The 135377-nt window shown below is 40.7% G+C and overlaps 6 protein-coding genes, 1 non-coding gene and 2 pseudogenes across 11 annotated transcripts; 2 read left to right on the top strand and 7 right to left on the bottom strand.

Annotated features, from left to right (window-relative positions):
• Window positions 1-415: 415 nt before the first annotated feature.
• On the bottom strand, window positions 416-1227 carry LOC116626553 (40S ribosomal protein SA-like). The gene has a single exon (XM_032395940.1). It carries the CDS (start codon window positions 871-873, stop codon window positions 505-507), a length of 369 nt encoding a protein of 122 aa, XP_032251831.1. The 5' UTR covers window positions 874-1227; the 3' UTR covers window positions 416-504.
• On the bottom strand, window positions 1059-1213 carry LOC116626726. Its single transcript, XR_004298310.1, has one exon. It is a non-coding gene; the product is annotated as a small nucleolar RNA SNORA62/SNORA6 family (small nucleolar RNA).
• A 1200-nt stretch (window positions 1228-2427) lies between the features above and the next one.
• Window positions 2428-3685, bottom strand: LOC116626566 (putative gustatory receptor clone PTE01). The gene is given in 4 exon segments (XM_032395957.1): window positions 2428-2558; window positions 2647-2923; window positions 2925-3360; window positions 3672-3685. Coding segments are annotated over 4 exon segments (774 nt in total). The 3' UTR covers window positions 2428-2511.
• Window positions 3686-18837: 15152 nt separating this feature from the next.
• LOC116626545 (zinc finger protein 699) lies at window positions 18838-32135 on the bottom strand. Its single transcript, XM_032395934.1, has 6 exons — window positions 31602-32135; window positions 27739-27828; window positions 26649-26775; window positions 23765-23863; window positions 23071-23254; window positions 18838-22719 (listed from the first exon to the last, which is right to left on the bottom strand). Exons 2-6 carry the CDS (start codon window positions 27784-27786, stop codon window positions 21261-21263), a joined length of 1917 nt encoding a protein of 638 aa, XP_032251825.1. The 5' UTR covers window positions 27787-27828; window positions 31602-32135; the 3' UTR covers window positions 18838-21260.
• A 9644-nt stretch (window positions 32136-41779) lies between these two features.
• LOC116626567 lies at window positions 41780-48466 on the top strand (annotated as a pseudogene). Its single transcript, XR_004298296.1, has 8 exons — window positions 41780-41869; window positions 43165-43296; window positions 43748-43828; window positions 44483-44609; window positions 45731-45813; window positions 46349-47273; window positions 47449-47667; window positions 47846-48466. The product of XR_004298296.1 is annotated as a zinc finger protein 559-like (transcript).
• Window positions 44530-71672, top strand: ZNF177 (zinc finger protein 177). Its single transcript, XM_032395968.1, has 6 exons — window positions 44530-44614; window positions 66583-66668; window positions 67278-67404; window positions 68055-68147; window positions 68646-68728; window positions 69264-71672. Exons 2-6 carry the CDS (start codon window positions 66636-66638, stop codon window positions 70368-70370), a joined length of 1443 nt encoding a protein of 480 aa, XP_032251859.1. The 5' UTR covers window positions 44530-44614; window positions 66583-66635; the 3' UTR covers window positions 70371-71672.
• A 16780-nt stretch (window positions 71673-88452) lies between these two features.
• On the bottom strand, window positions 88453-105594 carry LOC116626617 (zinc finger protein 426-like). Of its 4 annotated transcripts, XM_032396034.1 has the most exons (8): window positions 105504-105594; window positions 105197-105267; window positions 97772-97819; window positions 97212-97297; window positions 96240-96366; window positions 95569-95649; window positions 94570-94652; window positions 88453-94110 (listed from the first exon to the last, which is right to left on the bottom strand). In XM_032396034.1, exons 3-8 carry the CDS (start codon window positions 97794-97796, stop codon window positions 92842-92844), a joined length of 1671 nt encoding a protein of 556 aa, XP_032251925.1. In that variant the 5' UTR covers window positions 97797-97819; window positions 105197-105267; window positions 105504-105594; the 3' UTR covers window positions 88453-92841. The 4 variants fall into 4 exon arrangements, with proteins under 4 accessions (XP_032251925.1, XP_032251927.1, XP_032251926.1 ...); XM_032396036.1 differs by lacking the exon at window positions 97772-97819; XM_032396035.1 differs by having other exon boundaries at window positions 105197-105568.
• A 256-nt stretch (window positions 105595-105850) lies between these two features.
• Window positions 105851-108952, bottom strand: LOC116626569 (annotated as a pseudogene).
• Window positions 108953-113500: 4548 nt separating this feature from the next.
• LOC116626656 (olfactory receptor 7D4-like) lies at window positions 113501-114883 on the bottom strand. Its single transcript, XM_032396083.1, has one exon. The coding sequence runs from the start codon at window positions 114771-114773 to the stop codon at window positions 113841-113843; it is 933 nt and encodes a 310-aa protein (XP_032251974.1). The 5' UTR covers window positions 114774-114883; the 3' UTR covers window positions 113501-113840.
• Between the last annotated feature and the right edge of the window lie 20494 nt (window positions 114884-135377).

Below are 135377 nucleotides of genomic sequence, written 5' to 3' on the forward strand. Positions count from 1 at the left end.
AATATGTGAAGAACTTATACAACTTAACACCAAAAAAAAAAAAAAAAACCCAAATAATTCAACTAAAATTGGGCATTTTTCCAAAGAAGACATACAGATGGCCAACAAACACATGAAAAGATGCTCAACATCACTATTCATCAGGGAAATGCAAATTGCTTTATGCCTGTCAGATGGCTAAAATAAAAAACATAAGAAATAACAAGTGTTGAGATGTAGAGAAAACGGAAACCTCCTACATTGTTGGTGGGAATGCAAATCGGTGCAGTCACTGCGGAAAACAGTATGGAGGTTCTTCAAAAAATTAAAAATAGAATTACCATATGATCCAGTAACTCCACTACTAGGTATTTACCCAAAGAAAGTGAAAACACTAATTCAAAAAGATACTTGCACTCCTATGTTTATTGCAGTATTTTTTTTTTCGACTTTTACAAACTGTTTATTTTCCGTCAACCTTTTCCATTTCTATTTCCATTTTGTTTGCCTTTGTGGAAGACCAGCTTAAGACCACTCAGTGGTTGTTCCTCCCCATTCAGTGGCCTGAGCAGTGGGAGCTGCAGACCAGTCTTCAGCGGCCGGCTGGGCGCCCCAGTCTTCAGTAGGGAACTGCTGAATAGGCACCGAGGGCACCTGCACGCCTTCAGACCCGTCTGCGACTTCAGGCTGAGTAGCAGTGAACTCAGGAGCTGGAGCCGTCCATTCACCCTGAAATTCCTCCTTGGTCACAGCCTTTTCAGCAGCTGCCTGCTCTTCCTTTTCAATCTCTTCAGGATCTCTGTAGAAGTAGAAATCAGGCATGACCTCCCACAGGTGTTCTCGGGAAACGGTGCCACGCATGCACAGAACTTCCCTGGCCAGCATCCACCACATCAGACCCAGTGAGTGAGCTCCCTTTTTAGGACCTTATAGCAGGATTCGTCAAGTTGCTCTGAAAATCGAAAAGGCCCAGTAACGTGTGAGGCCCAAGCAGTTAAGAAATATGGAGAAAAGAAAACACAGACCATTTAAAAAATGATTTCTCCTTAAAGCTGACACATCTGAATTATCTGAATTATACTTGTAGCAAGAATGACTATCAAACTCCACTCATTGGGCCAGAGACCCTTGTGGTGTTAGCAAAAAGACTTGCCCCTCGTGTAGCACACTACCTACACTTGTGAGTTCATCGGCCAGCCAGCGGCCTCAGCTCCAAGCTCTAACAATGTGCAGTGTTTATTGCAGTATTATTTACAATAGCCAAGATATGGAAGCAACCCAAGTGTCCACTGACAGATAAATGGATAAAGAAGAAAAGAAGATGTGGCATGTGTATATACATAATGGAACATATAATATAATAGATTATCATTCAGTCATAAAAAACAATGAAATCCTGCCATTTGCAACAACATGGATGGACACATGTGGTATAATGTTAGGTGAGATAAGTCAGAGAAAAACAAATACCATGTGATTTTACCCATATGTGGAATCTAAGAAACAAAACAAATGAACAAAGAAAAAAAAAAGACAAAACAAAAACAAAACAAAACAAAACAAAAAACCCCAGACTTCTAAATACAGAGAACAAACTGGTGATTGCCAGAGGAGAGATGGACGGAGGGATAGGTGAAATATATAAAGGGGATTAAGAGTACACTTATCTTGGGGTGCCTGGGTGGCTCAGTCGGTTAAGTGTCTGCCTTTGGCTCAGGTCATGGTGGGATTGAGCCTGGAGTTGGGCTTCCCGCTGAGCGGGAAGTCTGCTTCTCCTTCCCCCTGACCCTCCCCTATTCCGCTCATGTGCACGTGCATATGCACGCACGGGCGCGGGAGCACTCTCTCTCTTTCAAATAAATAAATAAATAAAATCTTTAAAAAAGAGTACAATTATCCTAATGAGCACTGGGAAATGTATAGAATTGTTGAATCATTATATTGTACACCTGAAACTAATATAACACTGTATGTTAATTATACTTGAAGATAAACAAATAAATACCAAGTCTGAGAACCAGTGACATGCATCCTCCCACATAACCTGCATAAACCAATTGGATAGATAAGAAATTTGTATGGAAAATACACAAGAACTGTGGAAAAAATGTGAATTTTAAATATATAAAAAGAGAATTGCTCATCTTTCTGGGATGCTTGGGTCACCAATGATAAAGCACAGGGTCTCCATAGATACAATAGGATTCGGTCATGCAGTGATTATGATATACAAAGGACCCCAGAATTCTCCCTCAGTCCCATTTAAGACATAGGAAAAAAAGCAATTTTCAGATGTTAAGCAAGGAGAGAAATGAAAGCCATGACAACTACAGAAATGATGTGATGAGAGAGGTAGGATTTGCAGGTCTAGGTGCTTAGTTTTGCCGCATTTTCCAACCTACACTCCAAATGGATGGCACAGGTACTGTGATTAGATTGTTTTGCTGAAGAGCCTCCACATGGCCCTTTTGATGTCCCTGTTCCTCAGACTGTAGATGAAGGGATTCAGCATGGGGGTGACCACAGTGTACATCACCGAGGCCACTGCACCCTTCCTGGGAGAACGTGAAACAGCTGAACTGAGGTACACCCCAAGTCCTGTTCCATAAAAGAAGCAAACAACTGACAGGTGGGAGCCACAGGTGGAGAAGGCTTTGTACTTCCCACCTGTGGATGGGACTCTCAGAATGGAGGAAACATCTTTATAGTAAGAGAAAAAGATCCCTGAGATGGGGAGAAAGCCAGAGATGGCACCAACAAAATACATGACTATGTTATTGGTGGAGGTGTCAGAACAAGCAAGGTTCAGGAGTTGAGAAGGGTCGCAGAAGAAGTGAGAAATTTCCACACCCTTGAAGTAGGTAAGTTGCAACCCAATGGAATTGTGCATCTGGGAGACCAACAGGCTGATGAAAAAAGACACCAAAACCAACAAGCCACGGTGGGTGGAAGGGGTTCATGATGACCAAGTAGCGCAGGGGGTGACAGATGGCCACAAACCGGTCATACGCCATCACAGCCAGGAGGAGACTATCCAAACATCCAAAAATCATTAAAAAAGACATCTGAGTCAGGCAATCCATATAGGAGATGGCTCTGCTCTGAGTTTGGATGTCCACGATCATCTTGGGGATTGTGGTAGAAGTGAAACCGATGTCAGCCAAGGACAGGTTGGAAAGGAAGAAGTACATGGGGGTGTGGAGGTGGGAGTCAGAGCTGACAGCTAGGACGATGAGCAGGTTCCCAAGCACGGTGACCAGATACATGGACAGGAACAGCCCAAAGAGAAGGGGTTGCAGTTCTGGATCATCTGAGAGTCCCATGAGGAAGAATTCTGAGACCCTTGTTAGATTTTGTAGTTCTATGTAGCTTGGACACCTTCTGAAAAAGAAAAGAGGGTTGGAAAAGTGAATCAAGTAAATGGGCAGTCAGCACTGTGTCCCTATTGCGTATTCGAGCAATTCACAAGTAAAATATTCACACTTGGGGCCATACCCTCCGGTGCGTTCAGCAATATTTCTGTGTCTCAAATCCAATTTTCTTAGAACCGTTTCCTCATTGGTTTCTGTGTTATTCACATCTCTCTATACACACTTTAAAGACACTCAACTGAAGAATGTTAGAGGAGCAAGAACATTTAGAGATAAATGATAAATACATGATCACCATAAAATACTCTTAAAGAAACATACCGAATAAGAAACATACCGAATAAGAAACATTCTTCTCCCTTTAAGGAAAAAAATCATTCTAATTAAAGGACACTTAGAAGCAGCCTTATTTTATTCAAATAAGTGCAAGAAATTCCCTTTAGAATATTGATAAACTGTATAATTGCTAGAACTACATTACTGACATTCTAAATTAAAATCAAATGTTTGGGGCGCCTGGGTGGCTCAGTCGTTAAGCGTCTGCCTTCGGCTCAGGTCATGATCCCAGGGTCCTGGGATGGAGCCCCGCATCGGGCTCCCTGCTCCGCGGGAAGCCTGCTTCTCCCTCTCCCAATCCCCCTGCTTGTGTTCCCTCTCTCAATGTGTCTCTCTCTGTCAAATAAATAAATAAAATCTTTAAAAAAATAATAATAATAAAATAAAATAAAATGTTTATAATCAGAAAGGTTTTTTTTAACATGTTAATTATCTTCAGGGGTTTTCATCACTCTGTTTTCGACATCTCTCCTCCATGGAAATACATGCTCCCTCAAATATGTGGGTTGTCTTTTTAGTCTTTTCAAATATAACTCTTAACTGTGACCTGATAGACTTCAAATTTTGATAAGTATGTTTTGGTTAAATGCACAAAATCATGCAGTGTCAGTGACCCAGTAGATGGTATTCGTGTACAATGCCCCTGTGGATCATTAAACAATAACTTTTAAAAAATACTTTCTTCCTATCTCTCAGTTTATGCAGGATTAAATATCAACCCTACACAATCTCAGGGAAATTGACACTGGTGTTTGACACTCTCTTTGGGGTTTTGTTTTGTTTTGTTTTGCTTTTGGTCTCTATTTTGTAGTGCTTTGGTATTGGTAAAAGTGCTTACATATATTTCTAATCCTAAACATTTGGAAGCGCTGCGTCCTCATGAAATCCAACTCTCTAATTATAGAGAGGAATTTAGGAGCTTACAAGGCCCCCCAAACCAGGTCTGAAATCCAACCTTCTTGTGCTTCCTTAACTTCAATCTTTACTGAAACAGGGAGAATTCTCCTTAATTATTCATTCTTTTGAAAATTAATTCCCCTTAAGAGTCTGGGGGTTGTTTGTTTGTCTTTTTTGTTTGTTCATTTATTTTTTTCTTAAATTCCACATATGAGTGAAATCATATGGTATTTGTCTTTCTCTGACTTACTTTGCTTAGCATAATACCCTCTAGGTCCATCCATGTTGTTGAAAATAAATAAAGAGGGCGCCTGGGTGGCTCAGTCGTTAAGCGTCTGCCTTCGGCTCAGGTCATGATCCCGGGGTCCTGGGATCGAGTCCCACATCGGGCTCCCTGCTCAGCGGGAAGCCTGCCTCTCCCTCTCGCACTCCCCCTGCTTGTGTTCCTGCTCTAGCTATCTCTCTCTGTCAAATAAATAAATAAAATCTTTAAAAAAAAATAAAAATAAATAAATAAATAAAGAAAGAAAGAAAGAAATACATAAATAAATAATAAAATCAATTCTCCTTAAATACAGTTATTTTTTTTAAGATTTTATTTTATTTTTTTTTAAAGATTTTATTTATTTATTTGAGAAAGAGGATGAGAGGAGAGAGAGAGCACATGAGAGGGGGGAGGGTCAGAGGGAGAAGCAGACTCCCTGCTGAGCAGGGAGCCCGATGCGGGACTCGATCCCGGGACTCCAGGATCATGACCTGAGCCGAAGGCAGTCGCTTAACCAACTGAGCCACCCAGGCGCCCCAAGATTTTATTTTTAAGCAATCTCCACACCCAACCAAACCCATGACCCCAAGATCAAGAGTTGCACATTCCATCAACTAAACCAGTCAAGTGCTCCTAAATACAATTATTTTTAAATCAATTCCCTGAAGGCAACTCTGATATTCATTTCTCTTGACAGGTCACACTATGATCTAATTTAGAGAAAAATGCAAAAGAGAGAAGTACAAAGATGAACATAACAAACACGTGGGGAGTTTCTACATTGGTAAAATGGAGATAACTGAACTTACCTTATTGGAGTGTTTGGAGAAATTAAATAAAACATAAAGTGCTAAGACCCGTGGTTCTCAATCCTAGTTGATTATTATACTTACCCGTTAATGTTGTAAAATGTACTGATGTCCTGTGTACTGCCTAGAGCCAATTAAATAATAATCTCTACATGCACGATTCTTGGTGGTCCTAATTTAGAGCCAGGGTCAAGAACAATGCCTTAAAATATTGCTGGGCACTTTGAATATGTTCAATGAATATTACCTATTATTACTATAATGAATACCCAATAGCTATATTAAAATATAAGCATTTACTAATATTTGCTTCCAAACTCATATTTTATAGAGATTTGAAATATTACTGGTAAAATTTTAGCTTTCTTTAAATCCCTACATGATCCCATTGCCCTGCACACCTGTCCCCCAAAGCAATCACTGTCATTAATTAGGTGAGTATATTTTCTTCTGGCGTTTCCATAATGTTATTATTTATGTGTTTACAAAGCGTCTTCTTGAAAATTTACCTAAATAGTATATTACTAGGCACACTGCATATAAAGTGTTCTTGTTTACTACAACATTGTGTTTAAATCTAGATATAACACTTTAAGTGATACATAGTATTAACTGAGGAAATAACTTCATTTTGTTTATCAATTCCTTATTTCAACAACCCTTTGAAAATCCTTCTGCCTTTCTGCATATCATGCAGGTGAGAATTTCCATATGACATCTGCATGGAGGATATTGTTTGTGTTATAAAAATCAATGCAAGTTCAATTTCACTACTTATTGCCTACATTTGTTTTCCCAGTAGAAAAATTAGTTGCTATCAACTACATGCTATTATTAAAGCATAGAATCAGAATATTTCTCAAGTATCTAATAATAGTCATTCTGTGATAGCTCCATATAAAAATTCCCATCTTACATAGGGAATAATATTTCCATATCTCGGATTTTCAGACTGGGCTGTAAAGTGCATTACTATTCATGGGAAGTCCTATGATCCACCATATTACTGCCATAAGTGCTCCTGAAAATCACTGGTCCAGTACCCTAATTCACAGGAAGACATGTAAATCCCTCAACCTGTCTGTGCTGGCCTCACTTCTCTGGAAATCAAAAGGTTAACAGCCATCTCCAGAGATGTGTGGCATCTAAAATTCCATCTAAAGTGGAACTTAATAAATATTAGGTCATTGTTTTGTAACCAGAATTTGTTTTTTTGCTTTTTTTTTTTTTTAAGATTTTATTTATCTATTTGAGGGAGAGAGAGCATAAGGGGGGAGGGGCAGAGGAAGTGGGAGAAGCAGACTCTCCGCTGAGCAGGGAGCCCTGATCCGAGGCTCGAGGCTCAGTCCCAGGACGCTGGGATCAGGACCTGAGCCCAAGACAGAAGCGTCACTGACTGAGCCACCCACAGGCCCTGTAACCAGAATTTGAATCATTATTGTTCTTGTGGGTTTACTGATGAAATGCAATCCTAAGAAAGTTTTAATACCTTTTTATTGGGTTATATGGCAGAGAATCTGGAGGCTCTCTTGTCTCAGGGCACTGGAAATCCTAAAAGGTGTCTAAGCCTACACAGTAAAATTTATCTTCCCCTTCTCATTCTGCCTTTTCTTTTTCATACTTATGAAAATCACTGTGATGATTTTTGAATAACTGAATGTTGTAGACGCTATTAAATAGAAAATAATAGAGGGCTGCCTGGTGGCTCAGTTGGTTTAAGTGTTCGACTCTTGATCCCAGGCTCAGGTCTTGATTTCAGGGTCATGAGTTCAAGCCCCGTGTTGGGCAACATGCTGGGCATGGAGCCTACTAAAAAAAAAAAAAAGATCCTATTGAATGTTTATGACATAGATACAAACAAGTGCTATTTTATATGATCTCTTGTCCCTAAAATGGATGAAGGCACAGGCAGGAAAGCACTCGTGTGCACAAGCCATATTGACTATGCTTTGTTCCTGTGACTCAAAGAAGGGTCTATTCAATATTTAACATATTTGGGGGTTTCGTTGTGGTGGTTGCCTACTCTGTGCCAAAGATGATATAAGCTCTGGGGAATCAGAAATGAATGTGATTCAGTCATTTCCTTCCAAGCACTCAGTACTTAATTTGTATAAGGATAAAAATTAAATTTTTTGTCAGAAAGCCATTGAAAACCAAACAATCAGGGCGCCTGGTGGCTCAGTCGTTAAGCGTCTGCCTTCGGCTCAGGTCATGATCCCAGGGTCCTGGGATCGGGCCCTCATCGGGCTCCCCACTCTGCGGGAAGACTGCTTCTCCCTTTCCCACTCCCCCTGCTTGTGTTCCCTCTCTCAATGTGTCTCTCTCTGTTAAATAAATAAATAAAATCTTTTAAAAAAAAAGAAAACCAAACAATCAGATCACAGGATATTTTGGTTGAAGGGTATAAAAGTTGGTATTAACAATATTAATCAATATTATCAATAATAATATCTAAATTTTTTGCCCTTACTGTAGGCATCCATCACATATTTAACCACATTGGTAGTATTCATATCTACTTAGTCCTTACTTAGTGGAGTGGCATCAACTAAGAATCAATTCAGATGACAATTTTGAGGCTCAGAGATACTAAGAAATTGCTCCAGCTCACTAGATAATAAGTAGAGAAGATAGGACTTAAAATTGTTTGGGGATCTGAGGCACATGCAGTTAATTTCTTTACTGTTAAAATTCAGAAATTTTAAAGCAGAGATCCTTAGGTCTTAACCAATAGCACATCTATTGTACATCTTTTAATAGTTTCTGGTTTCCTGAGTGTGGGTGGAACCTGAGACATTGACGTTGTGTCTCCCTTTGAAATGGAGAAGGACTAACTTACTAGAATGGAAGAGGAAGTGGACAGCTGAGGCAAAATCCAGGAGCAGAGGCGTGCACGAAAAATCTACCCTAAACTGTCATGAGTCGGCTTTTTCTATGATCCCTGCCAGCGATCTTCAGCCATCATTCCTATAGTTGTGCACCAACAGCGCACCACTGTGGTTTACCAGTAACCTCCAAAGAGAAGAACACAGTGAGCAGAGAGTGCATGGATGTAATGACCAGAGAAGCAAAACGGTTGTTTGCATTGGCAAAGGGACAATACTGGCCAGGTGCACTGTGTCTGGAGTCAGACTGTTTGACTGAAACCTGGCTTCATCCCATTCTTTCCCATGACTGGGGACAAGTTACATTAAAAGGCTATAATGCTCTCCTCATCTGTAAAAGAACAATAATGTGTACACATATATTTTAGGGGTGACTAGGCAGGTAAAAAGAAACAGTCTACATAAAGCACTTATTTCAGAGCCCAGGACTGGAATCCTTAATAAAGGTTCATGATATCCTGTATGTGGTCATTGGGCATCATTCCCCTGCTCATCTTCATCAACACTTTCATGGTCATTGTGGAATGCTTAAGGGACAGTTTAGAGGGACTTATTTCCTGCTCTGGTGAGGGAGATTCCTACAGGAGCTAGAACCTGTAGTGTGGGAGGAAAGCTGAACTCTGAATGACAATTCTCAGATTCCCACCAGAACCAAGAATATAAACTTCACAGGCCTCTGAGCTGAACCTGCATACTGGTGCCCTTCCACCCTGCTACTCCAACTATCCTGCTTGTCCTGATGATGAAGAAACAATGCTCCCCTGGTTGTTCCTGTATCCAGTATCTCCAATATCACTCACTGGACTGTGGGGCCTCTATGCTGGGGCATGACAAAGAAATGATGATCCATCACCCTTCTTATGCCTGTGAGTGATGAAGGTTCAGGCTCTGTTCTCAGGACGGGCAGGAAGACAGAGTCAGGTATGGACCCCTTGCTGCGTACACTGACTCTGGGAAGAGAAGACACACTCACAGATCCAACCGTGCTGGGACTGGCCAACTGAAAGTTTGCAGGGCAAAAGCCAATTATTTACAGTTATGTGGGCTTGAGAGCTCAATGCACAGAGCTCATAATTAACCAAATTGGTCTGTGTTCTCCCAATCTCTGAGGGCTTGTTAATATTAATGGACCAAGATCATAGGAAAAGTAAATGTCCTTTGTAGGGTCTGAGGCCTTCCACTTCTCAGGAGGGATAGCGCCTGTACTCCTTCTGACTTTCAAGTTTCATACATCTTAATAAAAAAACTCAGATTTAATTTTTAAGTTAACATACATAAACATGTGAGTTTATCAGTCATCAAAAGCATTCAAATGACTGAGCAATTTAGGGAGAAGTAGGACTTCTATATCAAGAATCTGGTAGTATTTTTAAGTATTTTTTGGCTGAGATTAACATTTAGATCAGTGGACTTTGAGTAAAGCAGATTACCCTCTATAATGTAGGTGGGCCTTAACCAATCAGTTGAAGGCTTTAATAGAACAATGATTGACCTCCCGGAGGAAGCAGGAATCTTTCCACCAGACTGTGTTTGGACTTGAACTGCAATTCTTCCTGTGTTTCCTGCCTGCTTAGCCTACCCTGCAAAATTTGGACTTAGCAAGCCTCCATAATCACGTGAACCGATTTCTTAAATCTCTCTCTATGTAAATATATACATATCCTGTTAGGTCTGTTTCTCTAGAGAATCCTAATACATTAATATTACTGTTGATATCTCATTTAACATTCTCCGACCAGGTGACACTTTCTTTTTCCTCATCAAACTTCAAAATTTAGAATGAGTGCTACTAATCGATTAGCACTATGCATAGAGGGGAAAACCTGGATGGAAAGGGGCCAGGAAGGTCCAGAGTAGCTATCTAGGAGTGGTGCTAATATCCTTGATATGAGTGGCACTGCAGATAATAGAAAGGGTATGGGATTTAAAGGCACAATTCCATCTGATCTTAGCAACAATTTAAGACCTGTGGTAAATCAGTGCACTTCAGGTTCCTCATCAGTGAAAAGGCAACCTATGGAATGGGAGAAAACATTTGCAAACCATATGTCCAATAATTGGTTAATCTCCAAAATATATAAGGAACTCCTACAACCCGATGGTAAACAAAAACAAACAACTAATAACCTGATTTTAAGAATGGGTTAAGGACTTAAATAGACATTTTTACAAAGGAGATATACAAATAGCTAACACGTATATGAAAAGGTGCTCAATATCACTATTCATCAAAGAAATGCAAATCATATATATACAAAAGTGTATATATATACTATTATTCTGTATATATACTACTATACTTGTATAGTATATACTATTATATATATATTATACTACATATCTATTCAGCCTGAAGAAAGAAGGAAATTCTGTCATTTGAAACAACACGGGGGGCGCCTGGGTGGCTCAGTCGTTAAGTGTCTGCCTTCGGCTCAGGTCATGATCCCAGGGTCCTGGGATCGAGCCCTGCATCGGGCTCTCTGCTCAGCGGGGAGCCTGCTTCTCCCTCTCCCACTCCCCCTGCTTGTGTTCCCTCTGTCGCTGTCTCTCTCTGTCAAATAAATAAATAAAATCTTTAAAAAAAAAAAAAATGAAACAACACGGGTGAGCCTTAAGGATATTATGCTAAGTGAAATAAGCCAATCACAATGATAAATAATGCATGATTCCATTTATTTATCTAAAATAGTCAAATTCATAGAGTTAGAGTAGAATGGTGGCAGGAGGGGGAAATGGAGAGTTCCTAATCAAAGGGCATAAAGTTTCAGTCAAGCAAAACGAATAAGCTCTAGAGATGTACCATGTTGTACCTAAAGTCAACGGTAATATATGAACACTTCAAAATTTGTTAAGAGTAGAGTTCATTCTTAGAGCCACAAATATTAACTGAGAAAATGGAAATACTACCAGATTCTTGATATAGAAGTCCTAATTCTCCCTAAATTGCTCAGTCATTTTAATGCATTTGATGACTGATTAAACTCACATGTTTTTGTATGTTAACTTAAATATTAAGGGGCTATTTATGGGGCGTCTGTGTGGCTCAGTCGTTAAGCGTCTTCCTTCAGCTCAGGTCATGATCCCAGGGTCCTGGGATCGAGCCCTGCATCGGGCTCCGTGCTCAGCAGGAAGCCTGCTTCTCCCTCTCCCACTCCCCCTGCTTGTGTTCCCTCTCTCACTGTGTCTTTCTCTGTCAAATAAATAAATAAAATCTTTAAAAAAAAAATTAAGAGGCTATTTAATGTTTAACAGAGATGTTTTTTGTTTTTGTTGCCTACTCTGTGCCGAAGATAGAATAGGCTCTGAGAAATCAGAAATGAGATTCAGTATTTCCCTCCACTCAGTATCTACATGTATATAAGGACAAAATAAAATGTCCTGTCAAAGATCTAGGGAAATCCGTACCTTCAGATCACAGGATATTTTAATCAAATAATATGAAACTAGCCTATTAATAATATCTGAAGTCTATTTTGAACTTTCTATACACATTCATCACATATATGGCTTCCACTATACTGTTTAATCCTTGCAACTAGAATGAAGGAGAAAGAACAGTTTAAGGAAAATGTAGGAGCAGGGAAAAAAGAGAGACATGCCCTAAACTATAATCGGCTGACCCTTCTATGATCCCTATCCTGATCTCAGCTGCCCTCCTACATTCTATTACTATAGTCTAGCTGGTGGAAGGGGTATTCATTACTCCCCGTTGAGGTCTACTGGAAACCTGCCAAGTGACCTAGCAGGTGAAATGACAGACTGGCAAACAGAGAAAGACATGTATCATATGACCTCACTGATATGAGGAATTCTTAATCTCAGGAAACAAAGTGAGGATTGCTGGAGTGGGGGGTGGGGTGGGAGGGATGGGGTGACTGGGTGATGGACACTGGGGAGGGTATGTGCTCTGGTAAGCGCTGTGAATTGTGCAAGACTGTTGAATCTCAGATCTGTACCTCTGAAACAAATAATGCAATATATGTTAAGAAAGAAAAAAAGAAGAAGAAGAATGTAGCAGGAGGGGAAGAATGAAGGGGGGGAAATCGGAGGGGGAGAAGAACCATGAGAGACGATGGACTCTGAAAAACAAACTGAGGGTTCTAGAGGGGAGGGGGGTGGGAGGATGGGTTAGCCTGGTGATGGGTATTGGGGAGGGCACGTTCTGCATGGAGCACTGGGTGTTATGCACAAACAATGAATCATGGAACACTATATCTAAAACTAATGATGTAATGTATGGGGATTAACATAACAATAAAAAATTAAAAAAAAAAAAAAAAGAAATGACAGACTGGGTTGGTAGGAGGGAATAATGGCTAGATGACCTGTGTCTGGAGTCTGGATGTGAGGATTCAAATCTGAATTCATACCCATTTTACCTCATGACCTAATACAAGTTATATTTAAATGCTGTGCTCCCTTATTCATCTGTAAAATGATGATGATGTACAGTCCTCTTCCTTAGAGGGTGGTGGTTATGCAGATGAAATGAAACAAGCTACACAGAACACTTAGCTCAGAGCCTGCCATGTAGGAAGCCAATGAAAGTTAATGATATCATGCTTAAGGTCTTCATCATCCTCATCACTTCATGATTTTGGAGGGCTCAGCTACAGTTCAGAGACCGGTTTCCGCCATGGTAGAGCTAGAACCAGTGTGGGAGGAAAGCAGAACTCTGAATGAGGGTTCTTAGACTCTCACTAGAACCAAGAACATAAACTTCGCAGTGCTTGGAGGGAAAACTTTGCATGTTGGTACCCTGCCATCTGTCTAACCCAGATGTCCTGCTTGCCTGACAATAAGGAAACAATGCTCCCCCAGCCCCTTCTCCATCCGCTGTCGCCCATGGCGCTCACTGGCTGCACTGTGACTTTGCATGAGCAAGGAGGAAGGGGGCTGCCCCTCTCCTGCCTGGTGAGCAACAATGGCTGAGGCTCTGTACCAAGGAACGGCAGACAGACAGACTCAGGCCAGGCCTCCTGGTGGAGGTTACTACTCTGGGAGGAGACACACGTATGAAGCCCACTAGACAGGGAGTGGCAGCCTGAAAGGCTGGAGACACAGGCTGATTATGGAATTGTGGCCTGGAGATGTGGATGCAGAGCTCATAATTAGCTGAACTGGTCCATGAACTCCACTCCCCGAAGACTTCACAATCTTGGAGAACCATAGGAGGAAAAAGTGCCCTTGGTCCAGCTCAATGACTTCGGAGTGCCCCCTCTTCGCAGAGGGGAGTTCACTTGGCCTCCTCTAGGCACATATCCACAAGGGAGGCTCTTTCTGTAAAGATTATTTCCACTTAAAAATTCTATTGCAATTTTGATTTACTGAAATAGCATTGATGATGAAATAATATCAGGAATATCGGCATCCTTATTAACATTTCCCACGCTAGAACCTGAAAAGACCTCCCTATTTGTACATTTATATGTCTGCAGGGAGAACTTCATTCTTTTCTTAATATAAGTACTTCTAATTCCTTATGGAGTTTATTCCTTGGTAATTATTTTTCTTTGCTAATTTGAGTGACATCATTGGCTTCATTTGTTGCTAATTGATTTCTATTGCCATATTAGAAAACAATTAAATTGTATATTTCCATTATCTAGCACTCTTTATTCTGTTTCTAGTTGTTTTTGAGTAGGATTATTTTATCTGAAATCACTCGTCATTGTTAAGAGTAAACACATTGCAGCTATAAAGTGTTTCAAATCGTGCCTGACACAGTCAGTCAATAAACCTTTTGGTCAAATCAAGCTATCAGTATTTATATAATGCTAAGAATGTGTCCTCTGCATTCAAAGATAAAGCAATCTTGGTCTTTCATACTTTATTGACTGAATTCTCTTCTTCCCTGGTAACCACACTCCTTCCATAACACAGGGAGCCATATGATACAGATAGTTGAGAAGATACTTGGTGCTTGCCTAAAAGATGCCAAGTGAGGGTTACACCAGAATGCTGCCCAAAGCCCCACCTAACCCTATGAGTTCCCCATTCAACCACACCCAATCCTGCCTGTCCTGACTCTTCAGAATGCTTTGATCCCTGGAGGCAGTAGAGTGTAGTATTAAAAAGCCTGGGTTCTGGGGGCTCAGTGGGTTAAGTGCCTGCCTTCGGCTCGGGTCATGATCCCAGGGTCCTGGGATTGAGTCCCAAATCAGGCTCCCTGCTCAGTGGGGAGCCTGCATTTCCTTCTGCCTGCCTGCCCCTCTCTCTCTCACAAATAAAATCTTAAAAAAAAAAAAAAAAAAGCCTGGGTTCTGGATTCAGACATAGTTCCACCACATACTGTGTAATTCTGGGCAATTACTTGAGCTCATTTATGAATCTATTTCACCATGTGTATTATGTTGATGTAAGTATCTGCCTCATAAAATTTTGTGCTGATCAAATAAGTTAATACATGGACGTTAAAACAGTGAATGACACAGCATAAAAGCTCATTAAATGTTAAATATTTTTTTTAGCCTCTTCTCTTTACATAAAACCAAACCAGCCCCCTTCTCTTCAAATCATCTCTGAATCAAACCTTCGTCCTCTAAACTCTTCCACAGTATAAAAACTTGAGGCAGTGAAGGAAGTGTTTCTGACCCCACAGAAATGATGTGATCCCTGCCCCCACCCCAGCCGCTCCAGTAGCATCTCCTATATGCATCTGATGGTACTGAATGACTTTGATTTATGGCCGATGTTGATAATACATCTGCCTTAAACACAAAAACTTATTTCTTGTTCTTTGTCTATTTTTAACACCATACAGATTTTTAAAAATATATTAGCCTTAAAATATATTTTATAATTGAGGAAAATAACAAAAAAGCAACTATTAGTAAATTGAATCCAGCAATGTATAAAAGGAATCTCACACCACGACTGGAGACGTATTCCAGATGTGAAGGCTGGTCCATTATCTGAAAATCAGTGTGATCCACCATATCAGCAGGCATGATCATATCAATTGATGTAGAAAAGGCATTTGACAAAACCCAAAACCTATATCCATGATTTTTTTTTTAACTCTGCAAACTAGGAAGAGGGGAACTTAACTTGATGAAAAGCACCTCAAGAAAACCCATGGTTAACATCTTAGCAATAAAAAAAGGACACAGCTTCACACAACAACTTGGATGTATCTCAAGGGGATTATGCTGAGTGAAAAAAAAGTCTGTCTCCAGAAGGTTACATACTATATGGTTTCTTTACATAACATTCTTGAAAAAAACCAAAATTATACAGATGGAGAACATATTGGTAGTTGTTAGGGCTAGTGATGGAGACGTTTGGGTCTGAATACCAAGTAACTAAAGAGGTTTTTTTTTTTTTTACTTTTTATTTATTTGAGAGACAAAGAGTTAGCAAGAGAGAGCATGAGCAGGGGGAGGGGCAGAGGGAGAAGCAGACTCCCCACTGAGCAAGGAGCCCGATGTGGGATGTGGGCTAGATCCCAGGACCCTGGGATCATGACCTGGGCTGAAGGCAGATGCTTAACCGACTGAGCCACCCAGGTGCCCAAGAGTTCGTGTGATGGAACAGTTCTGTATTCTGATTATGGTAGTAGGTCCATTCATCTACACATGTTCAAACTGCAAAGAAACACACACACACACACACATACACACACACGCACCTCAAACTGGCAAAATTTAAGTAAGCTCTTGGATTTCCACTGGGGAAATCTGAGTGATGGATACATGGAATTTCCCCACACATATTTTTTCACAGGTTACTGTGAATCTATAATTATTTCATAAAAAAAAATTTAAACACACATACACACACCAAATTCAGGACCAGAAGGCTTAAGTGACTTTTCTAAAGTCACAGAGGTAGAGTTGGAAAGTGAAAACCATCAGGTGGCTTGACTCCCAGTCCAGTTTTCTTCCCATTCCACCAAGGAAGCCCCGTGACCTTAAGATAACAGGCACAGAGACAGTATTTTTCTGCATATATCTTGAGCACATTGCTACTGATAATGTGAATGGTAGAAAGTTCTGATTGGATAGGTTTATAAGCATAGCAGGAGACAGGCACTGATATAAGCATCTACCTCAAAAGCTAGAATTAAATTAAACCCAAATAGAATAGAAGGGAATAAAACCAAAAATTAAAGAATCAGAAGGCAGAATAAAGTTGGTTCTTTGAAAAAATTAATATATCTAAATCCCTAACAGGATGAAGAAAAAGGAAGAGAACATATATATTACCAATATCAGAAATGAAAAGGGGATATAATGACAGTTTTCAGACATTAAAAGGGAATTACAGGATATTATGAATAAAATTTATGCCAACACATTTGAAAAGTTATGGAATGGACAGATACAATTTAGCAAAACTAACACAAGAACAAATTAAAAAACCTGAATAATCTTCTATTTATATTTGGTGTCATTCACCAGTGACACTATCTTACAAAAGCTTTCTGTGAAGAAAACCCGTAAGACAGATTGACTGGTGAGTTGTTCCAAACATATAAGGACTAAACTGGTTCAAATTTTATAGAAAGTCTTTCAGAACAGTTTCCAACTCCTTTTATGGGGCAATATAAACTTGACACAAAACACAGACAAGTACATGACAAGAAATTACAAGACAAACCTCTAATTAACAGACAGAGAAATAATTTTTTTTAAGTCATATACTGAATCTAGCAAAATGAGAAGGCTAATTAGCCAATATATACCACGTCCAAATGTGGTTTATTCCAGGAAGACATGTTGTTTTACCATCTGAAAATCAAGGAATGTAGTAATTCACATTAACAAACTGAAGGATTTTTTTAAAGACCATGATACATGCAGAGAAGGCACTGGATAAAATATTCACTCACAATTAAAAAAAAAAAAAAAACTTGGCAAACTGGGAATAAAACAGTTCTCTTCGTTTTTAAAAGTAATCTATGAAAAACTTACAGCTATTATTATACTTATGAAATATTGAACATTTTCCCCTAAGATCAGGAACAGAGCAAAGATGTTCATTTTCATCATTTCTATTCAGCACTGTAAAGCAATGAGGCAAAAAAAAAAAAAAAGATAAAGTTTAGAAATCAAGTAAGACTTCCTTTTGTTATTGACAGGATTGTACACAGAAAATCCAAAATAATCCACAAACTATTTGAATAATTCAAGTAATAATAATTTAATTTATAAATGTCACTGGATAAAAAGATCAATGTACAAAAAGAAATTGCAATTCATGCTAGCTAAAAAATTAAACAGGAAATAAATAAAAATATTTACAAAGCAAAACATACCACATACCTAGAAATAAATTAAACAAAGATATTCAAGTCCTCTACAATTAAACTACAAAACACTGTTGAGAGAAATTAAAGACAACCTAGGTAAGTGGATGATTATGTTTAATTGGAAGACTCAATCTTGTAAAGATGTCAATTTCATTCAGGTAATGGCATTGTCAATGCAATTCCAAGCACACTCTCAGCATATTTGTGAAAATTGACAAGGATGTTCTAAAAATAATATAGAAACAAATGAGGAATAGAGAAGGCAGGACAATCTTAAAGAATAAAAATGTTTTAAGTCTCTCACTACCAGATTTCTAAATGTACCGCGAAGCGACATAAAGCTTGAGAAGCCATCTTTAGCAATCTAAAGATATGTTAACAGATGGCACCTAACCTTTCTGAAAGGATTTCTAGAACTACTCAGCCCCTGCTGAGTTACCAGACTTCAGTTCCCTCCTGTTGTAAGACCCTAGTAAGCACAACATGCCAGCTGACAATATTACCCGACTTGCCCCCTGCTGCCTCCTCCCCTCTCCGTACACATCACACTCTGATTCAGTTGGTGCAAACTCTACTCTGGTTTCTGGATGAGCACAGGAGCCAGTCCTAAACAAATCAGAGTATTACATTCCTTTGGCCACAGTGATTAGATAACTATTGGCAAGTGAGCCAATCAGATCCTATTATAATGATCATATTGGAGTTGTTCAAAAAGACTATCGCTCTTTTCTCCCTGAGACTTCAACCTAGAAAGAAAGCAGCCTGGATCTTCTGGGAACTACGGTAGAGAGAAATAGCCTGCCAGGAAGAATAGCTAAATGTAAGAAGATGCACAGCCAAGATACGGACACTGAACTCATCCAGATAACAGCTTTTTAGCCCCAGGATCCCAGCCATCCCCAAAGGACTTCTTCAATAATCAAACCAATAAATTCCCTTTATAGCTTATACATATGAGAAGAGTGAAAAGACAAGCCAGACACGGGGAAAAGTTATCTGCAATATATATATATATATATATAATCTACGTAAGTTATGAATATATGATATATAACACATGGTTTTATATATATGTATGTAACTAGACATAGAGATACACATACATACAATAGAAGACAAGTAACTAGAAGGAAACCCTTCAAATAAAAAAGGAACCAAAAATGGGTGAAATGCTTCAACAGGGTGCCCTCATAAAAGATATCCAAATAGCCAATAAGCACATAAAAAAGCATTTACCATCACTACATATCAGGTAACTGCAAACTAAAACTAAAGCAGGATATTACCATGTCCTCTGCTGGATGCCTAAGATTAGAAAGGGCTGGCCAACTAGGTGGAACAACTGGAATTTGCATGCATTGCTTTTAGGATGATAGGTGAAATCCACCTTTTTGAAAAACTGTAATACCTATTAAAACTAAAGCTAAAGTCTACCCTATGAGTCAGTGATCTCATTCCTACAAACAAAACATATACCGAGAGAAATAAGTGTAAGTCAGTAAAAAGAGTGATTAAAAGGCAAACTAGACATCATGCTGAGAAAAGAAGCCAAACATATAATTGTACATATTGTATTTAAGCACTTACATAAAGATCAAGAAGATCAAGAAGAAGCAAACCTAATAAACTGAATAAAAGTCAAATTGCGGTTTCCTCTGTGGAGCAATTATTGAGAAGGCAGATAAATAAACTTTCTGGAATCCTGGGAATGTTCTGTTTACCAGGGTACGTACATAAGTGAAATTTCATCAAGCTATACACTTAAGATTAGCACATGTCCTGCACAGTAGCGTATGTATGCTTTACTAAAACAGCAGAAAATGATGAAGGGAAAGTGGCATAGGTCTACTTTCAGAAATAAACGGGAAACATAATGGAAGGGAAAAGTGTAGCTAGATGTACCTGAAGAAGCACAGACCAAAGAACTTTCATCTTTCTCAAATAAAAAAGCAGAAAAATCTGAAGGTGTCAAATATAAATCTTCCTCCACTAAAATAGGATGATGCCCCATCTGATGCTTACCTCACTTATACCTAATCTTCCTTACTGTCCACAGCCCTGCTTGCTGGAGATGCCAGTGGATTTGCACAGATGTCTTCCCCCTTGAGCAAAGTGACGTGATGGGATTGCACTACACAAATAACAATCCTGCTCCAAAATGGGGCCACCTCTATAGAGCCAGTTGATGTGCCAGAGGGACTGTCAGATCAGCAAAAGGACAATGCTGGAACTTGCCAGAAAACCTAAGAAGCTGTGTATGACTGTGATGGAGGAACTTATGGAAAGGTCTATGGAGCTGCTGCCTCTGACTTTACTGAAGTAAAAGCATTTAATGTTCTGTTTCAAGCTAGTGTTGATTGGTGGGTCCGATCATCAGGAAAATGAGCCGGACACTGAAGCTCACCAGGCCCCTATGTGTCTGTCTCCATCCTATGGCCCCACTAAACAAAGAATAATAGCTTCTTCCCGCTGCCTTCCAATTCTCATGCAAACTCTGTTTCAGACAACTCTAACCTGGGACTGGATAAGGAAATGATTCTGAGAAATGGAGTCCCAACCGTGTCCAAATTAACACACACAAGCCAGCTCAACCAACTTTACTTCTAGCTTTCTTGTCACAAGGTCCCTTTTTAAACTCAAAACACTGGGTCCAATTCCTAGCCATGAGCAAGGACAGAGAAAATACAAAAACAACGTATTAGATGCGACTCTTCTTTTGAGAACTTGCCCTTATTAATTTCTGTTGAAATGGATTATTAGACAGAAAAAGCTTTTAACAATAAAAACTGATTACCTCAAAAACTTTAGGTTCTTTTAGTTAAAAAAAGAAAAAAAAGGGAAAAAAATTGGGTAGGCAATTTCCAGTATCTGCCATACTAGAAATGACCAATTACAAGAAAAAAATTACAAAAGAAATTACAAATACCAAAGTGTTGATACCATAACAGGTGTGATACTGCACACCTGGAGAACAGTGAGTATTAATTAGATACTAATTAAAAAAAAAAAAAGACCACTCCTGCCTGCATTTGAAAAACACCTTGAATCCCCTATGGGTCCAAAAGATTTTGTAACGTAAAGAACATTTACATCTTGGCCGAAATAAAAGTACCTATAATAAAATGTGGTTAGAGCTGAAAAGGTATTAGAGGAAAATTCATCACCTTAAATATTCGTATCAGAAAACAGAAACCGATTATCAATGAGCCAGCGTCCACTTTACAGGTGAGGCCCTGATCCGTGCTTCTCGTGTGAATTTTCTTGCACGCCGGAAGTGACATTCCCGACACGAAGGCATTCCCACAAGGTGTACGGACACAGGTTTCTCTCAGCTGTGAGTTCTCAAGTCGTCAAACAGATACGCAACACTTTCTTGCCTTCTTACATTCATGGCGCATCTCCACAACGTTCCAGATATGCTGTGAGGTGAAAACGCCTTGCAGACGTTCCCACATTTCACACCGTTTATACATTTTCCCTAGTGTGAGTTTTCACATGTCTTCGAAAGTAGGCAGGACACACAAAGGCTTTCCCACATTCCTTACATTCATATGGTTTCTCTCCAGTGTGGCTTCTTACATGTCTTCGAAAGGATGAGGGACAACTGAAGGCTTTCCCACATTCCAGACATTCGAAGGGTTTCTCGCCAGTGTGCATCCTTGCATGGACAGTAAGGTATGAAGAATGGCGAAAGGCTTTCCCACATTCCTTACATTCATAGGGTTTCTCCCCAGTATGTGTTCTCATGTGGATCCTCAGAGCTGAGGGATAAATAAAGGCTTTGCCACATTTCTTACATTCATAAGGTTTCTCTCCAGTGTGAGTTCTTATATGTACTGTAAGGTGGGAGGAACTAATAAAGGCTTTCCCACATTCTTTACATTCATAAGGCTTCTCTCCAGTGTGAGTTCTTAAGTGTTCAGTGAGGGATGAGGAACGGCTAAAGGCCTTCCCACATTCCTTACATTCATATTGTATCTTTCCAGTGTGATCTCTCACGTGTGCTCTGAAGGATGAGGGACAACTAAAGGCTTTTCCACATTCCTTACATTCATAGGGTTTCTCTCTACTTTGATTTTTCACATGCGTATTAAGGGAAGTGGGAAGATAGAAGGCTTTTCCACATTCCAGGCATTCATAGGGTTTCTCTCCAGTGTGTTTTCTCATATGGATACTTAAGGAGGAGGGACAATTGTAGGCTTTCCCACATTCCTTACATTTATAGGGTTTCTCTCCTGTGTGTGTTCTGACGTGTACAGTGAGTTTTGAGGACTCGCTGAAGGCCTTCCCACACTCTTTACATTCGTAAGGCTTCTCTCCAGTATGAATTCTTATATGTATTATAAGGTGAGAGGAAGAACTAAAGGCCTTCCCACATTCCTTACATTCATATGGCTTATCTCCACTGTGAATTCTTTTGTGTTTGGAGAGTGAGGAAGAACAGCTAAACGCCTTCCCACATTCCCTACATTCATAAGGCTTATCTCCACTGTGAATCCTTTTGTGTTCTGTCAGGGATGAAGAACAGCTAAAGGTTTTTGCACATTCCTTACATTCATAGCTCGTCTTTCCAGTGTGAATCTTCATATGTGCCCTAAAGAAGGAAGAACAACCAAAGGTTTTTGTACATTCTTTACATTCGTAAGGTTTCCCTTCAGTGGGATTTTTCACATGCTTCTTAAAACAAGCAAGAAAATGGAAAGCTTTCCCACATTCTTTACATTGATAGGGTTTGCTTCCAGTGTGAGACCTGATGTGATTCTTAAGGGATAAATGATCCATGAAGGCTTTTTTACACTCATGGCATTCATAGGACTTCACTTCAGTAGTTCTCTTGAGTATATTAAGATGTGAAATTTGGCTGCAGTCTTGTCCACACTGATTTTCTTCATTACATTCATAGATGGTCTCCACAACTGGACTTCTTTTAAAAATAAAAGCACATTATTAGTAATAAATATACTTTTATCATTTTCAGTGACTACATTTTCTGCCCTGTCAAGTTACAAGTTCAAAGTCCTCACAGAAGGGTCTACAATAGCCAATATTATCACTGAGGTTTTTTTGACATACAATTTTTCTGGTAATTGCTTATAATTGAACTATGTGTCAAACATTGAAGATCTCAATGTCATTTTTGGGGAAAAAAATCTTAGAAAAATTCTTTACGAAATCACAATTTTTGACCAAGTTCTAGGTACACGTTTTTTAAGTTTTATGACATTTTAAGATTCTCTCCAGAGGCATGACTTTTTCTTTTTTGAATGGCACTCACCTCAAATGTCTCTCATGGTTTTTGTTCTGATAACAAATACCATGGTATTCCCAGTTTTTGTGTAAAATGGATGAGCAAGAATCATTCCTTTTGAATCTTACTATTTTCTGTTCACTGGATATTCTTTGTCCATAAATATCTTGTGGAGCTACTAATTCATTAGTTTTAAGTTGAATCTCAAAACCTGAAACAAAAAAGCAAAGGCACCTATAAGGAAAAGGACTTCTGGCAACGTAGCTGTTTCAGGACTTTGGTAATATACACAAGGGTCAAAATTGTAAGCAAGAAATAATTCCATGAAGACTGAGACTTATAGTAACACAAATAAGGTATTATTAGGAGAACAAAGGGCACCTGGCTGGCTCAGTCAGAAGAGCATGCAACACTTGATCTTGGGGTCATGAGTTCGAGCCCTATGCGGGTTGTAGAGATGGCTTAAATAAAAGCTAAAAAGGAAAACAAAACAAAAAGGAACCAGTTCCTTCCTAAAATGCACATGACCAAATACTAACTTACAAGAAGAAATATGGACTGTCTTTCCCAAGAACAAGGAAAGTGTGAGAATACTGATAAAAAGTCAAAATAGTAATCTAAGGTATCTAGAAGATCACACCCCTCAAACAAAGCAAATTTTATTTGATTTTTACAAACGTAATATCCCCCAACCAGGACAGTTTCTCCCAGGGATTCTTGCCTTCCTGGTGCTCCCCCTGGATAGGTCCTCTTTCCACTGTCTCCAGGTCCTCCTCTTGTTTCCACTGAGAGATCAGATATGGTGTGTGCAGTGGATACCCTGTTAATGCAGAAAGGCTTATCATGAGGGAAAACAATGAGGAACCATAAACATTTCCATGAGACAGGGTCAAAATTTTGCTCTTCTGATACTGTAATTATGGGCAAGAGAAAATTGAATTTCTACAAAATGTTTGTCACAAGTTTTTTTAAAGCAGGAGCAGGATGGGGGAGTAGACAATGACACAGACAATGACACAGCCTCTGATTTCTAGAACTGATGTGATATTCATTACCTAAACTTCAATATTAGAAGCTGGTCTGATACAGCCAGGATATTTCGTTCTCCTATTGCACATTAATAATCTCACAGAATACCAATCTTAAACAAGATTACTCTGAGACCATGATAAAATTAAACAAAATAAGGCCACTACATAATTTAATCTAAGGATGACCCCCCCCAAAAAAAGTCACTGTGCCACCCATAAAATACTCAATAATAAAATTTCTACCTCTTTTTGTCAGCATCCAATCTAAAGTGACCACCTGGACTGGGTTGAACAGTGTCCCTTGAAAATATATGTCCAAACAGATCAATGAAACAGAACAGAGAGCCCAGAAATAGACCTACATAAACATAGTCAGCTCATCTTTGACAAAGGATCAAAGGCAATACGCGAAGAAGACAGTCTTTTCAAAAGAGACCGAAACAACTAGCCATCAACATGCAAGAAAATTAATCTAGACACAGACTTTTACACTCTTCACAAAAATCAACCCAAAATGGATCACATGGATCAAAGACCTAAATGTAAAATGCAAAACTATGAAATTCCTCAAGGGAAACATCATATGAAGAGATAGTCCCATATGTCATCAGGAAAATGCAAATTAAAACAATGAGAAACCACCACACACCTATGAGAACAGCTAAAATCCATAACACTGACACCAACAAATGCTGGCAAGGCTGTAGAACAGGAACTCTCATTCATTGCTGGGGGGAATGCGAAATGGTACAGCACTTTGGAAGACAGTTGGGCAGCTTCTTACAAAACTAATCTTACTATATGATCAGGCAATCACACTCCTTGGAATTTACCCAGAGGAGCTGAAAACATGTCCACACAAAAACCTGCACATGCATGTTTTACTGCAGCTTTATTCACAACTGCCCAAACTTAGAAACAATTAAGATGTCCTTCAGAGGGTGAATGGATGAATAAAACTGTGGTACACCCAGACAATGAAATATTATTCTGAATTAAAAAGAAATGAATTATCAAGCCACGTAAAGACATGAAAGAAGCATAAATGCATATTGCTAAGTGAAAGAAACCACTGAAAAGTCTATATACCGTATGATTCCAACTATATGACATTCTAGAAAAGCCAAAACTACGGGGACAATAAAAAGATCAGTGGTTGCCACAGGTTAGCGAGGAAGGAGATGAACTGATGAGGCAAAGAGGATTTTTAGGGCAGTGAAATTACTCTAAATGATACTATAATGATGTATACCACTACATATTTGTCCAAACCACAGAATGTATTCTGTGTTGAATGACTTCACCAAGAGTGAATCCTAATGTATAAACTATGGACTCAGGGTGATGATGATGATGATGTGTCGATTCAGGTTCATCAATTGTAACAAATGTGCCACTCTGGTAGGAGACGCTGATAGTGGAAGCGGCTGTACCCATATGGGAGCAGGGCACACACGAGAAGTCTCTGTATCTACCACTCACATCTGCTGTGAATCTACAACTGCTCTAAAAAAAAGTAAGTGTATCAAAACAAAATGTCATGTCCACTTGAAAGCTCAGAATGTTACTTTATTTGGAAATAGGGTCTTTGTAGCTATAATCAAGTAAAGATGGAGTTATACTGGATTAGGGTGGGTCTTAAATCCATTGATTAGTGTCCTTATAGGGAGGGGCATAGAGACAAAGGGGAAAAGGCCATGTGAGGACAAAGGCAAAGATTAGAATGATCTAGCTGCATGGGGCACCTGGCGGGCTCAGCCGGTAGAGCATGCGACTCTTGATCTCGGGTTTGTGGGTTCTAGCCCCACATTGGGTGTAGAGATCACCTAAAAATAAAATCTTTAAAAAAATAGAAAAGAATGATATCATTGCAAACTAAGAAATGCCAAGTATTGCTGGCAACCACAGAGGCTAGGAAGAGACAAGGAGAGATTTCTCCCATAGAGCCTTCAGAGAAGGAGCATGGTCCTACTGACACCTTGTTTGTACTTCCAGTCTCCAGAAATGTGAAAAAATAAGTTTCTGTTTTTATCCACAGTTTGTGGTACTTTGTTATGAAAGGCCTAGGAAACCAATACAGCCTACTTCCACAGACCCATCCCCAAATCACTCACCCAAAGTACAAACCCTGTAATATGTACTTTTTAACACCTTCTTTCTGAGACACACCACAGTTCCCCATGTCATATGTTCTCCCTCCCTGCACTGTGTAATAACCCTCCTCTTGTTTACATGTATGTTTCTGAGTAAAGACCATTGACATCATTAAAATTCCCATAAGGACCCAAACCATAAACCTCCCTAAGGCCCAAAGTGACCCCTGAAGTCTATGCCAGCACTTTCAACACTTAATAAGCCTCAAGGCTTTTAACCACAAGAGAAAGAAAAAGGCAGTTCACTACACAGATGTTTATTTTCATGGTGAAGCCACTAGACTTAAAGTTCCTTGGGGTCTGTGACCATGTCGGTCTTATTTACCAATTCATTCCTATTCCTCAGCCTAAATCCTAGAACAAGGTCAATTAGTAAAATTGTTTTCTAAACAACTAAATGAAGGAACGTTGCCCTTCTTACCTAGGGAGGCCAGGTTCTGAAAGTTTTCCAGCATCACATCTCTGTAAAGGCTCCTCTGAGCAAAATCCAGCAGAGCCCACTCCTCCTGGGTGAAGTCCACGGCCACATCCTCAAAGACCACAGAGTCCTAAAACATCCCACATATATTCTTTTCAGAAAGGTGCCCACTCTCCCCACGTGTGCAGGAAGATCGATGAGGTTGCTAATACTGGGAAACTGAGAATCAATTCACAGGAAGTTCTGAAGATTTTATGGTCTCCCAACATCTACCCTAGAATTCAGACACCAGATCTTTCTCTTTATACCCATTACATCCTTCCTAACTGACCCCATCCAGTCTATGTATCTAACCACACTTCTAAAACACCAAATTTATCTCTTGCACAGTTTGATGGTGACCATTTCCAATCTTATGATCCAGGACAGTCCAGAGCCTACAAGAAATGACAGAAATGCTCTAGAGATGAAATAATTTCCACACGGACACCAGCAATTCCTTGTTACACAAACAATTTCACCTGCTTCCTTCTTTCCCACCACAGCACTCAGCACAACATGAAAGACTGGGTCAAATCCAAGTGAGGTTTAAATGCATAAAAACACACTGAGGAACAGGGAGCTTTTCTTTCTTTCTTTTTATTTCTTTCTTTCTTTCTTTCTTTCTTTCTTTCTTTCTTTCTTTCTTTCTTTCTTTCTTTCCTTTCTTTCATTATCTATCTATCTTCCCACAAACCTGAGGCCCAGGAGCTTGCAGAAATATAAATTTCACCTCAGGCCCACAGCTGGCCATATTGTATTCTAGGCCAGGGGTCAGCAAACTATAGCACATGGGCTGAATCCAGCCTACTATTTGCTTATGTAAAGTTTTATTGGAACACAATAAAACATTTGTTTATGTACTGTCTGTGGCTGCTTTCAAACTAAATTGGCGGTTTAATTGCAATAGAAACTCTTTAGCCTTCAACGCCTAAGACACTTACAATGTGGCCCAATAGAGAAATAGATCACTAACAACTGCTCTAAACAATTAGGAGGTCAAGGACCTGGTGGAATGGAAAATTCTTTTGGAGAATTATTAGCTCCTACTTACCTGTGTCATATTTTTCTGTAACTCTGCAACTTTTCTTTCTTCTTCCATGTTCCCTTCATGAAGAAAGTCAAGAGTACTGAGAAGTTAGAGCTGAGGCAGGAGAAAGAAAACACGAGAATCCAGGTCTCCCCACAATTTCCACAACTCATGAGCCTGGATGTTGCAGCATATCCGTTATGAGGGATCACTCCCCTCAAAACACACACACACACACACACACACACGTATAAAGCATACCCCCAAGACACCCAACCAAATACACACTGATCTTGTAAGGAGATGGAGTAATCTTATCTCCTCTAGAGCTAAAAAAGCATTGCTGGGGTCCTTGCTAATTAAAAAAAAAAAAAAAAAAAAGGTTAAAAAAGGTTGAGTCCCATGTTCTAAGTTAACTGAAATCTAAAAAAGTTTAGCTGTCAGTTTTCCCATGATAATGACAAACAAAAAACAGCAGACAATGCCTACAACCATAACTTTGACACTGTGTCAAATCCAAAAAAAGCATTTATAGATGTAACTTCTGGGGGCTCCACTCCCCGTATTTCTTACTTCTGCACCATTGGCAGCTAACAGGAATTACTGCTCAGCCCCTGACCACTGAACCCTCCCCTCCGTGGGCTGCAGGGCCTCTGAAACTTGATTTTTGCGAAAAAGCATCAACAGACTGAATTCCACATGTAGGAGGCAGGGAAGACTGCCATGCTGTGACTCTCATCCTAAATTGTGCCTACACAGTACAGAAGAGCAGAACAAGAATACCTGAAGGGAAGTTAGCAACATGTCATCTCCGATAGTAATATCTGCAGCTCTATTACATAAATTTAAAATAATGAAAACACAACAGTTTTTTCCATGCAGTGGATCAAGTAGTATATTTTAAAACTGAAAAAATCACAACATTCTTTACTAAATTAATAACGTGCCATTTAAGCAACCATGATGTGAGAATGATCTTGCAAAGAGCTTTTCTTTCATAGAAGCTCTGCAAATCAGGTATTATTACAACCAGTTTATAGTTGAGAAATCTGAGAATCAATTAACCATACACTCAATGTTACCCAGTCAGAAAGCTGCTGAGGTGTATGTAACACAGGGCGTATTACATAGACAGATGTGTGAATGCAGGCCTGTTTGTCCTCAAAGCCTAAACTCCCAATGAGTGTATTTCTGAACATATACCTTACAATTTAGTTGTTAGTGAGGCCCTTATTACTAACATTACCAGAGTCTAGCCTAGAACCCTGCTGTGCACTACGGAAAGTAGGCAAATGAAGTATTCTATTTAAATGTTTTATCTTGGGGCGCCTGGGTGGCTCAGCTGGTTAAGTGTCTGGCTCTTGATTTCAGCTCAGGTCATGATCTCAGGGTCCAGAGATCAAGCCCTGCATCAGGCTCTGTGCTCTGTGCAAAGTCTGTTTGTCTCTCTCCCTGTGCTCCTCTCTGGGGGGGAGAAATAAATAAATAAATAAATAAATAAATAAATAAATAAATAAATAAAATCCTCTTAAAAATAAATAAATAAATGTTTTATCTTTGAGCTCCTCTAGACTAAGCCCCCCCTTTTTTAAAGATTTTATTTATTTATTTGACAGAGAGAGACATGGTGAGAGAGGGAACACAAGCAGGGGTAGTGGGAGAGGGAGAAGCAGATTCCCCGCGGAGCAGGGAGCCCGATGCGGGGCTCGATCCCAGGACCCTGAGATCATGACCTGAGCCGAAGGCAGACGCTTAACGACTGAGCCACCCAAGTGCCTCTAAGCCCCCTTTTTTGAGCAAGGACACTTCCCTTAAGGTCCCTATCTCTTGCTCCTTCATTTCATATTTACTTAGGTAATATTTACTCCAATCCCACTACATACAGTCACAGGGGATACAGCACTGAACAAAACAGAAAAATCCTGAAGGACATGGATGTTATAATCATTTGAGGGAGGGCAGTAAATGAACAAAATGTATCAGGTGTGGTATATGATACATAATAAGGCAGCACATTACCGGGATAAAGAGGCACATACACATTTATTTTTAGCCAGTTAGGACTACTTTTGTGGCCGGGAAGAAGCAGAAAATTAAAAGAAGTGTTTCAGATAACACTGGAAATCCACAGTTGGTGTGGTACATATATTTACATATTTATATGAATATCATCAACTCCCAGAGAAAATAAAATCAGTATGAGTGGGCTAACCATTAACTTAAAGGATGGAAAAAGAACAGCATAAAGGTTTAGAAAAATGAAAATAGGACAAAATTAATATTTTTAAAAAACTAATAAAAAGAATCATAAAAATGAACAATGTGTCCTTTGAAAACTAATGAAATCAACAAAGCTTTAGCAATTTTAACAACAGAGCATAGACAAAGAGTTATGAATGAGTCATAATCACAGATGTTGAAGGGAGAATACAACAAAAATGTTAAGAGAATATACACGAAAATGTACATATAATGAATGAATTTCTAGAAAGAAGTACAACTTTCTGGCAATGATCTAAAATAAATACAAAACTTGATTACATCCAATCCTAAAAGAAAAAAAAAAACAAAACAGTAGTTTAAAACATGCCCACAAAGGAAATATGAATTACAAATTGTTTCACAGGCAACTTCACCAAATAAGTAAAGGATTCATAATTCCATTGTAGGGATGGAAAATACTGTTTTCCTGAGTGTTTCCAAGCCAAAAAAGTACAACTCAAAACAAAACAGGAAAGCTCTCATTCACACATATGAATGCAAAATAATATAAAAGTTTTAGTACAGTCGAGAATTGAATAATGAGGGTATAATCACAAACCAAGTTCATTTCCTCCTAGGAATGAAAGGTGGTTAAAAATGAAATCCTCAATTAATATAATCATCACATTAATATTAAAAGATCATATGGCTCTTCCTCTTAGATACAAAATAGTTAACGATCTATATCAATATCCATTGCTGATCATTTAACCCATTAGAACTAGAGAATAACTTTAATTAGGAAAAAATAATTATCATCTACAACACCTACAGCAAACATCTTTTTTTTTTTTTTTAAAGGAGGCTCAGTGCCCAGTGTGGAGCCTAGCAGAGCTTGAATTCACGACCCTGTGATCAAGACCTGAGCTGAGACCAAGACATTATGACTGGGGTCACCTGGGTAGCTCAGTCGGTTAAGCGCGGTACTCTTGATTTTGGTTCAGGTCTTTTTTTTTTTTTTTTAAGATTTTATTTTATTTTATTTTATTTGAGAGAGAGTGAGCGAGAAAGAGAGCACAAGCCAGGGGGAGAGGCAGAGGGAGAAGCAGACTCTCTGCTGAACAGGGAGCCCGACGCGGGGCTCGATCCCAGAACCCTGGGATCATGACCTGAGCCAAAAGCAGACGGTTAACCAACTGAGCCACCCAGGCGCCCCAGGTTCAGGTCTTGATCTCAGGGTTGTGAGATCCAGTCCCAGAGATCGGGGTGGGACTCGGGGAGTCCGCTTAAGATTCTCTCTCTCCCTCCCCTCGCTCTCTCTCAAAAAAAAAAAAAAAAAAAAAAAAGACACTTAACTGAGCCATCCAGGCGCCCCACAAGCATCCTATTTAAATGCTGAAATGATAGAATAATTCCCTCTGGGATCAGGAACAAGGCAAAGATGCAAATTATATGCTATTCTAGTACTGTCTGTCCACTGGAGTGGAGGTCCTAGTAAACACACTAAAGAAATAAAAAAGAATGCAAGGTACAGGAATAAAAGAGAAAACGCTGAAAATGGCACATGATCTCACTCTCGGTGTGAAATTCAAAATAATCTACAGATAAATGATTAAAATTTATAGCTGCATTCGACGATGAAGGGGGTTACAGAGATACTAAGTAATCAGTTCACATTTATGTACCTGAATATAATGTATCAAACTGATGCCCACAGGCAAGGTAAAATTCACGGATGAAATATCTCCTGCACCAGGAGGGGAGATGGGAACGGAGTTGAGGCAAATGTCACCCCGTGCTCACCGAACACGCCGAAATCCACTGACCAGCGTACAGACGAGGTGGAGGCGCTCGTCCCCGTGACCGAATGGCAGGGATGCTTTTACTTTCCGAAAAGACAGCAAAGGATGCTTTGGAAGGCCGATTACATACGAGGGTGGTTTTCTAACTCTAGCCTGCAGCCGACTCAACCCGGCTGCTGCACGCAGCCCAGAGCTCCGGATTCAGTGAGTTTGGGACGAGCCGCGGCCGGGGGAGGCCCCCGGCGCTGGGTTCCGGCGGGGGCAGGGGGCACGGCCAGGGCGGCGGTCCTCCCAATGCCTACCTCTCCCCCTCCCGCAGGCCGGACTTGGGGCTGGTCTGACCGAGCCGGGAAGGACGCGCCGAACTGAGGCAAAACACTAGCCCAGACGCGAGGGGAGGAACGCAGAGATATGGCCGCCAACTCGCGCACGCGCAAGAGCGCATTTCTGCTTCCGGTTTCTGATCCGCGCACAGCGTAAGGGGCGGGGCTTCGGGAGCTGAGAGTTAAGGACTAGCGGCGACCTGCCCCTGACCCTTTCATGGGCTGGGGTAAGAGGAGGTCCTTATGACCAGGCTGGTGTTTTGGGGCACTCTGAGACAAGAGGATGTCCATGTCCCTGGGGATTGCTACAACAAGTTAATGAGCCCATAAGGCAGAGATGGCAGGTCTCCTAAGCACAGCTAGCAGGCTTTAGCTGTAGTCCCTCTCAGATCTGCTGTCAAGGATGGCATTCCAGCCCCTCCTCAAAGGAACATCAAGACCTCCAATTCTTGGGCCCAGCCAGCTAAAACATTACTTAAAGTAACTAAAAGTCAAGGGGTGCCTGGGTGGCTCAGTCGGTTAGGTGTCTGCCTTCAGCTTGGGTCACGGTCCTGGGGTCCTGGGATTGAGCCCCGCATCAGGCTCCCTGCTCAGCAGAGTCTGCTTCTCCCTCTGCCCCTCCCCCTGCTTGTGCTCTCTCTTTCTCAAATAAATAAATAAAAATCTTAAAAAAAAAAAAAAGTAGGGACACCTGGGTGGCTCAGTCGGTTAAGCGGCTGCCTTTGGCCGGGTCATGATCCCACCAAGTCCCACCCACATCGGGCTCCTTGCTCAGCAGGGAGCCTGCTTCTCCCTCTCTCTCCCTCTGCTTGTGCTCTCTCTGCCAAATAAATAAAATCTTTAAAAAAAAAAAAAAAAGTAAAGTCAAAGACGTTTATATCCCTGCCCTTCCCAGGAGCCCAAAGAAGGTGGCTATTTTACTGAAGGAATGTTCTAAACCACAAGATGGGTGTTGGGTTCTGCTTACCACAGCTTCTTACCAGGATGCCACCCAGAGGAAGAAAGAGCCCAAACTCCTGGGGGAGGTGAGACATGACAGAATGCAGGATCCTGGAAAAAAAGGACTGGTCCCCTGTGCTGGAAAAGAGAAAAAAAAAGTACAGTGTCACCACTGTAAGAACTGAGACAATTTATCCTCTGCTTTGCCAGTGACCTTCCAAAAAGTACTAAAAGACAAAAAGGCAAAAGGGGAAGGCAAAAAAAGGAAGGGCTCTTTCTTGGAGGAGGAAATACACAGCATCTCTATGATTAAGGTCCTACTCCAAGAAAGCACTCCCTCTCCCCAACCCCAGGAAATGAATGGCTTGGGAGGAGGATTAACGATTATCAGCTTAACTAGTAAAATTGGCCCACTTTTGCTAAAAGATGATTCTGTCCTGGTTGTTCCTCCCAGACAGTCCCTTTTCCCATTACTGAAATGGGACCTGCTGAGCCAACCTCATGAAACAAGTTGAAAGCTTTTGCTATTGGTGGGCGCCAGCCGTTGAGAACTAGTTAACTTTCCTTTATCAGCGGAGGTGGTCAATATGCTGCAGGAACTACCAGCTGAGAAAGGCGCTGAAGGAGTTCAGGCCATCCTCGCTGACTTAGTGAAAGAAGGGACACCGATTCCTGCCATTTCACCTTTTAGTTCCTGGTGCAGCCTGTGCTTAAAGCCACTAAGCATAAATGACGCTGACCATAGACTCTAGTTAAACATGATTATTCCCTTCATTAGAGCACCCCTACCAGATATCACTGCCTTAATGGATGACATTTGAGCCGAAATTATAAATTTGGCTAATATGTTCTACTCAATAAAAGTTTCACAGGAGAGAAAGGCATCCTCTCCCACAGCCCACATGCTGTGCTCTCTCTCTCTCTCTTTTTTTTAAATATTTTATTTATTTGAGAGAGAGAGCATGAGCAGGGGTAGGAGGGAGAGGGAGAAGCAGACTTTCCGCTGAGCAGGGAGCCCGACGGGGGCTCGATCCCAAGACCCCAAGATCATGACCTGAGCCAAAGGCAGGTGCTTAACCAACTGAGCTACCCAGACACCCCCGTGCTGTGCTCTCTTAAAGGCACTGTGGGACAAACTTGGACCTGCTTCCAATACCCAGGAAGTAGAACAAATCCCCTTAGACTAAATAGATAACGCTAGCCACAAATCACCATCAACTTTAACCTGTACTCTGTGACTGTGCCTCCTCCCCATAGCTAAGGAGCCCAATCTAGACTGCAGCTAAGCAGTTTTATATTCTGCATTTCTCTTCTGAAGGGGCAGGGCAAAAAGCGTCTTACCTCATCAGAACCTAGGAGGCAATGAGAAACTGTCTGCTGACAGTTTCCCGGGGGAGGTGAGTGGGAGATGGCCTCATGGAGGCTCCTCACAGGCCTTCTATCCTTTCATGTTCTGGGAGAATCACAGGGCATTCTGCCAACATTCAGATTGGCCACAGGTCAAGCCTTTGCCTGCATGGCCTATGTGGATAGATACAAAGATGCAAGGGGGCCACAGCAGAGTCATTTCTCTACAACTCTGGCCCCCTATTTTTCATGTGTCTACCTAAGAGTTCTTTTTAGATGGTTTTTGTTTGTTTGTTTGTTTGTTTGTTTTGTGGTAGGCAGAATAATGCCCCTGCCAAAGATGTCCATGTCCTAATCCCCAGAACTTGTGAATGTATTATTTTGTATGCCAAAGGGGACTATGCAGGTGCGGCTAAATTAAGGTTCTTGAGACGGGGGAATTATTGAGGTGGGCCCAATGTAATCACAGGGATCTTTATAAGTGAAAGAGGGAGGCAGTAGGGTCAGAGTCAGAGGAAGAAGTGTGAGAATGGAAGCGGTGATCAGAGTGATTTATGGTCATGAGCCAAGGAATGGAGACAGCCTCTAGAAGCTGAAAAGGTAAGGAAACGAATTCTCCCCTGGAGTCTCCAGAAGAAACACAGCCCTCTGGACACACTGAATTTGGCCCAATGAGACCCATTTCAAATGCCTGACCTTCACAACTATGAGATAATAAATTTGTTTTGTTTTAAGCTACTAAGTTTCTGGTAACTTCTTATAGCAGCACTAGGAGGCTAACATAGATACTGTAATTAATTGTACCCATAGGGGCTTATACCAGAATTGATTCTGTTCTTTTTTTTTTTAAGATTGTATTTATTTATTTATTTGAGAGAGAGAGCGAGAGTGAGCAGGAGGGAGAGGGAGAGAAAACCTGAAGCGGACTCTGTGCTGAGTGCAGAGCCTGATACGGGGCTCAATCCCAGGATGGTGAGATCATGACCTGAGCCAAAACCAAGAGTCAGACGCTTAACTGACTGAGCTACCCAGGTGCCCCTGATTCTGTTGTTTTAGGGAACTTCAGACAAAACTGACCAGGACCATGACTCCCAGTAGGGTGATGAGGGATACGTGGAGGATATACTTCAGCCAGGCTCCCCATGCAGAGCCAAGCCAATTAAATCATTAAACTGGGTGCAGCAAGAGGTGTTGGCAGCTGAACATATCCTGCTTCAGCTGCCAGCAGGAAGTCCAAGGTAACACAATTGTTCATTACCACTTGTGCTAAAGTGTTTAGAACACTGTCATCATATGTGGGAAATATACAAAATAGGCCAATAATAATAGGATGAGGCCAAAGGGAATCATATCAGTGCCCAGAAAGTTAATTTTGTTCTGTTAATTCACGTTCAGTATCAAGGGAGGCTGCTTCTCCCTAGAGGTTCTTTGAAGTGTCTAAATGTGAACGTCCATTTCAGAGGTTACCTTGGGGCATGGAGAGGAAGTTTATGGATTGAGACTTTTTTAGAATTTTACTGTGTCATTACAAATTCAGCATCCTCATCTTACTGCAATTAAACTCACACTTTCCCACCTCCAAAAATCTTGGAGACCGAAACATTGGCCAGATCTCTTAAAAATATTTGTTTCCCTACAGAGTTTCTGTTTCAGATGATAAAAAAGTTTTGGAAATGGACAGTGGGGATAGTTGGACAACTTTGTAAATATACTGAATGCCACTGAGTTGTACGTTTAAAGATGACTGAAGTGGTAAGTTTAAATTTTACCGCAGTTTTTATTTTTTTTTAAAGATTTTATTTATTTGACAGAGAGAGAGAGACAGCGAGAGAGGGAACACAAGCAGGGGGAGGGGGAGTGGGAGAGGGAGAAGCAGGCTTCCCGCCGAGCAGGGAGCCCGGGGGCTCGGGGCTCTATCCCAGGGATCATGACCTGAGCCAAAGGCAGACACTTAACTGACTGAGCCACCCGGGTGCCCCTTTACTGCAGTTTTTAAAAACATTTGTTGTCTTTCATTATCTTATCTCATTGGCTGCATTTTTCTCTGAGCAGTGTGTCAGCTACACACACTTTCCGATCTCCCAGGAGGAGCAAAGGAAGGAGCTAGGGAAAGTGTACAAAGGTTTATTTGGGAATAGCAGAGAACTGCAATTTGGGACAAACAACCTACAGCAAAAACCATACACTAGTCCAACAAACAAAGGAGAGAAACATTATTTTTTGGAGAAGGAGAAAGTTGGGAGGGGTTGTTTTGAACAAGAGTCCATTGGAGAAAAGGAAGAGTTCAGGGTGATGATAGTTTCTCATTGACTGAGTTGCTGGGGAAGTCTATTTCTTATAGGAGATGCAATGTACATCTTCTGTTGGGGAATGTAATTTCCCATTGAGGATTCTTCTGTTGGGGAGTGTATAATTGATAATTCTTATAGTGATTAAGGAGTGGTATCCTGTAAGAGTTTCCCCTCTGGCCTCCTGACTGCATTTAGTAAGGTTTCTCAGAGTTTCTGAGAATAAATTACAATTCTATCAGAATAGCAGGTTCACTACCTAGTCCTTGACATATCCCAGGGAAACAAATCCCTCAAGCCAAGAAGAATTACAGCAATTCAGAATTCCCTCCCCTTTCACCAAAAGACAATTTAGAGAATTCCTCAGACTTATTGTAGACTGTCCATTTTCAACTTAATGTAATTATCTGCCTCCTTCTATGACATGACTAATGACATCCCTGACGCTCTGCCATGGCTAATATGGAGAAATTTCCCACTCTGGGTCTCCCAAATTATAGTAAGCACTTTTCTTTTTCTTAGTACTTGAAAGGGATGGCCAAGCTCTTAGACTTTTAACTCAAAATCATAATGGAAATCAGAGGCCTATTAGGCATAACAGTTGCTCTCCTAACCCAGTAAAGAAGACAGTAGCCTCAGCTGCACATCTAGACAAACCATCTTTTTTTTTTTTTTAAGATTTTTATTTATTTGACAGAGAGAGACACAGAGAGAGAAGGAACACAAGCAGGGGGAGTGGGAGAGGGAGAAGCAGGCTTCCGGCGGAGCTGGGAGCCCTACGCGTGGCTCGATCCCAAGACCCTGAGATCATGACCTGAGCCGAAGGCCGACGCTTAACGACTGAGCCACTCAGGCGCCCCTAGACAAACCATCTTATTTAACCTTAGGGTCACCTCTTCACCTCCAGCGTAGTGGACTGAGGTGCTGTTGTAGCGTTTTCTCCCTCTTTCCTCAGGTGCAGTTTGCAGCTCTCTTCCCAGGTTAAGGGGAATCACAGACAGGAGGCTGAACTATATAGAAAAAAAATGAATCATGAATAGTGACTTTATGTGGCCATAGGAAAAGCTCGAGTGCAGCGATGCAGCGATGCAGCGATTGTATTCATTATCTCCACCGGAAACGTGCAACAAGCTATGCAATGAAGAGTATGATTCACGTATGCACCAAGATTTGAAAGCAAATCTTATTCAGTTAAGACATGTAAGAGCACGGGCTGGGGAGGAAAATAAGCCGCTTCGGACCCAGCGGCCCGCTTCGTTCCCGCGGGAGGAAAACGGCATCTCTCCTCCTCCAGTTGGTTGGCACAACGGGCATCTGCGGCCCTCCCTTCCCGCGAGGCCCCGCCCCTTGAGCTGTTCGCGGAGACCCGAAAAGCGCATGCGCAGGGCGGCGGCCATTTTGGCCGCGCGCCACTCCCGTGTCTGAGGGGAAGTCCTCCCCTCTCAGCGGCCGGCCTTGGAGCGCCTACGCGGGAAGGAAGGACCGCGAGGGGGAGGCGCAAGGTTGAAGGTCCCTTCCTCCAAGAGCCGGGGCCGGCCGGGTCCCCGGGCGGCGACGGTAGCCCCGGGGAGAGGCGTGCCGGCCAGGCCTTTTCTGGTCGTGGTGACTCCGGCTCCTGCGACCCCCGCCCCCGGCAGCCTGGCGGTTGTGTTTCCTGCAGGCGGGCACGCGGTGCACTTGTGGGTGTCGGTTATTGAAATTCGGTAAGTTCTCCGCTGGAGAGAGGGACCTTTGCAGGTTCTTAGGGAGCACGTGTGTGTGACACAGATAAATGCAGGAGTGAATGAATTCGCCGAAGTACAAAACCTAGCGCGGCGGAGCCCTGCCAACGCCCGGCGCTTCCAGTGTAGGAGTCTCTGAGGGGAAGGACGAGGCTGGCCCGCTGCCGTTAGCTGGACTTGAATTGACCTAAAGTAACATGAGTTTGGACAGGTGGGTTTTTCTTTCGGATATTGATCCTTAAAATATGCAGCGGCCATGAAACGAGCATCCGTGGAACCTTCATCCACGTTCACTAACTGTTAAGATTTTGTCTCGTCATGTGTATTGTTAGGATGAACCAGGTAATGGTAAATTGCAGACATTCACTTCACCCCTTAATGGTAAGCATGCATCAGGACAATCTTCTACTAAAAACAACTCCAGGAAGTAGAATTTCTCCAGTTTTCCGAAAGTATCTATTAGAGTTGTCGGGATTTTTTTGGGAGCTAGGATCCGAACAAGATTTGCAAATCGCATTTTGTTTTAGCTCTCTGATCCCTTTTACCTAAAATGTTTGCCTGCATTTTAAAAAAAAAATAGTTTTGGTTCTTGAACGTTCCAGGAGAATTTTACTGTAAAATGTGGGCATTCCAATATGATGTTGTTTTCCTATGATTTCCTGTATTTATTTATTTGTCAGAGAGAGCGCACAAGCAGGGGGAGCAGCAGGCAGAGGGAGAAGCAGGCTCCCTGCTGAGCAGGCGGCCTGATGTGGGAGTCCATCCCAGGACTCTGGGACCCTGACCTGTGCGGAAGGCAGAGGCTTAGCGGACTGAGCCGCCCGGGCGTCCCTTCCTAGGATTTCATTTAATTAACTTGTCTATTTCTTGTAAAGGAGACTTGGGTCTAGAGCAGTACTATATATATTGTGAGGTACAGATGTAATTTTTTATAATTTTTAGTAACCAAATAAAAATTTTAACCTGAGGGGCGCCTAGGTGGCTCAGTCGGTTAAGCGTCTGCCTTGGGCTCAGGTCCTGATCCCAGGGTCCTGGGATCCAGCCCCGCTTCCCGCTCCGAGCTCAGCGGGGAGCCTGCTTCTCCCTCTCCCTCTGCCTGCCTGTCTGCCCACTTGTGATCTCTCTGTCTGTCAAATAAATAAATAAAGTCTTTAAAAAAGTAAAAATTTAACCTGTGAAATTATTTTTAGTGTGTCTTATTTAATCCAACTTACCCAGTTATCAGTATAAATTGGTGAAATTAATGACTAATGTAGTTAGTAGAGAATTATTAATGAGAAATTTTACATTTCTTTCCTTTTGTGATAAGTTGCTGGAACCCAGTGTGTATGTACACTGGATCTCAGCGTGGATGCTGAGTTTTCACTGGAAATTCTTGATCTGTATTTAGCTCTTACTGTTTTGCTGTAGAAAAAGATCTCCAAACCCAGATTGTTCAAACATACTGAAAAGTTTTTTAGTAACTGAATCAATTTTATTTCTAAATTCTAATTAATTAAAAGTAAATAAAATTAAGAATCTAGTCCCTCAGTCACACTAGCCACATTTCATGTTCACAGTACCCAAAGAACCAGCCAGTGCTTGCCTGGTTAGACTGCAAATTTAGACACTTGAACGTTTCTGTATACTTTGTATAGTATCAGGAAGCAGGTAAGTGCAAGTTGTCCCATTGTTAGGAATGAGAAGCATTTAGTCAAGGTGCACTTCTCTCATAGTCATATTTTTGAGGTAATCCTTGGGTGGTACTTGGCAACAGGGGAATCTGTTTCCTAACAGCCTTTTTTTTTTTTTTTTTTTTTTAAGATTTTATTTATTTGACAGAAACACAGCAAGAGAGGGAACACAGCAGGGGGAGTGGGAGAGGGAGAAGCAGGCTTCCTGCAGAGCAGGGAGCCCAGTGCGGGGCTTGATCCCAGGACACTGGGATCACGACCTGAGCCAAAGGCAGGCGCTTAACGACTGAACCACTCAGGCGCCCCTCCTAACAGCCTTTCATCCAAGGGTTTCACATCACTTGTCAGTTTTTGCCTCAATCTGTTTTTACATGGGGGCAGGGGTGTTACAAAATAGTGTTTTTCCTGTCATTCCTTCTCCATTCTTTAGCTATTCAGCTTTCTTTCCCCACCTCCCCTGTCCTCTCTACTATTTTCTTTTTGGAGTATCACAATATATTCTTGGACTTTTCTTTCATTCACTATTATTTTGATGCTCAAGCTGTCCCAAATTTGCCCAAGGGTAGTCCTTTTGAATCCTGTGTCCCTTCAGCATGAATCCTTTTAGTCTTTAAACCCTATTAGTCTTTAAAATAAATTCCCAGTTCACTTTGTACTTTTTTTTTTTTAAGATTTATTTATTTGAGAGAGAACACAAGCAAGGAGGAGGGGCAGAGGGAGAGGGAGAAGCATGTTGAGTAGGATGTTGAATGGAAGACGCTAGACACAAATTAATGCATATCGTATGATTTTATATGAAGTTCAAAAACAGGCAAAATTACAGTGTTAGAAGTCAGAATAGTGCTTCTATTTGAGGAGAAAGGAGTAATTTAGATGAGGCATATGAGTGCTTCAGGGTGGAGAATTTCATGATAATGTACTGTACACTAGTAATTCTACACTTGTTTGAATGTGTAATTCAGTAAAATGTTTGAAAAATTAACTGTAATTTCCAGGTATTTGAAAAGACCAACAAAATGAACATAAAGCATAAATAAAAAAAATAAAAGTATAAGTAAGGAAGGAATTTTTAAAAGGCAGATTTAATGAAAAAAAGAACTAAGAGGTTTTTTTAGGAAAAAAGTAGATAAACTTTGGGCAAAGTCTGATTTAGCACTCCACCTACTCAACATTTTATACCCTCTGGTAGGACTCAGGGGATTGGTCAGATCTCCTACATGAGTGTTTCTAAACTGATATGCCATTGAAGTAGAGCAGTATTTGAAATGTATTCTGAGTTTATTTTGTTTACCATGGAATTGTTCTAGTGCTTTGGATCAAAAGTTGAATGTCACTTTTTAGGCAAGTCAGATGCCAGTTTTTCAAGAGCCTTCTGAAATGGTTGTTTTTGTATTCTGTCTTTATCTTTTGCAGAGCTAGTTCTGAGTTTGCTAAGAAAAATCCTTGGGTGTATGTGTGTGTGTGTGTGTTGGGGAAGGCAGAGGATAATATTCCTTATCTCTTCATATTTTTTCCCTAGCGCTTAACACCAACTAATAGAATACAGATTTATTGTTTAGTATCTGCTTAGCCCTTTGGAATGTGAAAAATCTAAGGTATGGGGCATTTTCTGTTAATTATACTGTGCTCTCCTCAGTGCACAGTGTATTATGTAGCAAAGGGAAGGACCTTCGTAAAAATTTGCATAATGGATGAAGGCAAAAGCTGATATAAGGACTTGAAGGAAGGCAACTGGGCCTATGTGGTTTTGCCAGCTGGAGGAGCTCAAAGATGTCTGAATTAAATAAACCGTTTGTGCTGGGGATCCTCAAGACCACCCTCATGCTCAGCAATGCAGTAGGACTCACAAGACTCATGCTGGTAAACCCACCATTATAGTTTATAGAATACAGATCAGAATCCGCAAAGGGATAAGACACATGGGATTAATTCCAAAACAAACCAGGCACAAGCATCCAAGTGTCTTTTCCCAGTGCAGTTAAATGGGCATTGCTTAATATTCCTAGTAATAATGTGTAACATCGCATGTGAAATATTGCCAACCAAGGAAGCTCACCCGGTACATTAGATTATTCAATTGGACTGCTGTAACAAAAATATTATAAATTGGGTGGCTTATAAACAACAGAAATTTCTCACAGTTCTGGAGGCTGGGAAAATCAAGATCAAAATGCCAGCAGATACGGTGTCAGGTGAGGACCTACTTAACTGGTTAATGGAAGGCCGTCTTCTCACTGTGTTATCACATGGCAGAAGGGGCAAGGTAGCTCTCTGGGGTCTCTTATAAAGGCACTAATCCCATAGTTACCTCTCAAAGGCCCCATCTCCAGAAACCATCACACTGGGGATTAGGTGACAATGTATGAAGAGGCAGGGAGGTACAAACATTCAGTCTGTAGTCCCTGAGCTTTGGTGTCCAGGTTTTCATTGTGGGTCAGTCCCATAGGCATGTACCACTGACTTCAGCCACTTAGGCTCCAGCCTGAGTTCAAACTGTTAGAACATTGCCCAAAGACTCGGGCATATAAAAACAGATGTTCACCATAAATCACATTGTTAGCATAAACTATCTGGTCCAACTGGTAACTGTGTGGCCCAAGGCTTCAGACATTACCAGGCAAGGTATTCCATGGACTCAGGTTGTCTCCCACAAGCCCCGCCAAGAGTAGATCTGAAGACAGGCTTTTCTCAGGAAAGTGCAGGATTTGAGCAACCCAGACCTGCTGAATTAATCATTTCTTGCACACCATTTTATAATCGTTGTCCAGGTATGTCGGCAAATAACAATAACCTTAGGAGTTCAGGCTTTTGAGCTAGAGTAACCTGTATTCAGACTCTGGCTCTTCCTAATTGGTGATTTTGGGCCAGTGACTGCTTCTATCTCAATGTAGATTGCCTCAGCTGTGGAATGACAGTAATAATCACCATGTTGATAATCATATGAGCTACCACTGCTTCTGGCACATAATAGGTATTCAGTAAATGACGATTGTTATTTATATTCATGTGGTATACTCTACAATTTTTAATGGCTTTCATGTAATGTAACTTCATCTTCTACAGAGAGCTGACTAATGAATGATGCTTCATGACAGCTGAGTACTACCTGTTGCTTAAAGACTGATGGTGTGTGGCAAGACTCCACTGCTACTTAATCAAAAGGAATTGAGATTGACCTATCTCCACTAAATTCAGACACTGTCTTGAAGGACTTTGGGAACAAGAGGGTTCAGGGAAGTTTTACTGTCATACCCACAGGATGCCAGCCATTGATCTTTTCTCTTGTGGTAAGTCCTTGTTGATGCTCCTGTCAGACTGTTTTACCTGGCTTGTGAACAGCCTGTCTTGTGGTCAGTGTCTAAGCAGACCTGTTTCTGTACTGTCCAGGAGGGGGCTTAAGTAGATAAGAACATTCTGATGTCTACGTCCTGGGATTTGGGAAGGAGGGGTGGGTATTTTTGTGGGAGAGAGTCTGCTTAATCACATGATGAGATTCATTATTGTTGGCCAAAGAAAACAACTTTACCTCTCTGGACTTTAAATTTCTTTTTCCGTAAAATGGAATTTTTCCTCCCAAAGCTCAAAACCCTTCTGATTTCAGATGAGGATGAGGTAGTCTGCTTGGGTATTTTATGGCAACAGCAGGTGTGTCAATTTAGAATTAGTATGGAGTAGCTTCTAGCCTGAGTGGGAATTTTGGGCAGTTTGGGTTCTCAGGTTTTATTTCTTCTCCCCAAGGTCACCTTTTTCTTCTGCCTTTGTGAGGAGAAGTCAGAAGAGGAAAGGATAGTGACCAGGTGTCTGACAAATTATTCTCAGGTAAGTAGGAAATTTATTCTTTTATAAAAGTACATGCTTCTTCCTACCAGGTAGACATGTTTTCTTCTAGTGGAACAGAGTTTCTTTATGTATATAGGGCCTGCCTAGGGACTGAGTACCCAGATAAATTTCCTCAGGTTTCAGGATTTTTTATGTGGTTGACAGATGACATAGGGAGATGATACTGTTATCCCAGTACTTACTAATTCAGTCCAGCTCTCATCTGTGCTGATTGTGTGCTCTTAGTGTGCTATGATACACTGTGAGGGAGTGGACATGTGTTTCTCAGAATTTGTGCTATCGCTGGAGGAATGATTCATTTATTCGCCAGCATTTATTGTGTCTGTAATGTGCTCAGATTATGGTAAGTCCTGTCAATAGAGAAGAATAAGACTAGAAAAATGAACAATGTAGCTGTGGTGAGATACATTCAATTGGGTAAAAGAGGTGCTCTTAAAGCTATATGACTGGATGAGGTCACCAGTGAGTATGTCCAGGTAGAGAGGAGAATGGGCATGAGGACCATCAAGCCCTGGGAGAGATGATGGGAGAACGTGGAATGCTATCTAAGCTTTGGGTCTCCCATTCTCTTTCTCCAGTGAACATGGGTTTAGATGGCAATTGCCTGATGCTGGGATGTTTGTGATGGTTTAGGACCCAGTGACCTTTGAGGATGTGGCTGCGGAATTCACCCAGGAGGCGTGGATTTTGCTGGATCAAACTCAGAGAAGGCTGTGCAGAGATGTGATGCTGGAGAACTACAAGAGTCTGGCTGCAATACGTAAGGTTGGTGCCATGTCTTCATTTAGCTTTTTCTGGAACAAATCTTTCTTAAACGACTGTATTCTAGACTCTGTGATGACTAATGGCAATGCAGTGGTAAAAAGAGCAGACCTTGTTTCTGTTCTTATAGATCTTATCTTGAAGTGGCTTCCTCTTGAAAATGAAGATCTGTTTGTTGTTCTGGTTTTATTTTCTCTATGGATTGAAAGGCTTAGGGCTTCAAAAATGTTTTGAAATACAAGTTTGAGCCGGGGCTTCAGGGGAAAGATCGGCACCCTTTTTGGTGAACAATGAGAGAGTATGTGTTTGCATTTTAGTTTCATTTGAAAGTTTATTGGTCTGAAAAACAAAGTTTATTGGTTTGATAAAGTTGTCACGAACATTTTATTGTTTCTCAAGTTATACCTGACAGTATTTGGTATCCCTGGAGGGGGGTCCTGATTTATGGAATTATTTGTCATCCCTTACATGTTCTTGTATCAAGCTTCTTTCTCTGAGAGCCGGTACCAGCTGTGCAGACCAGGTCTGATCTTTCAGGTGGAACAAAAAGGAGAGTGGAGGATAGTGGGAAGGGTTTGCAAAGTAAGGGAAAAGGGAGAGGTGATTTCTTTATGAAAAACAGCAGGAATCTAGGAACTGTGGTCTGTTTGGAAATGTTAAATAGGAAGCTTTTGAAGATGGATTTTTCCGGAGAATGCTGGTGCCTTTGGTTTCTGTGGTTCCTTGGGTACTTTAGACTTCTCTTTAACTTTCATCCACTTCTCTGAAACTTCCTTTTGGCCTGACAGTAAGATCTATTTCTTCTTTAAATTTTGCATTTAGCTCTTTATTCATTTTCTTTCGTCTTTGCTTTCCTGGTTATGCTGCTTTCTGTTCACCATCAGTCTCAACATTTATAGAATCATTTCTTAGGAAATCACCTACCAACTTGACCAGCACCTTATCATTGCCAGACTCTTAATGTAGTCAGATTTCTCAATCTCTGTGTATTCATCTTTTTATTTTATATTTTAAGTCAGTCTTTGAAAGTAAGTAGACATCGGCCTTTATTTTTTTTAACACTTTCCTTCCATCATTTATTTCTCCAAGACCTTAATGTGTTTTTTAATCTTATTTCAGATTGGGAGATTTGTCTTAATACCAAATGGTCAGCACCTCAGCAGAATATTTTGCAGGGGAAAACACCCAGTGTGGTAGAAATGGTAAGATTCTCAGTGTGTAATTCCTTGCCTTCCACACCAGTGGAAGATTGGAAATTCCATAAGATAGAAAAGCAACATGATAACCATAACAGACATTTGGGGCTAGTGTTATTCATCCCAAACAAAACTGTTTCTCACAGAGTCTCTGAGCATTATGAATTTGACAAACCCTTTATATACTCCCCGAGATATATTCACACAGTGTTCACTCAGTATTTCCATATACATAATTTAGATACAGTTTTGGATAAGTAATTTCATCTCAATCAATTATCAACTAAACTCTATAAGAATCCCTGTGAAAGTAAAGACTACAACAGAACTTTTTAGCAGAATGGTCACATCATTCTGCTTGAAAGCACTCAGGTCTGGAACCATGCATTGCATGCAGTGAAAATGGAAGAAAAAACAAAATCTTCAGTCATACTGATTTGTTTCCTGTGTAGTAGAACAGAATTCAAGGCAGAGGGGAGGATCTCTGAATGTAATAAAGCTGAAAAACTTTTGTAAGTCATCGTAATCTCTTCATCAACAGGAGAGAAGCCATACTGGAGAGGAATTGTTTAATTTTAACCATTGGGAAGAAGCCTTGAGTGAACACTCCTGCTTTAAGATTTTCAGATTACTCACATTAGAAAAAAACTTGTGAGTGCAACCAGTATGTAAAAGCCTTCACAAAGAACTCTGCCCTTAATCTATACAACAAAACCCATAATGGAGAAAAGACTCCTAAGTGTAATCAGTGGTGAAACAGTTTTTAGCCAAAATCCACATCTGTTCGTGAGAAAACTTATACTCGAAAGAAACCCTATAAATGCACGGACTGTGGGAAAGGCATTCCTTCTTCCTTACACCTTAGAGAATGTGTAAGAATTCATAGTGGAGAAAGGCCACAAACCTTTAAGGAACGTAGGAAAGCTTTTTCTCATTCTACAGGCCTTTTTGAGTATATGCAAATGAACAATAGAAAAAAGTCCTACAAATCTAAAGAGTGGGAAAACCTTTATTTGATCTTGTCTTATTCATCATTTAAGAACTCAAAGTGAACTGATGCCTATGGAATGTAAGAAATTTGAGAAAGCCTTTCCTTGTTCCCTAAATCTTGCTAAATGTATACAGTTTCATATGAGAGACACACACTGTGTTTGCAAGGAGTGTAGTAAAGAGTTTACTTGTTTCCCAAAACTTAATATTCACATGTGAGTTCACACTGGAGAAAAACCATATGAGTGTAGTAAATGTGAGAAAACCTTTACTGATTCTTGAGGTCTTATAAACACGAACTCATACTGGAGAGAATCCTTATGAATGTAAGGAATGTGGGAAAGCCTTTAGTAACTCATCTTGCTTTAAAAGTCACATGCAAATTCCCTTGAGTAAAACCCTATAATTGTAAGCAGTGTGGGAAAACCTTTAAGAATTCACAGTATAGGGGCGCCTGGGTGGCTCAGTCGTTAAGCGTCTGCCTTCGGCTCAGGTCATGATCCCAGGGTCCTGGGATCGAGCCCCACATCAGGCTCCCTGCTCCGCGGGAAGCCTGCTTCTCCCTCTCCTACTCCCCCTGCTTGTGCTCCCTCTCTCGCTGTGTCTCTGTCAAATAAATAAAATCTTTAAGAAAAAAAAAAAAAAAAAAAGAATTCACAGTATAGAAAGAACTTTTGAAGTAAGGAATATGGGAAGTCATTTAGGTATTCTTTGCACTTTAGTCAACATAACACATACTGGAGAAAAGCCATGTAAATGTAAAAAGGGTGGGAGAGCCTTCACTATTTCATCAGGCTTTACAGTACACATGAGAACTCACACTGCTGGATGACCTTTTGAATGTAAGGACTGTGGGAAAGCCTTTACTCGGTTCACATATCTTTTTTTTTTTTAAGATTTTATTTATTATTTGTTAGAGCACAAGCAGGGGGAGTAGCAGGCAGAGGGAGAAGCAGGCTCCCTGCTGAGCAAGGAGCCAGATGCGGGACTCGATCCCAGGACCCTGGGATCGTGACCTGAGCTGAAGGCAGACACTTAGCCAACTGAGCCACCCAGGTGTCCCTCAGTCCACATACTTTATTCAACATTTAAGAACTCATAGTGGGGAAAAGCCATATATAGATGAGGAAGGTGGGAAAACCTTTACTACTTCATGCCTTACAGAATGTATAAGATTTCACTCTTGAGCGAAGCTTACGCTTGCAAAGAATATGGGAAAGCCTTTAATACTTTCTCTTAGAAAACACATACTAATTCATAGTGAAGGTAACCTTATTAATGAGGAATGTAGGAGGGCTTTAGCTCTGCCTTATACTTTACTATTCAGCTCTGATTTCACAGGTATGAAAAATCTTATAAATGTAAAAAGTGTAGGATTTTTTTTAATTCTTATCCCCCACTTTGGGAAAACATGAAAGCACACATTAGGAGAGATCCCATGAGTGAAAGGGATATAGGAAAGCCTTTGATTATTCTTTGTTATTAGGAAACATAATTCACACTGGAGAGGAACTGTAAATTATAAATCTAGAGAAGGTGGAAAAGACTATGTTAATTTATGTTACATGTAATAAATCACATTGGAGAGATTCTGTGTGAATGTAAAAACAGTGCTTTCAGTAAATATCTTACATATTTTTTTTAATAAAAATTGAAGTGCTAAAAGGGTTTTTTAAATGAAAAACCTTTGTTACAAAAGGTTTTTTGTTTTGTTACAAAAGATTTTTGAATAAAACCTAAAAGTGTAAGAAATTTGGGAAAGTTTTAGAGTACAAATCTTCACTTACTGCATACAAAAAAGTTGATACTGGAAAAGAAAACCATTTTTACTTAAATGGGTTGTCTCTGGGTGTGTGTCTTAAAGTAGACCAATAGTTTTAAAGACCATTGATGTTGAACATCTTTTCACATATTTGTCATCCATTTATCTTTGGTGAAATGTATGTTCAAATATCTTTTTTCTTGTTAGAGTCTTTGGTTTGTTATTACTGAGTTTGGTTTTCTTAATGAACAGATTTATTGAGATATAATTGCCATGCAATAAGCTGTACATATTTTAAGTGTATGACCTGCGTTTTGATGCATACACACATCCATGAAATCATCGATTGTTTTCCTGTACACTAGCAATGAACAAATAGAATTTGAAATTGCAAACACAATACTATTTATATTAGCACAACAAAATATGTGCAAAGTCTATTATGGGGAAAATTACAAAACTCTGATGAATGAAATCAAAGAACTACATAAATGGAGAGATATTTAATGTTCATGGATAGACTCTGTATTGTCAAGATGTTAGTTCTTCCCAACTTGACTAATAGATTCAATCCAGTCAAAATTCCAGCAACTTATTTTGTGGATATTGACAGACTGATTCTGATGTTTATATGGAGATGCAAAAGACCCAGAATAGACAACACAATATTGAAGGAGAAGAACAAAGTTGGAGGACTGAAACTACCTGGCTTCAAGACTTAATATAAAGCTGCATTAAGACGGCTGGTGGTGGTAAGAGAATAGACAGATTGATGGAACAGAACAGGTTGCTGAGAAATAGGCCCACTTAAATAGTCAGCTGATCTTTGACAAAGGAGCAAAGGCAGTGGGAGTGAAGAAAATTCTTTCCAACAAATGATGCTGGAACAATCAGAGATCCACATGCAAAAGAATGAATCTAGACACCGAACACTCTTCACAAAAATTAACTCAAAATGCATTGTAAACCTAAGTGGAAAATACAAAACTATAAACTAGAAGGTAACATAGGAGAAAACCTAAATGTCCTTGGATGTAGCAATACCTTTTTAAATATAAAACTGAAGGCTTGATCCGTAAAAGAAATAATTGATATACTGGACTTCATTAAAATTAAAAACTTAGGCTCTCTGAAAGACCTTGTCAAGAGAGAAGACAAGTTGGGAGAAAATACTTGCAGAAGACACATTTGGATAAAGGACCGTTACCCAAAATATACAAGGAACTCCTAAAACTCAACAGTAAGAAATAGCCTATCAAAAATGGGCCAAAGACTTTAAGACACATTTCTCCACAGAAGATGTACAGATGGCAAATAAGCATTTATGAAAAGATGCTCTACATCATGTCATCAGAAAAATACAAATTAAAATGAGATAGCACTACACATCTATGAGAATGGCCAAAATCTGGAACACTGACAGCACCGAATGCTTCTTTGCTGGTGGGAAAACAAAATTGTACAGCTGCCTTGGAATAGTTTGGTGGTTCCTTTTTTTTTTTTTAATTTAATTTAATTTATTTATTTGACAGAGATAGCGAGAGCAGGAACACAAGCAGGGGGAGTGGGAGAGCGAGAAGCAGGCTTCCTGCCAGCAGGGAGCCCGATGCGGGACTCGATCCCAGGACCCCGGGATCATTACCTGAGCCGAAGGCAGACGCTTAACAACTGAACCACCCAGGCGCCCAGTTTGGTGGTTTCTTACAAAACTAAATGTACTCTTACCAAATGATCCAGTATCCGGGGTCCTTGGTATTTCCCCAAAGAAGTTGAAAACTTATGTTCATTCAAAAACCAACACATGCATGGTGTTTCAGAGTTGTTTTGTTTGTTTGCACATGAATGTTTATAGCAGTTTTATTCCTAATTGCCAAAACTTCAGTAGGTGAGTGAATGCCTTCAGTAGGTAAATGAATAAATAAACTGGCGCATCCAGACAATGGAATATCCAGCACTTAAAAAGACCTGGAAGCACCTTAAATGCATATTACTAAATGAAAGAAGTCAATCTGGAAGTGTTACATACTGTATGATTCCAATTCTTATGACATCATGGAAAAGGCAAAACAATGGAGATCAGTGGTTGTTGGGTTGGGGGAGGGGCAGCTTGGGGTATGAATAGGCAAAGCACAAGGGATATTGAAGGCAGTGAAATACCTTGTATGATACTATAATGGTGAATATATCATTCTATATTTGTCCATACCTTAGAATGCACAACACAAAAAGTGAACCCTAAGGAACTATGGGTGATGATATGTCAATGTTGGTTCATCAGCTGTAACAAATTTACCCCTCTGGTGTGAAATGTTAGTAATGGTGGAGGTTATGTATTGTGGGGGCAGGAGTATATGGAAAATCTCTGTACCTTGCTCAATTCATTGTGAACCTAAAACTGTTTTTTTAAAAAAAAAAAAGTCTTAAAGTGAATAGAGACCTTTGAATCCAAAAACTTTGGGCAGGGAGCAAGATGAAATAGGTCTATAAGACTCCATTAAAAATATGGTCCTATGGGAAAGCAAGTATGATTCAGGTAGCAGAACTCCACAGAGCATCATTCCTATGATGCAGTACTGCTCCTTAAAGGAATAGACAAGATATTCCTGTCTTTCAGAATTGCTATGGATCATTGGCTATAGTAGGCCTCCCATTCCTCCCACTCCTTCCTTCCTTTTTTAATGATAAGCAGCCAGCATTTTATTTTTTTTAAGGTTATTTTTTTAGTAATCTCTACACCCAATGTGGGGTTTGAACTCACAACCCTGAGATCAAGAGTCGCATGCTCTTGTGACTGAGCCAGCCAGGCACCTCCCACGCCTTTCTTAATATGAATGTCTAATATATATATATATATATATATATATATAGTGTATGTGTGGGGAGTAAATAACTTGTCTCTTTACTTCACAAATCTTCAAGAGTAACATACTCAAACCAAGCAGTCTTTTCCAGACTTTAGATGTCAAGATTCTGGACATAGAGCTTGAGTCTGATACTATGGGCACAAGATTTTGGCATGGTTTTAATAGGCGGTGACTATTTGTGTATGTGGAAGGTATATAAATAATTTGTGGCAGACTGATGATTTTAAAACTTGGCCCCAAAATTCTTTGACACTGTTCCCTCCCCTTGAATCTGGGCATACTTTTGACTTTCCCCTAGAGGAGTACAATATAAATGATGCCATGTGATTTCCCAATCTAGGCCATAAGGGACCGTGCAATTCCCTCCTGGTTATCTTGGCATCTTCCTCTGTTGGGATACTGCCAGTTGGTATGCTTCCCTTGGAAACCAGCAGTTATCCTGTGACATGGAGGGGCTACATGGAGATGCTCCTCTCAACAGTGGAGCAAGATGAAATAGGTCTATAAAACTCCATTTTAGGTCTATAAAACTCCCATCAATAGCTAGAGGAATAGCCCTCTAGCTATTTCAAGGAAGGCAACCAGATGCATGTGTGAGTCTCCAGATGACTCCAGGCCCTTGTCTTTGGAGTCATCTTGAGCTGTGTGAGTTTTCCCAGATAAGGCCCTGGTCTTTGTAGAGCAGAGACAATCCATTCATTCCCTTTGTGTCTTGTCCAAATTCCTGACTCATGATCTGTGAAAATAATAAAATGGTGGTGGGTCCACACCAGCAGTTTTCAAACTTTTTGACCTCAGGACTCCTGTATACTCCTTAAAATTGAGCATCCAAAATGCTCTATTATGGGCATTGTATCTATGAGTATTTGACATATTAGAAGTTAAGACAGATGTTTCAAATATTTATAATTCATTTCATAATGTACATACTTAGGAAAATTACTATTTTCCAAAATGAAAACAAAAAATGTGAGAAGTGAGAGTCTTTTCTTGACCAAACTTTAGTAAGTCTCCTGAACCTTTTCCTGGGTCCATCTGTGCACTTCCTTATAAAATCCGGTTTTATCAAGAGCCCTGCTAAGTCAGTTTAGCAAGAGTTCCCTTATCCTCCACCATCCTTCAGGTGCTTTCTAATCACCCTGGCCTGTCTTCAGCAAAGATTGTTAGGTCAGTTCAGCCAGAATTCCTAACCCCTCTTGTTTCCTCTTAGTAATTTTCCATCCACTGACCCCTATCCTGCTTCTTGGCTCTAAGTTCCCACTTACCATGCTGTATTTGAACTTGAGCCGATTCTCTCCCCCACTGTAAAGTCTTGTTGCAGTGGTCCCTGTACCTATCTCGATGGCTGAAAAAAGTCTGCCTTACCATCTTTAACAGGTGTCATTATTTTTTTCCTTATCAGATGAATGACAAGCTTTACAAAAAGATTTTTATAAATCATTTTTTCTAGCTTAATTGGTGACAGCTGGAGTCTCATACATGCTTCTGCATTCAATTTTTTGCCATAAAATTGATGAAATGTATATAGATGAAATGTATATAGAAAATTAAGCTTCAGTGAGATACATGGTTGGAAAAGAAAAGTATTTTCATATAATTTTGGCTCTTTGATACTTTGCCAAAATTCAACTAATGGTAGTTTCTTAAAGATTTAGTTGCACTGTGGAGTATGAAGTTCTATCAGTGAACTTTTCCTGTTCTGTTACATTAAAATCCATTGATTTTTCTTGCACTTTGGATATTTTACCCGTATGTGATTTTGTGCCATCATGTGTTAACTCATATAGGAAATAGTGTACTACATTATGCATATTTTTCAAATGTTGACTTATTTTATTATGAAGCATCATGCACTAATATAACTATTGATCATAGCAGAAAGGTTTGTAAATGTTGAGAAACTGCCAACATCATGGTTGCAGATATATACATTTTCCAGATTTTTCTGTTGCCTCAAGGACATTTTTAAGGAAAACTGGATTTTTTTTTTTTTTAATGTTTTATTTATTTATTCATGAGAGTCAGAGAGAGAGAGAGAGAGGCAGAGGCAGAGGGAGAAGCAGGCTCCCCACCCAGCAGGAAGCCCGATGTGGGACTCGATCCCAGGACCCTGGGATCATGACCTGAGCCGAAGGCAGACGCTTAACCATCTGAGCCACCCAGGCGCCCAGGAAAACTGGATTTCTTATTTATCATGAGTATGTGGCAACGAAGAATACAATGACTGTGGCACCTGATGCCGCTGCCTTGATTTCTGCCAAGGTGCCGGCAATTTTACCCACCATTGCTTTTATATCATATATATAAATGTCAACGTGATGAAATGGTAAATAATAGAACTACTATAACAATAGTTTTGACCTCACAGACTGCCTGAAAGTGTCTTGGGGTCCTTCAGTTTGGCAACCACATTTTGAGAACTGCTGTTATGTATCACTGTGTTTGGGGTAGTTTGTTACACAGCAATAATAACCATAACAGACTTACCCTCTTTTTCTTTTTTATGATTAGTCTCTTCAGTGGTCTAGACAGTTAACTGAGAAAATTCCAGGGTGCTTCAGAATTTGGCTTGCTTTTTGCCCAAGTAGAGCCTAGGTGTTAAGGGCTCAGACTGGAGCCTGACTGCTGGAGTGTGGGTCCTGCCATTGTTGCTTTTGAGCCATGTGTTTGGGGTGCTTCCCTAAGCCTCTCCTAAGCCTCATTTCCTTTTGCTAAATGAGATCATTAATAAGGCAAATGATTGTTACCAAATGTCAGTGGAAACTTTTTAACAGTCATGACTCAAGGGTTGGTGAGACCTCCCAACTATTTTGCACTTACTGCATGCCACGAAATGCCCTGAAAGCTTTCCATGGATTGAGTCACTTCATCTTCATTACAACTCTGAGGGAGCCACTGTTCTTATTCTGCTTATGTGATTTATATGACATGAAATATCCACCATCATTTCTGGTGGATTCTAGCTCAGTGTTGCACTTTAAACCATCCAGTTTTTAAAGCTAACAGTAACCCTAGCCACTGACTCCAGGCTTTCTGGCCTCATCCAGAATTAACAGCAGCCAAATTCTGTTCCTCTGGGTTCCATATTACAAGTGGCCAGATTTTCGGAATTACTGTGTTCCCCTCAGCAGAGAACTCACAGTTCAATTGGAACACAGATATCTCCACACAGAAACCCATTGTTGATGTTGCAGCTGACCCAGAACTGCCAGCAGAACTGAATCTGCCCTCGCTTTCAAAATGTGGCCAAGTACTAATTGTAAAGAATGTGAAACACGCATTTTGGCAGAAGTGATAGATAGTCGTAGGCTGGACCTTGATAGGAGTGAAGACTGACCTATGGTTTTGCAACTGTGATTGAATAATTTTTCTGAGTTTTTTGAATAATTTTAATGAATAATTTTTATCTCCTTATTTTTACTCCTCCTGTTTCTTTCCCCTCTCGTTGTGGAAATTACACAGGCAGTTTCATCCATCTGATTGCACATGCACATTGTGTACAGTCTTGTTAGACATCAAATATTCCAGAATATAAGCATGACAGTAATTAAGCACAGGATTTTATTATTAAGCCACTTATTCTGCAGATCCCAAAATGAACCTGAATACCACCATGGCTGGCACCAGAGACCTATTAAATCACAGTAAAATCATATCAGAATAAGACTGACTTTTTTGCTTCTCATTTTGCTTGTTAGTAATCATTCTTCAAATTCACAGCCACAAATAGAAGGGATGTTAATTTTTCTCCACTGTTTTGGCACCTGTGACTGTACAAATGATTTAATTTCAGGTTATCACAGTTATATGTGTTGGTTTTCAGAAATTGTAAGAAAATGAAAAATTTGTTGCTGTCATCAAAAAAGAAAGAAATCTTCATTTGTCTATTGGAAAAAACTTAGCATTTGGCAAGGGCAGGTAGATAATTTTTTAAAAGTATACACAGGCATTTAATGAAGCTAGAGATTTTAATTTTGGAACCCTGAAATCCCCCAGATTTAGTTTCTGGGAATTTGTATTGAAAAATGTCTCTGCTCTTAACCCATATGTGGTACAATTTTGCCAGGTTTTGATCTTGGTATAAATGGTGAGAGGGACTTTTTTTTAATCCTAAAGTAGTCATTTTATTTTTTAATCTGAAAACTTGGTCAATAATGCACAAACCAGAAATACAAATGCAGACATTTCTAATGGAAGAAGAGCTACGCATTGAGATTGAAAGCCTGTTCTCAATTTGAGGTCCTTTTTGCTATAAGAGCGTAAGGATTTTAGGCAAGTGCATCACAAAGTGTTCTTGTATTTGTATGAGCCAGTGGTGGCTTAGTATAAATAACATGGCTTTTTATAATGCTTGTGAGGAAATCTCCAGCATTTCTATCCTGCTTACCCCAAATCTGGATGGACTGTTAAAGCCCTTAGGGGCCCCAGTAAGAGAAGTGTGTGTTATTAGTTCTCAAATGAGATTCATGCGAATGGGAAATTCACATCTGGTGCAGTAGTTTTTTATGCCAACCCCATTCATGTCCCCAGGTTCTGCTTGGCACCTTGAAGGCATCTATGTGGGTTCCCTCTGTTTATCTTTGATATAAAAATTAGTGCCCTGCCCCAAATGTTTGTAGCCATGGGAGGTAGGATCAGCCCTTGGTAGTCCTTTGAGTAGAAGAGCTTTGAGGTGAGGGCCTAGGGTTCACTGTAGCAGCAGGGAGCAGATCCAGTTGTGAGAAGACATTCAACTAACTGAATTTCTGGACCATTTGACTCTGGAATTTCCTTTTCCAACCCCCATCCCCCCAAAAACTGTTAAACGATAGAATCAAATTTCATTAGTGAGCTCTTTTCTAGGCTGTATTTTTTTTTTTTTTTTAAGATTTTATTTATTTATTAGAGAGAGAGAGAGCACCTGAGAGAGGGGAGGGTCAGAGGGAGAAGCAGACTTCCTGCTGAGCAGGGAGCCCGATGTGGGACTCGATCCCGGGACTCCAGGATCATGACCTGAGCCGAAGGCAGTCGCTCAACCAACTGAGCCACCCAGGCGCCCTAGGCTGTATTTCTGTGAACAAGCAACCTGATCTGTGCATCTGTACGTGCAGCTTTGTCATTTCCTCTAGGAATGAAAGGCTCTAGGCTTCCAGTGCAGTGCATAAACAATGATGGCCAGGGCAGAGTTATTGGCCAAGGCTGTGTGTGTGTCCAGTGGAGCTCAGGAGGGTTAGTGAGCGTTTTACTTCTGTCTCAAAATGTCTTGCTTTGTGCCCAAAGACAAGAGTCCTTGGTCAATGAAAGTGTGTAAACGTCCTCACAGTTCAGCTAGAACTTTGTAAGGCTGTGCTCATTATGTGGTAAAGAAAAGACCCTAGCTTCCTTGAAATCTCTTTTGGGGGAAATATAGATTGAAAATTTTACATTTTTAAATTTTTTTAAGTTTATTTAATCTACACCCAACATGGGGCTGGAACTTAAAACCCTGAGATGCTCCACCAACTGAGCTAGTCAGGTGCTGGAAATTTTTCTGTTTTAAACACATGGTTCTAATCTATAAATTTAATGTTAGTATTTAGGTTCCTAGCACTTAAAGGGCCTTCTGTTTACTGGAAGGCATTTTATGGAGCCCTCTGCCTGAGAAGCACAGCCCACCACGAAGGGATTGAGATTTCTTTTAACCACAGATCTCCACACTACTGGGTAGTTTCATTAAATAATATTAATAATGGTTCTCTTAATTCTTAAATCCTTCTGTGTCTAGGCAGATGTTTTATTCATGGGGGTGTCAGGAAAAGTCACAAAGGGGGTTATGGAGCTTTTTTAAATCGTTGAGTTTTGGAGTGTCTAAATATAGGAACAACAACCCCAAAGGACGTAATATCCACCTTTTTCTCTACCAGATTGGGATTTTCACTTTTATATCATGGACTCCGTTTATGCAGATTTAAGTCAATTCTCGGGGCCCTAATAAAATACCATTTTTTGGTGGGTAATTTAAACCGATGATTGATACCCAACGTTTTGTTGTTTAATTTTTGCTTTTTGTTTTTAAATACCAGGATATAATTGTTTAAATTGAGTCCGACCTCGGTGGGGACTTATTTTGGTTAGGAAGATAGGAGGGGCAGTGACCTCACAGGTGAATCCATAATGGCTTAGAAGTGAGGTTTAGGCCCCTTTTCCTGTGCCGCTCAGCCCCTTTTTCAGTCTTGAGAAACTACTTTTTCCCCTTGGGTAGATCTTATAGCGTCAAAGACGCCTCTGCGATCAAAAGCAAGTTGCTCAGCGCTTCGCGTTGCCCGTTTACTCGTTTTTATGTCTGCACGTAAGGTGGGGCGTGAACTCACCACCCGAGGTCAAATGTGGGATACCCTACGGACGGAGCCAGCCAGGAGCACTCCCCTTCCTCTGAGGGAATAAAAAACTTACTTCTGCTCTTTTACCCTGCAGCGCCTCGGCCACGAGCAACCCGTGGCCGGAAGCGGAAGTGCGTCCGGCGGGTGCTCTCTTCCGGGGCCGCTGCGGAAGCTGAGACCCGCTTTTTTGTCCATTGGCGGTTTACTTCGCCTGGCTGTAGCCCAGGTGTGGTTATGCGGGTTAAAGATTGCTGTGCGGGATTGGGGAGGGGTCAAGGGCACGGTGTCCAGCACCAGCTCTTCCGGGGTCACGGCACTCTCTCCGGGCCTCATCGCGCGCCTTTCCGCACCGGGGCCCCCGGGTGTCCCTGCTTGTCCTCCCTGAGCCTCGACCCCCTTGCATCCGCGGCCCGGCCGTCGGGCCCCGAAAGGAAGCAGGTGGGGAGATGCAGTCAGGGTGCTACTGGGAGGTCTTCAGCCCATCCCCTGTACGCCTCTCTTTAAAATTCTCCCCCGAATTAGTTACTTTTCCACAAGAAAATGCCCTCTTCTGTATTTCATTTTCTGTGTTAACGGCATTGCCTTGAAATACTCGTAAGTTCAAAGATCTTTCCTCACCACCCACCCCCCCACCCCCGCTTGGAGTTCTGGGGATACATCCTAGTCCCTGTGGACTGACGATTGAGTTGTTCCCCTCTGTATGGGCTTGTGCGTGTTTCTTCCCATTCCTACACCAGGGTCGATTTTTAGAGGTAAAGTTGTTGGGTCGTGTGTAGTATTTCTAGGTACTGCCAACCGCCCTGGTCCATGGGCCTTGTTCTTTTTTTTTTTTTTTTTTTAAGACTTTATTTATTTATTTGACAGAGAGATAGGGAGAGAGGGAACACAAGCAGGGGGAGTGGGAGAGGGAGAAGCAGGCTTCCCGCTGAGCAGGGAGCCCGATGTGGGGCTCGATCCCAGGACCCTGAGATCATGACCTGAGCCGAAGGCAGTCGCTTAAGGACTGAGCCACCCAGATGCCCCAGCCTTGTTCTATTTTGAAGCTTCAGAGTGTTTATTTTCCATCTAGCAAGCTGCAGACCTCTTTGGTTTTCAAATAATTTGCCTGTAGATTCTTGGATGTTTACGTAACGGTCATATCCTCTGTGAATAATGACAGATTTATTCTTCCTCAATAATCTTCCGATCTGTTATGTTCCCCCATCCCCACCCTGCATTTCTCCCCAACCCTCCCTAATATCCAACACTGGCTAAGACCTCAAACTTGACTAGAGGAGTCACCACTGTCTTTTTCCATGTCTCAAAGGCCCTCAGCTTATCACTAGAAGTTACTGTTTGTTCTAAGTTCTGATACATTTTCCAGTTAAAGACATTTACTTGTGTTCTTTTTTTCTTGATTTACTAAGATTGTTTTGTTTTTAAAGGTTTTATTTATTTGAGAGAAAGCATGAGCGAGAGGGAGGGGGAGAGGGAGAGAGAGAAGCAGACTCCCCACTGAGGGCAGGGGAGGAGCTCCATCCCAGGACCCTGAGATCATGACCTGAGCTGAAGTCAGGAATTGGATGCTCAACCAACTGAGCCACCCAGGTGCCCCTTGAATTGTGTTTTTTTAATAGAGTTGGTTAAGATTATTTTTAAGTTATGTGAAATGTTGGCTATTACAAAACACTCTTTCATTGAGATGATCATGGTTTTCTCCTTTGATCTATGAATAAAACAAATTATATTAATTGATTTTCTAATAAGCATCTCTGGTATTCCTGGGATAAACTCAACTTGGTTCTGATATATTAAGATTGTCATTTATTGATGTATTTGGTTTGAACTTTAGGTTATTTGTGTTTATTAATGAGATTGGCCTAGCATTTTGTTTTTTTACTGTGGCCGTGTAATGCTTAATGTCAATATTATACCAGTCACAAAGAACGTTCTTCTTCCCTTTATACCCTTAATCAAGGTAATCCCTTTGATTAAGTCAAACTGTTTTGTAAATTTTTTATAAAAGAGGTGTGTCCATCTCCTTCTCCTTTCTCCCTTGTGGTAATTGTATAAGGTATTGTAATAGAATAACCAAAATGCAAACATGACATTTTGGGTCATGCACAATTCTGGAGTTTTGCATGATGCCTAAATTTCTAAATAAAACCTAAATATATAACTCTTGCTTTATAGATTCAGTAAGTTATTATCTCTACTAATGTTTAGTAATATACAAATATGTGATTTAACCAGAGTCTTCATAAGTGTGTCTGATCCCTGGAAAATTTTGAGTCAGATTGGAATTCTCTCCTCTTTGAATGGCAGAACTGACTTATACAACCCAAGCCTGGTGTTTTCTTTGTGGGGAAATTTAAATGCCTAGATCTTTATTTTGTTTTTTTCTTTGTTTTATATTTTGTTTTGATTAAGATATCTGTCCAGGCAGTAAGTTCTTGGGGCTGGGGAGGCCTGAATCTCTCTGAGCAGGTCAGCAACAGCCCAGATTATTTTGGGTTTTTTCCTGCATTTTTTTATTGTGATGAAAAATATATATAACATAAGAGGCGCCTGGGTGGCTCAGTTGTTTGGGTGTCTGACTCTTGATGTTGGCTCAGGTCTTGATTTCAGGGTTGTGAGTTCAGGCCCCACATTGGGCTCCATGCTGCATGTGGAGCCTACTTTAAAATATATAATATATATTAACATATATATTTTATTATATATATTTTTTATTATACATATAAACACATGCTGTATACACACGCATGTGTATATGTCATACACGTGTATATCACATGTGTTATGTACATATGTGTATTATATACATATATATGAAAACATAAAATTTGCCATTATAAGCATTTTAAACATACAATTCAGTGGCATTAATCACATTCACAATGTTGTATAGCCATCACCGCCTAGTTCATTTTTTGTAATTTTAGCACTACTTGGTTTGTTTGTTTCTGTAGAGTCATTTTTTTATTTCTCAAGAAATTTATCTATTTCCTGTGAGTTTTAAGCTTGATTGGCATAAAGTTAATCATAATATCTTATATGTTTAATCTCTGTAGTGTCTATAATTGTGGGGGGCGGTGTTTCTTAATTTTCTTTGAGCCTTCTCCCTTCTTTTCTTGAATAATCATGCATGACTTCTTCCTATTTCATTAATTTCAAAGGACCTCATTTTTTTTGCTTGATTAATCTCTACTTTTGGGTTTTTTTTTTTTAAAGATTTATTTACTTACTTTAGAGAGAGAGTGCACAAGTGGGAGGGGCAGAGGGAGAGGGTGAGAGAATCTCAAGCAGACTCTGTGCTCAGTGTGGAGCCCGAGGCGGGGCTCGATCTCACGACCCTGAGATCATAATCTGAGCTGAAACCAGGAGTTGTTGGCTGCTTAGCCAACTGCACCACCCAGGCGCCCCTACTTTTTGTTCTCTAGTTCATTTTTTTCTCTTTCCTTCCTTTAACTTTTCTTCTTTTATTTTGGGATTTTTTTTTTCCTCTAAATTCTTAAACTGGAAACATTAATTTTTAACTTCATTTCTCTCTAATGTAAGTATATGAAGCTTGCTTTTTTTTCCCTAAGGCCTAGTTTAGCTGCAGCTTACAAGTTTTGGTACTTAGAACTGATCGATAACCATAGGATGTATTTTCTAATTTCCAATTTAATTTATTATATATTTTATTCATGAGTTATTCATAAAGATGATGTTCTCTAAACTCCAAATGTATGGCTTTTCATATTAGATCGAACCATATGAACATGCTAACTTTCCACCATTTTTTTACCTATAGAAATGGCAGTGTTGGAGCACCTGGGTGGCTCAGTCAGTTAAGCGTGTGCCTTCAGCTCAGGTCATGATCCCAGGGTCCTGGGATTGAGCCCCACATTGGGCTTCTTGTTCAGTGGGGAGCCTGCTTCTCCCTCTCCCTCTGCCTGCGGCTCCCCCAGCTTGTACTCGCTCTCTCTCTATCAAATAAATAAATAAAATCTTAAAAAAAAAAAAAAGAAATGGCAGTGTCATATGGCTCAACATAATAGTTTTCTTTTTTAACTGAATTTCATTTTGGTCAAGGAACAAAACTATATAAATCCTTTGAAAGTTTTAAAACTAGTGCTCATGTCAGCAGCACATATACTAAAATTGAAAGCTTTAAGACTAGCTGTATATTATAGGAAGAGAGCTAGTTTTTGTAAACACTCCACGTGTGATTGAAAAAAATATGTGTATTCTCCATTTATTGAACGTAGTGTTTGTAAGTGTTTTAAGTGAAGCTTGTTCATTTTACTATTCAAATCTTTATATCCTCTTTTTTTTTTTTTTACCACTAATCTCTGCATCACTGACAGTATGTTAAAGTGTTTGACACTGATGGTGATTTGTCTATTTCTCCTTTAATGTTGTTAGCTTTGATGAGACTGTGAGTGTGCACAACTTCAGAATCTTTATATCTTCCTAGTGAACTGAACCTTATATTCTAATGTAGTTGCCTTTCATAATGCCTTTTTTTTTTTTTTAGATTTTATTATTTATTTGACAGAGAGACAGCGAGAGCAGGAACACAAGCAGGGGGAGTGGGAGAGGGAGAAGCAGGCTTCTTGCCGAGCAGGGAGCCTGATGCGGGACTCGATCCCAGGACCCTGGGATCATGACCTGAGCCAAAGGCAGATACTTAACGACTGAGCCACGCAGGCACCCTGCCTTTTGTTTTAAAAGGTGTGAAATCAGAGGTACCTGGGTGGCTCAGTCGGTTAAGTGTCCGACTCTTGATTTCAGCTCAGGTCTTGATCTCACAGTTGTGAGTTCAAGCCCCATGTTGGGCTCCACACTGGGCATGGAGCCTACATTTAAAAAAAAAAATTTGTGAAATCAAACAATTTTGGTTAATATTTGCTTGGTGTATCATTTTTATTTTTGAGATTCAGTCTTTCTGTGTTTTTTTTTAAAGATTTTATTTATTTATTTGAGAGAGCACAAGCAGGGGGAGAGGCAGAGGGAGAGGGAGAAGCAGGCTCCCCACCAAACAGAGAGCCTGATGCAGAGCTCTATCCTAGGACCCTGGGATCATGAACTGAGCCAAAGGCAGATGCGTAACAGACTGAGCCACCTAGGTGCCCTTCTTTTGGTTTTAAATGCATCTCATGAAAGAGCATAGAGCTGGAATTCATCTTAACCTAACATGTCAGTCTTTGCTTTTAAACTGTAGAGTTTAATCCATTTACCTGTATATTCATTGTGATTATTGATATCAATATGTTCTACTGTCTTGCACTGTGCTTTTTATTTTACCTGCTTCTTTTGTTTGTTTCTTTTCCCTGCTTATTTTTCTTACTTTTGGGATAATTGAGGTGTTTTTTTTTTTTTTCATTCCATTTTTTCTTCTAGACTGTGAGTTAAACCTGCTGAGTCCATTCCTTTAATGGTCACCCTAGCTATCTTATTAGGCACACTTAAAGTCAGAAGCTAATCAACATCTCTATTCCCTCCTGCAAGAATATAAGGAACATAAAACTGCAATCACCTCCCTCCAAATTTATGTGTTTTTATTATTCAGTATTAGGATTCTGGCTTGCTTTTCCATCTCACAAATTAGATACTATTATTACCATTTTATATGATCAAGGTTCACTTAGTTTTACCCATTTGATTTTTGTTCAGTCTACTTTTTTAACATTTCAAAATGTTGCACAAATTCCCATTTCCTGGAATACTGAGAATTTACTTTAGTGATGGTCTTTTGATGGGTAAACTCTCTCAGGTCTTTACTTAAAAATGTCTTTATCTTTTCCTTCTTTTAAATTTTTTAAAATATTTTATTTATTTATTTATTTATTTGACAGAGAGCAAGAGAGGGAACACAAGCAGGGGGAGTGAGGGGGAGGGAGAAGCAGGCTTCCCGCTGAGCAGGGAGCCCAATGTGGGGCTCGATTCCAGGACACTGGGATCATGACCTGAGCCAAAGGCAGAAGCTGAACAACTGAGCCACCCAGGTGCCCCCCCTTCTTTTAAATTTTCTTTAAACTTTTCATGACGAAATTTTCAAGCACATGAGAATAGAACAGTATAGTGAATCCTTATGTCATCAACACTCAGCTTTGATAATTATCAATATTTTACCTATCTTGATCATCATAGCCTGACCGTCTAATACGCTATCCACATGTGGCTATTTAAATTTAAGCTAAAATTTCAAGGAGAACTGTTACAGATTAAGAGACTAATGAGGCAATCCCATCAATTAAAAACGTTTAACAGGAAGTTTTTAGCATTATCTCAATACCTTATCACATCCTTCTAAATGAACAGTATTTCTTGATATTTCCAGTGGTCTTTGGCTAAACAAATTGGGCCACACATATAGTTCCACAAGTTGGGTTTATCACTCCTTGCAGGAGGGCAGAATGCACAGCATTGTGCGCCGTGGGGCCTGTCAGAGGGTGTGGGCTCGTGCCAGGTGCTTTTGGGGGAGGGTTCTGGGTCTGTGATTGGGTTTATCAGTAAAGCTTACCTAGAAGGAAGGAAAACTACACCAAGGGGGAAGCTGTAACTGATTTCTAAAGCAGCAGCAGTGGCACACGTTGCCCAGAAAGGGGGATGTTTGTTCATTTTTGAGGCCTAGATAATGTTTATGTATTGTTTGTGTTCAGACATGATTACAGAATGGCCGTGGTTTTGTCTTAGTATGTCATGGTCATGGAGCGGCCCTGTCTGCTGTTGCCATTCTGTGAAGTTGCTTATGTTCAACGGGAGAATGCACACACCTAGCTGACAGTACCAGGGCAGCTCCTGGATGTCGGGCTGCTTTTCTCTTGACCAGTATCGTCTAATACCCAGTCTGTGTTCAGTTCCCCCAAAATGTCTCAAAATGTGTTTTTACAGTTGGTGTTGTCTGAATCAAAGGCCCGCATGCTGCAGTGGGCTGTTTAATGTCTCTCAACCAGTCTCTTTGCCGGTAGTCCTCCCTCTCTGTCCCCCAGACTGGGTTTGGCTGTTTATAGCTTCACGGTGTCCTTTCAACTTGTCCCTCAGTTTCTCCTCTTCCTTCTCTTCTATAAATTGCTAATTACATGAAAGGATTTATCAGGGTTTTTTGGCAAAAGTACTTCACAATTGGTGCTATTTCTTACATCATATCAGAACTTCCGTGCGATCCAGATACCTACTTTGTGATGTTAAAATTTATGAGTTGGTTCCAGTGTCAGCTTGACCCTTCCTTTATAAAGCTCTCCATCTTGTTTATACAGTCTTCATTTGCCCCCTGGTTAATAAGAGTCCTTATTAATTACAAAAGGAGAAAACGATTACTTAGTAGAAGAACCTGTGGCATGCCACCTTAACCGCATGATTAAAGTTATCACCAGTAACGAGACAAACTGGATCATATGCCTCCTGAAGTGGCTCACTGAGAAGGACACGCATCAGCTGTGTAATCCTTCATCCAAAAATGAACTTTCTGAATCTAATCATGAGAAAACATCAGACAAGCCAAAATTGAGGTGGAGTCTGTCAAACATCTGACCTGGACTCTTCATATCTTGAAAGTTGAAAGGCTGAAGGACAGGTCAAAGATCAAAGAAGAGTAAAGAACCATGGTTTGAGGGCATGGTCCCATATGAGAAATTTACAAAGTGATTGCTATAAAGGACGTTATTGGACAGTTAGTGAAATTCTGCATATGGAGTGTATGTTACAGAGTAATATTAAATCCATGTTAAACAGTCCTGATTTTGCTCGTTGTGGTTACGTTAGAGAATGTCCAAGTTCCTGCATCACTCTGAAGTATATAGGAGGAAAGGTTCATGACATCTTCTGTTTCCCCTCGAATAGATTCTTCTCAACATTCTTGCTGAAGCAGAGAGGGAACACAGGGGTAGAGAGAGAAAGCAAATTTTAATGGTGAAGAGTCTGTGGAAGTTCATCATATTCACACCATTCTTCTTTTCTTTCAGTGTGAAAGTTTTTTCAAAATTAAAAGTTAAAAGTAAACATCCCCATTCACTTTCCACCTAATAATTTAGTAGCTGTTAATTGTCGTTGCCATGATCCATTAATTTACTAGTGCTTGCGAAATGGTGACTTTCTGACTAGCATTTTCTTTATAATACATGAAGCTTCTTATAAAGCTTGTATGATTCTTCTGTAAAGAAGAACTTTGCCTCATCACAACAGTTCAGCAATCATAAAGTATTGTTCACAAAGGAGAGAGGGATATATGCTTGATTCTTTCCTTTTAGAATTTTCAGAATTATGAGTTGATATCCTGGCCTCCTCCAATACTGATCATTAGGGTTTTTTTTAAATATCGTTATGAACTCATGATTTTGTTTTAGATTTGATGATTTCAACACACTGCAGTCATTATTTATTAAATTGTTCCATCTTAAGCCAGGGGGAGCCCTTTTTTTTTAAGTTTTCTCCTGTGTCTTTTTGACACAACCCCATTAGCCTTTAATGGGTTTCTTGCTTTCTGCTATATGATGTTCCAGACTCACCTTGAACATTTTGTGTTCTATACTGGACTCAGCTGTTTCTCAAATGAGCCCTGGTTTCTTTCATGGGCAAATGACATTTAGAGGCATGTTGGTACTAGGGGGGCACATTGCTCCTCAGTGCCTGTTGACTGTAGACATTTTTAGTAGTTCAGTCTGGAAAAAAAGTTTTAAAATAATTGCATACTGTATTCCTGATTCCTAGTTCTTGGATAGGGAGGTAAAATCCTAACAGGCAACTGTACTTTGTGTGTGTGGTCCCTCTGAAGCTAGTATGAGGAAACTTCTAGGTTGTAAGTGTTGAGTATCTGTTAAGCCTAGACTCTCATGACTTCTTTATTCTCTAGGTCTGCTTGCTCAGAACCCCGTCTGGTAAGGAGGGAGACATACAAGAGGAAGAATGGCTGCAGGATTGCTGACAACCTGGTCACAGGTATAGAGAAAATTATTCTGTTTCCAAAAAACATTGCTGTTCCCAAAGGACATATCTCTTGCCCCTGACGTACAGCTTCAACTGAACTGGCCTCAAGCTTCCCCAGTTTTCTGGGCCTCTTAGAACGAGACAAAAATGCCTTAGGAAAGGCTTCTATTACTACAACATTTGTTAATTTCTTTTTTCCCAGATCTTCCTCCAGGTTGACTATTAGTTCCATATTCTGCTGGGTGCTATGCAGGACAAGAGCGATTTTTCACTAGGAAAATCATCCATTTTCCAAGTATTTTTCTCATCCAGCAGTACAGTCAATCTATACTCGATCTTGACTAAGACTGGAAGAGTCCTAGTGGTGCAGAGATCAGGTCAACTATATATTAGACACGCTGCTAAAAGCATGAGTCTGGATGAGATGGTCTAGACAGAGAGAGCGAAAGAAGAGAGTTCCGAGAACTGAGCCTTGGGGCAGATAATGGGAGGCCTCTGAAGCACATGTGAACCTGCTGTGTGCTGGTCTCCTTCCCCAGTGCTGGCGGCCTCCCCCACCATTCTTTTGCTACATTGTTAGAGATGGGCCTTGCCTGAGCCACAATGTGTGTGACGTTTCAGGATTCAGTGACCTTTGAGGAGGTGGCGGTGGACTTCTCCCAGGAGGAGTGGGCACTGCTGGACCCTGCTCAGAAAATCCTGTACAGAGATGTGATGCTGGAGAACTACAGGAACCTGGCCTCCGTGGGTAAGATTGGCCTCATTCCTTCATTTTCTCATTTCTTCATGCAGCAGATGGTCCTTCCTCACATATCCTATTGCAGGATATGTGAAAAGAATGACAATACATGGTAAACACAAAATGAATGGCCCCAGCCCTTGTGGGGCAGTCTCATGGCTTCCTGTAAAAGTGCACTGATTTCATTATTATTACAAGATTTAGGTAATTTGCAGTATGTGTCTGCTCTTGGGCTTGGATTTCGAGGGTCAGTTCCCTGTGGATAGGGCATACGTAGGTGTCTGTTTGGGGGATCTTGTAAAAGAGCTCGGATTTGATTCTTTGGTCACTCCTGAAGTTGTATTTGCCTGTCTTCAGAATCCCTTAATATCAAAGTATCAGAGGGCGCCTGGGTGGCTCAGTCGTTAAGCGTCTGCCTTCGGCTCAGGTCATGGTCCCAGGGTCCTGGGATCGAGCCCCGCATCGGGCTCCCCGCTCGGCAGGAAGCCTGCGTCTCCCTCTCCCGCTCCCCCTGCTTGTGTTCCCTCTCTCGCTGTGTCTCTATCTGTCAAATAAGTAAATAAAAAAAAAAAAAATCAAAGTATCGGAATCAGTTTCATGGACAGATTTCTCGTCTCCTTCACAGTTCCCCCACCTCACATGTCTTTCTCCACGAGCAGGGTATCCGCTCTGCAAACACAGTCTGATCATGGAGGTGGAGCAGGAAGTGCTGGGGACAGAGGAGGGGGCGGTTCTCCCAGGTGCCTGTACAGGTGAGCCCCAGGCAGAAAGGAGTCGTTAGGGAGCAGGCATGGCGAGGGGTGGTCCATTTGGGGCTGTCAGTGTGTGGCAGAACTGGGCCATTATGTGAGCTTTCCATCTTTCACCATCTCGCCATTCATTCACATTTTTTCGTGTGGTCTCAGAGAAAAAGCTGTTTTAATTCCTCTTTCAATTTGACATTTCCTTGAATACTTTTTGTTCCATTTTCTCTACTTTGCTTTCAAGATAATACACTCTCCTATTATCTCAAACCTCCAGAATCCTTTCTAAGTAAAATACTTCCCGTTTCCATTGCTTGTTCCTATCATTGGCATCTTTTCCCAGGGCCAAGTTCCTGGAACTGTTCCTCTGGTCACAGGTTACATCTTCTTGTTCACATTTCCTTTCCATATTTAGTGTTACTGAAAACAAATCCATAGGGTGCCCACCTCCTTTTTTCTGTTATCCCTATTTTTTATCCCAATAGTTATAAAAATTTTCAATTTCAGACTGGGATATTCAACTGAAATCAAAAGATGGAATTCCTATGCAGAATGTTCCTGGGGAAAAAACTTGCAATGGCATAAAAACGGTAAGATTCACCAGGAATGATTTCTGATTTTTTTTACAGTAGGAGAAGTCTTTGAATGCCATTGAGTTAAAGTACCAGCTTCCAAACGAGGCAAGACAGAGAGGCAGGTGGCATTCACTCACCAGAAAGCTGTCTCAGGAAAGTCTTCCTGGATCTCATAAAATTAGAGAAATCTCTCAACCAAGCTCAACACTTGCTGCCCCACAGAGAACACCAAAAAGTAAACATTTATGTAAATGTGATTCCAGTGCTAAGTGTTTAATACATAGTTAATTCATTCTTCACTCATTATTGGCAAAACTTTGTATTGATGCCCTTTGTTAGGAATGATGGAGTCCTGGGTTAGAGCATTCAGTTGATTGAACTTGAAGGAACTAATAGGGGGAAAAAATCACATACATGCACTGAAAATAGTAAAAATGTCAGTCATAATCACGTACTTCCTATGTATGGCAGAATCCACACAGAAAAGAATTCCCATGAGTGTAAAGAAAGTGAGAAAGTCTTTAGTCACCACTTACTCCTTGTTCTGCAGGCACCAACTCAACCCGGCAAGAAACCCTTGGAATTTGATCATTGTGGAAAATTCTTTAGAAAGAACTATCATTTTACACATACAAGATATTGTGAGGGAGAGAAATGCTACAAATATAAAGAATATGGGAAACACCTTGGCCACACCTCAACTCTTAGCAGTCATGTAAGTACTCACAGTGGAGAGAAAACTCGTGAGTTTAATGATTGTGGCAAAACTTTCAATCAAGAGGCATCCCTTAGGAAACACTTAAGGACTCTCAAAGGAGAGAAATCTCATGCGTGTAATCAATGTCTTATGTCCTTCAGCTTACACCCTTCCTTTTCAGTACATGTGCAAATACCTACTGGAGAGGAACTCTGTGAATGCTGTGATCATGGAGAAAGAGCCTCCCTTGGTGTCCACAAAACAACATGTACCATGGAGGAAAGCTCAGAATGTAAGGAGCACGGGAAAGCGTTCGCCAGCTCCTTGTCCCTTCAGAAATGTGCGAGACCTCATGCTGGAGAGAAGCCTTATGAATGTAGTGACTGTGGGAAAGCCTTCATTTTTCAGTCTTCCCTTAAAAAGCACGTGAGATCTCACACTGGAGAGAAACCTTATGAGTGTAATCACTGCGGAAAATCCTTCAGCCAGAGCTCTCATCTTAATGTGCACAAAAGGACTCACACTGGAGAGAAACCCTACGACTGTAAGGAATGTGGCAAGGCTTTCACTGTTCCTTCATCCCTTCAGAAGCATATGAGAACCCACACTGGAGAGAAACCCTATGAATGCAGTGACTGTGGGAAAGCCTTCATCGATCAGTCATCCCTTAAGAAACACACACGGTCTCACACTGGAGAGAAACCTTACGAGTGTAGTCAGTGTGGAAAATCCTTCAGCACAGGCTCTTACCTCATTGTGCACAAGAGAACTCATACTGGAGAGAAAACCTATGAGTGTAAAGAATGTGGGAAGGCCTTTAGGAATTCCTCGTGCCTAAGGGTACACGTGAGAACTCACACGGGAGAGAAGCCCTATCAATGCGTTCAGTGTGGAAAGGCATTCAGCACCAGCACTAACCTTATAATGCACAAGCGAATACATACAGGGCAGAAAGTATGAGTGAAATGACTATAAGAAAGCCTTTACTGGGCCTTTACACCTCATTCCTCATTTTAGAACTCACACTGGAGAGCAGCCCTGTTGTGACCCATGCAGAAAGCCCAGGCACAATTCTTGACTTACGCTATACTGGGACCAATCTTACGAATGTTATCCTCCTGTGATTGTCTTTATCAGTGAGTGTCTCATCCTGAAAGTGTGACAGCTTGTTAACTGATGAGTATTAAAGGTTATATGGCACTCTAAATTCCCCTTAACCTACATCACAAGTTTTGATAAATAATGTTTTCATCATGATTTAGTACTAAATGTTGTCCAGTCCTCATCAAGGTGTCTTGGACCTATAGGTTATTTAGAAATGTATTTTATAATGTGCAGACTGTGCATATTTTAGTTATCTTTTATAGATTTCTAATTTAATTGGATTATACACAGATGCGTGGTCTTCATGATACAGATTCTGTAGGACATCATTCAAACAGAAAGTTGTCGGAGACTTGCTGTGTGGCCCAGTGTGTCAGATACGACAAGTATCCCCGGATCCATTCCTCCCTCCCTTTCCTAAAGTAACAGAACTACAGCTGTATTCAAGTTGGTAGTGTGGACAATTTTTTGAGGAACTCTCTCAACTTTCTTTGCCGCCATGAGTGCCCATGAGCCTCTGGTTCTGGCCAGTGAGACACAGGCAGAGGTCACTGCTGTGGGTTCTAAAAAAAGCCCTGGCAGTGGGAGTATCTCAGCTGGCATCTTCACCATTTGCCCCGTGTTTCATCTCTTTTTCTTTCCTAGAAAATAGACCAAGAGGACGATAGTCAGAGGCTACTGATTATACAACAGGGATATACAGTATTATTTGGTTGTATCAACCTTGGGTGGCTTATTTCTGGGCTTCATCTAACCCAAGAAAAATAAACTCCTAACTGATGTAAACCATCTGGAGGGAAGCTTCTGTTACAAGGGATTTCAGTTAGCTGATAACATCTCATATGTGGTCAAGCTTTATGAATCCTTTAAGTGTGGTTGAAAACAGTGCCTATTCTGTAATTATTTGTGTAATCAGTGTGTCTGACAGATGAATCTTTTGTGTTTTTAAAATTTGTATCATTACAGACCTTCTCTCCTCATTTGCCCTTTATTGAGAGAGGTATGTTAAATGTGTTACTATCACTGTGGGCAGTCGGATTGTTTTTTTAAATTCTGTCTCACTTTGAGGCACTATAGCCAGATGCATACAAATGTAGTCATTTTATATTTTCTTTAAAGATTTTATTTTTATTTATTCATTAGAGAGAGAGAGAGCACGAGGAGGGTGAGGGGCAGGGGGAGAAGCAGGATCTCTGCTGAGGAGGGAACCTGATGTGGGATTCGATCCCAGGACCCTGGGATCATGACCTAAGCTGAAGGCAGACACTTAACCAACTGAGCCACCCAGGCACTCCTGTCCTTTCATTCGTATATAGTGCCCATTTTTATTCCCTAATAATGTTATAATTCACTTGGTATAAATGCAAACTATTGACCTAGCCTTTAACATTTTCTCCTTACCAGTATGTAAGGACGATCAGAAACAACTCTCCTCAGCACTATGTGGTGGTGTTCCCTGCAACACCAAGGGGGTCTCCTCAGCCACTACATCTCCTGTGGGAGACAAAGAGAGCAGGAGGTCCTCAGCAGCCTTCCCTGCCAAGACAGCAGCAGCCCGCACATACGTCTCTGTTGTTCCTTGCTTTACTTCTGTGGTGATTTGTTCCCCTGCCTACCTGGTTTCATGTTTCATGAAAAAGGGAAAAGGGTAAGAACATTTTTCCCTGCTCTCCCTAAGAAACCTCAGGAGGTTTCTCAACTCAAACCAATTTGTAAATCTCCTGGTCGGTGTGCACGGGCTCTCAGTGCCACCGCCTGTCAGCATGTAAGAGCATCATGAGAACCAAATGTTATAAAATTGGGATTCCCCCACATTGCTCTTTTGGAGAGAGACTCCAGTCCCTCTAAGGTTGAAAGGGACAGTCTAGAAAGGGAGGCCACTGCACATAGCAAAGGTCCACTCAGGACTCAGGAGTTTATAGGTAAATACCTAAAGAAAAAAAATGGGGAAAGATGAAAGACCAAAAGAAAAAAAGTATAACTGCAGGGGCTTTATGTGGCTACAAGTAATCCCTCCCTTCCCAAAGAGCGGGAGCTTTAAATCTTCTGTACCAAGTAACTGTCAGGTCTAAGAAACATAATTTTAGTCTCCAATTGCTTACTAATTTAAAAACAACAATGAAAAATAAATCCATAGATACAAGGGAGAAAATAAAAGGTAAAGTAAGTTATATACATTTGTAACATTTAATATAGATGTATATATATAAATTATAAAATGCACACAAAACTAAATTAAAACAAAGATCCATAATTTGAACCAATTGAAAACCTAGTTTATAAAAGTTTGTGTTAAAAACTTACATAACAAGTTTTATATATAATTATATATATAACAAATATGTAACAAAATTTCTATATTAAAAATTTACATACCAAAAAGATAAAAGGGGCACTAAGGCTTTTGAGCCTTCACAATGTAAGTTCTAAATTAAACATAATATTGCTAAAATATACTAATTGACAAGGCTTCATAAATTGTAATCAATACTAGGGCTCAAATGATAGTTATACCTGGGGACCCCACTAAATTTAAACATTATTTCTCCTATAATCATAAAAAAATAATTAAGATAGAGGAAAATAGGTGTACCTCACTGCAATTGTAGTCGTGTCTAAATTTCCCATAGTTGTTGTACCCATTGCCCTAAAATATCCCATCTGAAGCATAGATGCCCTGACAACGATGAAAAATAAATAAAGGTCTTTGGCTTTATTCCTTGATAAAATGTGATTCTGTGGACACTTAGTTAAAATAATTAATATGGCTCAATATGTGTTAAAACTGGCCTAAGTTTTAAAACTTATTATATAAACATAACTAATAAAGAGGTGCTTATTTCTACGGCTTCTCCACTTAATAATTCAATTTTGCCTATTTCAAAACTTGAGAATAAATAAATAACTATATCTATCTTTTGGTTGTTAACTGAGTAAAGAGCAGTTAAGAGTTCCTGGACTGTGTGAATGGCACTGCTAGACGCATGTGATGAACCGCTGGAATGTTACTGCTTTCCAGCTCTTCCTTTAAACAAAAACAAATGGATGAAAGTCAGCCATTAAGACAAAACTGCAAAATTCCTAGAAGAAAGCATAGGAGGAAAGCTTCCTGACATTGAATTTGGCAATGGGTTCTTAGATTTGATACCAAAAGCAACTTGCAATCAAAGAAAAAATTGATAAGTTGTAGTTTATCAAAATTAAGATCTTTTGTACTTCAGAGGTCAATCATCAGCATTTAAATACTTTTGTACTCCAAAGGACACATCAAGAAAGTGAAAGACAACCCATGGAATGGGAGAAAATATTTGCAATTCATATATGCAAAAAGCAACTTCTATAAAGAACATATAAAGAATTCTTACTACTCAACAATAAAAAGACAATCCAATTTTAAAATAGACAAGAGATTGGAAGAGACATTTCTCCAAGGACATAACAAATAGCAACAAATACATGAAAAGATACCACTAGTCATCAACATCACTGGTCAGTAGAAAAATGACCCAAATCACAAGGAGATACCACTTCTCACCAGTTAGGACAGCTAATACGTGAAAACAAAAATTAACAAGTGACATTGGGAAATAGGAACTCATACACTGATGGATAGAGTGTAAAATGGTGCAGCCACTTTGGAAAACAGTCTGGTAGTCCTTCAAAACGTCAAATATATAGTTACTATATGACCCAGCAATTCCACTCCTAGGTAGATACCTATGGTAATTTTATGTGTCAACTAGACTGTGTCATGAAATACCCAGATATCTCATTAAATGTCATTTCTGCTGGTGTCTGTGAGCATGTTTCAGGAGATTCGCATTTGAATCAATAGACTGAGCATAGCATATCACCCTCCCCAACATGGGTGGACATCATCCAATCCGATTTAGGGTCTGAATGGATCAAAAAAGCAGAGGATGACTGAATTCTCTTTTTCTGTCTGATTGTTGAACTGGGATAGTGATCTTCCCCTGCTCTTGGTGCTCCTGGTTTTCGGGCTTGGAAACAGGGACTGAAATCTACCCCGTTGGCAGCCTGGCTCTCAGGTGTTTGAATGGCACCACCTACTGTCATAGGTCTCTCGACTGGGGTGGTAGATTGTGAGACTTTTCAGCCTTCATAGTTATATAAGTAGTTTCTTATATAACTTATATGTGTGCATATAATAAGTACATATAATGTATATTATGTCCATTGTATGTGTGTAGCTCACCATAAAAAGTTAAGGGCTGTATGTTCTATTTTTCTGGAGAATTCTGACTAATAACAATACCCAGGATAAATTAAAATATGTCTGCACACACAAAAATATGTGAATGTTCAGAGCAGCATTACTCATAATACCCACACCACAAAATGTTAACAACCCAAATGTGAATCAACTGATAAATACGTAAATAACATGTGGTATATCCATAGGATGGAATAGCAGTCAGCAATAAAAAAGAATGATATGCACTACAACACATATGAACCTTGAAAACATGCTAAGTGAAAAGAAGCTATTGGCAAAGGATCTTATGATTTCATTTACATGAAATGTCCAGAAAAGGCATATCTATAGAGTCAGAAAGTACATTCATGGTTACCTACACATTAAGAGAGGAGGAAAATGGGATTATGACAGCCAAAGGGTTCTTTTGGAGTGACAAAGTTCTAAAATTGTCCTAGTTGCACAACTCTGGAATTTAAAAAAATTGAATGTTAAAGTTTCAAATGCACAAATTGTAGGTTATGTGAATTATAGCTCAATAAAGCTGTTCCAAAAAACAAAAGAAAAAAAATCATGGTATAGCTGCATCATTAGAAGCATAAAAAATTTCTTGTTTCTGAAGTACCTAGAGCAGTAAGGTGCAACATATATTAGCTGCCATTATATTTTTACCACTAAATATTAGAACTTAATATTAAGATATTATAATTTTTAAAAGTATGATATGGGCATTAGTATTACTGGCACAGAAGAGTCTAGAAACGTATACTGGCATATATAGGAATTTATTTAATAAAGATGGAATTTCACATGACTAGGTCAAGAAAAGTTTACTGGTAAGTGGTACCACAACTGGCCATCTTTTCTGGAGGAAAGAAAATAATCGGATCCAATACCCCACACCACATGGCCAAATAAACTCCACCAGGATTAAAGATTTAAATGTCTTTAATAGGGGCACCTGGGTGGGTCAGTCGGTTAAACGTCTGCCTTCAGCTCTGGTCATGATCCCAGGGTCCTGGGATTGAGCCCAGCACAGGCTCCCTGCTCAGTGGGGAGTCTGCTTCTCCCTCACCCTCTTGGCCTTCCCCCTGCTCCTTCTCTCCCTCTCTCGCTCACTCTCTCAAATAAATAAACGAAATCTTAAAAAAAAAAAAAAAGGTAATGTCTAATAAATGTAAGAAACAAATTCGGTATACAGTTTGAAGACATTTAAAGGCAAGAAACAAGTTATTTTGGGGGTGCCTGGGTGGCTCAGTCAGTTAGACCGCTGCCTCAGGGTCCTGGGACTGAGCCCCATGTCAGGCTCCCTGCTCATTGGGGAGTCTGCTTCTCCCTCTGTGCTTCCCCCTGCTCATTCTCTCTCCCAAATAAATAAAATTTTAAAAAATTACTTTTAAAAAACAGATTCTTTGGCTATATACATTTAGTATTTTGTACAGCAACATATGAAACAACCTAGCAAAAATAGTTATCAATAGATGCATAAGACACATTTGATAATGCACATGAACAATTCTTAATAAAATGTCTTATTAAAATCAGGGTTTAAACATCTTTATTAACTCCACAAAGGCCATCCACTGAAAACCCCAGCAACCACAGAGAACATGATTACTGGAGAAACTTCAGATGTATTCCTGAGAAGTGAAGAATGCCCGGTATCAATGCTATTTCAAAAATAAATAGAGAATTACACATTAGAAGGGGGGGAATAGATTTGCAGAAAATGACATTACATTGAAAATCCAAAGGAATCACTTACTGGAGTTTAGCATGGTGCCCAAATAAAGACCTAAAGAAGGGACTGACTGGAGGAGCTAGACTTTAGGGACTGGCAAGAACGTCAGATAGGGGAGAATCCTTGTAAGGGGTCCAGGAACAAGGGGAGGGGCAGGCAGCCCTCCCGTGCTTGTCGTGGGGTCGGAGCCCACCCGCACACTCGCCTTTCCAGCTTAAATATTCCGCAGTCCGAACAGACACTGGGTCTGTTCCCACCTGCAGCCACGCCCTCGGGAGTAGGCCCCGCCCACGGCGCTGGTTCTAACTTCCGCCAAGTCTCCGGGCCCCCTTCCGTCCCCGGCTCCCGCGCCTGGCCCACCCCGACCCGCCCACGCCCACGCCCCCGCAGGAGAAAACTAGAGCTTTCCCGCCTGATGTGGTCGGATCGGGCTGACGGCCGGAAAGCGGGGGCCCGCCCCTTCCGGCCTCAGGCAGGAAGCGGAAGTGGGGACACGGAGGCGCCGGGCTCTTTTCCGCCGCTGGCCTGGTTTCGGTTTGGCTGTGGGTCCGCGCAGGCCGACTGCTGGAGGTCAACGCGAGGGAGAGGGAAGGACGAGGTTGTGCCGGGCCTCCCAGGAGCCTGCTCTTTAAAGACCTGGCGCGTGGGGCGCCTGGCGGGCTCAGTCGGTGGAGCGAGCCACTCTTGATCTTGTGGTCGTGAGTTCAAGCCCTACCTTAGGTGTAGGGATGACTAAAAAAAAATAAACTTTAAATAAGAAAGAGACCCGGCGCGCACCGCTGTCTTCCGCTGGGAGTGTCCTCGGGAGTAGCTGGACCGGGAAATGTAAGGACGCTTCCGGGGGGTCGGTTCCTAGACTGCTTCCCTCTTCAGTGGCCTGCAAAGCAACCTCTGTGGCTTTTCTCCGGGGGGAAAAGAGCTTCCGCCGGTCGAGTTGGTAGACTCCGGCCGTGTCCTCGCGTCCTCCCCGACCACGCGGTTCCGGCTCATGCGGTGAGCACTGTGCGGGGGCCTGGTTCCGGCCGGCCTGTTTTCCTACTGGGTGCAAAGGAATGTTTCACCTGCCGGTTTGGCTTTATTTTTGCGCGTTCTTTACTTTTGACACGTTACGTTCAAGTAGGAAGTTAATATACTTAGGTGTCTATGGTGTGCGTATTTCTGCAGAGAAGTGGAAGCATAAGTAGACCACAAGTCTGTTTACTAAAGAGGAACAAGAATACTCACCTGTCTCTTCCTCTGAACTTCGTAAGACTACAGCCCCGCAAAACTCTAAACCACAGGCCTCTAACAAAAACCGATGGAGGCTTTTTTGTTCTAGTTCTGGAATAATTGAACTTCACAGTAACAGGATATTTAGACTAAATATATTTTTTCCTTTGAAAAATCTTAAACCTAAATAAAATATGAACATACAGTACTATGAATTTCCATTGAGGGGATTCAACCACTTCTAGCATTTTGCATGTTTGCCCTCTAGATAAATAAGTACATTTTTTGGTGAACGGTATGAGAGGGTAAGTTGAAAATAAATTGCGGGCAGGATACTTGGCTTTTAAATACTTGGTGATGCATCTGCTGAAGAGAAGGACATTGTGCTAATAAAACCACAATAGTATTATTTCCCCCATGAAAATTTGAAATAATAATGTCCTCTATCCACTCTGACAAAACTGAAATCCTCCATATTGTTCCAAAATAAGCTTTTGGGTGTTTTTGGATCTAAGATGCAATCAAAGATTATATATGGCAATTTTTTGTCTTTTAGTCTCTTAACCTACAGCTATTGTTCTCCATTGTCTTTTTGAAAAGTCACATGTTCTTTTAGAAAGTCACACATTTTGATAATTTCTTTTTTTTAATTGAGATATAATTGACATGACCTTATATTTCAGGTGTATAGCATGAAGATTCAATATTTGTTTATATTCGGAAATGATCACCACAGTAAGTCTTGTTAACATCTGTTACCACACGTGGTTAGAACTTCTTTTCCTTGTGATGAGAACTTTTAAGCTCTTCTCTCTTAGCAACTTTCAAATATGCAACGCAGGGTTACTACAATCTCTCATAGTAATGATAGTCACGTACCTAGGACTTCTTTTATAATTGGCAGTTTGTCCTTTTTGACCGTCTTCACCACTTTCTCCACCCCACCCACACCTCTGACAACCACTTCTGCTGTGCAGAAGTTTTTTAGTTTGATGTAGTCCCACTTGTTTCTTTTTGCTTCTGTTGCTTATGCTTATGGTGTCAAATCCAAAAACTCCTCGCCAAGACCAGTGTGTCAGAGAGCTTACTACCTTTGTTTTCTTCTAGGAGTTTTATGGTTTATGGTCTTAAATTCAAGTGTTTAGTCTCTTCTGAGGTAATTTTTGTGTATGGTTCATTTTCATTTTTTACCTGTGGCTGTCCAGTTTTCCCAACACCGTTTCCTTTCCCCATTGTATTTCTTCTCTCCTTTGTCATAAATTAATTGACCATATTTGCATGGGATTATTTCTGGGCCCTCTATTCTATTCCATTGATCCATGTGTCTTTTTGTGCCCATATCATACTGTTTTGGTTACTATAGCTTTCTAGTATAGTTTAAAATCAGGCATCCAGGATGTGATGCATCCAGCTTTGTTCTTTCCCAAGATTGCTTTGGGTATTCAGAGTCTTTTGTAGTTCCATACAAATTTTAGGATTGTTTGTGCTGTTCCTGTGAAAAATGCCGCTGGACTTTTGATCGAGATTCCCTCTATACCCACTTTATTGAGAGTTTTTATCATAAGTGGGTATTGAATTTTGGTCAAATGCTTGTTCTGCGTATATTGACATGATCATGTGATTTTTATTCATTTTTTAATGTGGTTTATCATATTGATTCATTTGCAGATATGGAACCACCCTTGCTCCCTGGATAAATCCCACTTGATCGTGGTGTTTGATCCCTTTAATGTGTTGTTTAATTTGGTTCTGCTAATATTTTAAAAGCATGCATTCAGTACCAAAAATTGAGATATTTTGCAATATTTTCTTCAAAGTTAAAAATTTATTGGACAGGGGCGCCTGGGTGGTTCAGTCGTTAAGCGTCTCAGGTCATGATCCCAGGATCCTGGGATCGAGCCCCGCATCGGGCTCCCTGCTCGGCAGGAAGCCTACTTCTTCCTCTCCCACTCCCCCTGCTTGTGTTCCCTCTCTCGCTGTGTCTCTCTCTGTCAGATAAATAAAATCTTAAAAAAAAAAATTTATTGGACACTAAATATTTATCAGATATACTTGATTTGTGTTTAGATCATTACAGTTGAAAGAGTAGATTCATACTTAAAATCTTTTAAAAAAAAGATGGGGGAAGGGTGCTTGGTTGGCTCAGTGGATAGAGCGAGTGATTCTTGATCTCAGGGTTGTGAGTTTGAGCCCCATGTTGGGTGTAGGATTACTTAAAAATAAAATCATTTTAAAAAAAAGTAGATTCAGATATACAAATTTTTCCACGCACATATATGTGAGCTAAAAACTCCTAGTGAGACATCTGATACATAATGGTCCTCAGTTAATGGCAGTTGATATTAATAATCTTCTGTACACCATGTTTAAGCAGCTTTCATGCATGTCATCTGCACAGAAAAAGTAATTGATCCTGTTGAACCATTACTAATCAATATTTTTTATTAATTAATATGAACCCAACTCCAAATAACCTGATCTCCAGGGGGATGGACATGGCCCTATCCACTTATATTCCTAAGCTGCTCTGAAATGATCTTGGTTTACACAGTGCATCATTCAAGCAGATTTCACCCTTAGCTTTGCAGGATGATGGCCTGGGGTATGTCCCATGATAAGTCCTTGTTAATGCCCTTTTTCAGAGATTCTGCCTTAGGTTCTGCCTGCACAATATAGAGTCCTGAGGTCAGAGCCTGAGCAGTGCTTCTGGTTCATCTAAGAGGAGCTGGAGTGGGCCAGAGAATGCTCTTCTGTATGTCAGGTTCCTGTTACGTGTACATGGGGTAGAGTTGCTGCATAATCTCATTCATTTTATTGCCTTCCCAAAGGAAGAGTCCCATTACTCAAGGCCTAAGTGTATGTACCTGTGAAATGAAACCATGACTCTCCAGATCACATCTCTGTAGGTTTCCCTGATGGTGTAGTAAAGTCTGCTCCTCTTTGGTGAAGTCCACAGGCACATCATTGAAGATCACTAAATTCTAAACTCACATATGTGCTGGCTTTAATTAAAGTAACATTTCCATCAGTCTTCACTGGGGAATGAAGATGGGAGACCCAGTGGCAATAGAGGGTTTCAAAGTCTCTCTTATTAATTTTCCCCAAGGCACAGTGTTCCTTGCATGAACCAGGCTAATGTGCCATCTTGGACAGATTCTCCCCCCTTTTTTTTTTTCAATTTTATTTGAGAGAGAGAGAGAGCGTGTGTGTGAGCACTAGCAAGGGGAGGGGCAGGGGGAGAAGCAGACTCCCCGCTGAGCAGGGAGCCTGACGTAGGTCTTGATCCCAGGACCATGGGATCATGACCCGAGCTAAAGGCAAATGCCCAACTGACTGAGCCACCCAGGTGCCCCTGAACAAATCCTCCTTGAGGACGATTCTGTGACTTCAGCTCTTCTTGCGCACAGCAACCCCCAAATTATTTCCCCTTTGTTTAACCACCCCCTTCAGTATACCTTCAGGGCATAATGTCGTTGACCTGCCCTGGAGATATGACTATGGCACACATCCATTCTGAAACATTCTCCTCTTGTGTGGTACCCCAGCATGTATTCTCAGCCTCTAGGGCTATAATAACACATCTTAAGGGTCATGGGGTTGTGGAGACCTTTTTGTCTTGTGGCTGCCCATGGGACACTTCTGTCTGTGAGTCTTCTTAATAAACCATTTCTCATCAAAGTACACTTGTCTGCCTCCTTTGGTCTTACATCTCCTTTGGCCTTTGGAGTTTGTTTGCATATACCTTTCAGAAAACAGTCCTAAATATTATTCTCTCTGTTGGGAACTCACTCGTGTTTGATATACTTCAGTCCTGGCTTTAATGAAACCTCTAAGGCATAAACTTAATACAAGTCTAAAAGCTCTTGTCCAATTTTCTTCTTGCAGCAAACTCCTGAGAAAAGAGACACCCATAAGCACTGATGAATGTATAAACTGTTTGAGGAATGCACACTTTCAGTCTCATCATGTCAAAGCACCAAAATAACATGCAGTCACCATTATGAAATGCAAATACTGAGATTATTTGGTATTCTTTCATCATTCTGATAGACTCCACTTTGTGAGAAAATTCATCAGGGCTCAGAGTGGCTCTATTCCTTTAGGAAGCTGTGGAAACGGGTCTACCTAGAAGGAAATGTATGTATCTGGTGGATGTATTATGTCATTTTTGTTGAAGGACAAACTTTTTTCTTACCTGAGAAGAACCTGTTAAACACTCAGTCTTCATCTTTTCTGCCGCTGTCCTTGTTTCGAGAAAGAAGAACATGTCCTTAGAAGGAAAACCTAGTAGAAAAGAAGACTGAACACCAGAGATGACTATACTTGCCACATTCACCTGACTGGAATTCATTCCATTCTAGCTTGAAATTCCTGAATATTTCTCTGCATTCAAGTAAATCCACACAGACAGACACTGCTGCCATACATTGCCACCGTGGTCCTCTCTCACCTGTAGCCAGGGAAGGGCACTGTGAGCCATGCTGCCCTTCAAGAAGAGAATCATGGTGTTTAATTTCACAGAGTCCTTTTTTTCACCAACTCCTTAATATCATTACTAAATTGTTGACATAGCCAAACTCTTCAAATATATTGTACTGTTTTTTGGCATGTTTAATTTTGTAATAAATTCAAATGAACCTCACTATTTTTAACTCCTTTAACCTACATTTATTTCTATAATTTCTTATATTATTCTCTCTTACTTTCAAACAGGAAATACAGCATAAAACCAAACATTCAGTAATTCAGCAGGGTATTTTGGGAGAAAAAACATCCAATAGGAGAGGAAGAGTAAAATCACTAAGTTTATAAAGCAATATTTTTTATTTTCCACACTTGGAAAAGATTGAGATTTTCCTTAGATGGAACATTAGCCCAAGTGACAGATATTTGAGATAAGGGACATTTTCCAAAGACAAAACAATGTTTCTTGTGAGCTATTCTCAGTGTGATGAATCTGGGGATATACTAAACCTATCTTGAAATTTGTCACTTCACAATTCCCACAAGTATTCATTCCCACATATATAAATGGATGTTGAATTTTTAAAAAATGCCATGAAACAAAAGGACTCCCTTTAGGATTATAGGAGGTGGCCCATCATGCTGGCAGGAGTCCATCCAGCTGGAAAGAAATGAACAGGGCAGGAGGTGTATGAATGCACTGGAAATGATAAGAATCCTAATCAGCATGGTAATGCTATTTCTATTTTGAGATGGGTAGGATCAATTAGTGAGTCTCAAATCTTTGAAGCATCATTCATGCATTCCCCGACAGGCAAGAAGCCATGTTGAATGGGAACTCTTTGTGAGCAACATGGAAAAGACTTTGGTGAATGCTTATGCCTTTAGACACACAGGAGAACTCAAAATGGAGGGAACACTTACAAGGATAAGGAATATGGAAAAAGCTTCCTTTCTCTGCAGAAGGAAACCTGTAATGGAGACAGACTTTCTGGGTTTAATCAATACAGAAAAACCCATCTACCTGACTCCAAATATTCTGTACTGGAAAACCAGCACCCAAGAAAAAGCCTTCACATGCGGTGACAGTGGGAAGACCTTCCATGATCAATCTTACTTCAAAGCACAAATGACAACTCATGATGGAGAAGAAAGTCCATGAAAGCAAGGAAGGTGAGAGACCTGTTCTTCACGAGTGTGCATGAAGAAACTTGCAATGCTAACAGATTTATGAATGTGAGGAATGTGGTGAAAATATTCCATGTGTGCAAACTGTTATGTATACATGTGAATTGACATGGGAGAAACCCTATAAATGTAAGGAAGTGGGAAAGCCTTTATTACATCTTCCAATTTTAAGAGACATACAAAATCTGATACTGGAGAGAGTACCTTTGTATGTAAGGAATGTGGAAAGTTTTTAAAAATTCCTCATGTCTTAATCACATTTGAATTCACACTGGAATAAAGTCTTACCAGTGTAAGGAATGTGGGAAAGCCTATACTGCATTCTCAAAACTTACTGAACATACACAAGCTCACACTGGAGAGAAGCCTTTTAAATATAACAAACATGGGAAAGCCTTCACTACTTCCTCACGTTTTATGAATCCTCTCAGAACTCACAATGGAGAGAAACTTTGAGTGTAGTGTGTGTGGGAAAGCATTTGCCAGTTCCCACTTTATCACTCACATGTGTACTCACACTGGAGAGAAATACTATGAGTGTAAGAAATGCAGGAAAGCTTTTATTGATGTCTCAAAAGTAGCAAGACCTTTAAGGATTCATACTGGAGAAAACCCTGATAAATGTAAGGAATGTGGGAAAACCTTCATTAGTTCTTTTTCTCTTAGTAAACATAAAATATTGCACTCTGGAGAAGTAACTTGAATGTAAGGAATGCAGAAAATCCTTCCAAAATTATTCATGTTTTAATCCATTTGAATTCAAACTGGATTAAAACCCTATGGATATAAAGAATGTGGGAGGGCCTACAGTGCATCCTCAAGCCTTACTGAACATATAAAATCACACTCAGGAAAGAAGCCTTTTAAAGATTATTTATTTTAGGGTGAGGGAGGGACAGAGGGAGAGGAAGAGGGAAAATATCCCAAGCAGATTCAATGCTGAGCATGGCGCCCAAAACAGGACTTGATCTCAAGACCCATGAGCTCACGACCTGAGCTGAAACCAAGAGTCAGGCTTTTATCCAACTGAGCCACCCAGGTGCCCTGGGAAGCCTTGAAAATATAACAAATGTGGGAGACCTTTGCTACTTAAATCATACTCATCTTAGAATCACGCTGGAGAAAAGTGTAGTGTGTGGGGGAAGGCATTTGCCTGTTATTCATACTTTATCATTTACAGACATGCTCACACTAGAGAGAAGCCTTTCAATATAAGGAATGCATAAAAGCCTTTACTTTTTCCTCAAGACTAACTTAAACATGTTAAGAATTCACACAGGAGGGGCGCCTGGGTGGCTCAGTCATTAAGCGTCTGCCTTCGGCTCAGGTCATGATCCCAGGGTCCTGGGATCGAGCCCCGCATCGGGCTCCCTGCTCCGTGGGAAGCCTGCTTCTCCCTCTCCCACTCCCCCTGCTTGTGTTCCCTCTCTCACTGTGTCTCTCTCTGTCAAATAAATAAATAAAAAATCTTAAAAAAAAAAAGCATACAGGAGGGAAACACTATAAATGACACATTTCTCAGTGATGTGCCTTTCAAAACAAATACATGCAAAGAAACCCAGAGTGTAAATACTTTAAGAAGGTCTTCCAATTATTCCAATTAATATTAAATAAATGAAAATTCACCCTTATAAATGTTAAAACTGGTACAACCTGCAGTTCTCCCCAGTTCCTTTAACTGTCATGAAAGCACTCACCCTGGAGAGAAATCCCATCAATGTAAGGAATGTGCTAAAGGCCTCAATACTCCCACTGACTTTGAAGATATGGAAAGAAACAAACTGGAGGAATGGTCTCCATGTGTAAAGACTGTGGTAAAGACATCAATCTCCTGAAAACCCAGTATGCTAGCTCTCACAGTGAAGCCGTGCTATAAGAAACATCTAGAGCACTTGACTGTTTCCTCAGTGAAATACGTTCCTTAAATGTGGTAGATCCTGCAGTGCAGAGAATCTTCTATAGGATATGTGGGAAAACTTCATCTCCTGAATTCCTCAATGTTCACTTGTGATCTCATTGTGTAGTATGCTCCATTGGTGTAAGATATTTGTTATTTTACATTAGATAATTCCTCATCCTTAATAAACAAAGTGACTCACACTCAAGAGAAACTGTATGGAATGCTGGAAATTATACTGAGTCAGAATCTTAGGTTCTGCTGGGACGCCTGGGTGGCTCAGTTGTTTGGGCATCCGACTCTTGGTTTCAGCTCAGGTCGTGATCTCATGGGTCTTGGGATTGAGCCCTGCATTGGGCTCTGCACTCAGGAGGGAGTCTCCTTGGGGATTCTCTCCCTCTACCTTCCCCCAACCCAGCTCGTGCTCACTCACGCTCTCTCTCTCAAATAAATCTTTTTAAAAACAAGAATCTTATGTCTGTTGACAGGCATTAGCCTTGTGGGTGGTTGTAAGATCTGTTTTAAACATTCATCATTGTGTCCCAACCTTTTCTGGGGGCATGATGTATCTTTGCCCTGATTGGCCTGGCCTGGCCAGTCTAGTTGCTGCACCTCCCACCTTGCAACCTGCCCAAAAGTGGGCCTACACGAGTCACACTTTATTGTCTTCTACCCACCTGGATTCTCTTACTGGATTGGCATGGTCTTATATTTCAAGCGTGGGGCCTGCATCACTGTTAAAACTGCACATCGAGTCCATCTACACTGAATCACACTGGCCAGGGTAGGGGATGTAAAACGTGTCTGTCAGTTTTGGAAAGAAGACCTTGTGTCCCTTTCTCACCCGATCCTATCTCATGAAATCTCAGGATGAAGCATGGGATGAGTGGAGAAAAGGTGAGATTACAGCTAGTAACGTGAGGCAGCATGAGCACATGCCCTATGAACACCACCCTACTAACTGGGGAGGCCCTTCTACTCAAGTTGTGCGGCAAGAGGGTAAGAATAATGAATGTGCTCTTCCACCCCTATATCCAACACCACAGCCTGGCAAAACAACCCTACCATCTTTGTAGCTCAAGCAACAGGTGTCACGGTGATGGGGTCTGGCTCTGTGCTTGTCATTCCAACCATGTGCTGTGAAGACAGCCTCAGTGATACAAATTCATACAGCTCTGATGCCCAAGCAGCTTTGGGTTGGATTATGTCATGTGTGGCCATCAGAGTGCAGCTGCTTGATGACACTCTTTGAGGCTTAATGAAACCATTGTAATGATAATCCAAAGCAAGTTTCCTACATGTCTTACAGCTTCAGTAGATATTATCTGTGCACCTTTTTCTCTTGCTCTCATTCACTTTTTTACCTGGGAAAAATGTAAATCCCTGATCACTCTTTCCCTGGGCCATTTGTTAGATGGGTCTTTGCAGTGTGGAAACTTGAGAGATGAGATCATCTCTCCCATTAAGATAAAGAGCGGGCTCGCTTACTACTTCAAATACACTAGGTTCTACAAGCTTAGCATTCTTCTCCTTCAGCACCTGGGCCCTTTGGAACCCCTGAGAGATGGGGACAAAGGGAGCCAATTTACACATGCTGATGCTCATGCTACTGGCCATACCATGAGTCAGTTATGGCCTTTGTCCCTGATGTCAGTGTCTCAGCTCCTCTGCCAACATCCTTGAGATAGTGACAGGCTAACTTAACACCTTGAAAGGGAATAATCAAATCACACGTTCAAGAATTTTGGTAATGGGAATGACATTTTAATAGAGTCATGGTTTTCTGGGAGAGGGAAACAATGGTGGCCAGGCTGAGTATCTGCAATGCAGTAATGAAATTTCTTCTACAAGAGGTTTCCTCATCATCTGAGCAAGAGGGGAATAAAGGCCCTACCCTTCCTACTTCATGAAGTTGGTTAAGTACTATAGTTATATCAGCTTGTTTTTCCTTAATTTGTTAAACTCCCTGTACATACTGTATGTGGAGCTTATCTATTTGAAATATTTTCAAATCCTTTTCTTTCATTTGGAACATTAGCCCATAATATAATTACTAATATGGGTTTGTGTGTAGCATCTCATTTTTCTCAGTATTTATCTCCCCCCTAATTCGTAAACTAGTATATTGCCCCTATTCCATCAACCTCGTATATAGGCCTTTATTTCCCCTTATTTATGTTAGACACAATGGTAAACTCTAATCATTGATTCCTTGCTTTCAATGTAATGATATTTTGTAAATCTTTCATATTTTTGTTCACATTTTGCGAAAAAGCACTGACACTGGGCATTCTTCCTTTATTCAAGAATGGTTCTAAAATTACTCCATTAACCATGTTTACTGTGATTTTGAGTGGACTGTCTTTGTACAGTTAATAAATATATTTTAAAACACTGATTTTTTATTTTTTATTTTTTAGATTTTGTTTATTTGACACAGAGATCACAAGGAAGCAGAATGGCAGGCAGAGAGAGGGAGAAGCAGACTCCCCGCTGAGAGGGAGCCCAGTGTGGGACTCGATGCCAGGATCCTGGGATAATGACCTGAGCCCAAGTCAGACACTTGACTGAGCCACCCAGGAGCCCCTAAAACGCTGATTTAAAACATATTTCATCAAGACTTGTTCATGGGCATCATTAAATGTTTTATATGCATCTACTGAATTGATATCTATTTTGCTACATTAGTGTTTCATGTTTTACTGCACAAATCCTTTTTTATGTAGGCAAAGAAGTGTTTTTAAAAATTGTATCTGGAGAGGCATCTGGGTGGTGCAGTCAGTTGGCCATCTGATTCTTGGTCTCAACTCAGGTCCTGATCTTACGGTCGTGGGATTGAGCTCTGAGTTGGACTCCGCACTCAGCATACAGTCTGCTTGGGACTCTCTCTCCCTCTGCTCCTCCACCCCATGTGTGCTCTCTCTCAAATAAATAAATTTTTAAAAAATAATTGTATCTGGATTTCTTAACTTGCTTTAAAAGTCCTTTCAAACTCTCAATTATATACAGATTTTATAGTTTGCTTCTTAAATATAATCCATCTAAAAGCACTGAACTCTTTAATCCTCATAGGAGATATATATATATATATATTTTTTTTTTTTTTTTAAAGATTTTATTCGACAGAGAGAGAGACAGCAAGAGCAAGAACACAAGCAGGGGGAGTGGGAGAGGGAGAAGCAGGCTTCCCGCTGAGCAGGGAGCCCGACGCAGGGCTCAATCCCAGGACCCTGGGATCATGACCTGAGCTGAAGGCAGACGCTTAACGACTGAGCCACCCAGGCGCCCTCATAGGATATATTTTAACATGTGGGGTGGGGTAGTGGATCCAATCCCTTCTTTTACCCAGAAAAGATGGCCAATTGATTCAGTACCAATTATAAATGATTTTTGACCTACAGATACGAAATTCTAACTTTAATAAATTCCTGTATCAGTCTCTAGATGCCTCTGCACTAGTATTGCATTTATGCTCATCACAGTTTTGATTATAGTAGTGTTATGAAAGTCTTAATATTTAGTGGTAAATATGTGAAGGTTGGTAATGTTTGTTGCGTCTACCACTGTAGGTGCTCAGCTCGAGGTACTTCCATTGGTGGTATCATGTTTACCTAATTCTTGTGATCATTGCCTCTTTATATCTGCACATTTGAGTAACCACTCTTCCAGTCTTTACAGTGTCACATCAGTACAGAAAAGTCCTTCATCTGTCAGCTCACCTTAGGCTACTTAATGGCTTGCTGGCTATGTCTGCAGGCAACTAGGCTTTCATGTGTCTGTAATTGAAGGAATAAACATCTCTTTCAGACTGTATAGACCGTTTTCATGGATAAAAACGGTCTCATGTCAGGTCCCTGGACTGATGGGTTTTGCCTCTAGAATCACAGTCAAGTGGGATTGAGGCCAGACCTGGCTGCTGCCAGGTCTGCACTGGAGTCTATGGTACACGATCCTGTTACCAGGGCAATTGACCTTGTCTTGACCCTGGTCAGTAGGGCTGAGACTAGGATAAGGGATCAATTCAGGGTCCAAAGACAGCAGTAGTATTTCTGGTTTTGTGGATAGGTAGGGGTCCTAACATGTCACTTGGCAGGCATAAATGGCCCCAGACCACACCTGAGAGGGACTGGAGCCAAGTCACAAGGCTAACTTAGGGTCCACATCCATGACCCAAGTTCTGTAGGCCTGCCTTAGGGCACTGATGGGCGAGTCTTCTCCTGGGTGGGCAGGATTCCTCCTACTTCATGGCTCAGTGTCTGCACCTGGGTTGTGGGCTGCTTCAAGATCAACAGGGAGACCAAAGTGAGCAGGCCCACCTCCAGGAACCAGATGGACACAAGTCCTTCTGGATTCCTTTGTGGTCTAGACTGTTGAGGGCTAATTTTAAAATATTTCTCTAAAAACTTCTAGCAATTATCAATTACATTATGGGATTAAAGATATCACAATCTCTTTCCATTATTTTGTCACTTTTTTGTGTTTAAATACATGTAACAAAATTCACCATTTTAAACCACTTAGGTGTACAATTCTATTGAGTTGGCATCGAGTGCATTGGTTTTTGTGCAACCATTACCACTATCCATTTCCAGATGTTTTCATATTCCCAAACAGATACTCTACCCATGAAACATTCATTTTTTGTTCTAATTTCTCTCCACCAGCTGCCAGTCATGCACTGAGAAAAGTAGTTTCCACCTGGGTCTTGTTGGCAGTAATGGAAAATAAAGGTGCAATTAAACAGATAAGAAAGGAAAAGAGGGAATGAAAGAAGAGGACAGAAGGCAAAGAATGAGGCAATATGTCACTTACCCTATGCAATATGCCACATAAAAACACCTAAGCAAACTACCACTCAAATCTAGATTCCTACACTGGAAGTTCAAAATCATGTCAGTGTGTCCCAGGTAGAATCCACTGCAATCACAAACTTTTTCTGAAAAATGGGGTAAATGAGAAAATATCTCCAAGAAATGTCGTAATTCCATAAAATTATACATGTAAAACAGCACGAACAGTTTTGATATGGCAAGCGCTTCAATTACAACTGAAGTACCCTTTTCATTCCACTTATGTAAAAAACACACCCAAGTAAATGAATGTGAACATCAACACTTCAGAGGACGATTTTTGAGAAAACCATGCCACATTTGATGTGAGTGCTTCATATCTAATGTTGGGCATCTGAGGAATGGCTATAGGAAATCTGACCGAGACAGAAATTTGGTGCTATAATTAGGGAAGAAAGGTAACAAAGTAGTTACTGAAGATGTTGCTGAGAAACAAATACAAAGATAAATAGAAGCAAGTCATAGGTGCTTTGGGAATAGAGGAAAATAAACATATCTATTACAAGAGAAAAATAACCAGAAAACTTAAATTCACAATATTTGCATTTGGGGTCCACGAGGTCCTCTTGGTTCTGAGGCCAGTGGCCCATCATGGACCATCTCTCCTAGGCAGAGAAGTCTTCCCAGGACCCCCATCACATCCTTGTTGCCCAGGCTGTCGATGAAGAGTTCAGTATGGGTGTAACCACAGTGCACATCACTGAGGTAATCGAGCTTCTGCAGTTAGAATGGTTCCAGCAGAACTGAGCTAGACTGCCAGGCTTCTCCCATAGGAAAAGGAGATCACAGAGCAGTGAAACCCACAGGTGGAAAATGCTTCATATTTCCCCATGTAGAAGACATTCTTATTAAGGAGGAGACAATCCGAGAGTATGAAAAGAGAATCCCAGTGAGACAAAAGTCAGCTGGCATTGTTACTGACACACACAGATGTTACTGATGAGGGTACCAGATTGTTGGAATTAGGACTTGTGGGTTTTGAGATAATCAATGTCAGTGTATTATACACTGCCATACACACAGTGCAGTTAAGACTACACCCATACTCAAGAGAATCACCTCATCTCCCAATCTCCTTCAAACACAAACATACAGGAATGTACCCAGGTCACTTTTTAAGTAGGCTCCACGCCCAGCCTGGAGGCCAATGCAGGGCTTGAACTCACAACCCTGAGATCAAGACCTGAGCTGAAATCAACAGTCGGACATTTAACCGACTGAGCCACCCAGTGCCCCATCCAGGTCACGTCTGATCAGGAGTTATCACTAAACTTGATTTGGTGTGTACTCCACTGATTCCATTAAGCCAGAAGGGAAGTGACAGTAAGCTGCTGTAGCCTCCAAGGCCACTCATGACATAACTAAAGGCTGCTCAAGTGTTACAAGTATCTGAATGTGTTAACTCAAAATTGAAACAAGGTTCTGATCGATTGTCTCTATCCAAAGGCCACTTTCAAGAACTGCCAGTGGGGCATCATAGAGTATCAGGACCTGTCCTATTCACAAGGTTTCCCATCTCATACATCTGAAGTGATGTAAACGAACCAGCACGTCACATGCCAGGGGCAGCTGTTTCTGAACACAGGCAAAGGACATAATTGTTCTTCCAGGCTGTGGTGATTTGGGAACAAAGAGAATATTCTCTGTTCCTAGCCTCTCCATGTACTGCCCAAGGTTAAAGGTATTTTCTAACCTAGTACTAGGTGTGTTGCTCTCTTTCCAAGGCTATGAGATCAGGGTGTATAACCTCACCGTTTATAAAGTCTTTTCTGACCCAGAAAGATCAGGTGTGAGAAACAAGAGCATTTTCAGGAAATGTAGAGACCTATATCCTCCCCCTTCACCAGCATGAGGCACTGTAGATGGACTCGGTGAGGAGTGAACGGACTCACATGTTCACCATCTTCACAGTATTAGACGACGTCATATACCTAGAGGATCCAGGTGGTTTGTATAACATTAAGTCTAATGGTAGTAGTTCCACATGGGGCCAGGCTGCAAACCAGGTATAGAAACTAGACTGGACTAGCATTGCTATTGGGCAGAAAGCCAGAGCATTCCCAAAATTGGTCAGGGCAGAGTGGCACATGTTCAAAACAGATCTATGAAGCCAGCCTGTAAGCTGAGTCCCAAATGGCTCTTAAACAACTTCACTGTGTTCCTCCAGCACCGTTTGTAGAAGACTCTAACTGCTTTCCCACATTGTTTAACTTCACAGGCATCTAACTAGTGAGTTCTTTCATGTATTGGGACACCTGTAGACCTTTCCACATTCCTCATACTCATACGGTTTCCCTCCAACGTGGCTTCGTTTTTGAAATGCACTGGAATAACAGTCCTTGTCAAACTTATTACGTACGTAAGTCTTCAATCTATTGTGTATTTTTAGGCGTTAAGTCATGACTATGATGTGAAGCCTTTCTCACGTTCCTTACGTTCAAGGGGTTGCTCTCTGGTATCAATTTTTACATGTTGAGACTGGCCTAAGGAAACAGTGAAGGCTTTCCCTCGGTGTTTACATTCATAGGGCTTATCTCCAGTGTGACTTCAAATGTGCAAGTAGTGAAGGCTTTCCCACAATCCGTACACTCAAAGGATCGCTCTCTACTTTGAATTGTATGTTTATAAAGGTTGAAAGACCAAGTGAAGCCTTTCCCATACTCCTTACTTTAATAGGGTTTCTCTCCAGTGTGAATGCTTAAATGTCAAATCAGGATGAGAGCACTAGTGAAAGCCTTCCCACAGTACTTACGTTATTAGGGCTACTCTCGAGAGTGATTTCTCAAATGGCTATTAAAATATAAGAAAGTCCTAAAGGCTTCCCCACATTCACCACATTGAAAGGGTTTCTCTCCACTATGAGGTCTCAAACGTTCATTTAGATATGAGGAATTACTGAAGGCTTTCTCACATTCACCACATTCAAAGGGCTTCCCTCCACTGTGAGTTCGTAGATGTTTTTTAAGGACTGAGGGCCAAACGAAAGCTTTCCCACATTCCTTACATTGATAGGGTTTCTCTCCGGTGTGAATTCTCAAGTGTACACTAAGTCGTGAGGAATTAGTGAAGGCTTTCCCACACTCCTTACACTTATAGGGCTTCTCTCCCGTGTGAATTCTCAAATGTTCATTAAGAATTGAGGAACTACTGAGGGCCTTCCCACATTCCTTACATTTATAGGGCTTCTCGCCACTGTGAGTTTGAACATGTTTACGAAGGACTGACAGCCAAGCAAAGTGCTTCCCACATTCCTTACATTTATAGGGCTTCTCTCCAGTGTGAATTCTCAAATGTTCATTAAGAACTGAAGAACGACTGACGGCTTTTCCACATTCCTTACATTTATAGGGCTTCTCGCCACTGTGAGTACGCACATGTTTACGAAGGAGTGAGGGCCACTGGAAGTGTTTCCCACATTCTTTACATCGATAGGGTTTCTCTCCAGTGTGAATCCTCAAATGCACATAAAGGCGTGAAGATGTAGTGAAGGCTTTCCTACATTCACTACATTCAAAGGGTTTTCTTCCAGTATGAAGTCGAATGATATGATTATTGAGGCACTTGGAATCTGCATAAGACTTCCCACATTGTTTACATTCATGGGGTTCTTGAGCAGCGTGTGTCTGCACATGCTCATTTTGACCTGCTGAGAAAACTGAAGCTTTTATAAATTGCTTCCATTCATTGAAATCTCTTCCATTGTGAGTTCTCCTATGTGCCTGAAAGTGTGAACGACTAATGAACGTTTTCCCACAGTCACTGCATTCAAAAGTCTTCTCTGCCACGCTGGTTCTCTCATACACTGCATGTGCAGTCCGGCTGAAGACTTTACCACACTGATTAAACTCAGAAAGTTTCTCTCTAGTAGAGTTTTTCTTTTGCAGATTAAGGAGGCCATTGTGATACTGATTACACTCAAAACTGTTCCCTCTATTTTGAGTTCTCATGTGGGTCTTAAGGTTTAAATATTTTCTCAAGACTCTTCCACCTTGATCACAGTCAGAGAGTTCTGCTCCATGGTAGGTCCTTTCCTGTTGATGGAAGGGATGAAAGTTGATGATAGGATTTTCAGACTGATTACAAATTTCAACCTTATAATGCAAGAAACATGATGATGATGACTCTTAGCATTTTCATTACATAAATACAGTTCCTGTTGATGTCTTTCAAGTTAAACCAGGGAACTCTTCTACCAAAAACTGATGCCATCTACTCTTAAGATCATTCCATTAAAATTTCGCAAATATGTTTAAAGACTCAATAACAAGTTATGTATCTGGGAATGTGTACCTGTGGCATCTCGGGAGCAACAATTTTCAAGATAGATTTGGATTATAAATCGCAAATCATCATATTCAGAGTATCTCTGAATTACTTTGTCTTTGGTGGATGCCATTTGTCTCAAATATCTCAACTTGCATTGAATTTTATAACAGGACCATCCATCTTTTTTGAATGTGGAATATAAGAAATGTCACTATCAATCTTACTTTTTGTATTTCAATGGCTGTTTTTCCTCCAAAAAAATCCTGGTGAGATGCTGACCCTTTTGTTTGAGGTTGTGTTTCCCATTCTGAAATAAAACAAAAACACAAATTTAAATATTTGCAGGAAGAAATCATAGGCTAAACAATTTTAAATTAAGCCTGGGTGGCTCAGTTGTTAAGCATCTGCCTTCGGCTCAGGTCATGATCCCAGGGTCTTGGGATCGAGCCCCGCATTGGGCTCCCTGCTTGGCGGGAAGCCTGCTTCTCCCTCTCCTGCTCCCCCTGCTTCTGTTCCCTCTCTCGGTGTCTCTCTCTCAAATAAATAAAATTAAAAAAAAAAAAAAAAAAGACTCAAGTTTTCTTTATGTTCATATTAAAAATGGTGAAATAACAAGAAAAAAAAGGTTCACTGGTTTGTTTATGGGAAAAATATGACAATAGGTGTGCAGGGACAGACTTCAGTGGCTAGTACTAAAAAATAATTTTCTGAAAAACATGTCAAACAATAACAAAATATTATCAAGGTAACATATGATCAAGTAGATACGTGAAAAATACCTGGACAAGGAGGATACACCAAAATTATAAACTTTTTTTTTTTCTTTAAGATTGTATTTATTTGACAGAGACACAGCGAGAGAGGGAACACAAGCAGGGAGAGTGGGAGAGGGAGAAGCAGGCTTCCCGCAGAGCAGGGAGCCTGATGCAGGGCTCGATCCCAGGGCCCTGGGATCATGACCTGAGCCGAAGGCAGACGCTTAATGACTGAGACACCCAGGTGCCCCAAAAATTATAAACTTAAAGAAGAATTAGAACAGGTCATTTGTGCGATCACAGAAATTTTAAGTAAAAGAGTGAAGGAAGGTGAAGATATCCAAAAACATCAGAGATAAATGGCTTTAGCCCTCTAAGACAAATGTATCTTAAAAATTTTACACATTAAAGTTGCAAAGATGCCTTCCTATAGGTTGACCAGTTAAGTTTGTTAATAACAACACTCACCTTGGAAAACTCCCTTCTCCACTGTCCTCAGCTCTTGTTGTTCCAACCAAGCAATCAGCTTAGGTTTCGACAGTTGATATTCTGTCCACAGGAAAAGGCACATTAACAGGAGAGGCTTATGCAAGAGATGACAAAGCTTCCGATGAATCCAAAACTTTATTTCTAATGAAAGCAGAGAAATTATCCCGAAAGGACGAAAAGAGGCAAATACTCCCCTTCTGACAAAAGAGTAGTTATCTCTTAACCCCTGAAAGCCAAATTTGAACGTATGCACATATTTACAGAGCATAAAGGTATTTATTCAAATCGGAAATAAAGGAGATGAAGAAAGGAGATCTTTGTTCTGACGGGGAAACCACTAGAAGCGTGGTCCTCAAATGTTGGAGTGCCTCACAATCATCAGGATGGCTTACTGAAACACAGAAGATGGGGCAACAACCCCAGCTTAATAATTCAGAATGTCAAAAGTGACATCTAAGAATATAAATTCCAAACAGAGTGATGATGTTGCTGTTGGCCTCATGGCCACGTTTACAGAACACCCACTGCAGATTATAACCCATTAGTGTAGGGACTATGCATCTCTTTTTTCCAGTTATGTTCAGAGGGCATCACCAAGGCTGGAAACACATAAAGTATATGACACGTATCTGGAATGTTGGCAGCCTCACCTACTGCGACCAGGTTCTGATAGTTCTCCAGCATCACGTTTCTGTATAGGTTTCTCTGAGTGAGGTCCAGTAATAGCCACTCCTCCTGGGTGAAGTCCACTGCCACATCCTGGAAGGTCACTGCAATCTAAACCATCACACCCATGTTGGCCTGAGACAAGAAACATCTCCACCAATGTTCACAGGAGAATAAGGACAGGAGACTCAATACCTATGCAGGGTTATGAGATTTCTCATTATCCTCCCACGGTTCCATGGTCCTAGGTCCTCTTCTCCCCATCTAAACTCACTCACTGCTCGGGCGCCTGGGTGGCTCAGTTGGTTAAGCGACTGCCTTCGGCTCAGGTCATGATCCTGGAGTCCCTGGATCGAGTCCCGCATCGGGCTCCCTGCTCGGCGGGGAGTCTGCTTCTCCCTCTGACCCTCCCCCTTCTCATGTACTCACTCTCTCTCATTCTCAAATAAATAAATAAATAAATCTTTAAAAAAATAAAAAATAAAAAAAAATAAAATAAACTCACTCACTGCTCATCTCCACTCATATGGCTTTAATGGCACCTTTTAAGCTTTTGAGCTTATCTCAGCAAAACTGTAGTAGTTCTTATTTCCCTCTATTGCAGTAGACTTCTGAGCACACTAAAGATCCTTGATAAACGGTGCAGAATGACTAAATTCCTTGAGAAAAAGATACTTAACACCTTCCTTACCATGTCAGAGCACATAGCAAAGTGGAAATATGCACCTGGTATCCATGAGGTTCATAGGTGATTAGTGAAATACTAAGATTATTTTCAGAGTAATCCTTTTCAATATGAGAGTTTCCACTTCCAGGGAAAATGCAACTGGGGATTCAGTCCTTGTGTGGGGTTTATTTACTTTAGGAAGCTCAGGACACAGATGTACCTAGAAGGAATGTATCCACCTGGTGGATATAAGTACGGCATTCTGTTGATTGATACGCTTTTTTACTACCTGTTGATAATTTTTCAGCCAGACAGCCACCATCCTTTCTGCCTCTGTGTTTTCCTCAGGAAGACAAAAAGGATCTCCAGAAAGATCTTGGAGAAAAAAAAAAAGAATACTTAGAATGCAGCATGACCAGAATCACCCACCTGAAAAATCATTCCATCCTAGTTTGAGATTCCCATATATCCCTGCACACTCAAGAAATCTCACATAAATACACACTCTACTGGATAAAATATCAAAGTAGCCCTGCCTCACCTGGAGCCATAAAAGGGACGTGTCAGACATACTGCCCATGAGGAAAGGGGTCATCAGCTTATTTTACAGGTATTGAAACCTAATCCCTAGGAAATCCGATTCTTTATTTGCCCAAGATAATAAAACTCATCAATGGGATTATGCAGCACCAAGTCCCAAAGCACACACACCAGCAAGCTGACCTAGATAACAGCATTCTCTGGCATATTTCAGCTCTAAGTGAACCAGCAGCCTGACTGCTTAGGCCCTATGTTGTGTAGGGGTGACCTTTAAGAATCCTCTGAAAATGAGAATCAACAATGAATTACCGTGGGTCAGATCAATGGCTGCCATCCTGGGAGAGTGATGAAATTTGCCTGATGAGAAATTTGATGCCAAGATCAGTTCAGTGCAACTTAAGAATCTAAATAAATATGGCAATCTTCATTACTTTTGACAGTGTTACCCAGAGTACTTTTCATATCAATCATTAATCAGCAAGCGTTACTAATCCATTATCAAACATCATACATTAGCGCTCTCTCTGTAGATGACATATAGGAAATTCACTAAAAATGTTATAACCTTTGGCATGAAAGTCAGTAATAGCTATTACCATTTCCTGACAATAGATACATGACAGATGTCTGTCTCACTAGGAGCTGTATGCATATCAGCTCACCTAATTATCATAGCAACCCTTTACAATAGGTATCATTAGCCCTATTTAATAGCTGATAAAGCTAGATTTTTACTAATCATTGGTCCAGTACCATCCAATTAAGGAAAAAAGAGATCCACAATTGAATGCAGATAGGCTTCTCTCAAATGTTTGAGATCCTGAGGTTCTTATTCCCAAATATGATCAGACGTCATTCTAGACCTGCATTGTCCATTTTGGTAGCCAGAAGCCACATATGCTATTGAGTACTTGATATGCAGTTAGTAAAACAGGATTTTAGATTTTATTTATTTTTAATTAAATTTTAAATTTAAAACTTTTTGCAAATTTACTTATTAGAAAACTTAAATGTTTGCGTAAACTTAAATGTATCTATTTTCTCAACTCTATTTATTACATGATTCAAACACATAAAATACATCTGATGAAAATTTTGTGTCCAATGAATTCTGAATTCATGAGAAGAATTTAAAATACCTCAATTTTTATATGGGTTACATACTGAAATACTTATATGATTTCCTTGTTTTTTGTTTATTACAGTTACAGAAAAGCTTTAATCATATACTTGGCCTACACATTATATTTCCATTGGCCAGCACTGGCCTACAATACTGCTGGATATTATGAAGAGGAGAAAAATGAAGTGTTTAATTTGGTTAACACCCTTGAGCTTCACTTCATGGAGCTTAGAGTGGCTTGGGGCCCTGCGCCTCCTTTTAATTTATCATAACAGGCTTATTCTTTTGTCCTTTCCACAAATAATTAAGAAATTGTGGTCCTGTGCTAGGCACTATGCAGAAAACAGTGATATATACAGAAAACGTCCCAGGGCTTAATGGCCCAACATTCCAAAGGGACAAGATATTCAATTATTAATGAACACCTCTGTTTATCAGTGCTTATGGAGCAAAAAATCAAATAGGTGAGAAAATAAAGAGTATCCTATATACAAACACAAATATTGTGGTTTGCTTCTTGGGTAATGTAATGACAGAAAAAGGAAAATAACCATAGGCTGTTCTAAATAGGACCCAAAATTTTAAGAAAAATAATGCTGGAAGGATTTTACAAAACTCAGAAGACTCTTTAAGTATTCAACAGCCTCAGGAGGGTCTTGATTGAGGCTCAAAGCAATCAAGGTTTGCCCACTGCCCCTTGCCCTGGCAAAGGAGCAATGCCAAATCACTGTCCTTTACAATGATCTATTTTAGGCGTCTTTCCACAGAACTTCCTTTTCATATTACCACTTCTGTTTTTCACCAAGTTTTTATTTTATTTTTATTCCTTTCTTAATAAGGCTTCCTTCTTATTTTAATCTTTTAATCTGATACAGTCTAAAGGACAACTCCTATGTTGAAAATTATTGACTCGGGCGCCTGGGTGGCTCAGTTGGTTAAGCGACTGCCTTCGGCTCAGGTCATGATCCCAGGGTCCTGGGATCGAGTCCCGCATCAGGCTCCCTCTCAGCGGGGAGCCTGCTTCTCTCTCTGCCTCTGCCTGCCACTCCCCCTGCTTGTGCTCTTTCTCTCTGTTAAATAAAGAAAATCTTAAAAAAAAAAAAAATTATTGACTCTCTTTAATAAATTGAACAGAGAACAGCAGCCCAAATGCTGATCTACAGAATGGTATCCAAATGATGACAAATGCTGGAAGTTCCAGTTTCATTACCATAAGCCAAATTAACCCTCACAACGCAAGATACTTCATTCTACAGATGAAAAGTGCTATGCAATGAAATGCGCAGATCTTAAGTATTCTGAGGATGAGCTTTGACAAATTTACCCATATAATGAGCAGTACAAGGAAGACAGAGAATATATTCATCTCTCCAAAAAGGCTTCACCCTTCTAGTTCATTCCCTCACCCTCATTCCAGACGATCATTATCTGATTTCTGTCAATTACTAGATATGTTGTTAAGCAGTACGCACATCATTTATAAATCTATATCCTGACAATTTTCTCTTGTTTAGAGAAACAATAAGGGAGAAAGTCTTAAAACTCCCGAGGAAGTGCAGAAATGTCCATTTCTTCTTGTATTTCTGTCAAGCATTGGTTTATATTTCGTGCAACAATATTGTGGGGGTACATACAAACTTTGAAATTGTATAATCTTGGAGATATTGAATCTTCTATTGTAAACTGCTCTATCTCTAGTAATGCTTTATATGACAATGTTGTCTGACATAAGGATCCACTTTCCTTTGGAGAGCTCTTTGGAATGTAAGTGTGTGGGGATCTCAGTCTTCTGAGCACTCACCCACCAGCCAGGAATGTCTGCAAACTGAATACTTATTTCCCATGGATACCTGATGTGTCTGCCCACCAGACATGGCTTGGCTGCAATCCAGAGATTTTCAAATGTTTGTCCAATGCCTGCTGACTACCTCTGCCGCAGGACACCCAGCCAACTTCTTTACAATCAATGGACTGCAATGATACCTTGCAAATAAGATATGACCCAATCTTGGGGAGAAGACATCCCTATAAATCTGACCTTCCTTATTACTGTTCAACTCTAGGATCTAACAGAGTGCTCTTTACATCTTTATGTTACTCTTCCCATGTATATCAAGAAATCAAGGAGTGATTTTTGTCTTCTGATTAGACCCAGACTTATACAGAATTGAAACAGACAGTGATTGCAGGAGATACACATGTAAAGATGAGATCTGAGGGTTGATTTCATCAAGTCTTTGGTCTGGAGCAAGACGCTGAGCTCCTTGAAAGACACTCAGCTGCATTATGAAAATCAAGCTCTGACCTATGGCTCACTCTGAAGATGTACACAGAAGCACTTGCCTTGGGAATCCAAGTGAATGCTGTTACCTCACTAACGATGACTACAAAGATTGTGGTGAGAGACAGATTCTTTTTTTTTTTTTTTTAAGATTTTATGTATTTGACAGAGACACAGCGAGAGAAGGAACACAAGCAGGGGGAGTGGGAGAGAGAGAAGCAGGCTTCCCGCCGAGCAGGGAGCCCGATGTGGGGCTTGATCCCAGGACCCTGGGATCATGACCTGAGCCGAAAGCAGATGCTTAACGACTGAACCACCCAGGCGCCCCAAGACATAGATTCTTATGACTAGAGCTGCACAGAAAATGGCCTGCTCAGATTTACTAAGACAAGCTCAAACCAAGGTCTGATAACCACAAAGCCTCAAGACAGCTCTTAAAAAGGACATTTCTTGTGGCCACACGACTGACACAGTTGAAAATCAAACACGAAATTTAATTCACAGGTAAAATTACAACCACAATTAGAGTGTCTACATCAACTAGTTGTTCATGTGAAAATTAGGGCACTGATACGGGAAGAATGAGAACTTGAAAACGAATGGGGACACTGAGTCAGACAAAGATGAAACTTACAATCTTGAATCCACAAGATACTAACTCTCCCTTATCAGAAGTCTCCTGCCCTTTGGTTTCTGAAATGAGCCTTCCTCTGCTTAAAAATACTGAGGAAATCTCACCTGGGGCAGAAGTCTTAGAAGGAAATGCTCCTTCTCTTCAAGATCCACCCAAACCACTGCCCCTAGTGACAACGAATTCACAGTCATGGGGAACAGGGATACAACACAGTGCAAGATAAAATAGCCTGTACGACAAAATAGTTCCAACTAGGATATTATATAGAAGAAACCCGAGTACCCTGTGGGGGAATAAACTGTAAGCATGCCAGACCCATAAGGTTGGAATATAACAATAAACTGGGCCAAATTCATTGACATGGGGGCACTTATTAGACAGTCTGGGTTTAATATATACTATCTCATGGACCCAGGGAAAGCTCTAACAGCTTACTTGCTTGGCTGATACCAGAGACTCAATGGTGACCTACAGTAATGAGTTCACATGCCAGAACTTCCACAACAAAATGTGAAGGAGCAAATCCTAGGGAGATAGCAACGTAGCACTGGATTTATCCTGTGTGATATACAGCCCCATTCCCCATTCTACGTTGAGGGAACAGAAGATTCTCCACAAAGGTATGGAGAGACGGATAAGTGGACGGCCTCCATCCTAGAGGCCTCTGTGGTTATTCTCCATGACAGGTGAGGTATGACTGTAGGGGCTATACCATCACTGAGATAAACTCCCTGATTTCACTGGGGATGATGAGAAGCCAGAGTAGCAGAAATCAAGGAGGCGGCACTTAGTTGCCGAAGACAAAGAGGGCACATGAACCACCAAGAGCAGTGGGAATGAAACAGGAATCAGAGTGCTTTGGCCTGCAGAGACCTCTCGTGGTGGCTCACTGATCCCAGCCTAATTGGTCCCTTGCAATGAAAGAGATATGCAGCCTATTACAGCAGAGTATTACACTCCATACAGTACTTTTTAGGCAGAGCAGGCCAAATAGTCTCTGTGCTATATATGCTCAAGTCTGTCACTGTGGTTTCAAAGAAGCCATAGAAAATATGTAAACCAATGAATATGGTTAGGTTTGTCTAAAACTGTATTTACAAAAACAGGTGGAGAGCCAGATTTGGCCCAGGGTCCAGTTTGCCAACCTATGTACTAGAATTTTATTTGATGTCTGTAACAAGTAGTTCCAAGTACAGTAACCAAAACTCTGATTTGACTGACCACAGTGGAAAGTCAGAGCCCCCTACCCAACTTCCAGACATAGGCCATATCACAAACTAAGAACTCCTTCATACCATCATCACTATTCATACTATAATCCTTCCTACAGACTCTTCATAAGGGGATGTACAGTCATTTACAAGTGACTATGCATGGGGGAAAAGGAAATACTCAGACAGTCTCTAAGAGGACACTAATTCCTGAGGATCCAAAATATCATTGTGGCACACCACCAAAGTGGAGGCTTATGGTAGTCAGGTGATTTTTTAAAAAGTCTTAACTTCAATGAACTCAGACTGGACCAGCTGCAGCAAGCACCCACCCTATATTTATTTCCTTCCCCAAAACCTAAATATATAATTGGATTTTTTGGCAACTGGCAGAATTTCCTTATCTCTGACCCACAGGGTAAGGACCATTATGGTAGGAAAAGCTAAAAGGAGGATCCTGGAATTCCCCACCACTGGACAAAATAATCCAGAAACAATACCAACACTGCAGGGGGAAATGCAAGGTTTAATGCTTCAAAAGATTAGTTGCATCTATATCCTTCCCGTTTTCATTAATATACAAGTCATTACAGGGTAACATTACAATTTAGTCTTTAGGTAACTGATTTTCGTGAGATTTTAACTAAATTTGAGCAGTAGTTACTATAGACTGTGAGGGAGATAAAATGACTTGATGTACATTTATAACTCCTTTATGCAGCATAATATGGAGTACATATCACCCACAAGATAGTATGTGAAAGATCTTTTGTAGTCTCTGGACCTGAAGCTGGCAAACTATAAATCACAGGGCTGTTTTTGTAAATCAAATTTTATTGGAGCAAAGCCATATCCATTTATTTACTAAGGTCTATGGTTGCTTGTGCACTACAAAGGCAGAGCTGAGTAATTTCAGGCCTTATGGCCAACAAATCATAATGTAGTCACTGAAAGAGGACTGCAACTACCTCCATTTTGACCTCAAACTTTCTAATTGATTAAGGTCTTCTTTCCAGCTCATCTCTTAACTCAGACAAAAATCCAAAAGGGCAAAGCATCTCTGATGGGAACTGAAACTTCCTGCTCAAGCTTTAAGGACTACCCTGGGCCAGCAAGACCCCATGTGATTGATTCCAAGGCAATGACTGACCTGATCTTTGCTCACCTGCAAGTATGCACTGACTTCTGTCCCACATGTTCCTTATAAAAAATGAAGTATTTTCAGAACTTCGGCAACCATCTTTGAGATACTAGTTCGCTCTCTTTCTGGTATTGGCCTCACTGACATATATTTCTATCTTGTTTCACCACCACTCGTTTCTCTGCCTTTGATTTTGTCAGTGACCAGTGGCCGAACCTGGTCTGTTTTAGAACCCCAGAGACAGGTGCTCTTGCATCCCTGAGCCCCAGCTACATTACTACCGTGACCTTTTCTGACAAAAGTCTACCAACCTCTGTACCGGACCCAATTACCATATTACAGAACTACAAGATAAAGAAAACATTTAAACACATCATGGAAATAAAATCACAAATATCAAAAGTATGTGTTTCTCAAAGAGCATGGGACTCTTCCAAGTCTGTATTATGAAGAAACAACAGCTCTGCTTTAGCTTAAAAGAAACTAAGAGACATAAACATATATATTGTCATATATAAACCCTACCCAAGTCCTACATCCAAAAACATTCAAAAACGTATTTTGAAACAATGTATAGGATTTTAGTTTTTACAGAGCAGATATTAGATAACATTTTTAATTTTCTTGGGTGAAATCAATGTATTATCGTTTTAGTAGCAAAATGGTCCTTATCTTTAGGAGATACATTACCAAGTATTTAAAGGTCAAGTATCATGCCTGCAATTTATTTCCTTTTTACTCTCACAAGTATCATGCCTGCAATTTATTTCCTTTTTACTCTCACAAGTATCATGCCTGCAATTTATTTCCTTTTTACTCTCAAACAGTACACTAAAAAATACATTTCTCTATCCAGAAAGAGCAACCATGCAAAATGCGAAAACGGGTGAATTTACTTCGACGCACATTCATAGCAGTAGTATTTACATTTCCTTTAGGTTTAAGATCTTACGAAACAAAAATGTCGGGAAAATAACACTTAATCCAAACGTCCTGTAATTGTGAAATTCAGTTATTCTACAAGTGGGGTAGTAAAGCCTCCATTCTTCTCTCCAAGAGTCCCCTGGTTTGAAACCTGGTGGGGATGGACGGGTTCAGGAGGGAAGGATGTTAAGGTAGGTGAAAACTTTCCCTTTAGTACAGAGGCTTGCGGTGTCCGTGTGTATAACTAGCTCCTGAAACACGCACACTGCAGACATCCGACAAAGCACATTAGCTTCCTACTAAGATACAGTGTGTCCAAAACAAAGACCAGCGTGACAAAGCCACATTCTCAGACGAAACCTTCTCTTCCACACGAAAAGGAAACACAGGCCCTTGTGAACCAACTTTCCCAAAACTCACCAGGCAGGTCCCCGAAAGAGCGAGGACGCGGGGCGGACTCTGGGTCACTCCCAACAGCTGAAATTCTTTTCCTTGTGGAGAAAAGTCACAAAGGTTGCTTGCACAGCGGATACAAAGACCCCACGGAAGCGCCCTGACAGCAGGTCCATAGCGGCTCCGGGCGGGAACCGCCGGCCCCCGCGGCCTCTCGGGCGATCTAGGCGGATGCGAACCGAGCGACCCGGCCCCTCAGCAGGCCCATCGGCGACCCTGACTAAACCCGACCCTGGATTCCCTCCTCTTTCCCTCCCCTTCACGCCGCCCTCACCACAGCCGGCCCACGGACGACCACTACCATCCCGACGCGCTGAACGCGGCACAGAAGAGGCAGCGGAAGAGACCCCGGCGGGCGTGTGACGCCACTTCCGCTTCCTGCCGGGGCTCGAGGGGCGGGGCTTCCACTTCAGACCGCGCAGCTGTTGTTCCCTCCCTCACCGGCTTGGGGTGGGCGGCTGGGCTGGGCGCTTGGTCTGAGGCCCGGATGCGGCCCGGAGGACACGGCTGGGGCTGGAACCAGGTATGTGGGCGCGACTACCGGCGGAGAGCGCGACCCGTGCGCGGGGGCGGCCCGGGGTGGGTGGGGCGAAGCCCAGCTCCAGTTTGGGCGGTGGGAGGACCCCCTGGACAAACCCCACAGCCTGCTCAGTGGAAGGTTTCCTGCCTCCCTCCGGGCACGTCCTAGAGAGCCTTTACAGTCGTCCCATATCGGTAAGCCCGAGAATCCGGTTTTTAGGATCCCGTTTTTAGGCCTTTATCTTGGGTGTTATTGGGTGGCCTTTTTGCAGTAAATAAAGATCTTTTTAAACACGATTGGGTATCCCATCTATTCAAGACTTAGGGGAAGGGAGTGAGAGGGCAATGGACGAAATATGTGAAGGGGATTAAGAGGTACAGTCTTCCAGTTATAAAATAATTAAGACAGGGGATGTAATGTACCCACATATGGAATATAGTCAATGTAACATTTCACCATTCTTTGTATGGTGACAGCTGTTAACTAGTCTTACTGTGGTGACCATTTCATGACGTGTGTATATGCCAAATCACTGTGTACCCCTGAAACTAATCAAATACTGTATGTCAGTTGTTAATCAATAAAAAGACACGTCTTGTTCATGCGCATCATCAAATGTGTTTTATGCATCGATTGAATTGATAATCTCTGTTGCAATGTTAATGTTTCATCTTTAATTGTACAAACATTTAATTGTTTTTTTAACATCAACAAAAATGTCAAATTTATTAGTTTACATCAACATTATGGAAGTTAAAGAAAATAATTAAGTTGTCTCATGGACTGGAAGGTGACTTATTAATTCCCTCTCATTTCCAAACCTCATCAAGCAGTCACTATGTTTATAAGGTAAGTCAGCTGAATGCTTGAAATCTAGAAGAACTTTTAAGATCTTCAGTTTGTCCTGTTGAATGTTAATAGTATTGACATAAATAAATCCCTTCAGATAAATGTGAATTTATATGTTTGCAATATTCTAGCATACTTGAAAAGCTGTTTTCACAGTCATCACAAGCATGAGGAAAAATTTTAGTATGTTCAATAGCAACATGCCTGTTAACATTCATATTAACTCTACTCTGAAAACCACATACTTGACATACAAAGAAGTTTTTACATTTGTCAAAGGGAATTTTGCGGGTGCCTGCGTGACTCAGTCAGTTAAACGTCCAACTCTTGTTTTGGGCTCAGGTCATGATCTCAGGGTCATGAGATTGAGCCCGTGTCAGGCTCCGCACTCAGTGGGGAGTCTGCTTGAGATTCTCTCGCTCCTTCTCCCTCTGCCCCTCCCCCCCATGTGCCCTCTCTCTCAATAAATAAATAAAATCTTTTTCCAAAAAAGGCAGTTTTGCTTAAGAGACTGTACTATCATGTTCTCCATTGTTATACTTAGCACTTAGTTAATTTACATGCATGTTCATTTACCATATGGCTTTGCAAGTCTTCTGGATCATTGGTTTCATGTTTACAAAACAGGCACTAGTACTATTCATCACAGTTGTGCTCCTGGAAACGTAGATAGCGTTCACTGCTTGAAGATAACTGTACATTGCACTGCTCACAGCAATAAAGGTCACCAAAATGGGCGTCCGCAATGTGCTGGCTGAGGTTCTCAAAAATCACTGTTTTGTAATCACGGTATTTACAAATGCAGGGATCCTCTTCATGCAGTTTGGTGTGTTCAATCAGAAGCATGTTAGTAGAGAAACTTTCCTTGCAAATTCGACACACATTTGAATCAGTATCTTTGTGCATCAGCATCATATGCTGCTTTATGGCAGAAAAATATTTGCTGTTGAACTCACAAAGTTCACATTTACAGAAGTCATTGCTATTAGTCAGTAAAGGCCGCTTCTGCTGGGCCGGCACATTCAAAGCTTGGCTCCTGTCAAGAATTTTGCAAACTTTAACTACTGGGTATTTACCCCAAAGATACAAAAGTAGGGACCCGAAAGGCTACGTGCACCCCGATGTTTATAGCAGCAATGTCCACAATAGCCAAACTGTGGAAAGAGCCAAGATGTCCATCAACAGATGAATGGATAAAGAAGAGGTGGTATATATATACAATGGAATATTATGCAGCCATCAAAAGGAATAAGATCTTGCCATTTGCAACGACGTGGATGGAACTGGAGGGTATTATGCTGAGCGAAATAAGTCAAACAGAGAAAGACATGTATCATATGACCTCACTGATATGAGGAATTCTTAATCTCAGGAAACAAACTGAGGGTTGCTGGAGTGGGGGGTGGGGTGGGAGGGATGGGGTGACTGGGTGATGGACACTGGGGAGGGTATGTGCTATGGTGAGTGCTGTGAATTGTGCAAGACTGTTGAATCTCAGATCTGTACCTCTGAAACAAATAATGCAATATATGTTAAGAAAGAAAAAAAGAAGAAGAAGAATGTAGCAGGAGGGGAAGAATGAAGGGGGGGAAATCGGAGGGGGAGAAGAACCATGAGAGACAATGGACTCTGAAAAACAAACTGAGGGTTCTAGAGGGGAGGGGGGTGGGAGGATGGGTTAGCCTGGTGATGGGTATTGAGGAGGGCACGTTCTGCATGGAGCACTGGGTGTTATGCACAAACAATGAATCATGGAACACTATATCTAAAACTAATGATGTAATGTATGGGGATTAACATAACAATAAAAAAATTTAAAAAAAAAAGAATTTTGCAAACTTTAGCTGGTGGCTCCTCATCAGTTTGGTCTTGGAGACTCTCAGAGGAATTGTTTTCTGTCTCCAAATCATACTCTTCAGAAATTGCATGCACTTCTGCAACAATTGGAACATCTTCAGCAGTGTGAACTTCTCTAGGACTCTCCTCTTGAGTTTGTTTGTTGACCGATTCAGGTGAGTCACACTCTTCATCACAGATTTCAGTATCAGCAGATTTTTTTTCACAAAAGACAGTGTGGTCTAGAATTCTCAGTACAGAACTGGGAACCAGGTAGTTAGGATTTCTATTTCTGGCCTTGATTCCATCTGCAAATTTTGGCAAATCATTTGATGTCTCTGTATCAGAGTCATCCTCTTGTCAAAATATTTTAGTCTGGTTTTCTTATAGAACAAATACTATAACTGATCAGAAAAAATTCCATTGAATCCATCTGCAATTCTGCTTATTCCAGAGGAATCTGAGTAACAAGAAGAGTTTAATGTCTTACTTTTTCTTGTTTTAGGATATTCATTCATATCTTTTCAATTTGGTATAATTCTTAATACTGTAGTGAGAAGAAATGAATTACGAGGAAGCTTTCACAGATGCTAAAAAATGCCAGGACCCCAGGACTGCAGTACTGTGACCCTTATGCTCCTGGGCACTGCCCCAGCCTAGCCCCTCTCCCCCCTGCGTGCCTCACGCCCTGCCTTCTAGGCCCCCTGTACAAAGGTTTAAGTGTTATATAGGTGAAGAAGTCTAGTTTTTTTTTTTTTAAGATTTTATTTATTTATGATAGAGAGAGCTTGGGGAGGGGCAGAGGGAGAGAGTCTCAAGCAGACTTCCTGCCCAGCAAGGAGCCCAATGTAGGGCATGATTCCATGACCCCAATATCATGGCCTGAGCCAAAACCAAGAGTTGGACCCTTAACTGACTGAGCCACCCAAGCGCCCCCAAAGAAGTCTGTTTTTTAAAAGACTATCTGCATTTCCTGCCTTAATTTTAAAAGTCTCTTTAAACTACAGATTTCATTCAGATTTTATCATTTTCTTCTTAAATATATTTAAAGACATTTAAATCTCTAATTTGCATGGAATGTATTTTGACATGTAGTGTGTGGTAGTGGATACAGTCACATTTTTTCCTCCAGAAAATATGACTAATTGTTTTAGTACCACTTACTGATAAATTAATTGGCATACTGAATTGGAATTCCACCCTTATTTAAAAAAAGTTCTTTTTTTTTTTTTTTTAAAGATTTTATCTATTTATTTGACAGAGAGAGACACAGCAAGAAAGGGAACACAAGCAGGGGGAGTGGGAGAGGGAGAAGCAGGCTTCCCGCTGAGCAGGGAGCCCGATGCGGGGCTCGATCCCAGGACCCTGGGACCATGACCTGAGCCCAAGGGAGACGCTTAATGACTGAGCCACCCAGGCGCCCCAAAAACAGTTCTTAAAAATACCTGTATCAAAAATAAATAATTAATTAATTAATTAAAAAAAAATACCTGTATCAGTTTCTAGAACTCTTGTGTACTAGTAATGTATTTATATATAAAAATATCTCACTCTTGATTATGGTAGCTTTATATGTTTTAGTATTTCATGGTAAATATATAATGGCAGGTAATATTTGTTGCATGTAACAGCAGTAGGTATTCAGCTTGGCATCCTTCACAGGTCAGCTGGTAGAGTATGCAGACAAGTGGTATTGGTATTAGGGTCTGTGCATTTGAAGGAGCAAACACTTCTTTCAGTCTTTAGAAGCTGCTTTCACTAGATAAAGACCTTTTCCTGCTGGGTTTCAGGCCTGGTGGTTTTGCCTCTGGGATCATAGTTGAGTTGGGTTGAAGCCATGTAATACAGCTGCTCCTGGATCTGTACTACAATCTGTGGTTGAAAATCCTATCAGTAGGGAAGTGGACCTTGTCTGGTCCCTGGGTAGACAGGACGGCGTCCAGGACCTTGGTCAGTAGGGCTGGCCCTGGGACAACGATTCTCTTCAGGATCCACAGGTGGCAGGGCTATCTTCCCAGTTGTGTGAAAAAGTATGGCTCTCTCACTAGGCATGCATGAATAGCCCCACAACACAGCTGAGAGGGGCTGAAGCCATCTCCTAGAACTGCCTTAGGGTTCACATCCATGACTGAGTTCTGTAGGCCTGCCTCAGTCGGCACTGATGGATGAGTCTTCCCCTCATGATTCCTACATCATGGCTCAGAGTGTTTGGAGCTGGGCTGTGGGCTGCTTCAAGATCTGCAGTCTGATCAGGTCTGCAAGCTTGCCTCCAGAGTCACAGATGGACACATGTCCTTCTGGATTCTTATGTGGGGAGGACCACCGATCAGAGAGACTGGAGCTGGATCACAGGCTGGCTGCTCAAGATCTGCATCTTAGAGTGAGGTCAGCAGCCTGTTACCTGAGAGGCATGGGTGGAAGTGTCTCCTTCTGGGGACTGCGGGATGGTGCTGGTGCCAAGGCCAAATGGGGCTATAGCCAAGTCCACATGAGGATATGGCTATTTCCAGGTGTGTGGCTGGGACCATGGTCAGCAAGCCGACCACCTGGGCATAGGTCTGCCTTCTCAAAATGTCCCTCCTTGTTCTTGGGCCCTACTGGGGCTTTGTAGTCTTATACCTGAATCCCAAAACTCCCACAAATGGAGGGGGTCTCTAGAATTTGGAAAAGGCAAGCAAACAGACTTCCTCAAGCACCTCCAGAAAGAAATCAGCCCTGCTGATGCATTTTAGACTTCTGACTTCCAGAAATCTAAAATAATAAATTTGTGTCATTTTAAGCCACTAGACTATGGCAGTGTGTAACAGCTTCAATAGGAAATTAATACACCTCTCTTCCAAAATCTTCCCATCTTATTGCCACTGGCTACGTCAGGTCCCCATCATCTTTTCCCCTCGACTACATCATCTTTTCCCCTCGACTAGTCTCCTAAAATGTTCCCTCTGCCTCCAGTTTCTCCCATTCAGAGCAATCCTAAAGTCTTCATGCTACACCTGTGATTACAACATGGCCCTAGTGCTCCATTGCTTTCAAAATCCTTAATATGTCAATATGTCAAATTAGATTCTCTCTCTCTCTCTTTTTTTTTTTTTTTTTTTTTTTTTTTAGAGCAGAGCGGGGAGGAGAGGGGAAGGGCAGAGGGAGAGAGAGACTCTCAAGCAGGCTCCATTCCCCGTGCAGAGCCAATGCAGGACTCGATCTCACAACCCTGAGATCATGACCTGAGCCAAAATTAAGAGTCGGATGCTTAACCGACTGAGCCACCCAGGCATCCTTCAAATTAGATTCTTAATAGCCTGTCCTCCATCTACCTATCTAGGCTTATTTCTAATAACTCATTCATCCGTTCCATATAGCCTCCTGAAATGCCTTTGTCTTGAATTTTCCATGTTTATGTGTATGTGGTTCCTTTCTCCTCTAGTTCCAACTCGTCTCTCTACTTCCTACCCAAACCATTCTTCAGTTAAATTTCTACTGATTATTTGTTACTCAGTGCTCAAGTATATTGTCCCATTAGAAGTTTTTGCTGAATTCCAAGTGTTGGTGATGTGGAAAATGTGGAACCATCATTCATTGCTCGTGGGAATGTAAAATAGTGGATCCACTTTGAAAAAAGTTTAGCAGATTTTTAAAAATGAAACATCAATTTACCATGTGACTCAGTAATTACACCATGAGTTATCTACCCCAAAGAAATGAAAACACATGTCAACACAGAGACGCACATGCAAAAGTTCATAACAGAATTATTCATAATAACCCCAAACTGGAATATCCAAGCGTCTGCCAGCTGATAAATGAATAAACAAATAAAGGTATATTTATACATTTGAATATTATTCTGCAATTATAAGAAACAAAATACTGATACAAGTTTTCCACATAGATAACCCTCAAAATTCATTATGCTAAGTGAAAGAAGCCAGAATCAAAAGACCACATATTGTATGATTACATTTACATAAAATATCTAGAAAAAGCCAATTTATAGAGACAGGAAGCAGATAAGGTGTTGCCTAGGACTGAGGTGGGAGTAGACATTAACTGCAACTGGAGGCAAGGGAAATTTTGCAGTGATAGAAATGTTCTAAAATTGCATTGTGGTAATGGTCACATAATTCTATAAGTTTACTAAAATTGAACGGGTGAATTTCATGGTATGCAAATTATACCTCAGTAATTTCATTAAATAAATATTTTCTCTGGAATTACTTGAGTTGAAAACTTTTACCTTTCTTTTCAACAGGTTCTATTACACACCAACATTATTATGCTCACAATTCTGTATTGCAATCATATTTACTTCTTTGGTCCCCTCCTCAATTTGTACACATAGACAATAATTCAACATTGCTTGAAACTTAATGGAATCATGTATTAGGATCTTGAGGATGTAGCTTAAAACCACAATAACGGGAAATAAAGGTCCAATAGAACAAAGAATAGGCAGAGGACAAGAAGGAAAGAAGGAAGAGGAAAGAAGACAAATAGGAGGCAATATCTCAATGATATGCAACGCAATATATTACCTATAAACCTGAACAAATGAGGGACACATGGGTGGCTTAGTCAGTTAAGTGTCTGCTTTCAGCTCGGGTCATGATCCCAGGGACCAAGGACCGAGTCCCACATCGGGCTCCTTGCTCAGTAGGGAACCTGCTTCTCCCTCTCCCTCTTCCTGCCGCCCCCCTGCTTGTGTGCTCTCGCTCTCTCTGACAAATGAATAAACAAAATCTTAAAAAAAAAAAAAAAACCCCGAACAAATGAGGTTTCAAATCAACATCCCTGCTGTTGAAGCTGAAAATCACACCAGTGTTTTCAGGAACACTATGGTAGCAAACTTAGGAGTGTGAGCTCAGGGTCAGGTTTCCACATCCCAATCTCAATCTTTTTTAAAAAGGGAGAAAATATCTTAAGGAAATGACAAGATACACAAATTTACGGATGTAGAGCAACAAGTACAGTCTTGTTGATATGGCAAGCACTTTGGTTGTGACTGTTGTATGATTTCCATTCCGTTTCTTCCAGGGAAAAACAAACGTAAAACCAACTTAAAGTGAAGGATATCAGCATTCCAGAGGACAATTTTGGGAGGAAACCATGCTGGCACTTGATATAAGTACTTCACATATAATATTGAAAATCTCAGGAATGGCTGTAGGAAAGCTGGCCAAAGAATGTTATGGGCTGTAAATAGGGAAGAAAAAAGAGAAAAAGAATTATTGAGGAGGTTGTTAAGGAGAAACTAACACAAAAACAAAACCTAACAAAAGCAAACCCATGGGTACTTTGGGAATAGAAGTGAGGCCTGTCTTTTAGGGGAGGAAAAAAACCCAGAAGATTTACATGCACAATATTTGCCTTTGGAGCCCACAGTGTCCCCTTGGTTCTGAGGCCAGTGACCCATCACAGACAAAGGGCTCGACTGTGGAGTCTTCCCAGGGCCCCCTTCACATCCTTATTCCTCAGGCTATAGATGAAGGGATTCAGCATGGGGGTGACCACAGTGTACATCACTGAGCCAATTGAGCTCTGGGAAGAATGAGTCGCAGAGGGACTGAAATAGAGCCCCAGGCTTGTCCCATAGTACAAGGAGACCACAGAGAGGTGAGACCCACAGGTTGAAAATGCTTTATATTTTCCTGCTGCAGAGGATATTCTCATTAAAGAGGAGACAATCAGAGAGTATGAAAAGAGGATCCCAAAGAGAGGAAACACACCCAGTATGGCAGTGGACACATATAAGAAGATATTATTGATGAGGGTGTCAGAGCAGGCCACCTTGAGAATCTGAACCACTTCACAGAAGAAATGTGGAATTTCTGTGCCTGGACAGAAGGTCAGCTGCCTCATCAGTAGGACGTGAATCAGGGAGACACAAATAATGATGAACCAACACACCGGAACCAGCAGGCCACAGAGTCGTGGGTTCATGATGATGGTGTAGCGCAGGGGGTGGCAGATGGCCACAAACCGGTCATAGGCCATCACAGTCAGGAGGAAACCATCCATTCCAGCAAAAATCATAAAAAAATACACCTGAATGAGGCATCCAGTGTAGGAGATGTCTTTGCTGTGTGCCTGGATGTTCAGCAGCATCTTTGGGATGGTGGTAGAGATGAAACAGATGTCAACAGAGGACAGGTTGGAGAGGAAGAAGTACATGGGAGTATGGAGATGGGAGTCAGAGAGGATAGCCAGGATGATGAGCAGGTTTCCCAGCACGGTGACCAGATACATGAACAGAAACAACCCAAAGAGGAAGGGCTGCAGTTCTGGATCATCCGAGAGGCCCTGGAGGAAGAATTCTGATACTCTGGTATGGTTTCCTGCTTCCATGTACCTGATGTACCTGCTAGAGGAGTTGAAAGCAATATTCAGTGAATAGCCAACTGTCACATCAGCCAGTCATCACCTTTATAATACCACTGTTAGGTGGACATCCTTCACCCTCCATTAGTCCTTCCAAAGGCAATGATTTCATTCACTCAGCCAAATGGTATCTCATTTTCAATCTAAATGTACTTAGGTATCCTTTTAAAAATTTAGCAGATATGTCTATTTTTTAATTTCCTATTCACAGGTCTAATTCTATTTGAGGCCATGGACATAAACGAATTTCTTCTATATGATCATCCAAAATAAGCAAAGACATCAAATGTCTTTCTTTGATAACCTCCATAATTCAAATATCTCTATACGAGTTATACAATGTGGATTCTCAACTCAAATAGCCTTAATTCGATGAGGTGATGCTTCCTTTCAATGAGACAGTTAACTATTGTCTTACTATTTTTCATTCTAAATATGTGGCTACTGCTATTAACTTCTTTGTGGGGATTCAGAATGCTCATGTACACAGTAGGATGTCAATAAATGATAGCTACTTTTATTTGTTGATCCCTTTGGTAGACAAATATCCCAAAATTCAGTATAGAGCTGTGATTTAGAATATGGGATCTTGAGTCAGTCTTTCTAGAACAGAAATTTGGTCTACCAACTGACCCTCTGTGTGACCCTGAGAAAGTTAGTTAATCTCTTGTAGCTGCAGATACTACCCCTCTACAATGGGAGTGGTAAGTATTCCCTACAGTGTAAGCCTGGTGAGTGAATTAAATGAGATGATGCATGTAATGTTTCTACTGTGGTTCTTGTGACATTCTGTGGACACTTGAAAAATGTGAGTTTCTGTCCTTACCACCACAATAAATCTGTCTTGTATGGCTATCACTTATCAATATTAAACTGAGGCAGCCATCAAAGGTGGAATTCTGATCATTATAAACACAACAGGTCTGGTAACTCTTTTGACCACCTTCCGGCACTTCTCATTAGTGAATACTCTATACCTCCCTCTTTCAGATACCACCTGCCAGGTGGATTCTTCTAAGAAGAGAGAAGAGCAGGTGGACTACATAGATGATAGGATGAAACAGAAGCACACAACCATTAAAGTAAAATACAAAGTTTGTGTGAGAGTGTGTGCTCCTGTGTGCCCTGGAGCAGGTGTCTGTGGTATTAAAAATCAGCACATTCTTTTTTTTTTTTAAAGATCTTTTTTTAAGATTTTATTTATTTATTTGACAGAGAGAGAGACAGTGAGAGAAGGAACACAAGCAGGGGGAGTGGGAGAGGGAGAAGCAGGCCTCCCACAGAGCAGGGAGCCCGATGCAGGGCTCGATCCCAGGACCCCGGGATCATGACCTGAGCTGAAGGCAGACGGCTTAACGACTGAGCCACCCAGGCGCCCCAAAATCAGCACTTTCATTGCAAAAAAATGATTGGTAGATTTGATTCAAAATACTCAAAAACTTCTATAAGGGAAATCATCCTTTAAAAATTAAAAGGCAAAAAATTAAAAGGCAAATTTAACATGAAAATAAATGTTTACATTATGCATGATAGAAAGGAGGTCCTTGTTATTCCTAATGTCTAGAGATTGCAATTAATTAAAGAGAAATAATTATTGAGAGCCAATTTAGTCTGTGGAGGTACATAGAAAAGTCTTTTCTGAAATAGGTATACTTGAGCTGCAAGAGGAACGATGGGTAATTGTTAATCAAGGGAAATAAGGAAAGAGCACATATTTCAGGTCCCAAAAAACAGAATTTGCACTTTCCCCATGGTTGGGTGAGCTTGGTAATGGAAGGGATTTGAGAGGCCAGTGAGATGGAGAGCAGACAGTGAGGTTCAGGAGGGACAGAGTATGTGAGGAGCACAAGTGGAGCACCCTGTACTATTCCTTAATGTGCCTCTCACATTGGTGATTTTATGTTTATCTGTGGGTCAGAGGTTGTGACTGTTTTGTTCTCCATTGTCTTTCTAAAGATTTACATGGTGCCTGCACATACTAGGCATTCAACACATGAAATGTTAGGTGTATAATAAAGATTGAGACCAAAAGCGTCCACTTAACACAAAAAAGGAATCTTCAAGCTCATCATATGACTAAATGTAGGCCAAAAAAAGACATGGAATAGTAAAGTTAAATACAATGCAGTCATACCTATTTAAGAAGAGTAATCTATCCTAAAAACATAACACAAGTGTTTTAGGAATGGAAAGCTCATTAATGCTAGGATGTTTGCTAAAAGTATGCATCACAAAAATAGAGAAATGAAGAGGGATCATAACCATAATCACAGTGGAAAAACTATTTGAGAAAATGTAACTTACTGTGGTTAGATTCCTGGAACGAGCCTCTTACTACATGAAACTTCAGTCAGTTTCTTAACCCAATAAAGAATAGTTGTTTAAAACTGCAACCAAGGGGCACCTGGCTGGCTCAGTCAATTGAGCGTGCAACTCTTGATCTTTGGGTTGTGAGTTCGAGCCCCATGCTTGGCATAGAGATCACTTTAAAAAAAAAACTGCGGCCAACAGGGTATTCCACATTAATACACTAAATTATTTTTCTTACATTTGTGAGCAGATCAAGACAATCTACTCCAACTCAGTCACTCCATATTCTCTTGAATATTTATAGAGATTAGTAAGATAGGAAATGGATATTAGCCTGAATACCAAATGTCAGAAGTGATTGCATTATTTGTAGATATATTGTGGACACTAAAGGAAAACAACAACAATACAGAACGATTAAGTGCTATCAGTAAGACAAATCTTCCAGCAAAAACAGTTAGGGAATATATTTTTAAAAAATCCAATCACTTGAGGAACAAAGAGGACAGCACATCATGCATAACACATATCCAGTGAGTAGTTAATGGTAAGTGATGGACAGGAAATGGAACAGGAACCTGGAATTCATGGGAAAGAATAAAGAGGAGACTCAGTGGAAAATAACTTACTGAAGAGTGTCTCTAGATTCTGAAAGAGAGAGAGGGAAACAGAACGAGAGCTGGGGAAGACTGGTTTAAGTAGCAAGTAAAGCACCTTCAAACTAGAGGCCAGCTTTGTAGGCTGACTAAATATGGGACTGTACCTGTCTCATGACTCTAGAGATAAACCCAGTGCCCACTTTCTCACCCTTTTCCCTCCGTACTCCTCCAGCAATGATCCTACCTTCTCTGATGATTATCACTGAAGCTTTCTCTTCTCTGTAGTCTGTCCCAGGAGAGCCCATTTGGGTTTTCCCTTAGGCTGCCATCAGAGAATCATAGGAAAGGGGAAACAGGACATGTTATTATCATCTCAGTGGCTGAATTCTCTAAAGTCCTCATTGAATAAATTGTTCTTCTGACTTTCCTCACTGCAAACAATTCAGGTCCCATGGGATACAAAGATGAAAGAATGGCAAATTTTCAGCCATGTCTGTGTAGGCAACAGTGGGCAAAGATGAAGGTATATTCTCAAAAAAGGAATTCTTCTTTCTTTGGTTTGACTTAAAATGAGAAAATATCACCTAAGAAACGTAATTCCTACAAGAACCAAAACCAGGAATCAACTTTATGGAATGTTCATTCCTGAAGAATCTTTGGAGATTTCAAAGATCACTTAGTCCACAGTGTCATGGAAGCAAAGAGGTCCTTTCTGAAGAAAAACAGAGTGGTTAATAGTTTTGCTTCTGTTGAAAGGACTAACCAAATGAGGACTGCTGGTGACATGGAGGCCTTTGTTGATATTAGAGAGGGCTCCATTTTTTACCTCTAACATGAGGGATAGGGGCATGAACAATCCAGGTAGAGTGGGTTGATAAGTGAGTATTGAGGAAATGGAGGTGCCAATATAAACCACCTATAAAGTTTGTCAGGGAACGTGAGGATATAGGTAAAACCGTGCAGAGAAAAAAATGTGGAGTATGGTTTTAAAATTTTTGTTTAATGGAAAATATGCAACAGGTTTAATTTCAAAGAGTATGATCACATTTAGAGCAGACATTTGCATACAGTAGATATTCTGGCTACACAATTCACAGGATGCATGTACACTCTAAGTCAGTGACAATCATAATGTGCTCTAACTCAAATATATGGGATATGTGGGTCCAGAAGTCAAGGCTTCTTAGTAGAAGCAGCCCTAATGTCATGCCCAGTGAGCCAATTGGACAGTATTTGCTTCAGGTCTCCTCAACTCTGGCCTCAGCAGGTTTAGAGGTCTTGACACCTACAAGGGTAGCACTTCCAGAGACATGGCCAAGGTCCTATTGAATTTGAAGTTTTCCAGCTGCCTGGAACTTGAGGTCTGTCATGCCAGAAAGAGGAAACACCATTTTGGCAGGGTTAATTGACCGTGGTCATGAATGTCATTGTGTGAGCATGGCAGTGGGCATGCACTGCTACCCTACTGTGTTCAGTCCAAGGATGGGAGCAGCATCCTCAGAGCAAAGACAGTGGGGTACAGATGGCTGTCAGGCAGTTATGCTCCCACAGCAGGAGATCTGAGTGGGTAAGTGAGGTCAGCTTCTTTAGCTGAGGGCAATTCTCTAACAGGGTTAAAGGCTGAGGGCTGTCAGATGGCTGTACTCCCTGAGCCTGGAGAATAAGCCCTTAATTTTGAAGGGAGGAGTGGGGGACCCAACACAGGGTTTACTACAGTCCACCCCATTAGCATTTGGTTCATGACCTGCAACAATATGTACAGTGTCCGTGAGAGTTTATTTGTGATGCATGAGAGTCAGTAGTTGGGAAGGGCTGTCCTTAGGAAGTGGGAGCCACAGTGAGAACTGAAGGACTGTAGGATCGCTGACAATACCGACTGCAGCTTTGACCCTCCTTTTTGCTCATGTTCCAGTGATGAGTTCTCTTGGGGCTACCTCTTCTGGCCCCCTTGGAGACTAATATAGTCAAGGCCAGAATGGGGGTAGGCTTGCTTTGGTCCTCTGTAAATTTGTTAAAGATAACAGAGTCTCTCCCCTTTGTGATACACAGAGTGCACCACAAAATCTAATTAAAGTATAGCTGTCAATTGGGTGCATATGAAACCTTTGATTTCACTACAGCTCCCCCGTGGAAAAAAAAGGGGGGGCATCCTCTTGATCTATAAAATTTGTGGAGTAAGTTCCGGAATTTGCAGAGAATAGCTGTGTAGCACCTGGATTGTCACCCACCCGATCCCCCCATCTGTAAGTTGTCCTGAGTAAAATCCCTGTATAAACTGTATGGAGTCAGGTGCCTAGGTGGCTCAGTCGGTTAAGTGTCTGTGTTTGGCTCAGGTGATGATCCTAGGGTCCTGGGATCGAGTCCCAAATCGGGCTCCCTGCTTAGTGGGGAGACTGCTTCTGCCTCTGCCTGCCACTCCCCGTGCTTGTGCTCTCTCTTTCTCTGACAAATAAAAATCTTAAAAAAAAAAAAAATGTATCACGGGTCGTGAGTTCAAGCCCCACCTTGGGCATAGAGCATACATTAAAAAAAAAAAAATACACACTCCTAATACCCACAAAGTGGAAACAACCCAAATGTTCATCAACTGATGAATAAATAAAATGGAATATACAATGGAATATCATTAGCCAAGAAAAAGAAATGATGGGGGCGCATGGATGGCTCAGTTGGTTAAGGTGCTAACTCTTGATTTTGGCTCAGGTCATGATCTCAGGGTCCTGGGATTGAGCTCCAAGCCAGGTTCAGTGCTCAGGGAGTCTGCCTGAGATTCTCTCTCCCCGTCTCCCTCTGCCCCTCCCTCCCCCCAGAGGGCACGCACACTCTCTCTCTAATAAATAAAATCTTTTCAAAAAATGATGTATACTACAAAGCATATGAACCTTGAAAAGCATACTAAGTGAAAAGAAATTATTGACAAAATATTGTATGATTTCATTTCCATGAAATGACTATACAATACGATAGAGAAAGAAAGTAGATTTGTGGATGCTTAGATGTTGAGGGAGGAGGAAAGTAAGGGTTGGACAGCCAAGGGTGCTTGCAGAGTGATGCAAAGGTTCTAAAATGTAATGTTTGCACCACTCTGTGACATACTAAAAAACATGTATCAGTACAGTTTTAAAAGAGTAAATCATACGGTATGTGAATTATATCTCAATATAGCTGTTGCAAAACACAAAAGGGAAAATCATGATAATAGCTACATAAGTAAATTCATAAAAAATTTTATGTCTCTGAAGAACCTCGAGCAGAAAGATGTAGTAACCATTAACTGCCATTATATTTTTACCACTCAAAGCTAAAACGTAGTATAAAATTACTGTAAAAAAAGTACATGTCCCTAAGTATATATTGTTGTCATAGAAAAGTCTAGAAACTGATACAGGTGTATATAGAGCAATTCACTGTTTAATAAAAGTGGATTTTCAAATCAGTATGTCAAGGATAGCTTATCAATAGATCATACTACAGTAGACCATCTTTCTGAAGAAAAAGGAAAAATGGATTCACTATCCCACATCATATGCTAAATTGCATTCTTGGAGGAATAAACATCATAATGTCATTAAAATATACATTAAGAAAGAAAATAGGAAATCGATATGGAATGTAGAGTTTGAAGAGAATTTTTAAGGTAAGGCGGGAACCCTCAAAATTACTTATTAAATGCATCATGGATCACTACATCAAAAACTAATGATGTATTGTATGGTGACTAACATAACACAATAAAATAAATTAAAATTAAAAAAAAATTACTTGTTAAAAAAAGCATCCTCTGAGGGGACCCCCGTCCCCCCTCAGCCTTGCCCTCTTGACTTCCAAATACAGCACAGGACTGGCTCGGGCCCCATCCTAGTCCCCTGGGTCTGTCCCTGCTCTCTGCCCCCGCGCTGGGCCGACTGCAGGACCCTCCGCACCCACGGGTACGAAACCACGGCTTCCCCGCGAGAAACAGTCGGACGTGGCCAGCGGTCCGAATTGGAGCCACGCCCCTTACGGCGAGAGGCAGGAAGCGGAAGTGGCGTCACTCGCTCCCCGCGCTATTTGCAGGGTTGCTCAGCGTCTCCGTGGGCGAGTCAGTTTGGTGGTCTTGGGGCTGAGCGTGTGTTGGGTAGAAGGCCCGGATGCAAGGAGAGCGTTAAAACACAGGTGCGACCCAGTCTCCGAGGGGCCTCTTTAGAGGAGTCGGGGCCCCTGAGCTCGCGCCTTTCCTTGCTGGTGCCCGCGTTGGGCCGGGCCGGAGGTGCGGTGAGGGCGCGCGAGCGGAATGTTTTTGCCACGGCGCCTCCCTGTTCAGACGCCTCAAGTAACCTTTGTGACTCTTTTCCAGGAGGAAGCGACTGTCCGCTGAGCGAGGCAGGTTGCCCCTGCCCGGTGCCCGGCGGTTCTCACGACCCCGGCGCTCCTGGCCCTCCTGGTGAGCACTGGGGGAGCGTTGGTTCAACGAGCCTCCCCTCTTCTCATACGCAAGAGAAAGATTTTAGCGAGCGTTTCACCTTGTCTTTTCCTGTTTTTCTTCTTGAACGTTACCGACAGGTAGAAAGAAAAGAGACTTAGGTTCAAGGGTGTGCGTATTTCTGTATATAAGCAGGAACATGTGTGAGCCGCAAGTCAGTCTTCTACATGAAAGCAAGAATACTCCGCTCTCTCATGCTCTGTATGTCCTGGGCCCGTGCATCCCCCACAAACCATCAGAAGAAGGGCCTCCAGGAGAAAAAGCTGGGGACTTTATGACACTAGTTCCAGAATAACTGACTTTATTAACGAGGTGTTTGGACTAAGTGTGTTTTATCCTCTCAATTTTTCTTCTGTAAAATCTGAAACTTTCAACAAAATTTGAACATCCAGTACAGTGAATGTTTGTTATAGTAGTTTCACCCGTTTTTACCAATTTGCATGCATGCTCTCTCTGTGGATAGCTGAATGCATTTTATGGTGAACTGAGAGCATAAGTTGAAAAGAAAATGCATACATAAAACTTGACCTTTATTTTATTTTTTTATTATTAACATGTAATGTATTATTTGTTTCGGGGTACAGGTCTGTGATTCATCAGTCCTACACAGTACACAGCGCTCACCACAACACATACCCTCCCCAGTGTCCATCACCCAGCCCCCCCATCCTTCCCATCCCCCACCACGCCAGCAACCCTCAGTTTGTTTCCTGAGATTAAGAGTCTCTTATGGTTTGTCTCCCTGGATTCTTCTTGTTTCATTTTTTCCTCTCTTCCCCTATGATCCTCTGCCTTGTTTCTTAAATTCCACATATCAGTGTGATCATATGATAATTGTTTTTCTCTGATTGACTTATTTCGCTTAGCATAATACCCTCTAGTTCCAACCACGTCATTGCAAATGGCAAGATTTCTTTTTTTAATGGCCGCATAATATTCCATTGTATATGTATACCACATCATCTTCATCCATTCATCTGTCAGTGGACAGCTGGGCTCTTTCCATAGTTTGGCTATTGTGGACATTGCTGCTATAATCATTGGGGTGCAGGTGCCCCTTCGGATTACTACATTCGTATCTTTGGGGTAAATACCTATTAGTGCAATCACTGGGTCGTAGGGGAATTCTATTTTCAACTTTTTGAGGAACCTCCAAACTGATTTCTAAAGTGGGCTGGACCAGCTTGCATTCCCACCAACAGTGTAGGAGGGTTCCCCTTTCTCCGCATCCTCGCCAACATCTGTCGTTTCCTGACTTGTTAATTTTAGCCATTCTGACTGGTGTGAGGTGGTATCTCATTGAGGTTTTGATTTGGATTTCCCTGATGCCGAGCGATGTTGAGCACTTTTTCATGTGTCTGTTGGCCATTTGGATGTCTTCTTTGCAGAAATGTCTGTTCATGTCTTCTGCCCATTTCTTGATTGGATTATTTGTTCTTTGGGTGTTGAGTTTGATAAGTTCTTTATAGATTTTGGATACTAGCCCTTTATCTGATATGTCATTTGCAAATATCTTCTCCCATTCTGTCAGTTGTCTTTGGTTTTGTTGACTGTTTCCTTTGCTGTGCAAAAGCCTTTTATCTCGATGAAGTCCCAGTAGTTCATTTTTGCCCTTGCTTCCCTTGCCTTTGGTGATGTGCCTAGGAAGAAGTTGCTGCAGCCAGGGTTGAAGAGGTTGCTGCCTGTGTTCTCCTCAAGGATTTTGATGGATTCCTGTCTCACATTGAGGTCTTTCATCCATTTTGAGTCTATTTTTATGTGTGCTATAAGGAAATGGTCCAGTTTCATTCTTCTGCATGTGGCTCTCCAATTTTCCCAACACCATTTGTTGAAGAGACTGTCTTTTTTCCATTAGATATTCTTTCCTGCTTTGTTGAAGATTAGTTGACCATAGAGTTGATAGTCCTTTTCTGAGTTCTCTATTCTGTTCCATTGGTCTATGTGTCTGTTTTTGTGCCAGTACCATACTGTCTTAATGATGACAGCTTTGTAATAGAGCTTGAAGTCCAGAATTGTGATGCCACCAGCTTTGGTTTTCTTTTTCAACATTCATCTGGCTATTCAGGGTCTTTTCTGATTCCATACAAATTTTAGGATTATTTGTTCCAGTTCTGTGAAAAAAAGTTAATGGTATTTTGATGGGGATTGCATTGAATGTGTAGATCGCTCTAGGTAGTATAGACATTTTAACAATATTTGTTCTTCCAATCCATGAGCATGGAACGTTTTTCCATTTCTTTTGCCTTCCTCAATTTCTTTCATGAGTATTCTATAGTTTTCTGAGTACAGATCCTTTACCTCTTTGGTTAGTTTTATTCCTAAGTATCTTATGGTTTTTGGTACAGTTGTAAATGGGATCAATTCCTTAATTTCTTTCTTCTGTCTGGTTGTTGGTGTATAGAAATGCAACTGATTTCGGTGCATTGATTTTATATGCTGCCACTTTACCGAATTTATTTATTTATTTGACAGAGAGAGACACAGCGAGAGAGGAACACAAGCAGGGGGAGTGGGAGAGGGAAAAGCAGGCTTCCCACTGAGCAGGGAGCCCGATGTGGATTCGATCCTAGGACCTTGGGATCATGACCTGAGCCGAAGGCAGACGCTTAAACGACTGAGCCACCCAGGCGCCCCAAAAGTCACACATTTTGAAATTTTGGATTTTATTTTCACAATGTGTTTAGGTGTTTCTTCCATTTCTTGTATTTTCTCTCAACTGGTAATTGGGTCCAGACTAGAGGGGAGCAAACTTTTTGTCTGGAAAGGTCCAGAAAGTAATTACTTGATGCTCTCTCTGCAGGCCATAAGTTGTCAGAATTACTCACCTCTGCCTCTGTAGTGTGCAAGCAGTCACAGACCTGAGGCAACAAATAGGGATAGGTGTGTTCCAAGAAAACTGCTCACCAGAGTGTGTCAATTCCTGGTGTAGAGGCTTCAAAACATCATTTCAGAATATTCTATAGGTGATGTTTTGTACATCAAATTTCATTTTGTCAGGAAAACTTAAATTTATACAATCCCTCGGATGCCAGGTTTGATTGATTGCTTGTTAGTGATCACCAGAGCACTCTGTTTTAAAGACAGACTTTTCCTTTGATATAAGAAAAGTCATATATGGATTGATATTTTGATACTCAGAATATCTTATTTCACAACAGCCTTTCTAGCATTTGCTTTATTTCTGTTAATACGTGTGTGAATAAACTTTTGTATATAGTGTTTCACATTTGTGGGGGTGTGTTTCAAGGTAAGGGTAAGCTTCTCAGGTTGGTTTTCTCAGTCAAAGAACAAGTATACATACTTTTTGCTGGATACTGTAAATTCTGTTAGATAATTCTTGTGGCACATGACAGTGAATCACCTTTTTAAAAATTTCTAAAAATTATAGAGACATATAAAGAACAAATTTTATTATTTCCTATATACTTATTTCAAAAAGAATATCCTGTCCATTTTTATCTGAGTAATACACTCAAATGCCTTCGCAGAAGTACAGTGTTTTGCTTTATGTTATATTGTGTGGAAACATTTTATATGAGACTTAAGTGGTTTTCATGTTGTAACTCTATTTTTGTCTTCCTTTTCTTTTTATGTAGCATACGTAACGTTTTTGGCGGTGAGTGGCAATTGTCTCACATTCCACAAAGGGTTATTGAATTCTTTTAATGAGCTAGGTTGTGTGCCAGGGACAGGGAAACAATGGCCATCTAAACAGAAATAGAATTGCTACCATAGTTCTTATAGTCTACCTGGGAATACAGATTTCAGATGAATACTGGCACATTTGTAACAGGAACATAAGAATGGATTAATATGAGGTGGTTGTACCTATTGGGAGGGACTGATATTTACATCGTGAAGGGAAATGTGAGTGGGATTTAGTTAAGCAGGTTTTTGAGTGGTCCCGAGGATTTGTAGAGTGGATAAGAAAAATATCAGATGAAGGGAACTTCATGGGCAAAATATAGCCTAGTTAGAAGATTAGTGTATTTCTTGAACTGAGGCAAGAGTGCTGGCAGAAGGTGAACAGACAGCAAGTGGTGGGAGATGGAGTGGAGAGCAAGGACAGGACCAGGGGAACAAGTAAGGCAGTCTAGCCAGTATTCTAAGGCCAGGGACACTTCGGAAGTGCCTAAGCCTGGGAATGATTTGAATCCATTTACAACTTAAATAGAATATACTAACTCCAACTTTGGGAATGGACTTCAGAAAAGATGAGAGTGAGGGCATGGAGTCAGGATAGAATCTTAGGGTGTGTAAGTTGTTTGTTGTTTTTTAGGAGGCATAAGTTTTAAAACATGATCTTGGTCCCCTAGATGACGGTGGTTGTTATGGAAAAGAAGAATAGGAAATGATTTGAGAGTCATGTAGAAGGTAAAAATGAGAATCCAATCATTTCTTCGTTTATACATTTACTAGAGGATATACCTGTACTTAGTTAATGCTTAAATGTTTGATTATTGCTTAGGGAAAAAAATCCAATCCAGGGCAGTTCTTAGGGAACTTGTAAACTATTAGAGGAGGTGAACATCTATCCAAGAAAACAAAGTATTGATAAAAATTGATTAGTGTTCTGGAGCCAAAGTAGAGAATAGTATTGTTTTCTCTATATGGGAGTAGGTAAAGGTAAGAAAAGAGAGTTGGTATTGAAGTCTGAAAAAGACAAGGCATAGGAGTTAGCCAGGGTGGAAGTGATGAGAGTAGGCATTGGGAAAGTCTTCTATATCAGGTTGATTATGTTGAAGTTTGAGAGAAGGGAGTGTGTCAAGACTCACTCCCAGATTTCATAGAGACATTTTTTTTTTAAAGATTTTTATTTATTTATTTGACAGAGAGAGAAACAGCAAGAAAGGGAACACAAGCAGGGGGAGTGGGAGAGGGAGAAGCAGCCTTCCCGCTGAGCAGGGAGCCCGACGCAGGGCTAGATCCCAGGACCCTGGGATCATGGCCCGAGCTGAAGGCAGATGCCTAACGACTGAGCCACCCAGGTGCCCCTCATAGAGACATTTTATTTGGTTGAGAAAAATGCTGAGGTAGGAATCTAATTATCAGTGTATTACTGACAGGAAAAGTGATACCTCTTCAAATTATGTGAATCAGGAGAGAATAAGAGGGGCGCCTTGGTGGCTCAGTTGGTTAAGCATCCGCCTTTGGCTCAGGTCATGCTCCCAGAGTCCTGGGATCGAGCCCTGCATCGGGCTCCCTGCATGGGGCTCTCTGCTCAGCAGGAAGCCTGCTTCTCCCTCTCACACTCCCCCTGCTTGTGTTCCCTCTCTCGCTGTGTCTCTCTCTGTCAAATAAATAAATAAAATCTTTTAAAGAAGAGAGAGAGAATAAGAAAAAAAACATGATTGTGATTTAATCTGATTAATAGGACATTCATTATTCAAGGATTTAATCAAAATCAGTGACTGAGCATTAAAAGTAATTTCTCAGGGCACTTGGGTGGCTCAGTTGCTTGAGCATCCAACTCTTGAATTCAGCTCAGGTCATGATCTCAGGGTCCTTAGATTGAGCCCCACATCCAGGCTCCATGCTCAGCAGGGAGTCTGCCTGAGATTCTTTCCCTCTGGTTCCCCCCCCCCATGCATATGTACTATCTCTCTTCCCTTCCTCCTTCCCTCCCTCAAATAAGTAAATTAATTTTTTTAAAAAAGTTCTCCATTCGGGGCGCCTGGGTGGCTCAGTTGTTAAGCGTCTGCCTTTGGCTCAGGTCATGATCCCAGGATCCTGGGATCGAGCCCCGCATTGGGCTCCCCGCTCCGCGGGAGGCCTGCTTCTCCCTCTCCCACTCCCCCTGCTTATGTTCCCTCTCTTGCTGTCTCTCTCTCTGTCAAATGGATAAATAAAATCTTTTAAAAAAATAAAAAAAAGTTCTCCATGAAAATTCACACATTATCAATAATCTTAGAAATGTGGGTTTTTTGGAGTTTTTGTTTTTGTTATTTTAGAAATGTTTGTTTTCATAAACAGAAAGTCACAATCTCTCTTAGTGATTTGGCAGTCTACTGTTGGGTTTCTCTTCCTATGCAAACTGGATTTCTGATTTCCTAAAGGAATGTCTATAGTAACCATACATCTGTGACTCCTTATAGACACACCTCTAGGGGTTTGGAATCAGTCCATATGTAAATGACTAGATTTCCCTGCCCATGTAAACTGCCAGAAATCTCTCAAGGGTCCATGAGGCTTGGAAATATTGCCGTCAGCCTCTCTGTTTATCTTTTAGACATTCCAATGAGCTAGCTGGCCATAAGGAAACAATTGATGAAGGTTTTTTGTTTGGTTTTGTTTGGTTTTGTTTTTTAAGTAAGCTCTATGCCCAATATGGGGCTTGAAGTCATGACCCTGAGATCAAGAGTCACATGCTCTCCTGAGCCAGCCAGGCACCCCTGACGAATGTTTTAAAGGTAGAGTTGCTGAGGATCCACATTTACTGCTGGTTTGGGAGAGTATTGGAAATAAATTTTTTAAAAATTTTCAATATGTACTAAATTTTTACATATGCATCCTCCTATGACAAAACAGTAAGGTATGCACATGTATATCAAGTAAACATAAATACTGTTGCTATCAGCACTATTTGAAAGAGCCTTAAATTGGATAAATTTCAAGCATAGAATAACAGAAGAATGAGTAAATTGTTGTATTTTAATACTGTTGGAATACTTTGTAACAATGTGGGTGAACTTGACCAAACATAATGTCAAGTGACAGAAGCTAGGTACAAAAGTGGATGCCCCTCCCCAAGGCAAGAATTCAGCCCTTATTATGGTAGATATGTATTTATCTATTGCTGCCTAACAAAATATGACAAATTTGATGGGTTACAACATCTTGCATTTATTATCTCACTGTTTGTTTGGGTCAGGAGTCTATATATGGCTTACACAGGTTCTCTACTCAAGATTTCAAAAGGCTACAGGCAGGATATTGCTTGGGTTTTGTTTTTATCAGGCTTCAGTAGGGAAGAGTCACTAGAGCTTAACTAGGGAAGAATCTGTTTCCACACTCACTTTAGTAGTTGTCAAAATTCATTTCCTTGCAGCTGGGGGCTAGCCCCAGCTCCTAGAAGCCACGTGCATTTCCTTGCCACTTGGCCAGTTAAGGAAAATATCTTAATCTGAGGGAAAGCCTAGACACTCCTTAAAAGACTTCCATCTGATTAAGTGAGGCCCACCAGAATAATTTCCTACTGATGAACTCAGAATCTACTGACTTGGAACCCTAATTACACCTATCGAATCTCTTCATATTTGCTATATCATATTACTTAAAAGCAAGTCACAGGTCTTGCATCCACTCAAGAAGAGGAGATTGTCCAATGCCGTGTCCACACATGGAGTGCTTGGAGGACAGTCCATGGGGCACAAGCTAATTGTGGTTTAGTGCAAAGACGGAGTTGGGCCAACATGCAGTATGCATCCTGGAACACAGTGTCACATGTCATGAGGGATATAGTAAAGAAGCTATTAGGTTCACCTATGTCCGGAGGGATATGGAGTGTGTCTGCAAGTGGGAAGCTTTTGAGCGTGAGTTGTTACTATTGCAAGGGGCCCATTAAGGAAGGTGGTGACTGCACCAAGGCTATGGTACTGGCACAAAACCAGACAGACAGACCAATGGAGCAGAATAGAGAACCCAGATATGGACCCTCAACTCTATGGTCAAATAATCTTCGACAAAGCAGGAAAAAACATGCAATGGAAAAAAGACAGTCTCTTCAATAAATGGTGCTGGGAAAATTGGACAGCCACATGCAGAAGAATGAAACTCGACCATTCTCTAACACCATACACAAAGATAAACTCAAAATGGATGAAAGACCTCAGTGTGAGACAGGAATCCATCAAAATCCTAGAGGAGAACATAGGCAGTAACCTCTTTGACATCGGCCACAGCAACTTCTTTCAAGATACATCTCCAAAGGCTAGTGAAACAAAAGCAAAAATGAACTTTGGGACTTCATCAAGATAAAAAGCTTCTGCACAGCCAAGGAAACAGTCAACAAAAAGAGGCAACCCACAGAATGGGAGAAGATATTTGCAAATGACACTATAGATAAAGGGCTGGTATCCAAGATCTATAAAGAACTTCTCAAACTCAACACCCAAAAAACAAATAAGTCAAAAAATGGGCAGAAGATATGAAAAGACACTTCTCTGAAGAAGACATACAAATGGCTAACAGACACATGAAAAAATGTTCATCATCATTAGCCATCAGGGAAATTCAAATTAAAACCACACTGAGATACCACCTTACACCAGTTAGAATGGCAAAAATGGACAGGGCAAGAAACAACAAATATTGGAGAGGTTGTGGAGAAAGGGGAACCCTCTTACACTGTTGGTGGGAATGCAAGTTGGTACAGCCACTTTCGAAGACAGTGTGGAGGTTCCTCAAAAAATTGAAAATAGAGCTACCCTATGACCCAGCAATTGTACTCCTGGGTATTTACCCCAAAGACACAGATGTAGTGAAAAGAAGGGCCCTATGCACCCCAAGGTTCATAGCAATGTCTGCAATAGCCAAACTGTGGAAAGAGCTGAGATGCCCTTCAACAGATGAATGGATAAAGAAGATGTGGTCCATATATACAATGGAATATTACTCAGCCATCAGAAAGGATGAATACCCAACTTTTATATCAACATGGATGGGACTGGAGGAGATTATGCTAAGTGAAATAAGTCAAGCAGAGAAAGTCAATTATATGGTTTCACTTATTTGTGGAACATAAGGAATAGCATGGAGGACATTAGGAGAAGGAAGGGAAAAATGAAGGGGGAGGAAATCGGAGGGAGAGATGAACCATGAGAGACTATGGACTCTGAGAAACAAACGGTTTTAGAGGGGAGGGGTGTAGGGGGATGGGTTAGCCTGGTGATGAGTATTAAGGAGGGCACATACTGCATGGAGCACTGGGTGTTATATGAAAACAATGGATCGTGGATCACCACATCAAAAGCCAATGATGTATTGTATGGTGACTAACATAACATAATATTTTTTAAATTTAAATAAATAAATAAATAAGATTACTTGGGGATTGTGAGTTCTGGTTACATGGCACAGGTGAAGCATCACAAGATGTCCTTAGCCCACACCGTTGACCCATCCTGCACCTGCTGGAAGAATCCTATAGCTGGTGCAAGAGAATTTCCTTGCTTTCTGCAGTGCTCCTTCATTGCCTTCAATTGACAAATCTTCACATGTTCAGTGTAAAAGATAAAAGCCTTAAAGAATCCACTCCTATATTTCATACCAGGTCCTGGAGGGGTTTTGGAGCTGTGATGAATAAATTGGTAACCGGCATTCATATGTACCCTTCTATGTGCCCCTTTGCAATCCCATCTAATAATAAAACAACTCTAAATTTCTAACACAGATACAAGTGAAGAAATTCTCACCATTCCCCAAAGTAAGAGATGCAAAAATCCCAATAATCATTGTGTCCCCATTGCAGGCCCTATTAATTATTCCAGGTTTAGTCACAGTCTCACTGACTGTTCTGTTACCTAAAGACTGAGTTGTCAAGTTAATCTCTAGTACTTGTATAAGTACTTATAAGTAAAAATAAGAATTAGAAGTCAATGGTTTATATAATTGAACACATGCATATAAAGATATATAACAAGTAAAGAAAAAAACCTGCAAAACGACAGTTCTTGCTTCTGTAAATTGGTCTTGGCATAATTGATACGCATGGCTTACTTCAATGCCCAACTCAATATTTTTCTTATCCTCTAACAGAACATCAGCTACTCTGGGTTCTGCACCTGGCAGTTACCCAAATTCTTCAGTCCAAAAAGGTCCAAGTCTCTCATCTTGCCTTTTTTTTTTCCAGCTGTAATTTTCTTTTAACCTTTTCTGTGGAGCATGGAAGTACTAGGAAACCTCTTACAATAAATTCTTGCCTCACTTGTATAGCAGTAACCCATTTTCTCTCTGGCAAATGGGATCAATCACCCCAGCCAGTATATAAACTCACTCTCCCTCTTTAAAAAACAGAACAAAAAAAGCATTGGTTTTTTTACAGTTGGCTTAGTGGTATTATAAGAAGCCCCAAATGATAGGGTGCCTGGGTGGCTCAGTTGGTTAAGCAATGGACTCTTTGATTTCAGCTCAAGTTCATGAGATTGAGCCCTGTGTTAGGCGCTCAGCGAGGAGTCTGCTTGAGATTCTGTCTCTCTCAAAATAAATCTTAAACAAACAAAAACCAAGCTCCAAATGACCATGTCTCCATATCATCTTCCCATTTAGTGGAACTATAATTGTGTTGTCTGAGGAAATCATTCCTCATTAGGAACTTAGGTATCCAACCTTCAGCTCTCTAAATTGCTGGGTTTAGAAGCAAATATTCTGTTGATGGAACCATTCCCACGTTGACCGATCAACTTTTGGACCCATGTATTCTGGCTTGGGTAGGGGGTACCATGTAATGCTCTCTGACTCAAAGCATATACTGTGTCCCATGAGACAGGAGCCCATCACCTTAGCGGGCGGTCTCTTAATGGCACTGTAAGTGTGTTTTCAGTAAGCTATGTGACTTTTTATTTACTTCAGCTCCTGAGTCATGGAGGTATGAGGTAAGAACATTTGATTCTGAGGACATGCTTCTTTTCTTTCAGCTTGCAGTGAAATGTGTTTCTTAATTAGAAACAAAATGTGTGAGTGCCATGACTAGATAAAGCATTTTGTGATTCCATGGGAAGTGGTACCAGCAGAAGCACTGTAAGCAAAAAGGCAAATCCATATCCGAGTGTGAATCTGTTCTAGTGAGAGTGAATCTTTGCCACCTCCATGAGAGAAGAGGTCCAATGTTACCAACCTGCACCAAGAGGCTGATTTGTCCTTTCTAGGGAATGTTGTACACTAATTGTTGGTTTCCTCTTTTTACATTTTGGGGTTTTTTTTCATTTAGATAGAATTGACATATAGCATTAGTTTCTGGTGTACAACAATCATCTGGTGATGATTTGATATTTATATGTATTTTGAAACAATAACTGCAGTAAGTCTACTTAAATCCATTACATCTAGTTACAAGTTTTTGGGCTTTTTTTAAATGATGAGAACTTTTAAGATCTACTCTTAGCAACTTTCAGATATACAATACAGTATTATTAACTATAGTCACCATGCTGTACATCACATTGCCAGGACAAATTTATTTTGTAACTGGGAATTTGTGCCTTTTGACCACCTTCGCCAGTTTCATCCACCCGCGATCTCTGGCAACCACCAATCTGTTTTCTTTATGAGTTTGGTTTGTTGATTGTTTGTGGATTCCACATGTAAGTGAGATCATACAGTATTCGTCTTTCTCTAACTTATTTCACTTAGCATAATGCCTTTGGTGTCTATCTATATTGTTGCAAATGGCAAGATTTCTTTCTTTTTTATGACTGAATAAAATTCCATTTTGTGTGTGTGTATATGTATGTGTGTGTATATATACATATACATATGAACACAGTTCTTAATTCTTTAATCCATCAATGGAAATTTATGTTGCTTCCATGTCTTGGCTATTGCAAATAATGCTGCTGTGAACATCGGGATTCATACAGCTTTGAGTTAGTGTTTTGGTTTTCTGCAAAAACACCTGGAAGTGGAATTGCTGGATCATATACTAGTTCTATTTTTAACTTTTCAAGAACCTTTACATTGTTTTCTATAGTAGTTGCACCAATTTACCTTCCCACGAATAGTGTACAAGGGTTCACTTTTCTTCACATCCTGGCCAGCCTCAATATTTCTTGTCTTTTTGATAATAGCCATTTTAACAAGTGTAAGGTAATTTCTCATTGTGGTTTTGATTTGCATTTCCTTGATGATTGATGTTGAGCACCTTTTCATGTGCCTATTGGCCATCTGGATGCCTCTTTGGGAAAATGTCTATTCAGATCCTCTGCCAATTTCTTAATACTGTTCTTTGTTTTTATGTAAATGAGTTGTATGAGTTTATCTATTTTGGATATTATCCCCTTATCTGATACATAGTTTGCAAAAATTTTCACCAATTTTGTAGATTATCTTCAACTTGTCATTTCTTTTTGCTGGTTTATTCTTGCTATTGTCTTTGATTTTGGTATCAAATCCAAAAAAATAGTTGGCAAGATCTATGTCCAGGAACATACCCCCTATGTTGTCTTCTAGGAGTTTTATGGTTTCAGGTCTTACATTCAAGTCTTTAATCTATTTTGAGTTAATTTTTCTAACAGTCCAGTTTTATTCTTTTGCATATGGCTGTCCAGTTGTCCCAGCTTTATTTATTGAAGAGACTGTTCTTTCCCCATTGTGTAGTCTCAGCTCGTTTGTCATAAATTAATTGACCATATATGCATGGGTTTATTTCTGGGCTCTATCCTTTAATGAAAGTGGGGTATTAAAATACAATACTATTATTGTATTAGTGTATTTCTTCCATTATGTCTGTTACTATTTGCTTAATGAATTTAGGTGCTCCTTTGTTGGATGGATAAATATTTACAAATGCTATATCCACTTGTTGGATTGACCCCTTATCACTGTATAATGCACTTCTTTGTCTCTTATTATACTCTTTTTTCAAGGTATATGTTGTCTGATATAAATAAAAGTTAATCCAGCTTTCTTTTGGTTTTCATTTGCATGGAATATTTTTTTCCATCCCTTTACTTTCAGTTTCTGTGTATCCTTATATCTGAAATGAGTCACTTGTAGGAGCATATACATGGGTCTTGAGTTTTTTTATCCATTCAACTATGTCTTAACTGGAGAGTTTAGTTCATTTAAATTTAATGTAATTCCTGACAGGAAAGTACTTATTGCCATTTTGTCATTGTTTTCTGGCTATTTTGTAATTCCTCTTTTCATCTCTTGCTCTCTTCCTTTTAAATTAATGATTTTGTTTAGTGGTATGCTTAGATACCTTTCTTTTTTCTGTATCAACAGTAGATTTTGTTTTGTTACATATAACAGCTTATATTTTAGTTTCATTGCATTCTAAAGCTTTACATTTACTCCCCCCATGCAAGGTTTATGTTTTTATGTCACAATTTATATATTTTATTATGTTAGTCACCATACAGTACATCATTAGTTTTTCATGTAGTGTTCCATGATTCATTGTTTGCGTATAACACCCAGTGCTCCATGCAATATGTGCCCTCCTTAATACCCATCACTGGGCTAACCCATCCCCCCACCTCC

The sequence above is a fragment of the Phoca vitulina genome, unplaced genomic scaffold (assembly GCF_004348235.1).
Source record: "Phoca vitulina isolate PV1807 unplaced genomic scaffold, GSC_HSeal_1.0 scaffold89, whole genome shotgun sequence".
In the NCBI taxonomy this organism is placed as follows: domain Eukaryota; kingdom Metazoa; phylum Chordata; class Mammalia; order Carnivora; family Phocidae; genus Phoca; species Phoca vitulina.

Bases quoted from the DNA above. Each gene is read 5' to 3' on its own strand.
- ZNF177 (XM_032395968.1), top strand. From the start codon at position 66,636: ATGGCTGCAGGATTGCTGACAACCTGGTCACAG. The intron at 67,405-68,054 runs GTAAGATTGGCC...CTCCACGAGCAG, and splicing joins CAGGAACCTGGCCTCCGTGG to GGTATCCGCTCTGCAAACAC. The intron at 68,729-69,263 runs GTAAGATTCACC...CTTGTTCTGCAG, and splicing joins CTTGCAATGGCATAAAAACG to GCACCAACTCAACCCGGCAA.
- LOC116626656 (XM_032396083.1), bottom strand. From the start codon at position 114,773: ATGGAAGCAGGAAACCATACCAGAGTATCAGAATTCTTCCTCCAGGGC.
- LOC116626545 (XM_032395934.1), bottom strand. From the start codon at position 27,786: ATGGAAGAAGAAAGAAAAGTTGCAGAGTTACAGAAAAATATGACACAG. The intron at 26,776-27,738 runs GTAAGTAGGAGC...GGGATGTTTTAG, and splicing joins TACAGAAAAATATGACACAG to GACTCTGTGGTCTTTGAGGA. The intron at 23,255-23,764 runs GCAAGAATCCCT...TTTTTGTTTCAG, and splicing joins CCAGGGGGAGCACCAGGAAG to GTTTTGAGATTCAACTTAAA.
- LOC116626553 (XM_032395940.1), bottom strand. From the start codon at position 873: ATGTGGTGGATGCTGGCCAGGGAAGTTCTGTGCATGCGTGGCACCGTT.
- LOC116626617 (XM_032396034.1), bottom strand. From the start codon at position 97,796: ATGGCAGCCATTGATCTGACCCACG. The intron at 97,298-97,771 runs GTAATTCATTGT...TTTTTCTCCAAG, and splicing joins AGCCATTGATCTGACCCACG to ATCTTTCTGGAGATCCTTTT. The intron at 96,367-97,211 runs GTAGTAAAAAAG...GTGATGGTTTAG, and splicing joins GGCTGAAAAATTATCAACAG to ATTGCAGTGACCTTCCAGGA.